The following is a 117,343-nucleotide window of genomic DNA, read 5'->3' as shown; positions in this document are numbered from 1 at the left end:
CTTCTTTTTCTTCTTTATCTTCTTCTTCTTCTTCTCATTCTTCTCCTTCTTCTTCTTCTTTTTCTTCTTTCTCTCCTTCTTCTTCTTCTTCTCCTTCTTCTTCTTTTTCTTCTTTCTCTTCTTCTTCTTCTTCTTCTTCTTCTTCTTCTTCTTTTTCGGAGTCGGAGGAGGAGGAGGAGGAGGAGGAGGAAGAGGAGGAGGAGGAGGAGGAGGAGGAGGAGGAGGAGGAGGAGGAAGAGGAAAGAAAAGATAGGGACTATTTTGTTGATAAAAAGAAACAATAAAGATGTTTTAATAGATCTGAGAAAAGATAGGGACTATTTCGTTGACAAAAAGAAACAATAAGGACGTTTTAATATATTTCTAAAAATATAGGGAGAGACGATTTCGTTGACAGAAAGAAACGATAAGGAGGGACTATTTCGTTGACTTAAATAAACGATAAGGATGTTTTAATAGATGTGAGAAAAGATAGGGACTATTTCATTGATGGAAAAAAATAATAAGGACGTTTTAATAGATATGAAAAAAGATAAAAATATTTTAATAGATTTTTGAAAATGTAAGGACTAACTTGTTAATAATTACAATATACAAGAACTAAATAAATGGTTTTATTTGAGGGTAAAATTGGATTTTAAAAATTTTCTCTCTCCTCCTTTATCTAATTTTAACGGAAAATAGGACGGAAGGACTATTTCGTTGACGGAAATAAAACATACGGACGTTTTAATAGGTTTTTGAAAATACAGGGACTGACTTGTTAATAATGGCAATACCCAGGGACTAAATCGTAAATTATCCTTTATTCTATGTAAATATTTATATTAAAAAATAAAATATATAACATTTATTAATTATATTATGTTAGATATGATTTTAAAAAATTATCAAATTAATAAACTAATATGCATCATTTTCAATTTTAAAGTAAGAAATTTAATTGTATAAAAAAATTAAAAATTTCAATATTTATTGTCATATATTACTAATATCCAATAACAAATTTTATTTAAGATATGGATATTCATGAAAGCAGCGGTGGTAATAATAAAGAAGGAGAATCATTTGAATAAAAAAATCATAATATTTAAATAATTCTCATTCAATTTTTATTTATTCAAAAGGTTGAATTGACCTTATATAACCATATATCTCACGTTAAATACATAAAGAACAAAGAAAGAGATAGAGTCGTGTAAAGGAGATTGAGAGTATTACAATATTATTTTACTTTTTTATTATAATTTAATTATTTATATTTTTTTATAAATTATTTGAATTAATAAAAGGGAAAATTACTTTTTAGTCCCTGAGGTTTAACGTAATTAACACTTCTGTCCCTCTATTTTGGCGACCCAATACTTAAGTCCCTCACTTTCTCTTCCGTCCAAATTCGTAGTCTTTCCGTCCATTTAAACCGTTTGGTCAAAGAGTCAAAAGTGAGATGTAATGATTTTTTCCAAAAATGCCAAGAAGAAGAAGAAGAAGAAGAAGAAGAAGAAGAAGAAGAAGAAAAAGAAGAAGAAGAAAAAGCTGCAGAAAGAGTAGGAAGAAGAAGAAGAAGAAGAAGAAGAAGAAGAAGAAGAAGAAGAAGAAAAAGCTGCAGAAAGAGTAGGAAGAAGAAGAAGAAGAAGAAGAAGAAGAAAAAGCTGCAGAAAGAGTAGGAAGAAGAAGAAGAAGAGAAGAAGAAGAAGAAGAAGAAGAAGAAGAAGAAGAAGGAAAAGCTGCAGAAAGAGTAGGAAGAAGAAGAAGAAGAAGAAGAAAGAAGAAGAAAAAGAAGAAAAAGTTGCAGAAATGGTAGGAAGAAGAAAAAGAAAAAGAAGAAGAAGGGTTAATTTTGTCAATTCACGTGTCCCAAACGGCTATTTTGGACGGAAGGACTACGAATTTGGACAGAAAGAAAAGTGAGGGACTTAAGTGTTGGGTCGCCAAAATAGAGGGACAGAAGTGTTAATTACGTTAAATCTCAGGGACTACAAAGTAATTTTCCCTTAATAAAATTTTAACTTAAATTACATTTTATGCAATTAATTTCATTAATTCTTTAATTATTTTATATTTTATCATAATTAATATTTTTATAATAATTTTAATTAATTATATATTTATTCTATAGAGAAATAAAAATATACAACATTTGTTAATTAAATTATATGGGATATAATTTCAAAAAATTATCAAATTAATAAACTAATACCGTTGCGAGATAGTGAAACCTCTTACATAATATTTTGTTATGGACTTTTATATATATATATTTATTTATTTATTTATTTACTGCAATTTATTTTTATTATCTAAATATTTTTTTATATAGTAATTATTCAATTTTTATAAATATATTTTTAATATTATATTTATTATTAAAATAAAAAATATTATATTTTTAATAATAAATTTTTTATTTCAATATCAATAATATATTATATTAAAAATTATTGCTATAAAAAAAATAAATTGTATTTGATATATATATTAATTATTATTTTATATAAAAAAAATTAAAAATATATAAAAAATTATAAATTTATGCCATATAATATAATTATATTATATATAATTAATTGTACACTTGGCAATCTCTCGATATTATTCACATATAAGAGATGGAATACATGTAATATTAATTAATTAATAATATTGGTTATAATTTTTTTTAATTTATTTATTACTAAAAATAAAAATAAAATATATATTAAATTTTTTATTTTATTGTGCTTACGTACTAATAATGATAAAAAATTAAAAAGTTATATATAAATTATAATAATAAATATATTAATTAATAATATTATTAAATATAAAAATATAATTTAAAAATAAAAATAAAAATAAAACATATTAAGTGTGTCGCTCAATATAATATAACTGCATAAATTTAAACATACTACTTGTTAATTTCTCCGTGATCTATTTTAGAATTTAATTTTATATATATATATATTGGGTGAGCCGAATTCGGTTCAAACTGAAAAAAATCGAATTAATTTTAAAATTTAATTTGATTTTTTATTCAATTTGATTTAGTTCAGTTTTTAATTTCAAAAATTTTAGTTATTTTAGTTCAGTTCGGTTTTGATAAGAAAAAAATTAAAAAAACGAACCAAACTGATTAATGATAATAATATATTATTTTAATAATATAGAGAAATTAAATTATATTAAAATTAAAATATTTTAATTAAATTTTAAAATATTAAAAATAAAGTGTAAAAAATAAAAAAATTTATTAAAAATTAAAATTGATTAAACCGAACTGAATCGAACCGGTTCGATTTAGTTTCTGACCAAAATCAGTTCGGTTCGATTTTTATAAATACTAAAATTTCGATTTTTAATTTATTCAATTCAATTTGGTTTTAAATCGAACCAACCGAATGCCCACCCCTATTAATATATACATATGCATTGATGAACCAAAGTGGGCATATAGGAACTGTTGCCCCCTTAAATTTAAAAAATTGTGTTTGATTTTAATATAATCCTACATGTCTCTACTTATTTAAATAAAAATATAGAAAAGTTATTTTTTTTTATTGTTCTAATTAAATACAATGGGTTCAAATTTAATAAATGAAAATTATATTTTAATTAAATTTAATTTTAGCTAAATCATAATTAATTTAACATAATTATGTAAATTTAAATTTGAATATATTCTTTGTTTCTACGCAGTATAAATGATGCATCCATCACTGCTTGTAAAATTAAATATTCTTGAATAAATCATGTCATCCACTTCCTTGCAAATCATCAATCATTATGGCTCCTTTTGTTTCACTGCCAAATGAAGAACTCAGTAATAACCATAGAATTTTGTTTTCAAATACAAATTATCTTTCACAAACAAACTATGCAATTTATAGAAATATAAAAAAAAAAAAAATTAGATTTTTTTTGGTTGCTTGTGTAGGAGGAGGGGATTCAAACATAAGAACCTTCTTGAAGTTTAGGAGTTGCACTTAACAACAACAACAGAAAAAGACAAATAAGTTGTCTCTGTCATGTCCATAAAAATTCAATTGATCCCAATTTAATATGTAATAGTTTCATATTGTCCTTCTAGAGTTTAGGCATCAAATAATGAACCAGCACCTGGCACACTGGAGTGCAGTTGCAACTACCTCTCCCTTTCAGCATCAATTTCAGGAAATATTTCCTCTAGGTTTCCCCAAGAGAAAGTAGGCTGGATTACTTGCCTACATTTTTAGTCATAAAAGGCTCATGCAGAGCATTATGTTGCATCAAATATGACAATTGGGTGGCTTAGTCTGTGGGAGCCATTACCATTAAGCCAAATCTCATTTTGGTCAGGAGGATACTTGAAAATCAATTGCAACTATCTTTTGATAATCATCAAGAACATGTTTATTATCCTATAGAAAGAAAACAGAAACTGTAAGCCATCTACAATCAGCAGAAGTAAAGTGTGGGAACAGAACATCTTATTCAATTGACTTCTCCAGTGGTTTATCTTGGAGTTCCTGCTGGCCCTTTCCAGCATCATAATCCTTCAAGTACCTTTTCCAAAACCAATGTTTCTTCCATGCTCTATCAATCATTTCATCAATTGGGATTCCTTTCGTCTCAGGGAGCATGAAAATGGCAAAAAGTCCCATAACAACAAGCCAGAAAGCGAAGAAGAAGAAAATCCCAGATCGCATATGACATAGCATTGTGAGAAATGATTGGGCAATTATGAATGTAAACAACATGTTCATGCTAACAGTAATGAACAAAGCAGAACTTCGAGTCTCCAGTGGGAAGGTTTCACTAGGAATTAACCAGCCAAGGGGACCCCATGACCATGCAAAACCAGCCAAGAATAAACAGATCAAGCAGATCACAGCTATAGAATAATGTTTTGGCACAATATTTGTAGCTTTCAAGTGCGCTGCAAGAATTCCTCCAATTGCACACTATAAGCAACAAAACCATGATAAGAGTTAGTAATGCTAAGCAATGTCTGGGAAAATCAATTGATTTTACAGTCAGAACTAATCATTTCAGGATAAAACTAAAGGGGAAATTAAAAATAATAGCTATGGTTCTTTTAACTAATGACGATTCTGAATAATTTTTCATTTTAACTTACCTGAGAAATGAACATTTGAATGGCAGCTTCAACAAGCAACACCCTTCTTCCAACTCTATCCACAACTAAAATAGCAACCACTGTGCCTATGGGTTTAACTGTATTTGCCATAACAGCTGACAATAGGGACGCATCATCTCCAAATCCCATAGTTAGAAAGAGCACCGGGGCATAAAACATGACTGCAGTGATGCCTGTGAACTGCTGGAAGAACTGAAGAAGTGAGCCACAGATAAGTTGAGGTCTATTATACCTACTCAAGAGGTTCCTGAAGGGGTTTTTATATTGCTTAGCCATTTCAACGGCACTCAAAATTTCTGCATATTCTTTATCAACATTATCAACGCCTCTGATCTTCTTCAAAGTAGATAAGCCTTTTTCTTTTCTTCCTCGCTCTATAAGGCTCGTTGGAGTCTCCACGATGATGATAGAGCCAATGAGAAGAATCAAAGCAGGCCCTACAGCACCACCCAGTGATATCCTCCACCCATATGGGTGCAGCTTTGAAGTACCATAATTAATAATATTAGCAATCAGAACGCCAAATGTGATCATCAATTGGAAAATAACGTTAAGGCCTCCTCTATTCCTTGGAGGTGCAATTTCTGATATGAACAAAGGAACTGCCTGCATTGGCATTTCCACTAACACTTAGAAGGTAACAGAAAAGAAATACTGTCAAGATAATTGAAATTACAAGAAGAAGCTCATAAGCTGTGAGTATTTGAGCCACCTGGTTGCCAAATCCTACTCCGGCGCCCAGAAGCATCCTTCCAGCAATCAACATGGCAAGATTCTGAGCAGCAGCATTCAATACGGCTCCACTAAGAAATAAGATAGAGGCAACTTGGATGGTGGGTTTCCGGCCAAATTTCTTGCTAATTACGGAAGCAAAAAAGCTAGCCACTATGGCTGCAAAGTAGAGGGAAGATGCGAAAAGCTGAAGATACTGGTTATTGTATTTGCAGTAGTTGTTTGCCTTGGCTTGGTGTTTCTTGACATAAACAGTTGGGAAGAATTTCTTCAAGAAACTGTCCATTGACGTTACTCCTCCTACATAAAAAGATCAATACCCATTTGGCAGAAACATGGTTGTGCCATTGAGATCAGGTGAATTTGGAGTAAGATAGCCCAAAATTCCAATACATCAAAAAAGCAAAGAATTAAGCAAACATAGTCTGCGAGTTTGTTTACCAGATATGCCAATATCATAGCCAAACATGAGACCACCAACGGCTGCAATTATGGTACAAACAACGACCTGCTTGGTGAGCTTGGCGGGGAAGTCCCCACCACCACTACCACCACCACCAGCAGCGGCGTCCTCGCCCTGACTTAAGTCAAGCATGGTGGAATCTTTACTTTCTCTACACAATGCCATAAACCACCTCCAATCAAAATAAAAGTCTGTCCTTATAGATTTTAAGCCGAGATTTTCAACTTTTTGCTGGGAAAAGCGGCTTCCCGTTGCAGCTGTTAGCCAACTTTTGTTTTTGAGTCCAACAAAATTTCTGTTTAATTTTTGTTATCTATTAATTAATTAATTAAATTTAGCATCTTATTGATTCCTTAAATCTCTCCCATTTGAGATTTCAAATGTGTTTATTGGATGAATATTTTACTATCTAAAATTCATATCATTTTGAATTTTGATGGAACTCAACAAATGAAAAAAAAAAAATAATGATCAGCATTCATTATTTGAATAACATTACGTTTCTCTTATTTATAAATAAAATAACTCTAGTTTTATTAATTTTTTCGATACCTGTAAATTGGACAAATTTTCATTTTTTAATAACCCAGTTACATAAATCCATCTGGCAAGTAATTTTGTTTAATTTTTATTATCTATCAATTAATTAAAGGAAAATTTACTATTTAGTCCTCAGCTCCTACATTTTTAAAACCTATTAAAATATCCTTTTCTTTTCTTTAAAAATAAAAATTGTTACCAACTCATAATTTCTTAATTAACTCGTGGTAATTAACCCACTTGGTTTTGTGGCTAAATTAAAGGATGAATTTTTTACAAATAAAATTAGAAAAAGATTAATGCTGTGTCAAAAAATTGATATGATACAGAAACATTCTCTTTGTTTTATACAAAAATTATGAGGGGAAAAAAAAGAATTTGGCATCTGTACACTAGTTTCATATTTGTATGTTAAAACTTTAATTTTCTTCTAATGTTTAACTTGATTCAGTAATGAAATTTGTTTTCACTTCTGTTTTCTGAACTTCTCAGTTGTACTTGTCAATTGTTGGCTGGAGGCTTGTCTATTGTACATATCATCTCATGGTGCCTCAGTTCTATCTTGATCAGATCTGTGGGTCCACCTTTGACACTTCAACAACCTTTGGATTATCATTACCTTCTCTTGATGCAACATCCTCAATGTTTCTTATTTCATTTGAAGTGCTGCCCTCCCCTGCTGGCTGCAAATGGAAAATGCCAACTGCATCCTCAGTCATATTTCCTGATTCGGCTTTTGTATCTTTGCTGTGTCCTGAAGAGGGATCCTCCATGGCTTTGGATATTTCTGTAGTATCAGCCTTTTTGTCTGCAGCAAGCTCAAGCTTCTCTTTACTCATCACGTCATCAACTACTGCATCATTAATGGGTGTACAGTTCTGTGGAAGAGCCTGTTTGTATCAATATCATAAGCTGTCAATTATATCAGAATTGTAAACTCTAAAAATCTGAAGGAAATTGCTAGAAAGGAGTTGCTTGTAGTTGTATGCAATAGCATCAGGATTGAATCGCAGGAAAACAAAACGTTATATTGACCTCTTCTCCTTTAACAGTGACAGGAATGTCTAAATGATCACTTTCAACATCAAGTGACATTAGCTTAATAGCAAGTAGAACAAATGCTGACCTCTTCTTTTACAGTGAATTCAGGAATATTTTCCACAGGTGTTTTTGAAAGCTCTTTAGCATCTTCGCTATTGATTGATGCCTCCGGTTCACCATGTGTGGTGTTTGTAGATTTTAGATCTTCCTTCGCGTCCCCATCACCAATCACAGCTTTGCTTATATTGAACATCTCTCTGGCTTCATCAGTTGATTTCTTCAGAGAAACAGATGTTTCCTGTCAACAAAAGGAGCAATCACAAGTTCTGTTATCTTATTTAAATGAGTTCTTCTCAGACACATCCAGAAAGCAGTTCCTAAGATCAACAGAGAAGGATAAGCATGACGCATGTGTCCACAGAGAGAGGTAGAGATCACATGACAGGAATTTAATATTGTTGGCTATACAAGGAAAGGGGAATATGCAAAAGACTTGTGTGACAAGCAGAAACGTACTTGAAACCCCGCTCAAGCTTCTTAAGGATCAAGCTTAATAATTTTGTTAGATTTTCAAGTGCTACAGAGTTACTGACCTCAGATATTTCGGACATGCTCTCGGTAAATGGATGATCTGTTACATGATGAACATTATGTGGTGCACTATGAGCTACATGTTCAGTGGCTTGTTCATCTAACAAACTTTTTCTTACTATCATCTCCTCCATATCAGATTCTGAAACATCTGTCCGTATGTGCCGATTGAGTTCTGACGGTGATTGATCTAAAGGACTCCTTTCTGGTAATACAGACTTCAGAGGTGAAGAGAAACTTGAAACTGTAGAAGCTTGTTCAACTGTCGTTTCTTGCTGCATCCATGATGTAGATGGATCATTCAACCTCTGGTTGACCCCAGAAACTTGGACTTCCCCGGCACTTGGCTCCTTCTTAACATCTCTAGATGGTATCTGGTCGATCTTACCTTCATTAGAATTATTGTCTTCTGCGGTCGGCATTAGGGACTCAATGATGGGTTGATTATCAGGAGGCTTATCTGAATCGTTTTCAGTATGCTTGCCAATTTCTGAAGTCCTTTCCTCTGCTTGTTTTGTCAAGTCCACTAAAACTTCTTGCTCGATGCATTTTTCAATTCTATCCCTATTTTCACTTGGTTTCATCTCTGGTTTAGTAACATCTATGTGGACCAAAGAATCATCTATATTATAAGGAATGTTAACTTCCTCTGCAGGCATCCCAGGAGATTTTGATGGCTTACTCTCAATATGCTTGCTTGCTACTATAATATTTTCCTTGTCTGGTTCTGACAGGTGCTCATCCATGCTACAAGCAACATTTACCTCCTTTCCAGACAGCTCAGGCGTATTCAATGAATTTCTCTTGCTCCGCTTACTAGATTCGGAATAAATTACTTCATCTACTTTTGAAATGTCACCGACTGCTGATGTTTCAGCTCCAGCATTCCCGTCTTCAACAGATTTTGGGCCCTCCATATCATCAAAGGCATGGAAAGGGACATCCATATCATAAATAATGTTCAGCTCCTCCGCAGACTTCTCAGGAGGACTTGATGATGCCTGTTTTATAAACCAAAAATGGATGCATTTATAAGTTGACAATTTTTAACAATTATTTTCTTTCCTAGAGCTTTTTTTTTTCCTCTAATTGTTCAGAAGATGGAATGAAAATAAAGATCTTTTTGGATCTCCAAATCTGCAATTAGATAGAAAGCAAGCACAAGAAGTAAACTAATTATCCAAGTATTAATAATAATTTTTTTGTGACCTAAATTATTTCTTTACTTCAAGGATGATTAGTGAAATATTCGAGTCAATAATATTAAAACTTATTAACCTGTGGATTCTGCGTATACCCTTCAAGAAGTGAGCAAGTTCCACCCATTGATTTTTCTTGTGAAACAGCATGTACTGCATTAGAGGGCCTCTGTTCCCCTACTGCTTCAACTGCTTGTTCTACGTCATTGAAGATCTTATGATTAGAATTAATTAAATGAGTATGACCCTCCTGCGGTATTTCAATTCTTGAAGATGATGCAAGTGGATCCTCAGGATCCTTGTGGAAACCTGAAAAGCCTCCTGTCATTTCACGTTCTTGTGGTGTGGATGCATAAGGTAACGATGCCCAGATTTCTTCACTGCCATCCTTCTCTATGTCCCCGTCGAAAGTCAAAGAATCTGCATCTCTAGAGGAAACAGATCCATCACCTGTTAGTGGAGGTGAACCAATTTCTGAGAACTCCACTTGCATGTCAGAAGCTATGGAATGGGTAGGGGTATGCAGAGGCAAGTTATCTGTGTAAAGTAAATGGTTTTCTAGTCTTGATCTATAAATTGTAGATGGGCTGACTGCATTAGAGAGTTCATTTACAGATCTCGCCTTAGGAATTGGACAGGGAACTGAACTTGGTGAAGGACTCATCACATCGGGAAATCTAAATATTGGTGGTTGAATTTCAAGCTTGTCTGGCTTGATAATGCTTTTAGTATTTCCTGATAAAGGTGATGAACTTGACTTATTTTTGTTGCGATTGATGGTATTTGTCCTCGTTTTCATGTTGTTTCCTATCCCTAAGCTTGAATCCATGTCATGAGTATTCTCTGTCATTTTCTCTTTTGTTTCCATCACATTGTGGTATGCTTCTCCATCCTCTTCAAGTTTGTTGCTAATCTGGTTGGAATATTTGCCTTCTTTTTCTTCTTCTGCTTCTGCTTCTTCTTCTTCTTCTTCTTCTTCTTCTTCTGCTTCTGCTTCTGCTTCTTCTACTTCTTCTGCTGCTGCTGCTTCTTCTACTTCTTCTCCTTCTTCTCCTTCTGTCACAAGATCAGTGACACTTATAGTACGATGCAATGTTTCTCCATTTTGGGATAATAAATTATCTATTGGCCGGTCTTCATCTCCTGTATCTGCAAAATGTTTATTGATTAGCCTAGTAGTAGAAACTGGTTTCATTTTTCTTTTTAAGATAAAGGGCCTGTTTGACAACTTGAGAGAAAACATTTTCTTTAAAAAATTGATTTAAGATATATAATTTAGATATGTGAAACTATTTTTCTCGACAGTATCTAAAATTATACTTTTTTGAAAAGTGTTTTTTGACTCTAACCTCGACGCCAAACAGGCTCGAAGAATACAAGACAATCGCTAAACAAAAAGGGAACAACAGAAAAAGCAAAATGTTGCCTCACCTTGCGGCCTTCTTAACCTTGTAACTCCTGCAATATTATAATCATTGTGCTTGCTCTCCAGAGGAAAAGAAGGTCCTAAAATAAAGCTCTCGTGCCTGCAAAAGAGCATATCTTTGGGGTGAGCTGGCATGAATTCTTGCTGGAAACTGTCTGCCAAGAGATCGGGTTTTTCTTCAAGTGGATCATAAGGAAGGTCAAATGGATTCCGAGTTGGTAACAAGACAGAAGGGGCTGAACCAGGAAATCGTTCAGCTGGGTTATGATGAACATCAAAAGGATTGCCTCTTGCAACTAAAGCTGGACCCACTTCAATTTTATTTCTGCTTAAATTAATTAGGAATTTATCCGTTCGCATTTTGTATAATTTTCTTTCCTTACGTCTCGCAATTAGGCTTTCCATTGCCTTGTTTCTTTCTAGCTCAGATATTCCAAGATCCATAAGGTTCTGTTGATCATCTTCAGTCCATTCCATAGGTTGTTTATTCCTGCTTCTTTGTGTCTCTTCTTCATCAGAACTTGAGTTTTCCACCTCTGCCTCGCCACCACCACCACCACCACATTTCGCAGCCCGCGCTTCCAAGCCATCCAAGGATGAGAGACTAGGGTTTGATGCTTCACCTAATGCTGCAATATTTTCACCAATAGACGCATCGCGAGAGACAACCTTTTCATGATCCTTTTCTGTGATTCCTCTTGATTTTCCTTCATTTACGACAGCTCTACCAATGGAATCATCATTAGAGGAAACCCTGTTCTTTTCCTCCATAACTGCTTGTGATTCCAATTCTTCGCGCTTCTCTTTAACATTTTTATGCGATAGTGTTTTAGATTGTGTAGAAGACTTATCATCTCCACTGAGAACAAGATCAGCAGTCCGAGGCTGGGATTTTGTAGATGATATTGCATGATCCCTCAGATCACTTTGGGTTTTCGAACATTGGGAATGCAAATAAAATCTGATAAAAACAGCAGTGCAGACAAGAAGTGGAGAAGAGTAAAGCAAGTAAAGGAAAAGTTTAGGAAAAAGAAAGTACACAACAAACGAAAATAACAGTGCACTTGAAACAAAAGGATGGTTCTGTACAAATCTACAGCAGATGTTCATAAAAAAATTAAGAATTCTCCACACAAGAATTTGAATGTCCTTTGAATCAATATCCATTTTTTTTTAACAATCTACAAAGAACTGAAGAGATTTAAAATCATCAACAAATTTAATTCACAGAGCTGATGCCGTCAAAATATAGGCATTTTCAGGAGAGTAGACTGACATGAAGAGATTATAACAACAACCCGCATTAAAAAAAAGGGGAAAGAGAATTTTGTTAAAAAACTGACTGGGAAATCTAATGGAAATGCAGTTTGTGAGATGATGTGACATCAGTGAAAATGGATTAGGATGAAGAGAAGGCAGTTTTACCCAAAAATGACGACCAACCAAAAAATCTCTGATTGCTCTCAATAGCATTGCAAAAATTGGGTTTCATTTTTAGAAATAATTGTTGTTTGGTTGAGAGCTACGTGAGATCCTCTTATTTAGGACTTGAAATTGCTTTTTCTTGAGAATGGAACAAAATAGAAACAGGTAACTGGGCGGTTGTTATTGAAGTAAGAAAATGGACTTGAGGATGAAAAAGAAAAAAGGTAGTTGAAAGATCATCGCATTGTAAACATGTATGGGATCCTTCCCGCACAAGTACCTTAAATTTATATACTCATGGTGAAACTTTTGTGTTTGTGTAAAATGGTACATTAAATATATTTTATTTTTATTTTTATATCTAATAATATTATCAATTAATAAATTTATAATGAATGTAATTTATTATTTTTATTATTATAATTTATATATAATTTTTAAATTTTTTATCATTATTATTAGTTTGTTACTTTTTAATTTTTTATAATATTTTTAATATGATATATTAATTTATAATAAAAAATTTATGTTATGGGCACATTTAAATTAGTATATTTGTGTTAAGGGACACATTTAATATATTTTATTTTTATTTTTAAATTATATTTTCATATTTAATAATATTATTAATTAATATATACATAATAAATAAAATTTATTATCTTTATTATTACGATTTATATATAACTTTTAAATTTTGAACTTTTTAATATATTATATTATTAATATTAAAATAAAATTTTTATTGTATTTTATTATTAAAAAATTTTATTATATTTTTTATTATAATAATAAATAAAATATTAAAATATATTTATAAAAATTGAGTAGACATCACAAAAAAATATTTGAACAATAAAAAAAATATTTTTACTATATAATAATAATTTTATAATAAAAAATCATATAAACCTTTTTTACTATTTCACATTATTATTATTTATTTATTTAATAATTTTATAAAATCACAACTATATAATTTAATTACAAATGCTCTATATCTGTGAATAATTATACAGATCGATTAAAATTATTATAAAAAAATATTAACCGTAATAAAAAATATAAAATAATTAAATAATTAATAAAATTAATGATATAAAATATTATCAAATTAAAATTTTATTTGATTCAAATAACTATAAAAATAATAAATATAAATAATTAAAGTATAATAAAAAAATAAAATTGTGATTCTAATATTCTAAATTACGTATTTAAACGACTAAATTATTAACCTAAATTAATATAATTTATTAATTAATCATTATAATAATTTTAGTCTTTTTATTTTATGGTAATTTTATATAAAACTCACAAACACAATTTATATTTTATATATTTCTTCACAAAGCTCTCTCTTATTTAAATGAATCCTATTTTGAAACTTTTCTTTCTCATCATTTATTTTAGTATTTAGTATAAAATAGAAGGTTGCATAACCCTCGACAACTAACTCAATTCTATTAGTTAGATTGAAACTGGATAAAATAAAATTTATTATTAAATGTTAATAATATATGTTAAACAGTGTTAAAATCTTTATGTTTTTTATTGGATTGAGTTTGATAATACATGTGTTTGTGCTTATTACTATTTTTTGAATTTAAAATTTAAAAAAAATATTTTATTTCTCTTAATAAACAAAACAAATTTATATGAAATAAAATATTATTTTATAAAATAATATCATATAATGTCAATATTATTTAAAACTATAATTCATTTTATTTAAACTTTTGATATATTATTTTTTTTATTTTTCTAAAAAAATCATGATATTATTAGAAATGTCATAAAAATACAGAAATATATCAAAAGGCTCAAACCTTTAATACAACACAATATTAGTAGAGGTCTTAAAAAGACAAAAAAGAAAAAGCCCAATAAACATCAAAACTGTGAAAATTTCACAGTGGGATTTATATAAGGTAATTTAAAACTACAAAATAATTTAAATTATTTATTTTAAATTAAATGAAAAAAATTCAAAAATTATTTAAATTAATTTAAACCTAATTCTCATAAAAATCTCAAGACTCCATAAATAAATTTGACCTAACTGTCTGACTTGATATAAAGTACAAGAGAATCTCTCAAAATCAACGAAAAAAATACCAATCAAGTTTCGAGCCGTGTTGAAGGTCAAACTACTTAGACAATACTGAAAGAGAAGGGAAACTTCTTTAATATATTTCGTAATTTTATCGCCTGAGCCTATATCCATCACCAAAATACAGCCTCGCTTAATGTGAACAATGGAGTGTTCTAGCAACACAAACCAAACAAAGATGAAAAGAAAATTAAAGAAAAGAAATGACAACCAACTAAATAAGGACTCTCACGTCAAGCATCACTACTAATAAGAAAAATAAAAACATGTATACATTTCCATCCCACAGTAGAAAGGCAATAGGAACGTGGAGGAAACTTTTAAAATTAAAATAAAAGAACCGACGAAATTAAAAACATAGAAATCATATAAACCATATGAAAAAAATATCTATCTTCGTATGAAGAGTAAATTTTTATTAATTGGATATTCATCTTATGCTTACAATAATTTCCTATAACATAAATTCAGGCAAAATGCTTAAATCATCAGAGCATTGGTTTAAGTTCCGCAGCTCATTTGGAATTGGAACTCACAACGCTCAACTTTGTGGTATATTAAATTGCTTTGCAACAGAAACAAATTTCATTCCATTTATTTCCCACAATGAACAACTTTGCTTCGGAACAGTAAGCCACTTACTGTAGGCTCCAGTATTCCGAGGATGTATTCTGGGAAGTAAACGACAAATCTTTTCATGGGAATAACTAATGTCGTTTGACGAAATGACAAAATGCCAGTCTTCTAAAATACAAGAAATACATAGAGCCACTCAGTTTTTTAATTCACAAAATCAAATTGAATAAATATGCAATCTAATTTCATGGCCTATAGATTACACAAAATGAGATTAATCAAATAAAACAAAAATTGAAAAGGAAAGAATTGGAATTATAAAACTAATATTATCAAAAAAAAATTCGATTATATATTTTAAATAAGAATAATATTGGATTATTACAGCCCACCAGATGGTAGCCTGTAGCCGAATGTGGACAAAAAAGGGGCTTATTTCAATTTCAAAAAGTTAATTTTTTGGTTCACTTATTTTTATAATTAAAATAAAAAAAAAGGATTTTTCACTTTATAATCTATTCTTTTTATTTATTTATGGTTTTCCAAGCAGTAATGGCTTAGTTTATTGAAAATTCACTAAAATAGATCTATTGCAAAAGATAGCAATATGAAATGCAATTTGACACCTGACGATGTAAGAAGAGTAACACCAATTGGTAAGGATAAAGATAATAGATCTCAAAACCACAAACACAGCCCAATAAAAATCCAAGACTATGAATGTCTGTGTGGTCCTCTCTCTCCAATCAAAACGTGTGTAGCTTCTCGCGCCAAGCTCCGATCGAATCAACCTCCGATTCTTACTCACACGTTTCATCTTCACAACCTCAGAACATTTCCGCAACTATGCGCATCGTCGCACCCAATTTTTTCCCAATCACCTGTTTCGTACTCAGCGTCGCTGCCCAAAGTCGAACAACTGATCACGATAACACATAAAGAGAGACTCGGAAATTATCAACTACGAAACCCAAAAAGGAAACCTGACGGTTGAGTGTATCATATCATCTCATTTTTCTTTCAATCCAACGGCAGATATTCAACGGCCATTGTGCCCTTCACGGTGCTTCTCTTCCTTCGCAGAGTCTAACGTATAAATAAACATACTTTGATTTTCTGGTTATGTAGGGTTTTCTGGAAGGGATCATGTCATCGATGATTGAAACTCTAAGGCCAATAACGCACGCGAAATTTCAGGCTAATTCCACCTGTAACATTCACTCTTCCCATGGTTTATGCTTTTTTCGTTACCGGTCTAGGGTTTTTCTCCACCACTTTTCGCACCGTTCTATTCCTCATCCGGCGTCGTTCCCTCCGGTAGTTTCTTGCAAAGCTCTTCTGCAAGGAGGTGGAGAAAGGTTGAGTGTTTGGGGAAGCGGTTTTTTAAGGAACCAGAAGATAAGAGAGTCTAGAATTTTGGCTAACGGTCAAGATAGTGATTCTACTGCAAGTTCTAGCGAGAAACGGAGCGAGAGCGAAGGCCAGAAAGTGAGTAATAATCCGCCGAATTCAGGGCCCAAGCAGAGGAGAGAGAAACAAGGAAAGAGTCAATGGTGGTGGTCGAAGAAACAGAGCTGGAAATGGCAACCGTTGATTCAGGCGCAGGAAATTAGTGTCTTGCTTTTGCAATTAGGAATAGTTATGTTCGTCATGCGGTTGCTCCGCCCTGGGATCCCTTTACCTGGGTCTGAACCGAGGCAACCGACGACTTTTATAAGTGTGCCCTACAGTGAGTTTTTGAGCAAGATTAATACTAATCAAGTGCAGAAAGTGGAGGTGGATGGGGTGCATATCATGTTCAAATTGAAAAACGAAGGGAGTACGAATTATGAGAGTGGCGAAGCGGTCAATACTAAGTTTCAGGAGTCGGAATCTTTGTTGAGGAGTATGGCACCCACTACTAAGAGGATCGTGTTTACAACTACTAGACCGAGTGATATCAAGACGCCGTATGAGAAAATGCTAGAGAATCAAGTGGAATTTGGATCCCCTGATAAGAGGTCCGGTGGATTCTTGAACTCTGCTCTGGTGAGTTTTGCTTGGTGGTGTATTCTTATGATCAGCTGACTTTCCAGTAATTAGTGTAAATTCAGCATCTTAACTATTGTTCTTTAAGTTGATTAAGATTATAACCACGGGAAGATGATATTTCTGAAACTATCGAGTTTACATTGGCTTGATAGTGATCAAGCATGGGTTTACATGGACTGCTACTTGATTAAGTCTAGGCCAGTAAATGAAAATTTGAATTAAATAGACTGCCATGGTGTTCAAGAACAACTGTTATAAGGAGATTGAATTTCAATTCTTTGCCTAGGAAAATCTACTCGGATCTAATTCCTATATGTTTGGACTCTGATAATTGATATCAACATTTGAAATTGTACTTTAATTGGATGATCCTATTGGCATTGGCAATCAGGCACAACCTAGGGATTGGACAGCAATTTGGCCATTCTTTCATGGTTGGTGTTGACTTTTTGGCATGATCCACCAATATTTCCTTTCCTGATCTCTATTTGCTCCAACATCTCTCTCATGTTCTAATTTACATATGTATCCATTCATTTTAACTTTGTTTAGGTTAAAAAAGCTCATATTTAAATGATAAAATGAACCAAAGTCATTTGTGAACCTCATGTTTTAAACAGTTGAAGGAATAAGTAGGTCATCCTTGGAAGTCATGTGCGTTGTCCAGAGTTTGTGCCTTATTACGAAGTTGCTTATCTATGACATCTTCTGTTATGCACAGATAGCTTTGTTCTATGTGGCTGTGCTTGCAGGGCTCCTTCACCGTTTCCCTGTTAGCTTTTCTCAGGTGCAACCTATTCTGCCTTTTGCTTTACCTGGAACCTAATGATCTTAAATGAAGTAAGTTTCTGAGTTTATGCATGCTGTTTTGCAGCATACAGCTGGTCAAATCAGGAACCGAAAGTCTGGAGGTTCTGGAGGTTCTAAAGTGTCTGAGCAAGGGGAAACAATCACTTTTGCTGATGTTGCTGGTGTCGATGAGGCTAAAGAAGAGCTAGAAGAGATTGTGGTGTGCTAGTCTTTGCTTCATTTGTCATTTTCAATGGATTGTTATGTTCTATTGGATGTCCCAAAACTTCCCCACTAATTGGTAAAAGTTATGCTTGATGATGTTCACTACTGTTCAGGAATTTCTCAGGAATCCAGAGAGATATATAAGACTTGGTGCTCGCCCTCCTCGAGGTGTTCTTCTGGTAAGAGGCAAAAATCTATCTACAATTTTATTGCCTTAAACCCTTGTTTATGGGAATTTCTTGAGGGTCTATTGTTAACATTTTGGCAATGTTGAGACTTGAGATATTTATAACCCCAAATCTCCATCCTTGAGATGTTAAACACATTTATATTTACTGTTCATCATGGTTTTATTTATTTGCCCTAGATTTGTGCAATGATTGTAGCATTTAGGATGCTGCTGCAAGGTATTCATTTGCATACATCAACTGCTTGTATTCTATCTTATGTTGATTCTATTGGAAGATTGTGTGATGGTATACTAGACTCTGATGGAAGAGGAAATATTGCATATGAGAGAATATCATTTTGCCTATCTTACAGGTGGGTCTTCCTGGGACTGGTAAGACTCTTCTTGCAAAGGCTGTTGCTGGAGAAGCTGAAGTGCCCTTTATTAGTTGTTCAGCAAGTGAATTCGTAGAGTTATATGTTGGCATGGGCGCCTCCCGTGTGAGAGATCTCTTTGCTAGAGCAAAGAAGGAAGCACCATCAATAATATTTATTGATGAGGTAAGATTGCAGGGATGGTTTTGAGTTGGATAACCATGTTTAGTGCTAGGATATAACAATAGCAATCATGTTTTATCTTTATACAGATAGATGCTGTGGCAAAAAGTCGTGATGGAAAATTTCGCATTGTTAGCAATGATGAACGGGAGCAAACTTTGAATCAATTGCTCACTGTAAACTTCCTAGTTCTATAGTCTTCTGAATTATTGAACATCTTTGCTCTGTCCATATGGAAGTTAAAATTGTTTGAAATATACATTTTAGGAAATGGATGGGTTTGATAGCAACTCTGCAGTGATTGTTCTTGGTGCAACAAATAGATCAGATGTCTTAGATCCTGCACTTCGCCGACCTGGAAGATTTGATCGTGTGGTTATGGTTTGTATCTGAGCTTATTCGCATTTTGGATTGTCAATATTTGACACATAGGGTAGTTCCACTTAGTAGTTGCCTCAGACATTTGTCTCATTTGGTCTATAATCTATAGGTGGAAACACCTGATAGGAATGGAAGAGAAGCCATTTTAAAAGTGCATGCTTCCAAGAAAGAGCTTCCTCTTAGTGAGGATGTTGACCTTAGCGAGATTGCATCTATGACCACTGGTTTTACTGGGTAATTTTCCTTCTGATTGAGAGCCTTCAGCTGTCTAATTAACGCTACTGTACCCGGATTGATCTTTCCATTTTATATTATGCAGGGCCGATCTTGCAAATCTAGTAAATGAAGCTGCTTTGTTGGCTGGAAGGAAAAACAAATTAGTAGTAGAGAAAATTGATTTCATTCAGGCTGTGGAGCGGTCAATAGCTGTATCTCTCTCTCTCTCTAACTCTGTGTGTGTGCGTTTATCTGTTTATGTTGCATTCATTATTATTTTGTCCTATGCTTTTGAGATCTACAATTTAAAATTTGAAGCATTGACTGATAATCCATTCAATAATGTGAAAAAAGGGTCTGAGACTTGGTTAACTGCACAATTAATGGTCCCAACTCCCAAGTGTCCCCGCAAGCTATACTGAATTTGAAAGCTTAATTTTGGGATGTTATTAAAAATTATCATTTTTGAAAGCCTCTTGTGTTCATCAGTTTGGTTTTGAGTTTAGCTCCTGCAGTAATCCAAGATAGTTCCATATTGTTGATTCCTGTTGTTTGCTTTTCTTCATTTTAGCTTACAGGCTCATAATTGTTTGCCCTTGTTTCTTTTTCTTGGGATTAATGGATATTTGTTTGTGTTTTAATGTAGTGCATTTGTGTTTCTTTCTTGGTTTTGATGATTGTAGGCAGTAACATACCAAGATCTTTCCTTCCTCTTAGAAAATGGGAGAGCTTTGAGGGAGAAAATTACATGTCTCTACATTCAAAGATTATTGGCTTTTGTCTGCTAGTTAACTCTTCATGGATATACATGACAAATTTGTCACCTAGTTTAGGATTTACTCTTGGCTTTTGACTGGTAATTTAGGTCTGTTAGTCAATGTTTCATGGATAGACAGGTTATGGTAGACTTGATAAATTTCTCACCTTTTATAGGATTCACTATCTGTTTTTGTCTGGTTATTTTGGTCTCCTAGTCAATTTTTTTATGGATAGACTGGTATTATAGACTTGATAAATTTGCCACCTTGTATAGGATTCGTCCCTTTGTGCGTTGGGTTTGTTGGTTGTGTTGTACAGGAGACATCTTTTATTCTTGTGAACCCTTGGTACATGGGCTGTCATTTATTAGGCATCCTTGAGTTGAATTTTAGTGATTTTCATGTTTGTTATATAAGATTAAGGAATGAGCTGAATTAAATTGCTTTTAATGTAGGGCATAGAAAAAAAGACTGCCAAGTTGCAAGGAAGTGAAAAGGGTGTCGTTGCACGTCATGAAGCTGGCCATGCAGTAGTAGGTACTGCTGTAGCTAATCTCCTTCCTGGACAACCACGTGTTGAGGTAAAATCATGAAACAGTTTTCCCTCAGTTTTCTTCCTGTTAATGCCTTGGAATTAAATTTAGAATAGAGAAGCTGCATTTATTGAAGATATGATAAGCCCAAGGGAATGACTCAACCACTCCCCAAAGGAATAAATATTTACTACATTACTCTCTTATCAGTTGTAGCATGCATAGCCTTTTATTAAGATGTTTTGTATATACAGAAGTTATATTGGGTTAAATGCTTTATGTAAATACTACACTCTAACAGCATCGAAATCTAACAGACATATTGGATTCCAATAGGTTGATTTTCTTTCTCTATAATTTTTTTTTCACAAATCTGGGTTTAATAATTAGAATACAAAGAACTGTTTCTGGAGTACTGTATAAAATTTTGAAGGGGCCTAGAGTTGTGGCATACCTGACAAAGTATTTCATTTGCGATGTATGCTTATCTGCATAACATGGGTGGATGATAATAATTACTACTGCCCATGTCACAGAAGTTAAGCATATTGCCAAGATCAGGAGGGGCATTGGGCTTTACTTATACACCTCCAACAAATGAGGATAGATATTTGCTATTTATTGATGAGTTACGTGGTCGCTTGGTTACTCTTCTTGGAGGTCGTGCAGCAGAAGAAGTTGTCTATTCAGGTCGTGTCTCCACAGGTGCACTGGATGATATACGACGTGCTACTGACATGGCATACAAGGCAGTAGCAGAATATGGTCTTAATCAGACTATAGGACCTGTGTCTCTAGCAACACTTTCTGGAGGTGGGATGGATGAGTCTGGAGTTGCTCCATGGGGAAGGGATCAGGTCAGGCGTAATTCAAAGTTTATTTTTCTTTTCTTGTTTTCTGGACTGTTAGTTTAATTACTGACCGAAAACTGAATATAACAGGGCCATCTTGTTGATCTTGTTCAAATAGAAGTGAAAACACTGTTGCAATCTGCCCTAGATGTAGCACTTGCTGTCGTTCGTGCTAATCCTACTGTATTAGAAGGGCTTGGCGCTCATCTTGAAGGTAATATATTGCTTGTTTGGCTGTCTTTTAATATTGTGATATTTCATTATCAAAATTGATGGATGTTCAGCTTTTTATTCATTCATTGCTGCTTCCTTTCCAGTATTTCATTTGGGTCAGTTTCATTAATTTGTAAATAGTTGTTGATGCTCCAGTTGTCTTGTGTATTATTTTTCCTCAGCATCTAGGCCAGTATGGTTTTGTGTTAAGGAATTGGCTTAAATTTAGTGTCCTTGAGAAGGATTGCTATCTGCAATTTCTCTCTTGTAATTATATCTATTGTTTGTCCTTTTGTTGGTCCAGCGAAAGAGAAAGTAGAAGGTGAGGAGCTGCAACAGTGGCTAAAATTGGTGGTTGCTCCAAAAGAGCTTTCGATCTTTGTTAGAGGCGAGCAAGAGTCTCTTCTTCTGCAGCAGGCTGGCTTGTAATAACTATGTTTGTGGATTCAGCTCCAGTATTGAACAAAACACAAAGTTAGCTTATAGCTTTTTATACCAACACAACCTTGAGGTAAATTTTTGTTCAGTTTGATTTTTAACAACCTAAAAATATACGTAAGTGGGGGAAATCTGTAGATTTGCTTCTTGCAGAGCCTTTTCAAGCCTCTTGCCATTTTAGTGGCACCCTTGATTCCGCAGGTTGGCCTCTGAAGTTGTCCAATATTGACTGTAGAGTCGGTGCAATTTTTGTAATTGTACTATATTCAGTGAAGTATATAATATTTAAGATATTCAAAGCTTTTTGTACAAACATTGTGCATATTGTCACAGGAACATCACAATTTATATCGACATGCTGTATATTCTTTCGTGAAAACAATTGGTGGTGGGGGTGGGGGCAACCGAGGCAAGCATGCGCAAGGAACGATTGGCAATGGAGATCCCTCGGTATCTCTACAGCAGATGATTGATTACTTGTTGATGACCAAATATGTAAGGTAATGAGGTGTGGGTATGAAAGAAAATATCATGAAGAATGAAGAGAGCTTGATGACTTGACTTTGATATTCTTGTTATGACACTAAAATATCAACGTTGCTTTCTGAAAATGATAATACCTTGAGTGTGTATGGCTATGGCAAAAGTATAAAAGCACTTGAATGTAAAATCCTTACAAGGACCACTTTCGAAGCGGCATTTGAAATAGCCTTTTCCTATCTATAAACGTATGGTGATGGTATGAAGGGTGAACACTGAACAGGCAGCCCGTTTCTTAGTTTGCCCTTTTTTCCTCCTCGCCAATCGAGCTATTGACGGTGGAGCATTGGAGCTATCATTATCTTCATTAATCCAATCTTTAATGATCTTGAGTTATAACAACTCCGTTTGATCGGGTCAACGCTTTGCATAAATTTTGTTGCCTGGTTACATTGTGTCTAATTTAGGAAATGTTTTTTAAATTCAGAACCTCATGATGAAAATTTATTACAATTACGTTTTTCTCGAAAGTTTCTATAGTAATTTTATGTGAATTAAGAAAAGGAAATTGATATAGTTAAATCAATAAATTATATTATTTTTCTTGATGCATTGTTTTTGTCTGAATTTTTCTTAATGAATTCCCTATTCGTAAATTTACAATTTAGTTTATACTGTTTAATGATAAATTATTTATTCTATGAATTCTCATTTTACTAGCAAAATATTCCTATTATTAAAATTTATTATTAAATAACATCCTAATCATTTGAATTTTAATTTTTTTATAATAATTTAATCATTATAGTTTTTAATATTTACAATAATTTAGCATTTACAGTTCTACGCTTTGAAACAATTTATTTCCATCGATTTAGATTAATTTTTTCAATTTATATTAATGGTGAATTTAATAGAAGGATTATTTAATCAATAAAATAAAAACTTAAAAATATTTTAAAAAAAATAAGAATTAAGTGGTAGATTTTATTAAATTTTAATGAATATTAGTGTAGTTTATTTTAAATTTTACTTGTGAGTTCGAATATAAAATGATTTTAGACCAAAAGAAAACATTAATATATTCTCCCAATTTTAATAACCCTATCCTATCCTCCTACTATCCAGTATCCACGTAAGCATTCACTTTTGATAACTTTTTCTACTTTCAAGTCCCTATAAATGAAAAGCCAATCAGAGCTCCTGACATCGCCTACCTTTGGCTGCGTTCAGCGGTTCAGTTTTATGTACTCACTCTCTCTTCTCGAGAGATAAGACTCTTCTCCTGCAATTCCCCTTTCCTATCTCTCTGGTGAACGAAATGGCGTCTGTGCAAGCTACTAGTTTTGCCTCATCTGTGTGCAAAAATGGCACCCAGAAGTTTCCGAGCAGCTCCTTCTTGCCGGGTTTTGATGTCGTGGCTGGCCGTGGATTTATTAAGAAGGAAACTTTACCTCGCTCTTTGATCTCATCTATTCCCAGAGCCACCTTAACCTTTGATCCTCCAACTACCAATTCAGATAAAATTAAACAGAGGAAGCATACTCTTGATCCTTCTTCTCCTGATTTTCTTCCTCTTCCCTCTTTCGAACAGTGTTTTCCAAGGAGTACAAAAGAATACAGGTTTGTTTCTCTTCCATCTGTTCTATCTATAATTCATATAGGATTTGATATGTGATTTTCTGGTATGAATAATCTACAGGGAAGTTGTTCATGAACAGACTGGCCATGTTCTCAAGGTTCCTTTCAGGCGGGTCCACTTGTCTGGGGATGAACCCTGTTTCGATAATTATGATACCAGTGGTCCTCAAAACATTAGTCCCCGAACAGGTATGTAGCCCACTCTTACTCTTACATCATTAAAATAAGTTGAATGCTACTTAGAATGTTTTTTGCTCGGATTATTTCATAGTGTTGACGATATAATGTTATTTTACTTTTCTCTGTAGATCTTATTGGTTTAATCTAAATGGTGTGTTTAGGTTGTTCCATCAATCCCATTTTCTTCCCGCTTGTGATTTTACAATTCACCAAGGCATACAAGGGATTAATCTTATAATTTGCTAATAGATGTAAGCTCAAAATTGCATGTATAGCTTCATATTACTATTGTCGCCAACATGGTATTGCAACCTTTCTTTTCTCCTCTTGTTTGCTTCAAAAGGGAAAAGACTCGTAGGAAGGATCTGCATCGTTATTTATTCTAGTCCATTGGAATTTGAGCAAGTTCAGAAGAATTCAAACTGGTTTTCATAAAATTGTTTACTATCATTCATTATGCTGTACTTCTTTTCTTTCGTGTCTTATCTTCATAGCTACCCTGCCTTCCTTTTGTTTCTTGGCTATATTTTCGGGCTTAGAATGGTTTTGTGATGAAGTTGTTTAGTGAATCTTTTTAATTTGATTGTTTAAACAGGACTTCCTAAACTGCGTAAAGACTGGGTTGATAGGCGGGAGAAGCTAGGCACACCAAGATACACTCAGATGTACTATGCGAAGCAAGGAATAATAACTGAGGAAATGCTGTATTGTGCTGTTCGAGAGAAACTTGACCCAGAGTTTGTGAGGTCAGAGGTTGCTCGTGGACGGGCAATAATCCCTTCCAACAAGAAGCACCTAGAATTACAGCCAATGATAGTTGGAAGAAATTTTTTGGTCAAAGTCAATGCTAATATTGGAAATTCTGCTGTTGCAAGCTCTATTGAGGAAGAAGTTTATAAGGTTCAATGGGCAACCATGTGGGGTGCTGACACTGTCATGGACCTTTCAACAGGTCGCCACATTCACGAGACCCGTGAATGGATATTACGAAACTCTGCTGTGCCAGTTGGAACTGTGCCCATCTATCAAGCACTTGAGAAAGTTAATGGAATCGCTGAAAATCTGAGCTGGGAAGTCTTCAGAGAGACATTGATTGAACAAGCCGAGCAAGGAGTAGATTATTTCACTATCCATGCTGGGGTTCTTCTGCGATACATTCCTTTAACTGCAAAACGAATGACAGGAATTGTTTCTCGTGGAGGGTCAATTCATGCCAAGTGGTGCTTGGCTTATCACAAGGAAAATTTTGCTTATGAACACTGGGATGACATACTTGACATCTGTAATCAATATGATGTGGCCCTTTCAATTGGTGATGGGCTGAGACCTGGGTCCATATATGATGCAAATGACACTGCACAATTTGCAGAGCTCTTGACTCAGGGGGAGCTAACCCGTCGAGCATGGGAGAAGGACGTGCAGGTATTGAATTTACCAACATAGCAATGTCGTGCATTAATTCAATAAATAAAGGGAAAACTGGAGAAGTAATATTTTCATCTGGATCTTGTGGTTTTACTTAGTTCAGTTTGGTTAAGTTTGCATTCAATTCAAGTTTGGTTAAGTATGGACTAAATAATGTTCTGAATCTAGGGTAGAGCTTATTTGTAAATTTCATGGTGTCTTCTTCAAATACAAGTCCTTGCAATCTAGCATAATTGCAAAAATAACCAACGTACTAAAAATGAACATTTGATAAAAACATATTTTTCTGTTACAAGCATACATCTCTGATTTATTTGGTCCTGAAATTTGTTTTATGATTGCCAGATGGGAGTTGAAGTGCTTACCTTACAATATTTCTCTGACAGAAAAATATGTGCTTTCAGGTAATGAATGAAGGACCTGGCCATATTCCTATGCACAAAATCCCAGAGAACATGCAAAAACAGCTAGAGTGGTGCAATGAAGCACCTTTCTACACTCTTGGACCCCTGACAACTGATATTGCTCCCGGATACGATCACATTACCTCTGCCATTGGTGCTGCCAACATCGGGGCTCTAGGCACTGCACTCCTCTGTTATGTCACACCAAAGGAGCATCTTGGGTTACCAAATAGGGATGATGTGAAGGCTGGAGTTATAGCATATAAGATATCTGCACATGCAGCTGATTTAGCAAAAGGTCACCCTCACGCTCAAGCCTGGGATGATGCATTAAGCAAGGCCCGATTTGAGTTCAGATGGATGGACCAATTTGCTTTATCCTTGGACCCGATGACAGCAATGTCCTTCCATGACGAAACCCTGCCATCAGAAGGTGCAAAAGTAGCACATTTTTGCTCTATGTGTGGTCCAAAGTTCTGCTCCATGAAGATAACAGAGGATGTGAGGAAGTACGCAGAGGAGCATGGTTATGGTAGCGCAGAGGAAGCTGTACAACATGGGATGGATGCTATGAGTGCTGAATTCCTGGCTGCTAAGAAAACTGTTAGCGGAGAACAACATGGTGAAGTTGGTGGAGAAATCTACCTGCCGGAAAGTTACATTAGATCTTCTGAAAGGTGAGGATCAAGTTCACTTAAACCTATAAAGGACTTGTACTAATGGTGGAAAGTTTTAGAATTGCAATCTGTGGATACGATCTGTAGTGGAAGTACATAATACATTATTTCTAATTGCAACTCCTAAATGCCTAATTTGCCACTTCAACATCTATCTAGCAAGATTTAGTGTAACACGGACCAACCGGAGGGAATATAATTTTCTCAGGCGGTTGCTGGCAAGGAATGTTGTCATATGGGAACGTTGTTATCATATGATCACAGTGCACTCCTATGTCTCTAAAAGATTGTCAACGCAGAAAACTGTAGAGTCTTAACTTATTTTGAAAATTTTGAATTATTGATGTTAGTCTTTGTTATGCTAATGCTTGACCACCAAGTACCCTTATTGGATTGTGGTTCGCTTACTGCCTGATATCATATTTATTTTTAACCAGATGGACTGTCATCGCTAAAAACTTGTAATGAAACGTCTTATTGAATTTTCTTGCAGGAGCATATGAGTGCCAGGGATTTGGTCAAAAAAGCGTTGGAACTATTATGCATGGTTAGGTTGTGACAATAAGGGATATGCCATTTTGCTTTCTGATAGAGGTAAGTTGATGGGTTTAGTGTGTTAGGACTGGGAGACATTTTATCTTTGTTCACATCTTGTGTGTCGCCGTAATAAAAAGGGCAATATTACAATTGCTACATTCTCTTTATGGGCAAGTTCTTTTTTATCTGGTTGGTTATGTTAACGAAAGAAACGCACCAGGGGTGCCTGTTTTCTGCTTTAATACTGGCCATTTGGTCATCTTGAGCAGGTCAGGCTGAGAAAGTCCCTTTGAACCTGAACAGGATAATACCTGCGTAGGGAGTGTGCATTTTCTTTTCCCTTTTTTGTTCTTGCACAGGGAGGCAGCTTCCTATGCTCGGGCAAGTTGATACACATTGTGCAGATTCACCAAGAATCCTGGGATTATTGCTTCAGTGGCTGCAACGTAATCATGGCTGGCAATTCATGCAATTCTTGGATCAATATTTAAAAAAGGGAAGAGAAAATTCGTCAAATATTACCATCTATTTTATTTTTGTTTAATACATGGTAAGATGATTCAGAATAATTAAAAATGTCAATTACACAAAATGCGTAGTATATCTGATAACAAATAGAAGTGACTATCAAAGACATTAATGATTATAACTTCAGACCCAGCACCCCTCCTCCTGTAAAGGGAACAAATTGACGTTAAAAATCCTCTTAATGGCCTAAAAGTTAATCCTTTTAATTGCTTGCAAAAATATCAAGTTGAAAGGTATGTTTTTAGCTCCTTTACATACTGATTTGTCAATGCAATTGGAAGTGATGTTGTGAATCTGAGTGGTTTCGCATTTTATTATAAATTTTTTTTCCCTATCTTCTGCTGTCACCTTGAAGAGAATTAATTCCATATATGAGAGAGATGCGGAATTGCGATGCTTCAAGCTGTGTAAAATTAAAATGCGGAATTAATTTCAACAAGACGAATGTGCAAATTGATGCAATAATAATAATGAAAAATATACTAACTATTGTGCAATCATCAAATAAAATAATGGGTATGTGGTTCACTATTTAAGTAATATTAAACTTAGATTTACATTTTACATTTTTACCAAAACAATATTAAGTCATCAAGCCATTATTTAGCATAAACAAAATGTGGTTATTAAAAGCTTTTCCCTTTTTTGTTTTTTTGAAATTTCAAAATTAAAAATTATTATTATTGCAAATAAAAACAGGCATTATGTTGGATTACTAATTTAGTTTTTATTTTTAAATTTCTTTTCCCTTAAACGTTTCAAAATAAGAAATAGATTCTTTTTCTTTTCTTCTAATTCCTTTTTTTTTTATTACTCTTATATTTTGTGAATTCATTTATAAAATTTGAATTAAATAAAATCTTGAAACTCATCCTTTCTCCAATTTTCCAACTTTTTCTTTAAATAATTTATTCCCCACCACAGAAACCCCATTTTTCTTTATTATCTCTTTTAATTCTCTCTCTCTCTCTCTCTTTTTTATTATTATCTCATTGTTGAATAATATTGGGTAAAGTGTCAGATTTTTAAATTTTAAAGCAATATACATAATTTAATTTCAGAGTTTGAAAATAAGTTTTGGCTACATGCTCATTTATAAATTTCTTTATCCACACCAACTTTAAAGGAAAAGCAACATGATGTGAATTGTTGTTAAGGAAAAAAAAAAACATTTTTAAGAATGTGAAAAATAAAAACAGAAAATAATTTTTAATTCTATTAAATGAACTATTAAAATTTAATTCAATAGTAAATTATACAATAACCAGGGGAAAAAGTGATGAACTAAAATTCGACACGAAAAAATTGGGGGGGGGGGGAACCAAATGAAACGACGTCGTACCACCGACCGAACTCATCATCTGTGACTGAAAGTACTAAGCGGAGTCTCGTACCCAGTTGAGATTTGCACACAACGACAACATTAAAAACCTCCCAGAAAATTCCCTTCCAGTTTCTAACTATTTGCAATTCAATCTTCCAAATATTGTCGACAATAGATGGAATTCGATAACCCTCAAATTTATCACGAGAGGCAAAGATTGCAGTTCTGCCTCTTGCACGCACTCAACAATCTCTTCCAGGTGCTATTCCCTACCCCTTTCTCTCTTTTCTTCTAATTTATTTGCTCTAATTCGATTAAAAAGAAAAAAAGAACCCCTTATAATCGAAACTCCTGTCACTCATTTCAGCGAAAGGATGAGTTTACTCGAGCGAGCTTGGATGCAATTGCTCAGAAACTCGTTTTGGATGATCCAAACAAGCAGAACTGGACACCCTTTTCTGTTGTCTTCAAGCCTCATCATAATTCCCTCACTGGAAACTATGACATTAATGTCTTAATAGCCGCCCTTGAAGAGAAAGGTAAGACTGTAGTTTGGCATGACCGTCGAAATGGGGCTTCCTCAATTCATCTTGAGAATCATAGTAATGGGTCTGAAGATAGTAAATTGTTTGGTATTGTGCTTAATGTTCAAGTTAGACGATATGCTGGCCTTTGGAAGAGTAGGCATTGGGTTGCTTTGAGAAATATTTGTGGGGTTTGGTATAATTTGGATAGTGATCTTAGAGAGCCTATGGCTTTTCAGGATGCTGATGAGGTTAGGGCATTCTTGGATTACATTATTGGTCAGGATGGGGAAGTGTTGCTTGTCATGAATGAGAAAGAGTGATTTTTCTCTTCATGTTTTGAGGGGTGATAAAACTTTGTATACATCAATCTTTTTGTGTATTAACACTTTAGAACAAATGGAAAACAATAGTCTTTCTTCAAGGTTTCTTTTTCTTCTTTAACTTTTTCTTTTTAATCATTTGTTTACTTATTTGGGGTGATTTAATAAGTATAGGGCGTGAATTCTTCCACTCCAATTTGAAGTGTATGGTTAAGAAAGTAATCTGTGTAGATACCCTCAAGCAAATTATTTGTAGAGAGCAAATGTTGCCATGGGGCTTATTAGTAACTTTAACTCAGACGTGAGCTTAGAGGCTTTTTAAGTATTATTTTATAGTTGTTTGGTGATTAACACTATTGATGATTCTGCATCTTTCAGCCATAGGGATTATAGGTTGATTTCGTCCTCTACCAGAAACAAGAGTCAAGAGCTGTTGTGAACTTGTGATAGTTTCCTCTTTTTTGGGAGACTCTCAGGCTTCTTGACTTGCAATAGCTTAGCTTCAACTCTGGTTATGAAACTATGCAGTTATAATGAGTCGGAGAAAGAAAGAGTGCAGCAGAGTATGTTCCCTAGGGAAATGAAAGCACTCCCAACTAGGCAAATAACTGGTAAAAAACAAGCCAGATAATTTTGCACACCGGGCTTTCGGTTTTTGTTTTTCCTGCCATGATTTTGACAAGAGTAAAAAATTATTACTGCGTGGGTGATGATTGAATACGAAATGAATAAGTGATTTCCTTCTATTCCAAGCTAGCTTCATGCTCAAAAGAGAGAGATAGAGAGAGAGAGAGAGAGAGAGAGAAGAGCTGGCTCCATAAAGCTTCTGTTTGACTGGATTGGGGGTTGGGGGGGTGGGGGTGGGGAGAGAGAAAAGAACGCAAAGCAAAGCCAGATTATATTCAGTCATGGAAGCATGATTTTAGTTTTTAAATTTTATGAGTTATATGTATATATATATATATATATATATATATAAAAGAAGAATTGTATTAATATAATATTCTTTGTTGTTAATACAAAATATCATGTATCAATGGCAATATGATCTACTTATGATGTTTAGACGCATCTGCACAATTATAATGCACTGTTTTATAATGTAGAAGAAAAAGTTTTCCTCGTTTATGTAATCTTACTCTGTTATTGTTTCAATCCATATGAAAGGTTCTCGTCTTGGAAGTTTAGGTTGGGAATTTTAGATCCATCATGTACCATATATTGATACCTGCTATGCAACTTTTCAATTTTCTTTGCACCCGCTTCAGACGCTTGTTTTGTATTTTGGTATCTTTGCAAGTTGAATAATGAAAGTTTATCCCAAGTATTTCCACGAGTCAAAAAGTTCTATTGTTACATGCAAATTGGATAAGCCGCCCTAGCAGATTTTACCGAAAGAATGCCCATCTTGAACCTCCTTTTGGAAAAGCTAAAATAACGGAAATACATAGTTTCTAGAAAATATATATACATCATATCAAGTAACTTTCCTCTCTCTCTCTCTCTCGGACCATCCATGAACTTAGGAGCTGGAAAAGCAAGAAAATCTCTGAGGAGTATTACAAAACTGCTTTTACTTTTCAGCTATTCCTTATGGGCATGTGCATGTTTTTTCAAGAGAGCTCTCTTCTTGTCAAGAACTTTCCTGCTAGATGCAACCATGTGATTTAGTTGCAACCATGTGATTTAGTCGATGCCTACTGCCTATGATCCTCGTGTGGGTGTGGGGTATAAGTGCTTTCTTTGTTCACACCTCAACTTAGTGATAACTTTGTCCCCGCTAAATTATACTAGCTCTGTATCTTTCATTTGTAGTCTTGCAGGAGCATCTTCCTATATCTGTCATGACATGTGTGTCTCTTAAGAAATCTAGTCTCTATTATGTGCAATTTCATGTAGACTGTGAAATGTTATAACTAGAAAGAAATGAACAAAGAGAAACTGAACAAACTTTTCTATGAAGGAAAACTGCTGACTTTACATTATAGGCAATGTTCTTCTGGTACTTTGCAACAAATACACCTTGAAAAGAAGACACAAGAAACTCAATTATTTGAATTTGCTTTTAAGATCCTTTCATGTTTTACTTTTTATATTGAAGTGACAATCAGATGACTGTAATGCATTTACCATCTCAACCAGCAATTTTCCTAGCATCTTTTTCTTGCCTCTAAACCAATGGCTTTTTCATTTTTGGTACTGTTCCAGCGTTCTCTTCCTTTATATATGCCAATCTCTCTCCAGTGCAATTCTGCCCCATTTCACACCTATTTTCTGCTCTCGGTCTCTCTCTCTCTCTCTCTCTCTCTCTCTCTATTTTGCACACACGTACCCAACTATCAATGAGACGAGCTATAGTCATGTCCACAAAGAAGAATCAAGACTGTCATAGGCCGAGTATTAGCAAGAAAGCCATTTCCCACAAACAGAACTCTTTTAGTAAAAGAGTTGCTGGGAACATAGGGCTTTCTGGATGTTGTGGATTCAGACTACTTAAAAAGTCAGAATTCTCGCCTTTGTACTTTCTCAAGCGTCTTGAGAGTAAGGTGGCAAAAGCTCTACACTGGAGGAGACCCTCATCTGTAGGAAGACCAAGGCCTTTTGTAGCTCCCATTGATACTCACAGAACCGAGGCCATATCAGAGTGCATTGAGTTCATCAACTCCTCTTCTTCTTCTTCTTTCCAGATGTCAAATTCTATTGCTGAAAATCCTAGTTAAATTTTTCTCCCTTTTCTTGGTAAAACCTTTAAAAGTTTGAGAGAGAATTTCGTTAGTTTCAGTTCTACTGGGAATGTTTCAGGCAGACCTGATTCCACAAGCTGAAACCCTTTATTTTGGTAAACTTCATATCAGAATAAAAATAGCACAAGAAAAAGCTGTTTTATTTGATAGTTTCTCAACGCATGCCATGTTCTTCATGCTGTCCTGCAACTTCAATAGCCCCATCTTTCTTCCATGTTTGTCCAAACCATCTCATTTGTCCCTATGGAAACTCCCATTTTAATGAATGCATGTACCCAATTCATAATCAGGTCTCTTTTCTATTTTCATTTAGCCATTTTCGCATCCTTTTCTTGCTTTTTGAGGTGCAAGGAATTAAAAAAATTACAAGAATGAATCCTTTAGATGATGTCGAAGAAAAAAAAAAAAGATTCTGAGACTTAAAAAACATGATAAATGTTAGGAAACTTGAAAGCCATTTTAGTTCATGTGTATATGTAAGTAATGGATGCTGATGAACATTAAAGCATCTTAGATTGTTAGGATGTTTCATGATACAATACTCTAATTTTGCTCTCAAATTCTGATAATTAATTGAACATATTTCCTCACATTTGCATTAGGCAAGTACCACTTGATCCTTTGGATTTGAGATTGAGATTGTCTTGCAAAAGTTGATGATGTTTAATTGATTTAAGATCAAATCCTGATGTTTTGTACATTTACATCAAGAACAGTTCTCTGCACATATTTACATATGGATTCTAATCTACAAGCATTGCTAGCCTTCCATTTTCAATAAACATACTCATGGTCAAAGTGTTGATCAATCAGTAATATGAAATCAAAGGCCCAGCAAGCGATTTCAAATGAATTCACATGCTTCACAGACAAGGAAGAAATTTTACCAGAAAAGTGATGTGCAGAGAGAGAACACATACAACTTAAAGAGTTTTAAGAATTATCAAAGACATCAAAATGGAGACAGACACACAAAGATAAAAGACTAATATCTCTATATTTCATTTCTTGGCGAACAGCCCACCAAAGCCACCGAAGCCTCCCCCATTCCCCTTCTTCTTCTGTGGGACTGAGACAGAGTTCTTGCGGCCGTTGGTGGTGCCACCACCATTCTTCCCCTCTACTTTCTGGAGAATAGGATCAGTCTCATAGAACTGGTCTTCCTTCTGCAGATTTCCAAGGATCCAATCAAGAAAACCCTTTTCCTCTTTACTGCCACCTGCTTCCTTTGCTGCTGTGGCTGCATACACTCTGAAGGTAGGAGCAGCGAAGGCAATGGGGAGAGAAGCCATTATCTTATCTACAAGCTACCTCTGCTTTCTTTTCTTCCTCTCAAATGTACAGTTGAGGACACTGAAACTGTAGAGAGGAGTATGGATATATGGTAATACAAATTTTTTTTTTCCTCGGCTGTTGGTGAAGTGGAATTATAGCCGTTGGATGGGAGTTGAGAGATGGAGGAAGTGTTTGTTCCACGAGCTCTCCACAAGTGGCTTATCTTGATTGCTGTGCTCCTCCCTTTTTCCAGTGGTTTTTAATTTTTTCAGTTTGAAAATAAGAAAATTATATTGGAAGGAAATATGGAGGAAGATTTGACACGTGGCGTGATGATAATCCCATCGGCCTTTGGTTGCATGAAGGCATAGGTTTCTTCCTCTTGTCAGTTTCATTCTGTACCCTAGAGTTCAATTTATATTTAATAGTAAAAATATATTAATAATTAAATTAAAATGATAATTTATAATCGTTATTTTAAATATATTTTTTTGTAATAGTGTCTCTTTGGCATTGTATAATCATTTTTTATTTAAAATCAGATGGTTAAAAAAAGAAAAAAAAAAAAGATACTTTGCAATTGGATAGCTTAAAGAAATTTATTCCAAAGGGTTGGTGTCAGTTTCCCTAAGAAAGGGCAATTGATTTCTTCCTTTCAACCTTTTCTTTTCTTGGAATTAAACCAATAAACTGTTGAACCCTAGAGACTCCAATCACTTCTCTTTATGTCTCTCAGCTTGTTTATTTTCTTTATTTTTTTTTGGAATTTTTTCTTTTAGCAAACCCATTTTCTCAATTGTGGTTAAACCCACTCTAACTACTCTCCATCTGGAACCCTACACAGCAACCTTGCAAGATCATTTACCCATAAAATTTCACCAAAGCTTCCATGAAACCTTATTCATTAGGACATATGATTTAATAACATGATAAAATTAGGTTTCGACAATATTTTTTTAGACATAAAATTTCACTAAATTAATCCTATTTGTATTGCAAGCTAATCTCTAGAACTCTTGCAAGAACGGTAGCTTATTCTTCACAAAAATAGTTTTCCTTTTTGTTTTCTCATTTTATAGTCAAAAGTCTTATGGTTCAATTTTCAATAATTGAATTGAATTAATAATTTTTCCTTTAAAAAAGGACATATCATATGATCGAAATTAAAGAAATTAATAAAGATGGCAAACTCTTTTAGAGTACGATTTCAAAATTATTGGAATGATAATTAATAAGACAAACACCATTATTTAATCACAAATTTGACTTTCTATCTAAAAGATAATTAATAAGGAAACATAATCGTAAAAGACACAAAGGTTTCCTTAGTTTGCTGAACCAAATAAAAATTATATTTTCTCTTATTTTTTAAGATTATTTCTAAAATTAAGTTTATTAATTAGTTTAGGTATAAAAATTTTAAATGATAAATATTACAGTACATAATACTCAAAACTTTTTAGTGGTAATACATCTGAGTTACTATTCTCTCAATCCCTAATCCCTAATTTTTTATTTAAAAAAAGGAAAGAGATAATATTTATTTTAATTTTATTATTATCTCTATTAAATATAATTACTTTTACAACTTTCTTTTTCTTATAAGACTTTTACAATTTCTTAAAACTCATTTAATCATTTATTTTTCTCCCACTTCATTATTCTATTTAATTTTTTTATTGATAGATTAATGGGGAGAGAATTATTGAAATTGAAAGTAATTAGATTGTGATTTTACTACAACTTTAGGTGATTTAATTATATATTTTTTTAATTTTATGTAAAAATCTAAAATAAGAGACGGCAATCAATTAGGAGAGTGTAGAGATTAAAACAGCCAATTAATAAACTAAACACACCTTGTGAGAGTCCCACATGGGGATTGAAAGGAGAATCGTAACCCTTTATATAATAGTTGATGAAAATTACTAAAGCATCCTTTGATTTTAAATGGTTTAATTTCAGAAAAGTTAATTTTTCTGAAAACTACACTTTCAGGTAAGTTATTTTTTAGTTAATATTTTAAGGAAAATGAAACAATGGATCCCAAAAAATCAATCCACAACACCGTCTGCTTCGTTTTCGTGTGTATTCACCCATACAGCTCCCATCAACCCAAATTTGCAGAATTTCCCACCAACTTCCTCCTAATATTTTCATTTAATATCATCTTATATAGATAACACCTCATCACTCTCAGTGTCCTGAATCTCAAATATCAATTGCATGGAGACCTTACCTTTCTTTTTTACCTTGGCAGCTGCTACATCTGCTTATCTCTTTTGGTTTTATCTCCTAGCTCGTAAACTTACTGGTCCTAAGGTATGGCCGCTAGTGGGAAGTCTCCCGGTTCTCTTCAAGAACAGGAGACTGATCCATGACTGGATCGCTAGTAATCTTCGGGCAATTGGTGATGCATCAACTTACCAAACGTGTACTGTAGCTCTTCCATTCCTGGCTCGCAGGCAAGGATTCTATACAGTCACTTGCCATCCCAAGAACATGGAGCATATTCTTCGAACTCGGTTTGATAATTATCCCAAGGGCCCTCACTGGCAAACTGCGTTCCATGATCTTTTGGGTCAAGGGATCTTTAACAGTGATGGAGATACATGGCTTATACAACGGAAAACTGCAGCTCTAGAGTTCACTACAAGGACTTTGAGGCAAGCCATGGCTCGGTGGGTGAACAGGACGATAAAGAATCGTTTATGGAGCATTTTAGACAAAGCAGCTTCTGAGAAGCTCTCGGTGGACTTGCAAGACTTGCTGCTCCGGTTAACCTTCGATAACATATGTGGACTCACCTTTGGGAAAGATCCCCAAACGCTCTCTCCAGAATTGCCAGAAAACCCATTCGCTATTGCATTTGATACAGCGACTGAAGCTACCCTTCAACGGCTTCTTTACCCTGGTTTCTTATGGAGAGTTGAGAAGATTTTAGGAATTGGAGCAGAGAAGAGACTAAAGAAGAGCCTCAAAGTTGTCGAGAACTACATGGACGATGCCATAGCAGCAAGAAAAGGAAATCCATCGGATGACTTATTATCTCGATTCATGAAGAAAAAAGACGCTGATGGTAATCTCTTTCCAATCGCAGTTCTCCAACGAATCGCTCTAAACTTCGTCCTAGCCGGCCGCGACACCTCCTCAGTTGCTCTTAGCTGGTTCTTCTGGCTAGTCATGAACCACCCTGAAGTTGAAGCAAAGATTGTGAAGGAAATATCAACCACACTTGAAAAAACGCGTGGCAATGATCACCAGAAATGGCTTGATGAGCCTCTGGACTTTGATGAAGCCGATAAATTGGTCTATCTTAAAGCAGCATTAGCAGAAACACTGCGTCTATACCCCTCAGTCCCTCAGGATTTCAAATATGTTGTAGCAGATGATGTTTTGCCGGACGGCACATTTGTACCTGCAGGTTCAACTGTTACATATTCTATATATTCTGTAGGAAGAATGGAGAGCATATGGGGTGAGGATTGCATGGAATTCAAGCCGGAGCGGTGGCTGTCACTGGAAGGGAACCGATTTGAACCTCCTAAAGATAGCTACAAGTTCGTATCTTTTAATGCTGGACCAAGAACTTGTCTAGGGAAGGACTTGGCTTACCTGCAAATGAAGTCTGTGGCTTCAGCTGTGCTTTTGCGTTACCGGTTATCTCTGGTTCCGGGCCACAGTGTGCAGCAGAAGATGTCTCTTACTTTGTTCATGAAGAATGGGCTTCGTGTATTCTTACATCCTCGTACGCTGACATAGGATTGGTGTTTTCTGGGTGTGTCTCTCTCAACAGTGAGTTGGTGGCTTCACAGTAGACGGCGGGGTTATATAGTGATTCAATCATAAATCTTCTTCCCTCTGTTGGTGATGAAGGTTGAAGGGTACGTAGGTTGCATAATTGTTTTGATTTCAAATGTTCACTTTTGTTGTTTATATATTTGCTACTCTACATATTGATTGGTGGTATATCAACTCATATGAGTTTTCGTATAAGTCGATCAATAAAGATACACTTTATACTCTTATGAACAAAATAATCATAATTCTGTAACATTATACTAATTAATAATTTTTATTAATCCATATACACATTACAATTCGCATTAGTGGGATTTTTTTTTTTTTTTTTTGTAATTGTACACAATAAACAGCAGCATTAATAAAATAGATTAGCTAAAATAGTATAGGGGAAAATGTAAAGTAAATTTGATTTTTTTTTTTTGAAATATTGATTACATCATTTACAAGCCCTGGCGGGGAGCCTGAGATACTTTACAAATGTATTCTTCCTTCATGAGTATGAATGCAACTATTCATTATGGACTTTGGCATTGGCATTAATGGAATTCAACAATCGAGCTCTTCGATGGCATTTACAAAATTTGCCTAGTGCTCCAGACCCAGAATTTTATAATGGGATATCCCTCAGATTTATCTTGCTCATTCATTTTCTTCCCAAATCAATCTTCAATCGTTCAACTCTTCTCTATAGACTCGTGAATGGGAAGGCTGAGCTGTGTACTAAAGATCAACCTACAAGAAAGTTAATCCAATATTTTCTCACCAGTCGAAAAGAGGTTCCAGACAACGGTTCCAACCAAGTACAGCCCAACTGAAACCTTGAAAACATCATCCCAAGAACCTGAGAAGGCATATGAGAAAAAATTTAAGTATCAACTAATTTTCACTCCCCAAATTTCAATAAAGAAGGTGAATTATGAAAGCCACCCCACCATGAAACTTTCAAGAAAGCTTGAAAATGAAGACAATAAAAGCAGGCTGTGAGGACCTTTTTCTTACCTGTTCTGTTGAAATAAGGCATGTGTATCCAACATTGATTTTTATTTCAAGATCGAATATATAATAATCCTTGGTTTCTAAAAGTTGGTTATATATATAACTACTAAGAAAAAGGTTGATCCTCGAAGGCCAAATCATAGTTTTACCAGCAAACTGCAAGAATGGTTGAATTAAAACATTTGACTAGAAACTTGGCCGAAACTGATCCAAATAATTTTTGGATCCACTTTCATTTAACTTAAAATGGTTAATTCAAATTATTTAGTAGTTTCGTGCTACTTATTATATGCAATTTTAATTTTTTGTAATCCGCCGATGTGGAACGTCTTCCCACATTAAGCAAGCATGCAGCCGACTATTACATCCTTCCTTCTACTTGACTCAAAATAGTTAACAAGTTATTTAGTAGTTTCGTGTAACCTATTATACACAATTCCAATGTGGAATGTCTTCTCACGTTAAACAAGCAGCTAACTAATACACTCTCTCCTGCTAAATCTGCGACGTTATTATCGTAACTAAATCGGATACAATTGCTAAGTCAAGATCGAACTCTCAGATATTGTGGTTCGCTAATACCTCGGGTGGCTCCATCTCGTCTCACACGAATAGTCATTTCTGCAACTGAATCGGATACAATTAAGCAACTAGATGACTATTACACTCTCTCCTCCTAAATTTGCGACGTTCTCGTCGCAACTGAATCGGATACAATTGCGTCGCAACTAAATCGGATACAATTGCTAAGTCAGTGAACTCTAGATATGATGATTCGTTAGTACCTTGGACAGTTCCACCTCGTCTCACGGAGGTAGTTATTTTCTCGCAAGTCTACTAACTCTGCATAATTTTTCTGATTCAGGTGAGTCTAATATCAATTGAAACAGTTCGACCGAAACTGATCCAAATAATTTTTGGACCTATTTTCCACTTGGATCAAAATGGTTAGCCCAAATTATTTAATACTTTCCTGCTAGTTATTATATATAATTTTAATTATTCGTAATCTGCGATATAGAACGTATTCCAACATTCAGCACGCCCCTGACTATTATACTCTTACGCCCTCTAATCAAAGGAATAAACTACTCATGCAGTCAATTTGAACCTGAGTCGAAATGGTCCAAACTCAGAGTGAAATAACCAAGCTAGGTGCAGCTTGGCCAGCTTTACGTTCAAGGCAGAAAAATATTTGCTTGCTTTAATGAATGTTAGAATATATTTTTACCATGTTGCAAGATGTAACCAGTAGCTGCTGTTCCAAAGACTCCTGCTAGTACTCCAGCCGTATTGGATAGACCAAGCAACACTCCCTAAAAGACATATCAGACACAAAACAAAACCGTTAGTTATTTCCCTTGAAAGGAAGGAGCAACACTATGATGCAATGCAAAACCAGCAATTAGGCAGCATCAAAAATTCTAACAATATAATTCCCAGTCCAAAAAAATGGACATTAAAATTTTCCAGAACATCAGTGAAACAAAAAAAGTGAACATCCATGAAGTACAAAAAGAACAAATACTTACAGAATATCTAGGTGCAATATCTTGATGATTTGAATATAGACCAGACTGGGAAAATGCGTCAGTACCCTACTTAAGAAAAAGATGGGACAAATTAAATCTGCACCTAGTGAAGTCACTTATATAAAACTTACAAATCAACACTTGAGATCAAATAACATGAAATACTCAAAAGTACATAAATATAATTTAGTTGGCCAAAGTACGACTTTGCACGCCCCTAAACTTTAACAAAAAAAAAACTTGTCACCCAAAACTTTTAATTTCCCATACATTTAAACTATTTAAAAGTAGAATTAACATAACTTTACAATCTCGGTTAGAAATTTAAATCAGAGGATATTCTTTGGGTCTAGAAAATATGAAGTAAATTTTAATCCAACGGTCCGATCTAAATTAATCCAAATAATTTTTAAATTAATTTTTTACTTGATCTAAAATAATTAATTTAAATTATTTAGTAATTTTTAAACTTAATTAATATATATATTTGCTTAATTATTTTCCACGGTCCATATGGATCAAATCCCCCTAAGGAATTGTGTTTTGCTGTTGGGTCCCACAAATTCTCCCTACAAAATTTTGCAACATCCTTGTCGCAATCCCAATACAATTACTAAATTAGTACCAACAGCACAACACAATTTCTTAGAGGAATTGGCCCCACATCAACCTTAGAAAATAGTTAAGCAAATATATATATTAGCTAAACTTAAAAACTATTAAATAACTTGAATTAATCGATTTAAGAGATAAAAAATGAGTTCCAAAGTTATCTGGGTGAATTTAGATTGAGCTGTTATAATTAGTATTAGAGTCACTCTCGATCAAAAAAATTATACCGAACTAGTGGGTCTGTGAAAAAATAGCTACCCGTAGGAAACAAGTTGGAGCCACCCGATTCATTAACAAACCACAATACTCAAAAAGGTCTTGTCCTTTGTGGTAGATTTAATTTGTTGAATTGAATTTATAAAATATACATGATCATTATTGTCAGGTTAGTAACTAATTCCACTTTATAGTTGATGCTATTTTGTAATAAGATTGCCCTTAATTCCACTTTTTAAATTGTTCATGCGGATCATGTAATATTTTTAAAGTTCAGGGTGCCACATTAAAGTTTAAGGGTGTAAAATTGTATTTGACCTAATTCAATTTCAAGGTCATTTTAGAACAAAAATGAGGCAATTCAAGTAAGAACTACTGTGGACCTTTTTATTGCATTTAAATGTCATACACCAAGAAGCAAACCTGACTACAAGCCATGCACAGTACAGCCATTGCAGGAGAATTAACATGGCTCAACTGAGTTAGGAAAAAGGCAGGGCCAAGAAACCCGATTGTTTGCATGATCTGCACAGGAGAATACAGGGTCTGTTATCCATACAGAATTGAATGAGGGGACCTGACCTATGCATTTGTTCCATGAATCTTGTAGGAAGCAGTGTAAACAGACAAGGGAGTAAAAGATAGAGAGCAAGAGAATTAGTGCATTTAGCCCTTCGACCCTACCGTTGGTGTCATAATTACAATATAAGAAACTGACAAATACCTTGCGAACTGTTGTTACAGATAAACCTTTGCTCACAAGTGTATCAGCAATCCATCCTCCAAGATTTGCAGAAAATGCCATTGTAAGCCACGGCAAAACACATAAAAGCCCAGATTCCGTAAGATTGAACTTTAAGACCTATATAACCAAACAGAAAAAGAAATAAGAAAAAAGAAAATCAGGATCCGTTATTCTAGAGAAAAGTTTTGCACCTATAAATACCGCAAACTACACCTTCTCTTCTACAAAATATCAATAATAACATTTACTGAAAGCTGCACTAGCTATGCTTAAAGAACTATAACAAAAATTGAAAGAAGAAACCAGTATCTTTAGGAGTAATTATGCAATGAGTAGCTACAAGATAGTTTATCTGAAAATATAAGAACTATATATTATCATGCATGCATTTGTTTCATTTTATCCTGTATGTTACACGTTACACTTTGGAAAAATAAATCATCCACAAGATAATTTACAACCCCACCCAAATCAATGGTTTTCTAAGTGTTCCCTCTTAGTAAGCATTGCTCTATATTCCACATTCAGCATCTGAAATTAGATAATCACCCAGTAAGGTTCCCTTGTCATGCAAATGACAGTTGGATTTCCTTTTACCATGGAAGTACATCGTATGGGGCTAAAGAGTTTCTTCTTTGATACTTCCACCTGTGCAGATAAATCTAACTAATTGCAGCAAAATCAGCAAGGCAAACTGCTAATTTGAGCTCTATTTGTAATGCTCTTGTTTCTGATATCTCTCCAAGCTTTAAATGCTTAACATTTTGAGTCCTAGATTGGGAGCATTTGGGAGGCCTGCTGGCCAAGGATCTAGCATGGACCTAATATCTCAAGTTTTTCTTGGATTAAAAATTAATAAAATTTTAAATTTCAAAAAAAAAATCCTAATCTAGTGGTAATATAAATAGTTTAGACTGAAAATTCTAAGAGATAAATAATTGATTGAGGAACTACTTGTTTGGTTTTTAACAGGCTTACAAAGTCGAAGAATATGTTATGATTGAAAGGAAGACTTACTTGGTTATAGTATGTTGGCATCCATGTTAGCAGAATAAATGTACCCCAATTGTGACAGAAGTGAGACACTATTAGGGCCCATACAGGTGCTTTGGACAAGATTAATCCCCATGGTATTGTTTTGACAGGTTCCTTGGAAACACTGTGTGCAAAAATCAGCTGTTTTTCTTCTGGCCGGAGCTGAGGATCATCAAGAGGTGAACTGTAGGCCTATTGAAAGAAAAAACAAGAATAAAACAACCGGGAAATATTTTGAACTAAAAGAAACATATTATTAGAATACCTATTTTCATGGACAGACAACTTAAAAATTTAGAAGAAAATTAAGTTCATGTTTATAAAGCTCCTTAAACACAAAAAAAAAACTTGACTTAAAATGTTATTTCTCTGCACTTTTAATCAGTAAAAATTACCTTATTTAGCCATACAGCAAACCAAACTGTCCCTAGAGAACCAAAGGAGTAAAATACCGATGGCCAACCAAATTGATGTATTAAGAAGGGAGAGAAAGCCAGGCCAGTGACTGATCCAAGATACATGCCACTATACACCAGTGCTAATGATCTACTCCTCTCAGATACAGGAACCCATTTGGACAGAATATTATTCATGGCAGGCATAGCAACACCCTGAAACAGAGCCACACTAAATGAAGAAGCATCCTATGAGAAAGTTCACCAGAAATAGCATTCTCCAGTTACATATCATAGGACAAGAAGAAATTCTAAAGGGAAAAAAAACGTATTCATTACCCCAATTAGAAATCAACCATAAGAAGTTTGTTAAAGGTCTTACCTCACCAATGCCCATGAAAGCACGAACGAAAAGGAGGAAAGGCAACCCAACTTTGGCAGCCACAGGGGTCAGAGCTGTAGCAATGGACCACCAAACTACGCCAAATCCCAAAACCAGCTTCCCACCCACTGTGTCAGCCCATATGCCACCAGCAATCTGTCGCTGACATCTAATTAGTTAAGTAAATAAAGGCAAAGTTCACAGGTTGTAAAACAACTTTGACTATTTTCCCCTTTATAAGAAACAAAATGTAACAAACATTGAATGTAACTTCTAAGAGGACGAGATTCTATATACTGATTTGTTAACCAAGAAAAACAAAGTTGACTAAGAGAAAGCTATATCACCTGGGTGAGGAGGTATCCCCAGAAAAAGGAAGATTGGATCAAACCGACTGTGGCGGGATTCCAGTTGAACTCCGCGGACATGGGAAGTATAGCAATGCTCATGTTCACCTGTCGAAAAAATATGCTTAAGCTTATTACTAACTCAAAACTGACATACTCCGGGGACAAGAATAATAGACTCCGAGGACATGAGAAGTATTCCAGCCATTATTTGCAAAGCTCTAGCAAATCTGACAAGACTAATTTCATTACACATGAAAGACTACATAGAAAACAGTCAATTATTCATTTTTTATATACTACTACAAATATATGTAGCTAACAAGAGATAGAATATGTCAATATTTAAGAGATGGAATTGAAAACGTACTCTATCCATGTTGCACAGAAGAAAGGCGGAGAAACACAAGATCACTATAACCCATCGTTTAGGGAATTCTTCCCACCAAGGCGCAGAACTCTCTAACTCACCCTCGCTTAAAACGACATCGTTCAACCCGTCTTGGAACTTAACGGATTCCGGCACCGTATCCGATATTTCGTAGGGCTCTGACTTAACATCTGCATATACTTTTCCACCCCGACCAGAATTCCGTACCGAAACACGGAAAACACCGCAGCCTTCATCAGATTGAAGGCGAACTCGAAAATGAAGAAATTCTCTGCGCTTCAACTCAGGAAGACTGAAACCAAAACTCTTCTTGGAGACGGAGAAATCAGGGGGGGAGATGCGGGGCCGAAAATGGGGAGAGAAAGAGTGAAGAAGAGCTCTAGCGCTCATGGTAGCTCAAGGAAGCGAGTATGACTGTTCACCACATCCCAGGCAGAGCAAGGGAGAAATAGATATTTGAACGTTTTCGGAGGGTAGCGGAATGATATTTAATTTATGAGGACTGGTACAGCTTCCGACACGTGGCTTTATGTGATTGAGGAAAACTGGATTGTGCTGATGAGAGAGAGAAACTGGCGGGTGATTAACCGAAAACGGAATGGGTTCCGTGTTATGCCCATCAAAATTTTTTAATTTTAATCGTTTTAGATTTTCCATATTGGGCTAATTGATTGAGGTCAGGCCCAATTTCCAATGCATTGAAGAGAAAACCACTATCTAAAATCCCCACTACAAGCACAGCCCAAACACAAAAAACAAAGCCCATTATAGTAAATGAGAGCCCATTGCCAAAGCAAACCCAAGGTGGCGGTGGTTGGTTAGAAAGAAGTAGACTTTTAATCAAAAAGAAAGAAAAGGGTATTACAGGATTGATTTAGTTATTTTTAATCAGCTAATAATGGGAGGCAGTGGACCTTGTTAAAGAAGGTGAATCAATCACAATTCACACTCATGATGAATACACTTTTAAGATTCTAGTTTATGTTGCTTGTGTAGAATTAAAATTCCTCCAAAAAGAAGAGAATGCAATTATATTTGTGGGTCACATAAATTTTCAGGTACACTAGTTTTTTTTCAGTAAATAATGGAACCACAACCTTCCATGATGGAATTTTAGTAGCTTGGGCAGACCACGGTTGGCCCAACTGTCCCATTGGGAAAGTACATGGGATTAAAGTTTTTCTAGTTATCATCATCATTTTTGCAAAAGACTTGATATTTAAGAGTGTTACTCCTGCAATAAAGAAATTAAACTGCTTTATCATGACCATGTTCATGCTTTAATCACTCAATGCATGCTCAAATTAGGGATACTTGATTAAGACATATAATAGTCAACCACCTCTCATAATATGGAAGATTAGTAGTTGAAATCAAGAATTCCTTATATGCAGACATTCAGATTCATTAATTAATAAAACATATAGTTTCTAATCAAATTAAAATTAAATTATTTATAAAGAAAATTACTTTTACTTTCTAACATCAATTATTTTTTATATTATAATTAAATAATGAAAATAAATTATTTTTTAAAAGATGGAGTCTTATTTATTTTAATAAATTTGGTAGGGAGAAAGTAAGGCCAGGGAGTGAGGAGCTTTAAGTAGTGGGTACTGTAAAATAATGTCGGCAGCTTTCTTTTATTGTGAAGAGGTAGGGAAAAGGGAAAAGAATGGTGAAAAGCCTTACACAAGTAGAGAGGAAGTAGAAAACTTTCACCGTGCTTCTATTTGATTTAAATAGAAAAAAATTAATTAAATTAAATTTAATGGTATATTATTCAATTCGACCATCAATTGCAAAACTAAATTTATCAGCCATTGCCCGTTAATGAAAAATTACATTTACAGAAAATGAAAGATGATGCAAAGTTAATTGGATTTTTTTTAAAATTAATTAAGGACAAGAAGAAGTGGTAGTATTATATAGTATATAGGTTTATTTATTGAAATGAAGACGAGGACCCATTAACAGAATTAGAATATATTTACCAACCATACAGAAAAATTTTAGAGGCCCACTCAAAAAGCAACAACACAAACCCAATCAATATCACGTTGGCCCACATTCAAAGATATGAAAGAATTTTGCTTTGGAGCCTATATCATCTTCATATTATTTCCTGTATTTTGCTTAAGTTGCTTTTTTAAAAAAAAAATAATTCATTCAGTAAATCAAAATTTTTAGAAATTTAAAAATTATTCCAATATTGTTGTTTTTAAATTTAATGATAATTTTTATGAATGCTGAAAATTGGACACCTTGTTTATATTCATTATTAAGTTTTAAAATAATTGATAAATTAAGTCAACAACAGTATATTTAACGATAATGATTTGACGTGAACATATCTAGGATTATTATGAATTTTTATTATTTTTAAAAATACGTATTATAAATTTTTAAAATCTTAGTTTTGATTTAATATTTTTTTCCATGTGAGAGTGATAGTGGAATACTTATTAAAGGTTAAATAAATTAAGCGAAATTGATTATACGCATGCATTTAATTTATTTTTATGTCGAAGTATTGAAGTAACGTAGTTGTCAATGTCCATCATCATAAGTATCAATTAAAATAAGCTACATGTACTTTAATTTTTTTTTTAAAAAAATATTATATAAATTTATCCTCATAATAAGTTTGATTTTCTAGGCTGGTTATGCTGATATTTGAATGTTTAATTCAATAATTTGGTCTTTAATTGAAGCTAACTTCTTTATATATGAAGCAATTTTCAAGGCGATGAATCAGCGGAATTGCCTCACGACATATAGAAAAAACATATGATCAGTCTGCAAATGTCCTAAAGCGGCTACAGCAGTAACCGTAGAAACCATATTAACTAGTGAGGGCTGGAAATCTTTCATTTGTTTATGAGTCCCATGCATGTAGAAGAACTACAACCAGAGTTGTACAATGTTTATACGTGGATATGTATGGGATGGACATTATCTTGGAAATTATAAGTTGAGAATAAGCAACTAGACAAAAAAGAATACTGAGTAGTCACATGTTGTTCAAAGAAGCCAAAAACAAAGGAAAAGAAAGGCTGAACATTGGCAGAAACTACTGTTGGCATTGGATTCTCCTTGAGATAAGGCATTGCATGTCCAATATATATGTTTATGGGGCCATATATAAAAAAATTGTGATGAGAAAATGGATCACACTCCCAACTAAATTGACGATCATGAACCCCCTGCAGCACATGTGGATATCGCTGTGGCTATGTTGCCACGTTCATGTTTTATCTACGAATAAATAATAAATAATGGATTTGATTTACATTCTTCTTCTACTATGCTCGAATCGATTTTTAGCCAAGAAAACGAAGAACAAAAGCTTTTTCAGATAATAATTATGTTTTTGTGTCTTCTAGTTCAATATATATCAAATGATTAATTATCAATCAGCTCATCTAGAGCTCTTCCGCTCTTTCCCCTGTAACAAAAAAAAAAAAAAAGAGATGCCAAAATTGCGAATCAACTGGAATTAGATTCCTTGTATAGACATGAATATGATTCTGTGTTTTCCTTATATTGCCTGCAATATCTTCCTGGTAAAAGAAATAACAAAGTGACAATGGAGAGTTGGCCGTTGATGGAATATAAAATTTTAGGCTATTACTTTCGGGAAAAGTGATGTAATCGAATTCACAGATAATTAACTTATTGCTTGTTCCAGGTAGCAGGGAAGGGGGATAGAAATTCAAAAATTGACAATATCTGAAATTAATATAAATCCGACCAATCTCTTTTACAAAAATTTCCAATTACCAATATATAAAATTATCGATTATATATCATGTATAAATATACTGGATACATTTTGAGAGCTAAATATATTCCATGAAGTTGCGTTCCACCTACTTTAATTAGCTTTATTCTTCCACGCCCCCACTCTACGTCAGCTGCCCTGCCTTTGCTCCCCTATTCCTTTCCTTTCTTATTCCATCATTCTCTTCTCTCTGTGTCTCGCTCTCTCGAGCGCGATGCCTCATTGATGACCTGAAACAGAGGTCAAGCTCCCAAAACCAACATGGCTGCCGTAGTATCAGTGTTCACTAAGTTCCTCTCTATCTTCATACTCCTCCTGCACCTCGGTTGCTTTATTTTCACTGCTAAAGATCATAAGCCACCGACCAAGAAACGCAAAGTCTCGCTTCTTTCTCCCATATCTTCTTCTTCAACTCGTTTAAAGCCTCGCAGAGCTCTCTCTTCCTCCTGGTTCTATCTTAAACGCATCTTCTCCTCTAAGACCTACAAAACCACCAGCTCCCAGGCTCAATCTCCAGTGCCAACTCTCGCCTCAGCAAGATCATCCCAGCACTCCATAGTCTCCATGATCCCTCCGGAAGATCATGCATCCGTTATTCCTCCCCATAAAAAGCCATCCGGTTCTTGCCAGGAATCAGATATCTCAACTAATGATCAGTTCTTTCCTTTGAGAAATGATATCTTTCCGTGCACAGCTTGCGGCGAAATCTTCCAAAAACCTCAGCTTCTGGAGCAGCATCAAGCTATCAAACATGCGGTATCGGAGCTTCAAGATGGAGATTCAGGGAAGAATATAGTCCATATCATATTCAAAACAGGTTGGTCTTGTAAAGAGAAGAACCCAGAAATACATAGGATCTTAAAGATCCATAACGGTCCAAAGATACTATCAAGATTTGAAGAGTACAGAGAACTTGTGAAAGCCAAAGCAGCAAGAAACGGTGGCGTGAAGAGAAGAGACGAGAGATGCATAGCAGATGGTAATGAGCTGTTGAGATTCTTCTGCTCCACATTCATGTGTGATTTGGGAGCAAATGAAAATTCCAGCATTTGCAACCAGCAATATTGCAGCGTTTGTGGGATAATAAAGTCCGGCTTCTCACCCAAGATGGACGGAATTTCTACACTATCGAGCAGCTGGAGGGCGCATATGACGATTCCTGAGGACGTGGAAGAAGAGTTCAAGTTCATGAACGTGAAACGGGCGATGCTGGTATGCAGAGTTCTAGCGGGTCGGGTCGGGTGTGAACTGGAGGAAGAGGATAAGGAGGATGGAGGGTTTGATTCTGTCGTAGCGAGAGGTGGAAGTGGGATCCATAGCAGAGTGGACGAGGAAGATCTAGTGGTGTTTAATCCAAGGGCTGTGCTTCCTTGCTTTGTGATTGTGTATACCGTGTGATGATGATGACTGTTTAATGTGGGGGGTTTTTGTCTAGTTTTATGTTTGATTAATTTAACTTATGATGTTGGGGTTGTGATAATGTAGTGAAGCTTATTATTTATGTTCCACATGGTCATGACCAAGGGAAATCACAACCCCAATTACCCACAATGATTATAGTTTTTCTTTAAAAAAAAATAATGGTGAAGGATCGTAATTAGCGACAATAGTGGAAATGGGTTTTTAGAGTCCGGTTAATATTGAATGAATCTAGGGTTCAATCTTGGATTTGTGGCTATCTTTTTCTATGGGTTTTAGTAGGTTGTATGGACTTTTTCTGTAATGAAACATACATTTGAGAAGGAAAAAAAAAAAAAAAAAAAAAAAAGCCCTATTTTGTATCACAACCATTTCAGACCAGAATCAAAGGCGTCTGTCTTTTTAAAAGTGGCCACGAGCCCAATAGAAAACCAACTCGCCTACGTGGGCTCTTTGTATTGGGCCTAGTTCCTTGAGTTTGTATTTGTAAAATGGCCCATTAAATGGACAACCCGATCCACCAGATCCATTAGCCGTCGCAATATGCTAGCCAGATTTTCCGCGCAAAAGGCTGAGGATTCAAAAACAAAAGAAAAACAATTCCTTCCTTCGCTGTTTCACATTCTCCTCTCCAGATCCCATTAATAAAAAAATCTAAAAATCTCCATCTCTAAGCTTCAGAAATGGATCACTTCCGCCATTTGACTTTCGAAACCTCGAAAATTGTACCCTTGTCTATATTATTCAAACTCGCTGGACGGTACTGTCATCTCCCTCCTGGAATTTCGCTCTGCTCTCTCTTTCTTCTCTCTTCAGCTCCAAGTTGGCTTCTTTATCTCTTTCTTTTTGTAAACCACGGTTTTGATTTCTTTTCTTTCTGTTTTGATTTGATTCAGTTCCCTTTGCGTGTTCTTTAAAAAGATCCCATCAAGTTCACGTCTTTTGCATGAGTTTCAACTTCTTTTCACTTTTCAATTCCCTTTTTTGCACATTTTAAAAAGTTTTTTGGGTAATTTAGATTTCTTCAAAGATATAAATATATACAGTCCCGAAGATCATATTCTATATTGGTATGGACTTCATTCTGTAAATCAAAATTTTCTAGCTTTGGTTGGTTTTGTACTAATTCTGTTGCTTTATTGTTCTTGGGTTTTACTTACTATCTACTATAGTTTCTGCATTAATAATTTTTTAAAACCCTTTTGCAGGGTGTTGACATGTCTGATTTTAAGTTAGAAGTTGTTATTTCCAATGATTGTGATGAATCAGTGGACCATGTGAGTGAAAAGTCGACTTTAGATGAAAAATTTAATGCTGCAGAAAAGATTCTGAATGGTTTTGGAAAGCAAGATAACCGGTCAACTGGCAATTTTGCAACAAATGCAGAACGTAGAGCTGTAGGTGACAGGTAGAATCAATTCTTATTTATTAAAGTTAATTGAAAGACTTCAAGTTGAATGTCCATTTAATGTGTTTTCCATATGATTTTTCCCAAATTGATGCACTTACTGATTGCTCAATGGCTTGTGCATAATTACTTCTTTCCTTCTTGCAGGTTCTTTAGAGAGAATCATGCAACACATGGTGCCAAAATCAGTGCTCTGTTTAATGGAGATGAAAAACGCGAACATGGATCAGGAAGAAAATCTGGACCTCTTTTGTCCGGAACAGCTTACTGCATTTCCTCTTGCAGCATGATTTTGTTGAACAAAGTTGTTCTGTCAAGTTACAATTTCGATGCAGGAATATCTCTTATGTTATATCAAGTATGTTGGTGTCAAACAGCCTCTTTCTTTCTTATTGGCTCTGAAAAGTGAAAAGTACCCTAGAATGATTTCTTGAATCAGTATTTCTTTTTTGCAAGATTGTACTTAAGTAGTAAAACTGCCTTATATTACTCGGTGTTAAAAGTGGATCACTTGTTTGATTATTTTCTTTCATTCCTGTGCATGACTATATGGTTTTGTTGTTTTGCTGCAGAATTTGATATGCTGTGTGGTTGTTGCCATTTTGGGTTTTTGTGGAGTTGTTTCAGTGCAGAAGCTTAACTGGAAACTAATAAAGGTCTGGATCCCTGTCAATGCAATCTTTGTTGGCATGCTTGTATCAGGCATGTATAGGTATGTCAGAATTCTCATAACTGTCGTATTGGATGCCCTGCATCAAAAAACTGTATTGTATTTTAAGAATCCCGTGCATTTGTCTTGCCAGTTTGAAATACATAAATATTGCAATGGTGACAATTCTGAAGAATATGACAAACATTATGACAGCAATTGGGGAGTTATATATTTTCCGGAAACATCAGAATCAGAAAGTGTGGGCTGCCATGATTTTGATGGTACTCAATACAACTCCTTTACTTGTGTCATGTGAACAACTTAGCTAGTGATGCTTATTGTTTTTGCCGAACAGTATATAATTGTAATTTAAGAACAAAAGACAGATATCGAATCACTTAAATTCTTCACATAATTGTAGCTTAAGTGCATAATTTTGTCATATGGAATATGGACATAATCCACGCGTTGGCAATATCAGAAGTTAGCACCTGGATACTACATTGGAGTATTTCCAAGTTTCAATTGTCAAGTCAATGAGTTTTATATCTTTCCCTTTTACAGATTATCTCTGCTATCACTGGTGGTATTACAGATCTTTCATTTGATGCAACGGGTTATGCATGGCAACTCATGAATTGCATTCTAACAGCAAGTTACTCAGTATGCAAATCTACTCCCTCTTTCATTGAACCTCCCAATAACTTTGTGAAATGGCTTTGGGACTCTGTAATTTTCAGCTACCCAGTGTGGGGCCAAATGTTATCGGTGTTCTACTCAGTCTGTTGTTACAATTTGCAACTAACAAGTGACACTTCTACTTGACACAGATTACCCTGCGGCGGGTAATGGATAAAGCAAAGCAGTCAACCAGAAGCGGATCTCTTAATGAAATTTCAATGGTGTTGCTGAATAATTTGTTGTCTCTACCATTTGCCATCTTCTTGATTCTGGTGTTTGATGAATGGGAATATGTGATTAATGCGTAAGCAAATATAGCAAATTTAGAGAGAATAGTATGCTTTCTATTCATAACTGCAAAACTTAGGAATCCTATGACAAGTGGTTTCAATTTGCAGAGATGTGATCAAATTGCCATTGTTCTGGGTTGTTGCAACAGCTAGTGGATTGCTTGGACTTGCCATTAGCTTCACCTCTATGTGGTTCTTACGCCAAACTGGCCCCACAACTTATAGGTAATTGTGTGCTTTATACCCTTCAAAGTATATGATATGCTGTTAACTGGCAATTCAAGGTGCATATTTAGAAACTCTGCAACTACAAATCAAGAATTTTAATCATAGAAATCGCATGATGATATGTCCTTTTCCTGTTGTGCAGTTTGGTGGGTTCACTGAACAAGATTCCCATCTCTATTGCTGGTCTAGTGTTGTTCAAGGTTCCCCTTAGTCTATCAAATTTGTTCAGTATACTATTTGGTAATAAAATCAACGCTCTGTGGATCATGACACATAGTTTCAAGCATATAAACTATTTCATTATATCTAATTTAGAACATGCTCTCCCAGGTCTATTTGCTGGAATATTCTTTGCCAGGGCCAAAATGTCCTGATCCTAGAATCAGATCATTGCATATATTTGATAACAGGGAAGAACCAGTGACATAGCTTCCGGTTGCTGATTGACAAATTAAACCTTGAATCAATACTTCCTTCCCACAGCTTGGAAGAAGCAGAAGCTTAGAGGCAGGTAGAGGTAATATACTTGGTAAAGTAATAATTGATTGATAGGCATCAAAGATTTGGGGAGGATCATGTCCTTGGAAATTTACAAGCTTCACCGTTACCGTTGTGCATAGATAGAGGCATTCTTAATTTCTTATTGATTTTTTTATAAGCAATTTCTTGTTGACTATCGAGAAGGATAAGATATATCATCTTGAAATTCATTACACAGAATGTATTCTTTCTGAAAGAAGCTTATGTGAGAGAATATGAAATAGTATTGTTTTGTTTGAATATGTAATTGCATGAACTTGTCAAGGTCAGGGCTGTTCACAGGTCAGTTTAGCTGAAAATTGCTTCCAACCAACACAATCTACCTTGCATAAATTAACTGAAGGTTTGCCATGCAGACCGATCGAACCTGATGTAAGGATATAATGGTATTAGAGCTGTAGCTTGGATCAAAATCCCACGAAGTAAGATGGATGGTTAACAATGAAGAAGGTTACATAAATAAATAGGATATGCCATTTGGAACTAGAAAGCAATAGCTGTGAATCTGGAGTTGCAATTGAATTACTTTTTCATGCAAGGACGATTTGGTTGCTGCTCATAAAGAACTGTCCTGAGGCTTGGTTCAAGATCATTCTTTTTTATTGTTCACCTGACTGAACCAACCAACAAATTCCAACAGTGATCGGTTTGCATGGCCAACTGCATAATTAGTTGAACTATCCAAGAGTGTGCCCTAGGGTTTAAATCTCGTTGATTCTAATCCCTTCTTAATAAGAAAAAGGAACTCAGCAACTATAAGAATTTAAATTAAGAAAAGAAATCAGCCATTACAATGCAAAGTTAAATATTCAAAGAACTGAAAGTACTAAACCATATATTTTTTCAAAAAAAAAAAGAAAAAAGTTAGGGCTTATCTTTTGATGTGGCCATAGAATACTTATTCAAGCCTAATGATCACAGACACGCAGCCAATGACTACATCCAATCCCTTATATTCAATTTGTTATACATCAGACAAACATATTATATGGGCTGGGTGATTTTTGGCAATGTTTTTAAATGTAAGAGATATTATAGTAACAAATTTTAAAATGATGGAATTTTAGGTCATATTTATAAATATTAGAGATTTTGTAGTAACTAATTTGAAAACGACCTCTAATTTTGAGGAATCGGAATCGGAATCGGAATCAATTGTTATATAGCTGCGATTCCCTATAATTTCATCCAACATGCAAAGATAAGAAGGTAAGAATCTAAACATCAGCAAAGATCCCATATATATTACTACAGCGTCCGACTTATCGAGAAAAACACATGTTTAATTCCTCAGGCAGCTGGTCTCATGTATCTCAATCTTAAATTCAAGTAGTTTTCATTTAATTAAGGTCGAATAGATTCAAATCACCACAGCATATATATAGTCCCAACATGAAATCAGAAGAAATAAAATAATAGTAAAAACGAATGGAATTTAGGGTTTTTTTTTCGTGATATGGAGGCACCTCCCTGCATTAATGAAAGCTCTTTCCATAAATGTCCATTACTAACAAAAGCTAGAGTCAAAGAATTTCAGAAACAGTTTAGAAAAAGTGAAAGAAAAAGACGAAACAGAAACAGAAAGAGAAGTGATGAAAATGATTGCGTCCATCGACGATAGAACAGAAACAGCTACCACTTGTCCACACACCATTATAATACTCAACCATAACAAACTTCACCCATTCTTTAACAGTTTCTATTGTATCTCACATGCCCACCCTCACTCACTCATTAATTAATGCCCACAACTTGAACTACAACCAACAAAAATACCTTAAAATTTTAACCTAATATATTAGAAGAAACAGGATGTTTGTTAAGGATGACAATTAGTTAAACTCGCAGAAGCTCCTTGAATCACAAACTATGTACTGTTGCTACCTTGAAAGAAATGAGAAGAAGAAATCATCTCTATCAAATCCATCTCTTTCTTTCCATTTGAACGAGTTTGATCTATCCCCAACTCCATGTTCATGCTATTGTTATCTCCATAATCAATAGAAGGCGAAATTGCGGTTGCTCCATTTAGAAGGTAAGAGAGATAGAGATCTGAATACAGGTAGCTAGTAGGTCTTTCTTCCGCTTGGAGACCACTTGGGCACATAATTGGAGACATCAAAGTAGAAGAAAACAAGTCATATTGATCACTTGTATCAGCTAGCTGTTGATCACCATTGTTTTGATATAAACCAAGAGAGTCCAAGACCAATGATGGATTCTTGAGCTGATTATCAACATTGCTGCTGGTTTCCATTTCCATTGGATTCTTGGTTGCAGGTTTTTCTGGGGATGACTCCATAAAATTGTCATTGAAGAAATTTTGTAAGAGAAGTTCATCATCATATGTTTGAGTGATCAGTGGTGGAGAGTCATCCACATTGGGTTCAGATAATTCAGGGAGAAAGTAGTTGAATTGGCTTGAAGGATCATCTGATGTGGAGGAGCTTGAAGGTGTGTTTATGTTTGTGTTTGTGCTATGGGAAGGGGTACCTATAGAAGTAGGGCAAGGATTTTTGAGGTTCTTGCTTTTAATGTAGTCTTGAAGTATTGAAGATTGAGGTTTTGCAATTTTATTTTCTGTATGCTTGTTCTTTCTCCTTGAATTTTGCCTTCTTTTCGTAGCATTCCAATGATTCTTTATAGCATTCTCAGTTCTTCCAGGAATGAGTTTTGCGATTTCTGCCCATCGGTTCCCAACCTTGGAATGTGCTTCAACCAAAATCCTCTCCTCTTCTTCGCTCCAGCTTTCTTTCTATAAAAGAAAACCCATCAAGAAGAAAAAAAAAAGCACATGTATGATTAATAACAAGGCAAAAGATTACAAACAATTAACATAAATGGTTTTTATTGAAAAGCCAATGGGAACTTATTCATGGAGAGAGAAAAGTCATCAACTTTTATGTCAAGATGATGCTTTGCAAGGAAAAATTACAAAATCACATGAAAAAGACAGTCGATGAAGAAGAATATATAACAGCTGGGTCCTGCTGAACAAATCGTGCATTTTGCATTGCAATGGTCGAGTTAAAATACATTTCAGAAAGAAAAAAAAAAAAAAAGAGAAGATTTGGAACGAATGGAAATTAACCTATTTGCATGTGATGTGAAACTAAAAGCCCTAGCTAGGTCCTTTTTTTCTGCCATATGTAAATGGAAATGGAAAGAAAAAAGAATTTAAAAGGAAATATAAGGGGGAGAAGAAAAAGGAACTTATTAGTTCAAAACAATCTAAAGTATTACCTTGACCCTAAATTATACAAGAAAAATATGAATATATATAAGGTTAATTTTAGATTTTTCTTAATCTTATCAAACTACTTGATATTAAAATCAAAGAATCCGAAAGTATAAGCCAAGATCCTTCGTTCTTGGATATCCATCAAACAGATTTCATATAAAAAAATCCCTGAAAAAATAAAGCAGACATATATCTAACTTAATTTATGGAAATTGCAACATGAACAAAAGATGTGAGATCAGTAAAATAGCAAACCCTAAAGAAAATGAAAGGGAAAGAAGGAACCTTGATATCAGGGCGCAAATGATTGTGCCATCTCTCGCGACACTGCTTTCCAGCCCTACCAGCCAACTTTTCAGCTATTTGTGCCCATTTTCTTACCCCAAATTGCTTCACCAGCTTAATCAGTTTCCTTCATGACATCAAAAAGACGACCCTAACATGCTTCAGTGCTAACTTTAACCAAAGAACCAGTATGAAAAAGAAACAAGAAACAAAACCTCAACTCAAAAATAGGTTAAAAGGAGAAGTCTAATTAAATATCGTTTGCATATCACCTGTCTTCTTCTTCTGTCCACTGCCCTTTGATCAAACTTGGACAAGGGATTTTCTTGGCTTTCTTTGCCTGACCTTTACAAATCCTTCCTGAAACATTCACTTCTCCTTCCAAACAAGCTCTAGGGTTTATCTCGCATGTCCAATTGATGAGACTATCTCCTTCAACGAAGTCTCTCTCTTGGAAACATGGCCATGGAAAACCAGCAATTGCACCATTCGATGCAGAGAGATCATACAACCCATTTGTAGAAACAAGTGTTTCGTTGTTCTTAATATTACTTTGATTCTGTTGCTGTGAGAATTGGCCTCGACCCCATAAGAACCTGTCCACCGCTGTTAATGGTGGAAATGGTAGATATATGGAGGGATTGTTTGGTAAATTTCGAAGGCCAAAACCACCAGCACCTCCTCCTCCTCCTCCTTCCATGAAAGGAGCTTGAGAGTAATGAGAGAGGAATTCTGGGCTATGAAATGAGCTTGATTTATGGGATAGTTGTAAGGGTTTTTCACTTGATCTTGTAAGAAAACAGCTCAATATAAGCTGAACATAAGAGCTTATAGATGCAGTAAGCCTTGTAATAATCCATCTGGCGTAATAGCCGTAGATCATGTGGTTAATCTGACGGTGGAGAATGAGAGGCGAGTGTAACTCCTGAGCTTCCTCTCACAGACTAAAGTAGAAAAAGAGAGGTAGAGAGATTAGTGGATTCGTTATAAAACATACGAAATTAATTAATAATCATTATTCTCAATAATAAATTCTAAATTAATAGAAAAAAAAATGGAAAATTATCTCTAAGACCCATGAATAATGTTTTGGACAGTTCCTAGAATGGATAAAATTGTCATATTCTATACATGTTGAAAAGGACAGTTTAGTCAATTACTACCTATGGCATGGCATCATTTGTAAGAAAAATATGAGTTTTGGGAATTAAATGCTAATTTATTTGGGTGATAAAATTTTGGAGAGAAATTAAAGCTAGATGCTGATATATAAATTCTTACAATCAAATGCTTAAGACAATTTTGGGTCCAACCCTAATCGCTGACACGTTTAATTTTTAGTTTTATCTTTTTTTACCCTTATTTAAAATAAAAAAAGTTTTATAAAAATTTAATTCAATTATTTTATATTAATTTTATTTTTACCAAACAGAAAAATGGAAAAATGACTCAGTTTGATCTAATAATTCCTTTTTTTTTTTCTAATAAAGAATTGCTGCATTTAGCTAATCAGTTAAATTACCTTATATTACTCAATTAAGTTTATTTCGTCGCAATTCCACTTTTCAATTAATTAGGATTTCATTTTGTTAAAAACTGTGACAAAATTGAGAAAATGGATATTTTCTCAACTCGTCAACTCAGTGAAATAACTTATGATAGCAACCGAAATGGATCGGATTCCAAATAATAACCACTTTAATTTTTAACCTATTATCCGACTCCTACTTACCAATCCTATTCAATTTAGCATTAATTGTATATAATAATTAATTAAAAATTATTTCTTGCGGATTATATAAGTCAAAAGAATTCTATTAACTAGCCGTTTAAAATTATTAACGAGTCTATTTAATAAATTAATTTAGACCGAGCAAAATCAAAATAAATTTAAATAACCTATGTATTTATCAAGCGATTAAAAAACAAATGCACTCTACTCACTCGATTGGATTAGTAATTAGATATTTATATTTTTTAGTTTGAGTGAGTAAATTAATTTCTGTTTAAATTTTGTATCCATAGTGTTAGTGAAATCCTGAAATTTGGAATTAAATAAATATAAACTATCCTATTATATAGTTTAGTCCATTAAACTTTTCAGTTGAATAACTGAAAATATATATTAATGCATTTAATTTAATAGCATTAAAAATCTTATTTACGACTTTTGGATTTCAAATTTCAAAGTAATTAAGAAAATTAATGAAATGAACTAAAATGAGTAGACTGCAATAATAAATAGGTATAAACAGTGGGCCATCTCATATGAAGCTCTGTGACCCGACTCAAGAAAAGCCCTTTAAGTGAAACAGGAAGGACCAGATTGTAAATATAATGGCAAAGTCCTTTTCCCTCCATTTAAAATACGATAATTTCAATTCAATTGATTTTTTTAATAATTATTTTATTTTAATGACTAAATTAATTCAATTTTTTTAATAATTATTTATTTGAATTCATTTTATGCCCAAAATAAAGGTTTAGAACTGTTTGATGTCAGGGAAATCTTTTTGTTACCTGCACAAACATATATATATGTGGTAAGATCATGTGGGCTCTCCTTGTAAGTGACCTTCTTGAAACACCAATGGAGTTGGGAGGAGAGGACATGGGAGTGGCTTAATATGCATACCACCACAGGTTCACACAGAAAACACTGTCAATTTGAGGTTTGGCCTGATTCAATTTCAATGCCAAGGACCCAAGGGATGTACTGCACCCCATGTGTTTGATTTAATGTCTTGCTTCAATGACTGTTATTTAACAATTGACGTGTGCATGAAAATGGGGTCCTTTGCTTCTTCCTAAATCCCCAAGTCCAAGTACTCTACCTTTTCATATTTTCTCAACATTTGCATGTGCTCATTTCATGCATCTGTACTTATATATAACGCTTTTCGCATAAAGCTTGCAGATGGTGATGTACTTTAAATATAAATAAATTTATATATCTTTTTTAAATTCTTTTAATTACAAACAGCTAATGGTAGTCTTTTTCGCATTATATTTTTTTATAAACAATATAAATAATATTGTATATGTGGTATACTCGGTTAGCGTTTGTTTTTAATTAATTTTATAAATTTATTAAAATTGAATTATTAACTAAATTTAAAATATTATAATATATATAATTGAAATAAAATAGAGACCACACAGTGCAGAACATAATCTGGTGCTGTCAGTTTTGAGCAAGAACAAAAGCTTGAGCTCCCCATCGTGGAAAAGCGTATGATTTCGACTTTTATCCCGTATTTGAGCCCAGCCACAGCGATGGGAATTTTATTGTTCCGCCGTTCATTATTTATCCTCTAAATATACAATATAAGAATAAAATTATGCATTTCAAGAAATTACGATTATAAAATGTTTTTAGTTAAATATTTGATAATGTTGGGATCCAACAATATGCCACGTGTATCAATTTGACCCGAAAGAATATCAGTACATCCAATTGGATATGAACTACAAGGTAAAAGGAATTTAGAGGACTAGTTGATTTTTTCCATTGGCATATTTATTTGATGATAAGTTAAAAAGAATTTTCTGTGAATAAATACTCAGGGAAGAAGATAATAAAGAGCATAAAATAAATGCTAAATGATCAAGGTGATAAATTTAAGAGAATGCTAAAATGTTCTACTTACCTAGTATTTGAGATTTATGATATTCTCACTAGTCAAGTTAGAAAGGTCCTACCATACATCTTTTCTAGGTGGATAATTTTTTTTTTAATAATCAATAAAAATTTTATGTTTTATAAGTTTGAGAAAATGTTTATCTAAATTCGGTTTAAATGATTTTGTGTAAGTGATAGTGAATTTTATATAAAATTTTAATTTATGTAAGACTCACTTTAAATAAAAATTATCCATAAATTTGTTAAGAGTACTTCAAATGTTAACATATATAAGTTCTTTCGTGGGATGGTAAACTATAATCTTGTAAAGTAATATAAACTGAATGTTGGTGTTTCTGTCCATATATTAATTTGATCTGATAATTACAACTATAAATTAAGGTAATCAATACTTAACATATATTCTTCATTTTGATATTGAATGAAGTAAAGAGGAAAACTAAAAAGAAATAAAAAGTAATTTTCTCAAATATTAAGAAAGAAAATAAATGAGAAAATTATATCTTTTAAATAATAAAATATATACTGTGTGATTCCCAGCCCACACCGATTAGGAAAAGAAAAAGAAATAGTTTGAGCAGTTTAATTATTTTGGACCGATTAAAAAATAATTTAAAAAATTACTTTATATTAATTTTAATCAGACCGGTAAACCTATTTTGTCATTTGTTTTTACAAAATAAATCATTATAAGAATTAAAACATGTGATGAATGAAAATTTCTTGCAATCATACCCTTGGAAATCATTACATTGTATGACAATGTTTATGTTGATTCTCATATGACATTATTACAGCGTAATTAAAAAGGGAAAATGTATTAACAATTTGGCTATAAAATTACACTTTGCCATGTGATTGTGTCGAAAAACAAAAGAGGAAAAAAAAATATATTATTGAAACTCTGTAAAATCCGGCAATTGGGATCTGCGAGAGCAGAAGACGAGCCAAGCCTCGCCGCTTCTTCATTTGCTTCTACCTAAATTTTATCCTATTCTCGGTCACGTGCACCCACCTTCCAAACACCGACTCCTCGTGAGATGAGATGCACATTCCACACTTCCGGATATCCCTTCACCCCTTCCAGCAATAATTAAAATTTTCTTTCCTTTTTAAAAAAATAAAGAACAACAGATTCATACTTTCGTTCATTTCCATTTGTTTTTTTCTCATTTCACCAACTAGTTTTCTCGGTCAAGAGGCGGGCACCAAAGAGATGGATAAGGCGGTGATAGGATTCATCTTTATCTCTTCCTTCAAGTTTTCTTTTCTCTAGTTTTTTATTTTTCCCCAGAGAATTAGAGTTCTTGGGCGTTATCTTGGGAGCCAAGTGGGAAACAAGTGTCCTCGGCGCCAGTGTTCCATAGAAAATGGGCATAATTAGCAGCATGGTATGAGTTGGTAGGGTCAGCGTTAATGGCTTCCAAGAAGGTTTCCTCAGCTGCCCATAAGTCATTTCTCACTCTCCATAAAAAACATGCATACTTGCTGTACGCCTCCGCGTCAGCTGGCTCAACTCCTACTGCCCTCTTGAAGTAATCTTCAGCTCTGTTTACACAAATAAAGACTTGTCAACAACATCAAGTGGGAGAAGATCTTAAGATGTGAAAAGCGCGTGGTCACGCCCAAACCACACCACACATTCCCTATCGTGGATTCAAGTAAACCACCCCAAAACATATTTGCAAAATGACGATTTTCATAACGACTTGTACTCTTTGAGCACTGCGAATAAACTGGGATATACTCTACTTCAAACAAAAAAGTCCTCAACTTGCTAAAATATCAACCTAATTTTTACATGTGCTACAAAAGAATTGGGGAAGAAGGGAGTGTTCGCTTACAGTGCAAAGAAATTAGAGAGAGACGTGTAAAACTTAATATAAAAAAATTGATGGAGATTTATACCTGTCGTAATCATGGGCGACGAGGTAGAGGAATTGAGCATAATTGGCAAGCAGGAGAGGACTATTAGGGTCTTGGGCCAATCCCGTTTGATACAGAAGATCTGTTCTAAAATAATCTGAATAATCATCCGGCTCAACATTTGTTTTGATAGGTGAAACGAATCTCTGCATGGTCTCATGATCAAGGACTTGCATTTTTGAAGCTTCGTCTACAGTCGACTTCCATACATCTTCCTCTTCTATTGTTCCTTGCCGTGATACCGACTCTGCTTCCCCTGTAGTCCCGAGAGAGGTCAATTGCGAAGCACCATCAGGGACAAATGTTTTTAATTCGTCCGACTCATCGGACAGTCCGTCCCCGTCAGTTCCACTGGCAACCGGACGGACCTTACCACCACCGCCACTGTTACCTCCAATCGAAGTTGATTTGCCACTTGTCGAAGATATTGAAAACGTCTTTAACGAGGAAGAATCAAATTTCTGATTCTTTTGGTCTTGAATTTCCACAACTGAAACACTTCCTGTGGTGGCTGCATAAGACGCAGGTGGTGGCGAGGCTGCAATGGCGGCGTTGCTGCCCATAGAATATACGGTGAAGTTAGCTAGCAGAATCATCACATAAACCATCAGGGTTGGTGTGTGGGAAAACACTTGCTGAAATAACCAAACGAAGGAAGCATGCATTTCTTTCTGAACTCGAACGATAATCCCTTGCAAATCTTCAGTGAACAGAAGCTCTCTCATTTGCAAGGAATAGCTATGTAGCTCTCGAATTATAAATACCATAGAAGAAAACGCCTTTTTCACTGAGCAATAAGCAGATTCCCCTGCTTCCCTGAATCCCTCTTGCCATTGCATCTTTCTCTTTATCATTCTAAGTGAAAGAGGGAGGTCAACGCTGTTCGCCTTCCGTTCGATATTGGCTGGAAGAGTATCATCACTTCCAGACCAATCCGGTTCCACTTGTCCAATTTCTGGCCAAGGAGGTTCCACAGAATCCAGAGGAAACTGTCTCTGATTCTGCAAACTTGAAGATTCTTGGGTGATACTGTTGTAACTCTCCGCGCTACTCATGCCGTGAATATCTCTAGAATCAGAGACTCTCTCTGATCCCAAATCTACTTCACTACTGTTATAATCGCCATCACCATCGTCATCTGAGAGCTGGAATCTGAGTGCCAGCTCTTGGATTTTCTTGGAAAACTCTTCGTCGGAGAAGGCATCTAAGCCTGCACTGCAAGCTCTTGTTATAGTGCGAGCCCTCGATTCCGGATGCTCACAAGACCGTGATCTGTGGAGTTTTGTTGATGAAGTGCCAAGCAGAGCGAACCTGTCTAGTCTGTGTACGTAACGGCACATGAGCGTTGCAGCTCCAGTTACATCAGAACGGCACCGTCTTTTTGAAGAAGGAGATGAGATTGCAGAGGCTAGGGTTTGAGAAGAAGAAGGAGAATGAGGAATAATTGGCTGCGACCACTGGAAACAGGTCGTAGCTACTTTCACTCCCATTTTCTCGGGAAAAAGAAAGGTAAACTTGATCACTTTAGAGAAAAGCTTAAAAAGCTAAACGATGGAATCCAAATCCCCGAAAATCAACAGATCTAAGTCTTTGCTTTACTTTTTCGTCTGTATTTTTTCTCTCCTCAGAAACTTCTTCTACAACCTGAAAAACAAGGAAGGCAATCAAACATGTCAAACAACGAACAACAATTTCAAATCAAATGTCATCCAAATCTCTTACTATTTTCCCAGGGAGCAAATCAGAATCTGAGGCTTTGCATTGCAAAAGAGTAGCTAATAGATTTCTAATTTTCATGACCAATCATTACTTCCCATGAAAATCGGATCGGAAAAACGAAATCCAAAACCAAAATAAACGGCACGTAAAACGACGAGAATGGAAGTGAGAGAGATCCAAGAAAGGAGAAGTTCAATATACATGACCGACCTCGATTTTTTTAAGCTCCTCGGATTTTTTATTCTCGAATCAAATTCCGGCGAAGGATTCCTGGGAGAAGCTGTAAAGCGAAGTACGAATCGCAACTTCACTTTATTAGAAGAAAGCAAACTCCACTCTCATGTATTATATACACACACGCTCAATAGCACTCTCGCAGCTGCTTTTTCTAAAAAAAGAAAATAATAATAAAAAACAGCCGGTAGAAAAGAGCGTTAGAAATAATAGAAATAAATAAAATAACGACCGTATTAGTGCAGAACTGTTACTGGGAATTTAGGTAACCGGTGACCAAGATATTTATTTTATTTTTATTTATTTATCATAGGAAGGTGCGGGTCAATTGCAATTACCCACATGTAAAGTGGGAGGAAATCGTAACTTAGACCTTGGACTTTGGAGTCCTACTCGGCTGGTTTCACGGACATCTCGATCTGATCTGGCTTTTTAAACCGCCACGTGTCCACGTCGACCGCCACCTCTCCTTCTATTGGCTGTCTGAACGGTTATCACTCTTCGCATCCCTTTCGCGTCACGTGTCATTTTTCGCCCCTTTGGGTTTTATGGAAGTGTCTATCATAATTTTGTAAAATCTCCTTATAAATAATTATACTCACATAAATGAATAAAAAATAATAATGAAAAATATAATATAAAAAAATTAAAATAGAATGTCAAATATTAAAATTAAACCTAAAATAAAATTGAAATCCCTAGATTACTTTTAACTCGCTGTCTATGGCCAGCCGTAAACTCTTATCCCATCATCATCTATGCAACTTCACAACGCATAGGTCCATCGTACCTCAAGAGTCGTGAATGCTTATTCTTTTTATATTACGTAATTTATTATATTTTCATTTGGGGATGAAAGATAATAGAAATGGTAGATTATCCGAAGGGGAGATTTTTTTTTTAATGAATGTAATATTATATAATGTTTTAAAATTAATTGGATATCTTATTCTATTAAATTCCAAAGATATTTTTTAAAAAAAGTATTTTAAGTTTCGAGGAAAAAAAAAGAAATGCCATAATATATAATTTCTTTTTAAGAAAAAGTTGGAAAATTTTATAAAGTGATGGTAGAAATTTTGCCATTGTGAAATAGTCTTCACTTGGCGAGTAAATTAGATACAATGAATTTGGACGATATTTTTTTATTATACTTTTAAATGGGTATAGTCAGAGATCGAAGTTATGGATCTATTTAGAATAAGAAAAATATTTATTTGTAGTTGGTTTATTATAAATTAATAAATTTTAAAAATATAAATAAATAATTTTCACTTTTTATTATAAAAAATAAATAAAATCCACTTATTATATTTTAAATTATCATTTAAATAAGAGAAATGATTAAAAAATAACAAATTTATAGTAGGGTAAACTACTATAGGCAAATACTATTGGCTTTGATAGAAGGTATAAATAAATTTTCGATCCAAAATTTAAATATTTTTTAAAATTTTTAATGGATATTAACTCTGTTATTTTATAGTTTACAAAAGAATAATAACTTTTTGAAATTTGTTGAGAAACAAAGCATAGTTGATAAATAAGATTATATAATCACGTGCAAATGAGTATGAAAAGGAAAGAGGCAAATTAATTAGCGGTTGTCATAAGAGTTCATCATTGTTTAATCGAATACTTTATGCATCAGTTCATTAATTAAACAGAAGTACGACCCTACCCTTGACCTCTTATTTTATACATAAATTTAATTATTTAATTAATAATACTAATCAGCAATTGTCTTTATCATTTTCTTTTTGCAGTTAAATAAAGAAATGTTGAAAAATGACAAATAAATAAATATCTAGCTAAAGGGTTAACAGGTGAGGCATTGACGGTCCAAAATAAAAGGCCAGAAGGGCGAAAAAGAAAGCTGCAGTGCAAGTTGCTGCTCCCGCAAAGTTCACGTCGGGAGAAAATAAGCTTCTGTTGACAGTGACATCAAAATACAAATACATCCACGAGACTACTATATTTTTATATTTTTATATTTCTCATCGGAATACTTTTAACGGTCACCATTCATTTTCTTTTTTCTTTTTATCATAATGTATTAGCTGTTTGCTGTCAACTTCCTTGTCATTTCCATCAACAATATCTTATTATTAATAATTTTAATTACTTTTTATTTTTTAATATAGATACTATTATTGTAAGGTAAATGGAATAAATAAATTGATAATAAAAGTAAACATCAATTAGGAGAGAGGGGTTAGTGTAATGGCATCCAATCATAGATAATAAATCAGAGAAGATAGTAGGTGTAGCGCGTAGTGGCAGACAAGATGGTGAAGCAAAGTTTCCCCAACTTGCTAATGGCCGTGGTCCGTTGACACTGTACCCCACAATTAGACAATCATTATCGGCCATCAAGATGCAGCTAGCTGGCTCCCACCACGGCTTCTGCTTCAAACACAGCCTTGGTATGACCCGAATTGAAGTTAGATTTTTTAAAGGACAACTTTAATTTTGGTTTCACTTTAATAGACAAATCAAGTAGAGCAAAACTATAATTTAATCTATATCAATTTTATTTTAGTTTCCATATAATCTTTAAATTCTGTGCATATATATACATGTCTAAAATTCCACTGCAGGTTGTAAGATCGAGTATCTAATTTCATTGGGACGATGAAATTATTGGTGATTGAAGCAGACAATTTTATTGAAAATTGAGAGATATGGCAATGTGTGGTTGTATTGAATTAGCTCAGTTATAAAGTTTACAAATTACAGCATGTGGGGGAGGGTGGATTGGCATACCATCACCTGTTTTGGCTCATCTAAGAGGAGTCATCTATTTTGACTACTTCTTCTTACTTAATTTATCTGAATTTTGGCTTCATATTCTGAATTATTACCGCATATATTCTGAATTTGTAAAGAATATACATATAAAAAATTGTAATATGTGTTAAAAAACTTATGTTACAACTGCAATTGTCTGTAATTAGCACCGCTTCTAATAAGATTTTCCAGATTTTTTCTTCTTCTGTGGTGATTATTGACAAGGAGAAAAGCATAGGTTATGAGACCAATCACGTGATAAAATCATCTCATGATGTGAGATTATACATGGAATAGTATAGCGCACTTAAAAGTGCCAAGATAAATAGATGAAGACAAACAAGACTTTGCAAAGAGAAAAGGCCCAACTGATTAAGCGTTGATTGGACACCATTTTTACAAACACCCAATAATATGTTTGAAATTACATTGAAGATAACGAAACAAAACTTCATGGACACTTAAAGCATTTTGGGTTGAAAAAGACACTGCCCATCAGATTTGGAGTTTAAAAAATTTTAATTTTTAATCGAGAATTTAATTAATTTTTTTTATTATAAATTTTTATTTGAAATGTAAAAATTTATTTTTTTTAAATTTATAAATTTTTTATTTTTAAAAAGAATAAAATTATGAATGATTTTATTAAAATTTATTTAATTTTTTTTTCAATGAAATTAATCAGGTAAAAGAAAATATCTTTAGACATTATCAATATAAGTGAATGATAAGAAATGAATCCATCAATTACAACTGTGTATCTTCTTCAACTTTATTGTCCTAGCTAATTTCATTGACTTTGAATCTTCTGAACTTGGAATTTTAATTAAGCTAGAGTAAAATTATTAACTACACAAGTTTAAGATTTCAACCAAGTTAAATAGATGAATCTTATTTGGGTATAATAAAAAAAATAATGATTATTTAAAAAAAACTTTTCATTATTATAAGCGTGGAGTTATTATCTTTATATTTTTTGGAGTTGGAGTAGTGAACTTGTTTGGCAGTGAGGGAAAGTAGCCAAGGGAAGGAAAACGTCGAGAGGATGGAGTATTTGTTCCGCAGACACATGCATATGTGGGGCCCGCCTCATCAAATACCAGACAGAGGGAAAATTATAGACGCAAATGCCATGCCATGCCATGCCAATCTCCTTATCTTCCAATCTCTTCTCTCCCCTCTTCCCTTTCCCACCCACCCAATCAAAAACCCCTTCTGTAGTTCCATTTCTTCCTCTCAACAATTCTCATTTTCATTCCCACAATCCAATTTTCTTTAAAAACCTTTCTCATGATATTATTATTATTATTATTAATTAAATGTCTTTAATTGTGTTGTACATTTTAACATAGTTAATGGGGATTTAAACTTAAGAGGGATTGGGAGGTTTTGACATGTTGAGAAAGGAGGATTGGAAAGTTGAAGGAGTGAGTGGTTGTGAGCAGATGGGCAGCTACAAATATTTAGGATATTTTGATAAGGTAATCAAAATATCTAAGTGGATGGCTGGACGGATAGATTGTCCTTTTCCGCATGGAAACGGGTCGCTCTTGCCGACTGTTGGAATGCTGTGCGCTCCCCTCCGGATATTCATTTTCCAATTTGCAAACCACCTTCCATTTTAAGTCCATATAACGCATATTTACTATTCGTTAATTGTAATTAATTATAATTATTATTTACTAATTAAATTATTTTTTTATCAATTAATTAATTTAATCAATTAAATTAAAAATCGATAAATAACACGATTCAATTTAATAAAACATTTTGATCAAATTAAAATTTAATTTAATCCAAATTAAATTATTGAACTGGACTTGTATATCGAATTTTATAACACCTAATTGTAAGTGTACAACAACATTAAAAAAAAAGGAAAAGAGAAAAAATACCTTATATTTTTCTCTATTTACGAAAATATGATGGTTAGATGAGATTGAATCTTCATCCTGCCTTAAAGTTGCTAGCTGCCTCTTCGAAGTTCGATGAGACGATAATGCTCTAGAATTAGACAATATACGGCAGCATGAGAAGTCATACAAATGGTATTTTGTTTTTCTTATATATGGACAAAGGTGACTGCTGATCAATGTTGATTTTGTTAGCTTAAGGACTAAACTTAATCGATGCCTCATCATTGCCAAAATTTGCAAAGCTAGCAGCAACCTAAGTTTGGTGATTTTGCATGCTACGTGTAATTCTTAGCAATGCCTATGGCACATGCATATTTCCTTGTTATGTTACACCTCACTCGCTAGGAGGAAAAAAAATTATATATTATAGAAAGAGCAATCATCAACTTGTAATTTTGGCATCCAGCCCCTTTCGGAATGTGATGATGACATCAAAATTGGAAGCGTTCATGGCTCAACTGTAAGCAAAACTATGTGTAGATAACTACCCATTTGTTTTCCTTTATTTGTTTCATTTATAATCATAAAAGTGATTAAAATATCACTGAATAAAGACTTATTGGTTATATATTCATAAAAACTCCTAATAATTAAATATATATTTGTTTTTATTTTTTTCATAATTTAATAGTTTTATATTAGCTATCAAAATTATCTTCAATTATATTAGATTTCCTTTATAATTTTGTAGTTTTATCTTTTTTATCAGAAATTTTAGGGAAAAATAAAATAAATTTGTTTGTGTGCTCCTAAAACAAACAACCCTAAGACTTGTATTAAATGGTCAGCTCAGTTTATTGATCAATGGGCTGATGCTTCCTTCTATAAACCTCAAAGAAAGGGAAAGGGGTTTCTGTTAGTAAGAGAATTCGCCCAAACGCCTAAAATGGTGGCCCAATTATTTATGGAGGCTTACGCTTTGAAAATGGGCTTGGCTTGGCCTTATGTCAACCTTCATAGACATGGCGATTGGAAGGATACGGAAACATTTTCCCGCTCTGATCACTTTGTTACTTGTATTTGTTTCTTACTGCGCACCAAAACCCTCTCCTATCTCAAATTTTCTCTGCATCCAAACATAGTTCAGATTTCCAACTATGTAATGCCTTCAATCGCAGGCCGCAACGCCTCACTACAGGCTACAAGGACATGGTGCGCGCTCGTCAAATCAGAGAATTCCGGCGACATCGCTCCATCCATCTGCTTCAAGATTAATAAAAAGGTTCGATTGTTCACATTTTAAATATCTTAATTTTGGCTTATACTTCATAACCTTCTTTGATTCTCTAAACGAATTCAGTTACTCTTCACTCTCCCGTTATTTAAATTGCTTATCAATGCGTGTGCTTGAGTTATTTTGGATTATACTTCCATATGCTAGTGACGAAAAATTTATAATTTAATAGAGACATGAAAAATTTATTAGATCAATTTTATAATTTATTTGATTATTTCTAAATTATCTAAGGATATGAAGTAATTCAGAGCAAAGGCACAATTCATGTGTTACAATTGTGTATTATAATTTTATTATTTTTTGCCCTTTCAAAGTTTTATTAACATAACTATATAAAAATTTATTAATATCATTTATTTTTTAAAATTAAAATTAAATAATTAAAAAATTATTTTAATAAATAATATTTTTAATGAAAAACATTTTTTATATATAAATTATTCTCTCCAATGAATGACGCCTAAATCGTTATTTGTTTCAAAGTTGGAGTTGTGCCATAATCTACAGGACAACTCATTTCAGTTTATGTCAAGTGGCTGTGGTTTCCTTTTTGCTCTTAATACGGCACCGTTCAGCATTAAAAACGAAAACAAATAACAGCAAAAATGAGGATCAAAACAAGAGAAACCCCCATCGAGTTAGTGTTACCGAAAACCCTCCCCAAGTGACCACACCCCGTCTCTTTCTCCGATTCTTTCCTCGCGCACAAAAATGGAGTCGCTCTTACGAGCCTGGACTGGTCAGGACCCAAATCCTGATGATTACAGCAACATTCAATTCTGGTCCAACCCTGAGCGCTCCGGTTGGCTCATGAAGCAAGGCGATTACATCAAGAATTGGCGGCGTCGCTGGTTCGTCCTCAAGCAAGGCAAGCTCCTTTGGTTTAAGGACAACCGCGTACTCAGCTCCTCAATTCCTCGTGGTGTCATCCCCGTCCGCAACTGCTTGACCGTGAAAGGCGCTGAAGACGCCCTCAATAAGCCTTGCGCCTTTGAGCTTTCCACCAGCCAAGACACCATGTTTTTTATCGCCGATTCTGAAGAGGAGAAGGAGGACTGGATCAATTCGATTGGGAGGTCCATTGTGCAGCACTCCAAGTCTCTTACTGATTCTGAGGTCGTTGATTACGATAGCAAGCGGTGATTTTGAAGATATTTGCTTCTGTTTCTTGTATAAAATAAGTATGCTTCTTCGTCTTGTGTTTGCTATCATATATATTTTACGTATGTAATTATTTCCTTTACTTAATTGAAGAGGCTGTTTGGTTATCCGTCTCTTTTTGGGCTTTTTTGTGCGATTTTGTTGCTTGTTGAGAATTGCTCTGATCCCAATTGCGTTATTCTTCTTCTGGATTTGGTCCTCTTGGACTCAAATCATGTTTGTTACTTTTGGCTTTCAATTTGAATACGCATTTTTTTTATTGAACATATGGTTTATTAAAGGTTCATGGGGTGAATGATTTACCTTAATTGGTTTATTAGGAAGATTCCCCTTTCTTGTTAGCGTATGAACTATCGAGCCTATAAAGAAAAGGGTCTTTGCCCAGGGATGGATAAAGCCTGTAGGGTTTTGGTAGAATTTAGATTTTACGTTTTTCAGATAACATGTTTGCTTTCCTGAATTTTCTCGTAGGAGTTTGGACAAATTAGGCAGAATGGTGAAGTTTAGAAATGAACCTTCGTATAATTGGTTCACTGAAGTCCTGGAGCACGTGGGAGTTTAGCTTTCCAAATATTTTCCAACTGAATCATTTATTCCTGCAAATTCTGGTTCAGTTCATTCATCTTACTTTCATCAAATGAAGAAAAGAGTCTTCGTGACATTTCTATTTATGCTTCATTCAGAGAGCCAACTTAAAGGTCTAAAATAGGGAAATAACACGTTTCTAGAAGAGAAACTAGAAACTATCCTTGCACTTGCACAAATACCAGTCCTTCGTGTGGCAGTACGAGCTAGCTGAGTAATTGATTTCTGTTGCCTGTTGAACCATATTCTTCATTAGCCCTGCGTACAAGTAATGGATCTGCGATTCCAATTCCAATTCCGTGTTCTGGCAATGCCATTTTTGTGAAATTATGTAGGTTTAGATCATTTTTAAACATGTCATCAATAGGTCTCTTGCTTGTAGACATATCCACTAGGGGTTGCCTCACTTCCTATGACATAACCTGCACTTCCTTAATCACGCATCGATTTTTATTACTAAATGTGTAATTATTATTGGTGAGCATAATTCATGAGTCCAACACTTCAAAACTGCGATAACATGAATTTTTCTTTTTGGAAAAAAGAAGAAGAAGAAGAAAAGCCTGGGTTAGTTAACCGATGCGCAAGAAGAAATCATAGGTGCACCGTAGCCAATTGAGCTTTTCTGGTTCAGAGAAACATTATGGGCTTGTTGAAGGGAGTAGTTCTCTAAGTAAGTTTAAAAACTGAGTTCTCTAAGTAAGTTTAAAAACTGTAAGTTTAAAAACTGAAAAGCTGATATTTTATGTCTACTTGTGCCATAATAAAAATTCATATTATTATAAATAAAGGAATCACATATAAAATAATTTATAAAATAAAAGTTTTTAAATTATATATTTTATTATAATTGACTTTTTAATGATATGAATGTTTTGTAATTCTTAAATCAGAAAATAACAAAAAAAAAAAAAAAACTATTGTTTACAAGTAAACAATCTTATTATCTGCTTTTGGCAAAAATTCTGGCTAACGAAGAAGAAAGTTGCTTGGTTATCACAATGAATTAGTGGCACTGGGAAATTTTGAAGTGCCAAAGCCACATCAATCGCATTGTTAAGAAGTCTTTGAAGAAGGCTTAATACCCTTGCTTCTCTACATGCTTCATTTTCTCTAGCAAATATGTTTAGCCATATCTCCAAACTACCATTAGCAATAAATTCATAAATAAGAGCTCTGAAGGAATTCGAAACTCTATTCTCCAAGCACATTGGCCGCAGGAGAGATGGTAGTTGCTTTGAGGAGCTGCTGATAGGAAAGTTTCAAAGATGTCCCTTTTATTTTTCATTCTTTTAAACCAACGGAGCAGCGGAGAGAATAATAAAAAATAGATCCGAGTATCCCAGAAGCTATGACGAGCAGTTGGAAGGTGAGGCTTATATTTCAATTTCTTAGTGCAAATGCAGTTCAGCTACATCCCAGGAATGCTTCTCATTCCCAACCAATGAAACTGCTGTTGCATTGCTGAAAACTCCTTTTCTTGGTACTTCCCCCCAAAGTAATTGTTAAGACAGGTTCAAGGATTCCAGAAGTGAGAAATTCTGACTATATTATGGAATTTGGCCAGCTACCTAGCTTGTTGCGAAAAAAATTTTAGTCTTTAATTCTTCTCAAAGAAGTGAGAGATTCTGTATAGCTTCCATTGAAAGAATTGCCTCCTAAATTCAAGGATTCCAAGCATACACAATCACCCTGGCTGAAAAGAGTGTCGCCGTGAAAGTGGTTTCCTGAGATATTCAATGCAACAGGATTCTTCAAGTTGCCTCTTCATGGGGGATGGTGCCCCTGAGATGGTTATAAGACAAGTCTAAGACAATTGATAGGGTTATCCTATAATTTGTACACAAAGGCATTATCCTTTAATCAGATGGAGTACTGGGAGCATCGCCCAATTCCCAAGGAACTATAGAGTTGGTGAAGATTTCCGAAATTCTCTTACATCATTGGTATCAGGATTTACAGCAAAGTTGAGTCCAACAATACTCCAACCTAAAAAAAAATAATAATAATAATTGTCATTCGTCACGTCTACAAAGCTTGGACGACGGCTTGTTAATATTTTAATTTGTAATTGTGGAATCTCTGTTCACGTTATATATTGTGCGGTTGTGTATATGCACTATGGACTTATGGTTCGTAACAACAATACCAATGGAACACAAGCTGCAGAATAATTTGTCCTTAGAATTAAAATTATGAAATAAATAAATAAATAACGAAAAAGGAAAATTAATTATATATTTTATTTTTTTCTTTTTTCAGTAAATATGTGAAAACATGAATGGAGGCATCGGTAAAAGCATTGGAGATATTTGATTCAAAAAAAAAAAAAAAAGCATTGGAGATATGCAATCAACTATGGACCAGGCACCAATCCAACCGAGTAAGATGCCTAAAACTCTCCGATTCAGTTGGAGGACATTATCAAATTAACAAATAAATTCCTATTTTGCTACGTGTCAATAACCCAGTGCCTCAGGCTTTTCCTTTCCCAGCTAGTATATATGTAACAACAGACCTTGTAAGTTCTTCATTCTTGTAGCTACGAACAGTCTCCAGCAAATCCAATATCTTTCTCTTTCTTAATCTCTAATGGAGGCTTTAACTAGCTTTTCCACTAAGATCTTCGCAAGCAATGGTAACAGAAGTCCTCCCCTCTCAGCATTAACTCAACAGGGTCGATCTGTCTTGGCCTTTTCACCATCTCCAGCTTTCAAGAAACTACATTTTGATCGCTTGGTTTCATTTCGATCCATCGCCAAATCTCACGTGGCATCTGATGCTGCTCAGGTAACCTTTCTCATTATCGCACAAACCGGTTTCTTCTTCGTTAACGACAATACGTATGGATCCTGTTCTTCCTTAAACTACGTCGTTTCAGGTAATGAAAATCAACGTGAAACAACTTTGGCACTGGGAAGCAAGATCAAACTCATTTATTCATGGATGAATCAATAGTTGCTAGTTATTTTCTTCTTTTGGTAGTGAATCTTATATATGTCAAGATCATGGATGAATCAAGGCTCTGCAAATTTACCCTTTCTTTTTTTTTTTTTTAATATAAAAAAAAATTGTTGATTTGAGCAATTACTCTAAACGAGTGCTTTTGTTTTCTTAATAAGCTAATATTGTTTGTTCAAATTATAAACACGTTAATCCAATTTGTTGATCTGTAAAATAGGTGTCAACAGGCCTGGAAAATGCAGTAGCCGGCAACACGCAAATGGGTAATTAGCTTTATTCTTCACTCCACATTCTTGAATTTCCCAATAATCAATCATTTGGGTCTTCTCTGCTTCACAGAAAGATCAAAGACTGCACATGTAAAATTCCAGTTGCAGAAGGAGTGCATGTTTGGTGATGAATTTCTCCTGGTGGGCGATGACCCAATTCTTGGTCTGTGGAATCCCACTGATGCTGTGCCAATGAATTGGTCAGAAGGGCACATTTGGAGTGTTGAGTTGGTAATAGATAATTTTTCAAAGAAATTTCTACATTAATTATCTGCAGGCATCTCTAATGTGAAGTTTAATAAAGATATTGAATTCTGATCAGGATGTACCCATTGAATCAACTATCCAATTCAAATTTATCCTCAAGCAAGGCACTGGAGATATGATTTGGCAGCCTGGCTCTGACAGAATTTTCAAGAGCTGGGAAAGCAAAGGCACTGTTGTTATTGCAGAAGACTGGGAAAATCCTGAAGCTCAAAAAATCACAGAGGAGCAAATCACCGATCAAATTGAGGAGGTTCATCAAAGGGAGATGCTTATTGTGCCAATGAGCAATCGTCTGAGTTTTTCAGGTCACTTCAGTGAAGCCTCCTAAGGAACTGGGATCCATAATTGTTGATGCCTCATTTGGAGCTGAAGCAGCAAAACATTTATCTATTTTTAATTCCTAGCATTTATTTCTTTGGTTGCAAGAATCCATGCCCTCTCATTGCATATTTCTGCTGATCTAAAGCTTTGGAGAATTGCGTAATTATGGATCTTGTTTGGCTTTTTCATTATTTTGGTTTCTGGACTCTTGGTTAATGAATTTTGCTGCTCCTTTTTTCTCTTGATAATGCATTTACCTTCTAATTAAGTTTGTGAGTACAAATTTTATAATTTTTTTTTTTTTTATAACAAATAGGCTTGAGTCGGATGACTAAAAAAGTGAATAGGTAAATGTAAAATTAAATAAATTATATGAAAATTGTGTGCAGAATATATATATATATATAGATATAATCTGCAACTCTTTTAACACACTTCATCATGTAACACCTGTGCAAAAAATTCATATTATAATTCCATTTTCCCTTTTTCTTTTTTGGAATAAATATTTAAAAGTTGAATGAATAAACAGAATAAAAATAGATATTATACTTTTTTTCTCTTATTTTTTTCCTCGAGAAAATTATTTAAAAAATTTTAAGAAAAAATTATGTTGTTGTCGCCCCTCTAGCTTTTAAACCGTTTGTTTCGGCTCCATATCCTTCTCCTTTGTTTTTCTACTCCATGAGTTTCAAGTAAGCAAAGAGAACTCAAAACCTAAACCTTTTATTTTGGTTCAATGAACGAGTGTAGTTAGCAATATCTACTGATGGTGGTAGTGAGTTTGCTAAAAAACATACCAACTTAATAATTTGTTGCTTTTCTACACTTGCTTGCACTCATTTCCATAGGCCTGATCTTAAATCCTCAATAGTCTCCCCAACTTTTGGTTCTATTTTAAGTTTTCATAAGTTAGATGAAGATCTCTATTTGGAGTTGTCTATCTACGTGACCACCAGCGAGTAGGAGCCTTTGATTATTCTTTTTGGTGACAGCGTCTGTGTTGCTCAATATTAAGAACCTAAATTATGGTATTTGGATGGTTTTCTCGGTATATACTTTATAATATTTAGTTTTCCAATTATTGGACTTTTTTCGTATGGTCTTGGTTTTGAGTACTTTTAGCTAAGGCTTTCTTTTTTTTTTTTTAATTGTATTATATTAGTTCTTTTAGTTGTACTCTTCATTTTTTAAAATTTTTTAATTATTTTAATTATCGTTAACAAAAAAAAGAATTTTAATATAAATTATCAAGCTAATTATGTTTCATAGCAATGATAGTTTAAAAGAATTTGTAGATTGATAATTAACTCTTAATTTTAAACTATTACAAACTTTCATTTATTTTTTTTATTGTGCAACAAAGAATCGATTTCTGAAAATCTAAATCATCAAAATTTATTGAATAAAGAAAATTATAATAAAAACGATTACATTAATGAATAATCATAAATTAACTTTACCATAAAAGATATAAAAAAGGAAAGAGATTGGAGTGAGGAGTTAATAATCTGAAAATCTATTATAACAAATTAAAGTGAGCCTTTATGAAATAAAATTAAAATAAAAATGAATGAGTATAAAATTATATTGCTCTATTTTGAGGAAACAGATTGTGTAATGCTGATGATTTCCCCGGAATCGGTTATGATTTTGATTTTTGGGCCCGGAAACTTCCTGTCGTATGAGCTTAACTCAGGAGACTTTAAGTGGACTCTTTATTGTACTGGGTTTGGTTCGGTTCTTTGAGTTACAATATCAGTCCTTGCGGCGAATTTACTCGTCTTTTAAAAAAATGATAAAATCAACTAAAATGAGAGAGCATACATCTAGTCCACAAATACCCATGTATAAAAACATCATCTCACGTCAAAATTGAAATATTATCCACCGCGACTCCACACCCACCCGCCTTGCAACAATTAAACAGCCTTTTACCTCGCATTGATCTACCGACCAAAAGGTTATAGCACTAAATACTCTCAAATTCGAGTTACCATAGCTCAATCCCTAACTCAAAAAATAAAAATTCAAAAAAAAAAAAAATACAATTAGAAACAACAAATCGTATCAATGGTCCTGCTCTATCTCGTCATTTTTTATGTAAAATGTCACGGTTACAGTCGAAGAAAGGTACAAAATAAACCTTAACCAGCCAAAAGAAAATCGGTGGAACACCCCACCCCTGTTGCACATTGGGAAGCATGAACACGATCCTACCAAGGATCTATCTCTCTGATTTGCGCCTATTATCATCTCTTTCTCTATGACGACTGGAGGAAGAGTCCCTAGCATGGGCAGACCATTTGGCTCCTCTCTTATCTTGGTCTTCTCTAAGATAGGATTCTGATTCACGCCTCTTTACTATGTTTTCTTCCCTCTTATAATCATTGTCTCTTGACCTTGGCTCCAATCCATCACCATCATGCCTTCTCAATCTCCTTTCATCCTTCTTATATTCATCTTCTCTTTGATCATCTTCATGCCTTCTCAATCTCTTATCACTTCTATGATAATCATCCCAGGACTTCGGCTCAAATTCATCATCCCCACGCCTTCTCGATCCCTTTTCATCTCTCCCATCATATTCTCTTGATTTTGGCACAAACTCATCATCTTCATGTCTTCTCCATCTCTTCTCATCTCTTCTATGATAATCTTCTTTTAATTTCCGCTCCATTTCATTATCATCATGCCTTCTTGGCTTCTTCTCCTCCCTCTTGTCACTCTGATTGAGGAGGCTTCCTGAAGGTCTCTCATTGCCGGATATTTTCTGAGTCTTTTTTGGTCCATCAAACTTGTCATGTCCCCACCTTGTACTTTTATCCTCAGGACCCCATCCTGTGTTTGCAGCTCTCTGCATGAATAAAGAATGCAAGCATAATAAATTGGCGGTTCAACATTATAACATTAATTGAACAAAAGAAGTCTTTAGAACCTGAATCTTTGCAGCAAATTCAAAAATCCCTAACTTCCCTTCAAGTTCCATTACCCAAAAAGTATTCAACAATTTTTTTAACATGAAAATTTGTAAAAACCTTTAAGTGATGAGACATGAAAAATGAAGAATCGCGAAATGAAAGTAAGCAAATCTAAACCCAATAAAACAAGTCCTAAAGCAAATAAGAAAGGTAAACAAATAGAAAGTAATCATGTAAGAACGAAATTTTTTATCTCGATCATTATTCACCATTATCAATTACGACATAGTGAATGCCAAACATCAGAAACATGAAGTTCCAAACATAATAATAATATGCGGATCTAGACACAGCACAGCCAATTGGTCCTGGAACTGGCCCTGTCAAACCTTAAACGGAGCTGGTCAATGGTTCACAGGCTCAACCTAGACCAAGACCACCTGATGGGTTGCTCTAATCCTCTCCCACTTAACCAGATCGAATCAGAATCAGCTGTCCCAGTCCAGTTTGAACTGTTAATTTTAAAAGGAAAAAGTTTCAAAAAAAATTATATCAACTGTTTGGGTGCCTCAATCTGAATCAAATCAGAACCATAACCTTGGGGAACTGGCCCCGTCAATCAGGTTCAAGACTTCAAGTTCCCTTGTCATGAACCAGAAATGACATGGGTCCACCTCTATTCGAACCCCCAGAATCAATTAAAACACGGTAACACTGGTCATCAAATTGGAGATCTACTGCCCCTACACTACTGTGTATTATTAGCAAAGCATAGTAAAAAGGAACAGACCCATCAAAATAGCATCTAGTTAACATTTTTAATTATATCGTGCCAAATGATTTAATGGTCTTACTTGCTCGTCATGGGAAAATTTGCAGCTAGCTCCACGGGTGCATTCACCTCTTTGGAAAGCACGGCACACTCCTCGAGCTTCTCTCTTCTGCTGTTGTGTCTCTTCATCCTCCTCCTCTTTCTTCTTATATTTAGTAACATGATCAACCCTTATAATTCGACCAGCAACCTCTGCTCCATTGAGATTATCTGAAGAGAAGCCAAATAATGTGTTAGTACAAATAATCAATTTGGTAACTGTTATCACTAAAGACACATAGTAGAGAAGAGAACCAACCTACAGCAAGATTCGTACTTCTTTGATCCTCATACGCAACAAATGCAAAACCTTTTGATTTTCCAGTGCCCTTGTCTCTCACTAGATTAACATCAACAACCTCCCCGTATCTGAAAAGGGTTATTCACAGCAGATCCATTAGTGATAAAACAATTAGTGGAATGGAAGAGTATTAGACGAACATTCAATTCGAACAACAAATCCTAATTCAACTTGTTTACAAGTTGCTGGTGAGTAAGGAGCTGGGAAAACAATAGACCACATAATTTCCCCTCTTACTGAGCAATGGAAGAGTCCAAAAGCAAGGTTTCAAAATTATCAAACACAATATATGCTAAAAGCCTAAAATTTGAGAAGGGTTTGCTCTTATTCATTTGTTTTCCATTTTCGGATGCTCCAACTTAGGTTTGAGTGGGTGTTCCTTAAACACCAGCACTCAGTGAGATAATAAGACCTACAATTTGGAACCAAACAATAAAGAAAAATAAATGAATTGCTGACAGCAAAGAAGAAAAAAAAATTACTGAGCAAAAACGGCGAGGAGATCGCCTTCTGTGAGATCGAAAGGAATGCCGCCAACAAAAACATAAGCGGAATCTTTGTATTTGGCGTGCCAGGAAGCGTCCTCTGAAATCCCTAACTCAGCTTCTTTCGAGTTTATGCTCTGAATTCGTTTCACCAGCGTCAATGGATTCATTTTCTCCCTACTCCCTCACCGCCACTTGCCTTCCTATTATTAACTTTTCATCCTCCCCTCCCCCTGCTTCAAATTTATCCTTTTTATATTATAAGATGATAATAATTATATAATAAATATTAGAAATACTCAATATTATATATTTTGTAGCCAGCTTAACATTGCATTTACAATAAATTATATAATATTTATATTTAAAACAATGCAACAGCACATAAAAATATATGTTTTATTTAATTAATAATGAATGATATTATGAGATTCGAAAAAAAAAAATTTATAATAATAGGTAAAACTTTTTTTTTTTGAGGATCTCCTCTTTTATCATTTTTTTTTTTGCTTGCTAATGACGTCTAATGACTTTTCTGCTATAGTTACACTCATCCTTCTTGGATAGATTCGTACATATAGTGGTGTCACTTTGAACAAATTCGAACATATAGTGGTGTCAGTTTTCTTATCTGTATTAGGTGACCATTTAATTCTCTTCAGTGCGCGTACAAAAAGGGCGACAAAAGGATTGGGCCGGAGCTTTTCTCATCATCGGACTGACTTTCTTCTTTCCGAATTTGAGCTCGTATATAATTCGGCCTGCCATGTATTCCAGAGCCCGAGTTCGAATCCTTGAACAGGCTTGTCTGTACACGTTTCGAGCTCTGGGCCTGATACACTCTTGTGAGCCCTAACTTGGCTCAAGGAAGAGTTAGAGACCCAACAATTATCAATAAATAACTATATTTAATAAAATTAATGAATATAATATTAAACTCTTGAAAAAACTTTATATGACAATTAAAGCATGTATAATTCTTATTTTCCTAAAACAATAGATTCAAATTTCAACTCTTTTTAAAAATAAAAACAAATAATCAATTAATGGACTCCACACTTATTGATAAGATCATTGTCATTTTTATTATATAATTTTTAAATGAGGATATTTTTATATTGTTTAAATAATAAATTTAAATTCATTAATGTTGACATCATATAGGAATTCGTAGTAATTTATCCTTCAATTGCTTATTTTTTTTAATTATTGAATTATTATTATTATCGATTTTCAAACAAAAATATTTTTTAGTTTGTTTTTGAAGGATAATGTTTTACACATTCAGTTTTTCAAAATAGAGTTTCACATTTTTCACATTTGTTCGTCTTTGCAAGATTTCTCATCGTCCTTCTATTACTATCATTGGTTATATTTACAAAAATAAAACGTATTTTAAATATTTTTTAATTTTTTTATTACATTTTAGATATTTGTGACAAAATTGCTATATGTATTTTTTTTATTTTTTAAATTTTATCACGAATTTAATTTTAAATGAAAAATAAATATGCATTCACAAATTTAATTTGAAAATAAATACATAAAATTAAATATTAAAAATCTTAAATTTTATTTCTCTAATCTCAAACTCCATTTATAAAAGAAAAGAAAAGAAATGGAAGTTCCAAGTTTGGTATGCCCCATTCCATCTTCCAATTATTCCAATTATTTACCATATTATTTAGAAGAGAAAAAAAAAATTTTAGTAGGCCGGCCGCCGGGCCAAGCCGCTGTCTCAACTCTTATATCGTCTTTTCTTCAACGTGCGAACGACGTCGGAGGGTTGTCAGTTGAAATCAAAGGAGCGGGAGGAGACCCCGCCTTTTTATCTTTTTTTGTACTCAATGACAGAGCAAAAACTCAGTGGGTCCCATCTTAGCTGGCCGACAAAACAAAGTTAAGCCAATCCATGCTCCGTCTTTCTTCTAATTTCTTCCACTTTCGGTTACCACTTGCGTTTGCCAACAATCAAATCAAGTGTTAAGCCACATTGCTTCATCTTTCTACGGTCTAATTCCTCTTCTACACCTTTAATCATCTAATTTATCTTCAATTCTTTCTCAATCTCCCACCCAAAGCTACTGTTAACCTGAGTTTGCTTTCTTTAATTCTTCCACTCTTCAGCTCATCGTGAATCTAATACTTGCTTACCAATGACAGACAATGGCTCTTGTCTCTAAAGATATTGACTCTGCCTTCGACGGCGCAGGAGCAAAACCGTATCCTCTAGTTTTTTTTTTTATTATGGTGCAAAGCGTATTGAAGGTTTTTTGTTCAGGTTATATTGTGACTTATCTTTTGATGTTGCTTCTTCCTTATCCTGTTTGTGCTTAGCGGCTTGGAGATCTGGTGCGTAGAAAACCTCCGATTGGTTCCGCTTCCCACGTCTTTGCACGGCAGGTTTTATTCGGGAAGTGCATATATAGTTTTGAATGTAAGTTCCAATCCTGATATTTTACTTGCTTTTTAGTGTAGGTCGTTTATTATTATTACTATGATTATTATTATTATTATCTATTTTAAGTACGAGCTTGACTGTGGTACTTGTTAACAGACTGTTCTGCTAAAAAATGGCTCTCCTCTGCACGAGATACATTATTGGCTAGGAAAAGATGCTAATGAGGTTCTTATTGCTGTCTTCTCAACTTGTAGTGCTTGCAAATGCTTTTAGTATTAATGCATTTTAAATCATCAGCTTTTTAAGCGTTAATATTATGCACGGTTCCCTTTGGAATTGGAAGTGGATTCAGCTTTGGGATAATAATTCAAGGGGAAAGTACAAAAAATTGTACCATGTAGTTTCATTGGTTCTTCATTTGAGAGAGTGGCTCGTGATATTACGGAGCTAGCAAATAGTGGGAATTTATAAATACTATGCTAACATGAAACTCACATCACGATTTACTATTTTGACACACGATTGGACCATAAACTCTACTCTAAAATGAACTACAGACCTGAAGTGAAAAACCATCAAGTAACATGACTTTTTTGTATTTTTCCCATAATTTAATGATAATTTGAGAATTGGTTTTTCTAATGAGGGCAATGTTGCACTTCTGAAGCCTTATTTATACTTTATCTATTATTAATTTTGCGAAGGAGATTATCAATATTTTGTAGTGCAATATCTCATAGAAAAAAAATATAATCTCTTATATTATCAGTGCGATATTAATAATAAATTAATATTTAATGAGGCTTAACAAGTGTAACATTGCACTTATTAAAAAACTGTTTGAAAATCACTTAAATGAAGATGCTATTTTAGATTTCTGTTATTGATAAATAGAATATTGCAAAAATATGAATCCCTGTATACCAAACAAGCAAAAGAAACCCCAATACTGGCCATTTCCATTTCTAGAATAAACCAAATGTTTCTAGAGATTAATGGATATACATGGAAGAGAATGAATTGTGACTAGCCAACCAGTCACCCAGACCATGGGATTTTTAGTGAAGAAATCTATTTGATCTCCAGCTTTGCAAGTGAATAGGTTAATTGTCGATTTATAAGGAAGTTGGCCTCAATTTATTGTTGTTCTTTGTAAAATAAGCTTTTGAAAACAAAGAAGGTTGGTGAGTAGAAATTGTTAAGTACAAGTTTTTTTATATCTACACTAACTCACTGTATGTAGAACCTCAAATTTGATAGGTAGTTTGTGTTACTATAGGATGGTCTAAGGTTGCTTACTGAATGTTTGCAGGTGGAATCAGCTTTGGCATCAGATAAAGCACTTGAATTAGATGCAGCTCTAGGGTCCTGCACTGTTCAGTATAGGGAAGTTCAGGGCCAGGAAACAGAGAAGTTCTTGTCATACTTCAAGCCTTGTATTATACCTAGCGAAGGAGTATATTTGTCACAGCTGGGGCAGTTAGATAGCAACACATACAAAGTTAGCTTGTTAAAATGCAAGGGTGATCATGTTGTTTCGGTGAAAGAAGTAAGCTTTCTTTGAAGGTTCAATAATGCCAACTGTTGTGCTTCTGGAAATTTATTACTAGCTACCATTTGTCACTTATTGAGACAGACGCCTGCTTGCTGATGTGCAGTGTCAGCATATTTTGTATACAATCACGATATAACTAACTCCTCTGTCCTGTAACAGTCATATTATGCATGTTGACAATGCATGCCACTGAGTAAAATTACATGAGCCAAATTTGACGTGCACATCGATATCAAGTCCTTTGTTTCTGGTCTTGATGATGAGATTTTTTAATTTTCTTTATTAATTTGATATACATGTGCTCTTATTCTCTAAGTCTGAAAGGAATTTATTCTGATCAGGTTCCTTTTTCTCGGTCATCCTTGAACCATAATGATGTATTCATACTTGACACTGCATCAAAAATTTTCCTCTTTAGCGGGTGCAACTCTAGCATACAAGAAAGAGCTAAAGCTTTGGAGGTTGTTCAGTATGTCAAGGAGAACAAGCATGGGGGAAAATGTGAGGTGGCAACTATAGGTTGGAACCTCTCTCTCTCTCTCTCTCTCATGTGTGCCTATACACGGAGAAAAGAAGTTGCAATTGACTGCTTTTTCCTGCAGAGGATGGAAAATTTGTTGGTGATTCTGATGTTGGTGAATTTTGGAGTTTCTTTGGTGGCTATGCTCCAATTCCAAGGGACATAGCTTTTGATGTTCAGAAAGAATGTGATACTTCACCTGTACAACTATCGTGGTCAGTTTTTCCTTTCCTTTAGACAAACCTCTGCTATTTTGAACTTATGTTTACTTGCGGCATGGATACTGCCAAGTGTGTGTAATGTCACTTAAGAGTCCAACAAGCTCAGTTAGTATTCAGATAATTTAACAACAAAGTCGCCTTGATAAAATTGGAAATAGACAAGCCAAAAGAGACAGTTTACCTATTATGTACTAATATTTAGAATGAAAATTTTCTCTTTCCTTAATTTGCCCAAGTTTATTAATCATTCAATCTATTCTTAGAGTTTTTGGGGGGATGCCAAATTTTGGTACACAGTCACACATCTTTTTGTCTTGCTGGCACTCTGGCAGGTAACATATAAGATCTGCATACCTGAGTGTATTGTGTTTGTGTGCACCACCACTCAAACAAAAAAAACAGTTTTTCCTTAAATTATGGAGAATGGAATCCATTATTTATGAGTAAGGGAGTATATGCATCAGGTGCATTGAATAATTTTCCATATCTGTGTGTTCTTTCTGTTGCCTTATTATTCTTCTTGTTCCATTAAATATCACCATATGCTTTTTTTTCGTCAAGAAATACTAAAGGTTTTACTTATCAACATTCTACAGGATAACTACTCAGGGTAAACTATGTCCGAAAGCAAGTAATTCATTGAACAAAGAAATGCTCGATTCAAACAAGTGCTATATGCTGGATGGTGGTGCTGAGATTTTTGTATGGATGGGTAGAAATACATCTCTTACAGAAAGGAAGATGTCAATTTCAGTTATTGAAGTAAGAAAATTTTCATCACTATCTCCTTCTTGTATGCTCTGTTTCCTGACTGCTCTTCTTGCACACTTGCATAATAGTATAAGGATGTATGTTTGAGTTATTGGCAATTATTACTTTTGTGCTAGGATACTGGTTGGAAGGACTATTAATTATGTTGTATCATGATGTATCTACGTTTGTGGCTTTTGGCAAGGATGAATTTCCAGAATGACTATAAGCATGCGATAAATTCTTCATGACACCAAACAAAGAGGTGCTTTTCTAGTTTGGATTTATATAGCATCTGCTAATATTTAATGAGAAAAGTAATGGAGCATACTGGAGGCGGGAATGCGTCTTGTGTAAACAACATGGTAACAGAGTGCAGCATATATAACCTTTAGAGGGAAAGCATCAGTGGCGGAGTCAGGCCCTTCCCTTTGGTAGGCACCACTGACTTAGCGCGACATTAATAATTTACCAAAATTTTAGCAAAACATCCCTAAAATATGGACATTTTATATATTTTAATTTTTATTATATTTATTGAGTTTAAATTTTAAATTTATTAAAATTTTTATTTATTTATGAAAATTAAATTTAAAATTTTCTTTTTTTTTAATTTTAATGAAATTAAACCCAATGAATTAAAGTATTAGATTCAATAGAAACATGTTAATTATGTTAAAGAAAAAAATATTTTTTATTTTTATTATATTTATTGAGTTTAAATCTTAAGTTATTATATTTTTTATTTATTGGTGAAAATTAAATTTGAAAATTTTAATTTATTACTTTGATTTGTAAAATAAAATTTTGTTGATTAATTTTTTCGGAGAAAAATCTATAAATTTATTAAAATTAAAATTCAAGAATTAAAATATTGATTTTAAAAAGATAACTTAACCATTGTTTCTATAGCTAATGATATTTTTCATGAAGGCACTGTAATTTAGACAGAAATCAAACTATTCAAATGTTAAAACTTTAAAAATAACAAATCTGTCAAATATGCTACGCTTACCATCCATTCACCGGTGTTAACTTCAATCCGTGCTGAAGAATGAATAAAGAACTCTTCTTACTATCTATGCATGAAATTTCCAAAAATGCTTTTAGAGAAAACAAAGCCTGGAAAGCTGAATTGCCTCTCAAACACCATTGTCTTGCCTAATTTTCTAGTTCCATTCACACAATCCAAACCATCTTTCAATGCATTCCCTTCAACTTTAGCAGTTTCACCCTAACTTTCTCAACCATGTCTCCGAATTTTCTCTTTGGACTCCGTAGCCTATACAAAACTGATTCAATTTTCTGCAAAATCTGAGTCTTTGATCCAGGGCAAGCTAGCTCATGCCCGCATGATAAAAACTGCTTTCAAGCCTTGCCTCTTCTTGTTCAACAATATGCTTAACATGTATGGTAAATGTGGCGAGATGAGTACTGCTCAAAAGCTGTTTGATAGAATGCCTAAGAGTAGTGTGATTTCTTATAATATTTTGATTTCTGGGTATGCCGAGATGGGTTCTTATGCTGCGGCACCACCGGCTGCGCCGCTGCGGCACCTTCATCCCTTTCAAAGCATTTTCCGGTCGCCGGTACGGCACGTGCCTCCCTTGCCGTACCGTCCCTCCGCCCCTGGAAAGCATAACGTACCTATTTATAGTTTCATCATTAAGAAGATCATAGTCATCAATATAATCTCATTACTTCTATTGAAATGACTAGTGAGTTGAAATGATGTTTGTTCATACTTTTCCTTAACCGACTTGCTGCATGTATTATGCGCTTCAATTGGTTGGACCTCCCTACACCATGGGAATATTATAATTAAGTAACAACACTATGAAGTCTAAATTCATACTGAAAACTAAGAAATGCTTTAAATACAAGGATAAGATGTTACCGAAAGGGGGAAGAATGTATCTATTAATGAAACCTTGCTTGCTATGCAATTGTCAAGGACTTTGTCCACAATCTGAATATTAGCTGCTATTGTGCAGGATTTTTTGAGAAATCAGGGCAGGTCTACTGCAACACATTTAACCTTTCTAACTGAAGGACTCGAAACTTCCTTATTTAGGTCATTCTTTGAGAGTTGGCCGCAAGTGGAGCCCAATTTGTATGAAGAAGGTCGAGGAAAAGTAGCAGGTTTGTTACTTGCAGCAAAGTTAGAGAAGAGATGCAACAGACTAACATAGTTGTTGGAAGTGTTAGTATTTCATTTTTAGATCCTGTAATGCTACTGTTTTTTCATTCACCTTCTTTTCAAATTTTCAGCAATATTTAAGAAACAGGGTTATGAAGTGAAGGAGCTTCCTGATGCAGAAGACTGCCAGCCCTATATAAACTGCCAAGGAAAACTAAAAGTAGCTTCTTACTAAAATGTATCTATTTTTTGAGCTTTGGCTATAGACAAAATACCTAATATAATCCTAAAATTCCTGTTTGATGCATTCACAATAATTAAGGTTTGGCGGGTAGATGGTGATGAGTTGATCCTTGTTCCGGCTCAAGAGCAAATAAAGCTTTTCAGTGGAGATTGTTATGTTGTTCAATATACATATGCTGGGGATGGAAGGGATGAAAATCTATTTTATGCATGGCTTGGTCGCGCCAGTGCGTTGGTATGCATGGCAATGCAATAAAAGTTGAAATATTGGTTTTGTATATCCATTACGTATATAATGCATCAGTGTGCACATGCTACCAAAGATATGATTTTGCATGTCATTGCAAAATTTTATGTAATGAACATGGCTTGGTCCTATGAGTATATTGGTACGCGTGCAATGCAAAAAAAAATTTTGTAACATTGTTTTTGCATATCCATTATTTATGAAATGTGTTAGTGCATACATATTAAGATGATTTTGCATGAGATGGACATTAGTCACAGAAAAAAGTCATTTACTGAATTAATGTCTCAAGTCAACCGTAGGTGTAATCTTGTTGTGCATATGTTGCCAATGGTGATTTTGCATGCGATATTGATCTTGAGGGATGAGACAGGTAATAATTATTTTTCCATAAAAGGTTTACTGTCGTCCTACTGTTAGTTTCTACAAATATGATTTTAATACTTTCTTTAACTTTCTCCTTTGTCTCTTTCAAATTCCAATAGAAGTCCCAATATTAGAAAAGAGACCATATGTATGTATACATATTATATATAAGGGTGATTTTTACATAATGTTAAAGCGCCAAAATAATTGGGTCCTAAGCTCTTTTGTGGCTTCCTTTTTTCCCCTCAGATTTTATTTTGATTGATTGGATTCGGTAAATCAATTTAAAAATGTGTTCGGGCTCATTGTTAAATTTATTATTACATTCTTATCCTATTTGCTCATGATTTTTCCCTGCTTATAGGAAGATAGAGCTGATGCCATCACTCATATGACTGCTATAGCTGACTCAACCAAGGGGGATCCTGTTTTGGTTAGTTCTAGTTTGTGTTTTTTACATGCACAAACTTTGGAAACTCTTCTAAAATTATGATGTTATACTAAGTTATTTCTGCTGTTTCTACTGATTGTATGAAAAGTAATTATTGTTTTAAACACTCTCTTACTGTTTTCTTTTTTTCATCCGAGTTAGTTTTATCTGATTGGTGACAAATATTTCCACACCATATATTCCTGGACAATGAATTTGCATTTCTGCACCATTCAAGCTTATCATTTCCTTTGCTTTTTCTTATTTTGCCTATTTTTTATTCAGGCTCGAGTTATGCAAGACAAGGAGCCGCTTCAACTTTTATTGATTTTCCAGACAGTAATTATTTTGAAGGTCTTGACTGACAACTGGATGCACTTTTTTTTTCTTATGCCTTCTCTTTTTTTTTTGGGTATACCTGCACCCATACTATTTCTACATATTGTTGATGTGTGGGATATTTTTGTTTTGCTTTTTTCCTTTAGGGAGGGTTGAGCAAACGATACAGGACGTTCATAGCAGAAAATGGTATTTTGGATGAAACTTATGAAGAAGGAAAGCCTGCACTTTTTCGAGTTCAAGGGACAAGCCCAAGTAGCATGCAAGCCATCCAAGTTGATCAAGTAAGTTTGAGGCTGGAATCTAAATATTAAAAGAGGGTTTGCTTAGTGCATTGCATGAAGCTCCCAGCTTTGTCGGAACTGGATAAAGGTTTCCATAGTGATTCCTTAGTGCATTGCATGAGGGTCCCTGCTTTGTTACGGCTGGACAAGGGTCATTTATGAGTTTAATTTAAATAGTACTTCCACTCTAATCTCTCTCTCTTCTCAAGGATGTGTTAATATTTTGTAAGATATTCTTTGGATGGTAGCACTTTTTGATGATAGTAATATTATGAAGCCGCCATTAAATGTCCAACGTGAGCTTTTGACATTAGCACCAGCCCTAATGTCATTTTCCTAGTAAATAGTCACAATTTTACTTGCACTGATAAAATATACTCTATCTATTGATGTGGGAAGTATTTTGTGTTGTCTACAAAATACAGTCAAATGGTTTTGGCCTCATAATTTATTTATATGGGCTGCCTGTAGGATGGAATTTATAAACGGTATACTAGAGCAGATCTAATGTAATCGACTTCTTCCTTTTTATACTAAACTTTGATTGACATGGTGAAATCATAATCAACTTCTGATTTCTTTGTTTGAGGTATTCCTGCTAATAAGATGCTTACTTTTCCTTGATTCTGAGTGAAGAAATTGAGCGGTTTTATTTAAGTGAGGCTCTGCAGTTATGCTTTAAATTAATGGTTCCAATCCCATATTAGAAAACTTTAACTTGCATAAAGAAACTGAGCTTTCTATCTCTGCTGATTGAAAACGTTCTTCAGTTCAGCTGATTGGTAATCATGGAATTAAGATTCATTAGCTTAGCCAGTGTACTGTAGCTTTTACAGCAAAGGTGCATATTGTTCAATATGTATTCTATTTTGGAACTGTGTATGCCTTTGTATTTGAACACTGATAGTGGGCTGAAAGTACACTGGTGCAGGTTTCAAGCTCTCTGAATTCATCCTATTGTTACATCCTGCAAACTGGAAGGTCTACATTGACTTGGATGGGAAATTTGTCATCGACTATAGACCATGATCTTCTTGACAGAATGCTAGAGCTTATTAATGTATGCAATCTTATCCTCTGAACTTGGATGTAGATTTTCCTTCAAGATGGTATTGAGCCACTGTTAGGTCAAATAAAAAAGAAAGAAATGGGGAGATGGAATATGAGTGGATTTTATTTAATCTTTTTTTTTTTTCGTAGGAAAAGTTATGGATTTTACAGCAAAGATCTTGATATTTTACAATGCTATTTTTTGAATGTACAGTGAAACTTATCAAGTACTTCAGAGTAGAGAACTTGTATCTTATGATAAAAGTTTCAGTAATTTATGGCAAAAATTGACTGCTTACACTGCAAGGATTGCAAAAAAGTTTGGCATTTTTCCAGAGATTATGTCATAGGCTAATTGATTTCTTTTTTACCCCCTTTTGGTTAGATATTATACTCAATTATTTGCATTTAACTTATTTCTTTACTTAAATGCTCCAGACCCTCCATACCCACCCCCCCCCCCCCCCAAAAAAAAAAAAAAAAAAAGAAAAAATCAATTTTCTCTTGATGTTGTTTGCAGCCAACATGGCAACCTATATCAGTGCGAGAAGGGAGTGAACCTGATATTTTCTGGGAGGCACTTGGTGGAAAAACAGAGTACCCAAGGGAACAGGAGATAAAACAGCACATTGAAGATCCACATTTGTTTGCGTTTATGTTTGCTGATGGTAGGCAAAATATCCTGTCTTTTAAATTTTATGCTCTCAAAAGATGATGTGCTCTACCTTGGTTCTGAATTAACCCAGGTGTAAATTATTGTCAAATCACATGTAATGGGGGATAATGATTCTCTTGCTGCTTGGTTGAACTCCATTTCAGGTGATTTTAAGGTACGCTGAAGTATGCTTCCACAGGCAATAGTTGGTCTACCTGCATATGTATAATCTCTATACACGTTGGTTTTCAGTCCTTTGTCGGTGACAGCTGCTTTGTTAGTAGAATTCAATAAGTTTTTACATTCACTTAACGCTACAATTATTTGCAATTCACAAGTAATAGTTGTGTTATAAAATATATTTTGCTATTGTAATCAAAATGTCAACTATTATTGGCAATTACTCCAGTGTGGTGCACTTCGGAGATAATCCTTGTTTCTCAAGGGTTATTTATTTTTCTTATATTATTTATTTCCAGGTGAAAGAGATATACAACTTTACTCAGGATGATTTAACTACTGAAGATGTCTTACTACTCGATTGCCACGAAGAAATCTATGTCTGGATTGGATGTCATGCAAATGTTAAATCAAAGCAACAAGCCCTTATGTTTGGCCTGGTAAATTATTTGCTAAGTATCTCAAAGAATTCTTAAACATCTGTTTTGGAAATTGTTGGCCTCATGTCTGATAACATATATTAAGGATTGCATTTTCAAGCACTAGCATGTATAGTATGGAAAATGATTTACTTTTAGATATATATTATTTCATGAGATGCAAAACTTGACAATCTTGTTCAACTCCTCAACTTTGCAAGATAATTTTGATGGTCTTAATGTGTCAACTAGTGTCTGGTCTTCATGGTTTAGTTCTTTGTTCTCCGTGTATGCTTACACACTTTGTTTGGTCAGCCCATCCATTTAGAAAACATACTTGTCCAGTGAATAAAAGGAAAAATTAAACACATTGATTAATCAGCTTCTTGCTGATTTGATGCTCTTCAGTTTTCATTCTTATATGCTTTTCTATTGTTCTGATGGTTTTACTTGGAACTGCAGAATTTCCTCGAGAATGCCCAACTGGTTGGAGGACTTTCTATCGAGACTCCTATCTATGTTGTCACCGAAGGGAAGGAACCTCTATTTTTCACTCGTTTCTTTGAATGGGATTCTTCTAAGGCAAATGTATGTTGGCAACCAATGAAATCCTTTGTTTTGCAATTCAAGACATCATTGACAAATTATAGATTTTAACTCCGTTGTGGGTCCTTGTAGATGCTTGGCAACTCATTTGAACGAAAGCTTGCCATTTTGAAAGGGAAGAAGCCAATCCTAGACGTAAGCGATTCAAGTGACAGTGTCCATTTTTACAATGTTATCTTCTGCTTTATTTTGTTGCTTCTCTCTTTTGCTAATTAAGAGTTATCCTCTTCTCTTTTTGTGGTTGTGGGCCTAATAATTGCAATCTAGCACCGAAGCCCCTCGTACAAACGTAAAATTTTTGCCGAAGGAAGAGTTTGGTCCACCATAGCGAATGAGCACTGCTATAGATTTTCAGTACAGGAACATATATTCCACGTTTCTCATTTTTTATTGGCAATTTGGCTTGCCACGCGTTTGGTGATTATCAGGCATACTTTTAGGGCCTTCAGTAATTCCATTCATATCTTATGGCATGCATCAATAACTTTTTGGTTCTGGGTTATTCTTTATTGTTTTGAATGCCAAAATGTTTCTCCAGGTTTGTGCTTAAATCACTTATTGATACTGAAAAGTCATGGTTTTAATGATTGCATTGCCACTTTCTGGGCCAGAAATAAAAATGCACAAACTGGTTGATTTTATTAACTAGAGCTGATAAGACCAGGTTATAAGGCTTGCTCATTCGGAACAAGATAAATATTATGGAAATAAATTTTTTTAGCGTCTCTTTTTGTTGTTAATGTTACACATAAATATCAGATTTGTTTTGTGACATTAAGTTAATAATCTGATGCATTCATGCTTCACTTGACATGTGCAGATTCCTATAATAAGCTCAAGGAAAGCATCCTGTAGGGAGACTACTCCAGATAATTCTAGAAGCAATTCTGTCAGTTCAAATGGGAGGGGAAGTAGTTTATCCAATACATCCAGTGTTTCAGGCTCAAAGTCCAAGTCTGCAAACAACCACCTTTTTTCAGGCCCAACCCCAATTGCGAGGATGCTTTTTCCAGGATCTCCCGATGGTAGTGCTGGTAATGAACCTTTAATTTGTTAAATAATTCAAAATCAACAAAATTTTGTCACTAGTTTATATCAGCATGTTACAGTCATAACCTATGGTAGGATCCTGGAAATAAATTATAAATTTGAAAAAGAATAAGGTAGATAAATATTGGAGGGACCATATTAGCCATTAAGGACAGGCTGCTCTGATGCTTATTTAACTTAGATGGATCAAACCACCAACTGGAAAACCCTTCTTATGCCTGATAATCTGAAAAGAGCATTTTGTGGACTTTAGTGTGGCTTTCCCAATTGCACCGTCTGTTTGAAGATTCCCGAGTTTAAGATGGACAGTTGAAAAATAAGGTCACTTGGATTCTCGATTTCTTCTCTGAATGCAGTGCAAATGAATTAATTTGATGCAACTGTTCTGCAATTATGTTATTATGCAAATGAATCATTGGTTATTGCAGGTTCTCCACAAGCAGAGGCAAAGTCTCCTCCGGATGCAAATTTAATGCAGGTCGATAGTAGTATCACTACTGCAAACACTTTAACGTATCCATACTCGCGATTGATCGTGGGTTCAAGTGATCCTGCCACAGACATAGATGTAACAAGAAGAGAGGTAGCCCCTTTACATTTTTCCAAAGAAACATTCGGCATTTAATTTTTCAGCAAACCTTCCAATGAAAAACCTGTGCTGTTATAATATTATTTTGCCATCCATTAAGATATGTGATAAGATTGAGGGATTATACTGTAAAATAGGCTAGGAATTTGCCGAATTAATAAGGTCAGAATCATGCAGTAGTCTTGGAGAGTAAACGTAGATATTGATTTTATTTTATAGATTTTTATTGGCTTGATAGAACAATGAAGTTTCCATTTTTCCAAATTCCCAAGTCTTTTCTTATTTTCTCTCTTTTCATTTTCTTCACCATCTATATTAATATAAGCTGGATTGATCAACTAATAAGAATAATGATTACTTTTAGGCATACTTGAGTGATGAAGAATTTCTAGAGAAGTTCGGAATGATGCGGAAGGCCTTCTACCAGTTTGCGAAATGGCGACAGAACAAGCTCAAGCTGTCTCTGCAGCTTTTTTAAGAAACACTAGCATCAATTCAAATGACCGATGATAAGTTGAAGTTCTTCGCGTCCTCAGACAGTAGTAGTGCATTTCACAGGCCCAAAAACGATTTGGTCAATATCTCACGTTGTCCGCAGAACGTCGGCATCCGCTAAGCAATTATGGATTAGGTTGAGCTTGAAGCAACAACAGGCGGCTAAATTGTAGGAATTGATGTTTCTTTTTGGATAGCCAAACTTACTATTTTGTTTAATTATGTACTTTCACATGTAAAGTCCTCACTGGAAACTTTCTCGAAGATAAGATGATAATCCCATGCCACCACTCGTTTTTGGTTGACGAGTCTTCCTAAGAAAATTTCGTCGATATTAAATGGTTGGTGTAATACAGATCCGCCAGGAAAATTAATTATATAGGTTCAGATCCTTTCTTTAAGAGCTTAGTAAAGCTGAATGCAGACGCTGACTATTATCTCCTTTAGTAATTTGAATAACAATTCTCTCCAGTCAGATGTTTGCCTTCTTTTAGGGCTACTGTTAGGGATTCAAATGGGTAGGGTATTCATAAAATTAAGAGTATTCAAATTTGAACTCGATTATATATAAAATTTTCGAACCCGTCTCAAATCCGTTTAGTATTTTAATTTTACTACTCGTACCCGTTCCAAATCCGTTTAATAATACCCGTACAATATCCAAACCCGACTGAACTCCATTTTTTTAAATTCAATTTAATGAAAAAAAATCTAAAATCCAAATATCAACTTCAATTATCTATTAACGTATTGGAGAAATGCTCAACAGAAACATTGGAGAACAATAATCAAATAGCAAATAATTAAATTTTTTAACAGTATCCAAATAATCAAATTAATGGTTCATAAATTGTAAAATTCTTTAATAGCAACTAAAAATAAATTCTTTAACAACATGCACATAAAAGATCTTGATTATTAAAAAATTTGATTGCAAACCTGAAGAGAGTTCCAGTCAAACGCCAATTGTGGAGAGGCAAGGGTTGTCTCCGGCAGTCGTCAGTGAAGTGGGGGAGAGAAGCATCAATCGGAAAGAGTAGATGTCCCTGACTGAGGAGAGAGAAGGAGATGTCGCCGATACCGACCGGGAGAGGGAAGAGTTGTCTCCGACTGAGAAGTGGGAGATGTGGCCACTGGAGAGAGAGAATGAGATATCGGGAGAGAAGATTTATCGTCGACTGGGGAGAGGGAGAGAGAGAAGGAGATATCGGGAGAGAAAAGATTTATCGTCGACTGGGGAGAGGGAGAGAGAGAAGGAGATATTGGGAGAGAGAAGATTTATCGTCGACTGGGGAGAGAAAGGAGACATTGCCTGTGTCGACTGGTTGTCGGCACTCGTCAGTGAAGTGAAGTGGGGGAGAGAGGCGTTGACTGGGAAGTGGGACTGTGGAAAATGTTACTGACTGGAGAGAGAAGGAGACATCGATGACTGGAGAGAAAGAAGATTTATCGTCGCTAGGGAGAGAAAGGAGACGTCGCCGGTGCCGACTGGCCTGCGCCGGCAGTCGTCAGTGAAGTAGAAGGGAAGCAGGGAGAGAGGCGCTGACAAGAGAGGGAAGTAAAAATGAAAAAAAGGAATTAAGGATTAGGGTTATGGTTAGTTTTGTTATATACTAATCGGGTTCGGGTAACGGGTATTCGATCATTTAATTTCGAACCCTACCCGAATCAAAGACGGGTAAAATTTTTCAAACCCAAATCCGTCCTAATAGGGTTTGGGCGGATCGGATATCCATGAAAATCCGCCCGCCAGACATCCCTAACTACTTTGTTTTCATTTCTACTTTTACTTTAATAGCTCACTAATTAAAATTTTTTTTCCCCTCAATTTTTCCAATGGGCGCATGAGTTTTCAATAACTGATTAGAGTTTTATCTTTTTATAAGGCAATATTTCAACGTTGATTCTATAACTTACCTTTAGTATGGATTCATAAACCTTAATTTATAATCAAATGGTTTAAATTCAGAATAGTATTAAACATTATTCTCACCTGTACTTTATCTATAATACTAAATTCTCTTTTGGAAGCGATTTTGTACTTTACTGGTTCCTTCAAAATTTAAGTATTTTTTGGGTTCCTTTTACATAATGCAGTACCAATTATGAGTAATTTAGCAATTTAAGATATGCTAGTGTCTTCTATTTGTATTTTGTGTTAGTAAAACTCAGAAAATATTGGAGCATGCACTTTTTTGGTGCCCCATACTCACATGTCTGGTTTTTAAGTTTTTGTACCTACGAAGTTAAGATTGTGGGCTTCCCTAGATTTCGATTGTGGTGGAAGAAGATATGGGATTATTTTAGTACTCTAGGAAAAAGATTGTGGGCTTTCCTAGATCTTCGAACTGCAATACTGTGATGTATTTTTACTGGTATTTTCAAGCCTTATCCTCAACATGTATCTAGTTCAGTAGACTGGAGTCCTCTTTAGTTAGCATTATTAAACTTAATAGCAATATGGTTTAGACAAGCCGAAACTTGGCAGTGATCACTATAGTTGCAAGAAATCATGCTAGAATATTCTCACTTGGTTTGACGAAACAGGTTTGGTGCTATTGATGCAGATGGGGAGGTTCTTGTGCTCAGGAAAGCAATTAGTTTAGCCTTAGATAGGGTTATCACAAAGTCATTTGTGAGACAAATTCATCTATACTACATTGTACACACATTGATCATGTAAAAGTATCCATTTCATATATATCCATTAACTTAAGCATGCCAAATTTTTACTTTAATTTAATGTAAAAGAGTTATTAAATTGTCCTAATTAATCATGTTCCTATACTCATTTCATGCTATTGACCAATTTACATCAAAGAGGGGAATCTAATCATGCATAATTTCTAAGTTCATATTTAACAAATAGTAAAAAGTTCTTACTAGATTTCTAGCATGCATTCTTAAACTCCAATTTATATTCATCTTACCCTAAACACTTACTATTTACTCATTTTCATGCTAAAGTGTAAATCACCTCCTAACCATATATAACCATATATAACCATGTCTTTTAAATTATCAAGTAAGATACCCCATATTGGTAAATTATATTCTTTTTGACAAAGTTAGACATCTGCTTTGCCCTCACTGTCTTATAAGACTGAGCTTCTACTCACTTGAAGAAATAGTCTAGCAACTACAATGAATTTGTGCCGATTAGATGCAGTCAAAGTGGACTTTCCCAATGATATCAATGCTCCACGGAGCAAAAGGCTAAGGTGAAAACATATTATACAACTCATCAGGCAATACATGATTTTGATTCCTATGAATTTAGCATGTGTATATTTTTTGACAAACTTAGCACAATCAGTTTTCATAGTGTACCAGAAATACCCTAACCTCAGAATTTTCTCTACAAATATTCTTCCACTCATATAAGGACCACACTCCCAACATATACCTCTTCCATAATCTACTTAGCTTATTTTCCTGTAATGCACAATAATAACATCCCCTCATGATATCTTTTTTACAATTGCCCTTCAGCAAGAGTAAACTGTCTAGCCCAACGTCTTATAGCAGCTCTATCTCTTCCGTTAGCTCCTCAAGATATTCCCTTGATTTCAAGTATCTCCTAATTCCTTCTAGCCACTTTTTATCTTCTAGCTCCAAGTACTCTATCATTGGCCCTTCATTGGAGGGAATCATACTCTTCATAAGCACCACTGGCTGCATTATTTTCTTATCGCTAATTTCCCACAGAGATGAGATGGTTGCTAAAGCATCAACCAATTGATTTTGCATCCTCGGCACATGTCTCAATTTGACTTCCTTGAAGGCTAGCAGCTATTGCTTGGCATATTGAAGATATGACCTTAACTTGTCTTCCTTAATTTTCTATTCTTTTCGTATTTGGGAGATCACTAGCAGGGAATCTCTGGTTGCCTCGAATTTCTTATCCTCCACTGCTATGAGTGCCTCAAGTCCATAGATACAGACTTCATATTTAGCGACATCGTTAGTCATAAGGAAATATAACCTCTTGGATATCCACAATTGTTCTCCATTTGGTGTCACTAACATTATACCAATCCCAACTCCACTCTTTTTCACGGCCCCATCAAAACCCATTAGCTACTTTTAGACGTCGATCAATTCTGGTTTCTCATTAAGGAATCCTACCTCCACTTCCTCTGCTTGCTCTATTGGGTTTCCAAACATAAACTCTGTTACTACTCGGCCTTGGATTGTCTTCTAAGTAGCATAGACTATGTGAAACTCTGATAGTATGATCAACCACTTAGCTAACTTCCCCACTAAAGCTGGAACCTCAAATAGGTAGGGGATCCATTCTGGAGATCACAACTACTTGGTATGACTGAAAGTAGTGCTTTATCTTCTATGTAGCCCAAACAACTGCCAAACAAGACTTTTTGACTAAGGAGTAATTTTGTTCATAAGGCAACAACTTCTTACTAATGTAGTACACAACTTTCTCAATTTGCTCCATCTCTTGGACAAGTATTGCCCCCAGGCTATCTCTTCTACAGATAAGTACAAAATCAGAAGGACACCGAGCACAGGTAGAGCTAGCATTGATGGATTTGTCAAGTATTGCTTGATCTTCTTAAAGGCCTCTTGACACTCTATCATTCCATTTGACCAGTTGATTCTTCCTTAGCAGCTTGAAAATTGGTTCACAAACAATTGTGAGCTTGGTTATGAACCTAGTGATGTATTGAAGCTTTCCTAAGAACCCTCAGACCTCCTTCTCGGTTTGTGGAGAAGGCATCTCTATTATGGCTTTTATCTTATTGGGATCCACTTCTATCCCTCTCTGATTGATCTGGTGGCCTAACAGTTTTCCTAAAGTAACCCCAAAGCTGCACTTATTGGGATTCAATCTGAGCTTGGAATTCACAATCCTCTGCAGGAACTTCTCTAGGGCTCCAAAGTGACCTTCTTTTGTGGCTGATTGACTACCACGTCATCACATGTACCTCCATCTCTTTATGGATCATGTCATGAAATACCATGGTCCTTGTTATTTGATATATCGCTCCAACATATTTTAGACCAAAGGGTATTACTTTGTAGCTATAGGTTCCCCATTTAGTGATGAATGAAGTCTTTACTTTGTCTTCAAGGTCCATTATAACCTGATTGTATCTAGAGAAACCATCTAGGAAAGAGTACATCGCTTGTCATGCAATACTGTTTATGAGTACGTCGATGTGAGTCAGAGGGAAGTCATCCTTGGGAGTTCCTTGCTTACATCCCTATAGTCTACACATATTCTAACTCTTCCATCCTTCTTTGGAATCGAGACTATGTTGGCCAACCATTTTGGATACTCTACCGCTTCTATGAAAAGTCAGCCTCTATCAATTTCTTAATCTCTTGTGCTACTTTTCTTCCTATTCAGCTCTAAGTTGACGCTTCTTTTGCTTGACAGGCTTTATCTTAGGATAAGTTGGAATTTGATGCTTTACTATGTCACTGTTGATCCCATGCATGTCTTTAAAGGACTATGGCGAAGGCTTCTTGATATTTTATTAGTAATGCTATGAACATTTTCCTTTCTTGCATAATGAGATTACTTGCCAAATTTTATAATTTTTGGATCATCAGGTGTATTCAAATTAATATTTATTGCATCCAATGTGTTAATAGAAGATACTTTAAAATGATTATGAATGCTATGTACATGTCCATTAGAATCAACATCAAATAAGTAAGCGAAAGAAGAACTTATCTTATTAATCAAGTACATCAAAAATAGAAAAAAACAAATGCAAAAATGAAGCTCCAAGAAATTGGCTTCTAGCTTGCAGTCTTATTCTGGTTGATGGTGTGGATCCTCTCTTGAACATATTAGTCCATGTCAGATGGTGATGGGACATTATCGTTTGGCATCGTGCTGATTCAAGTGTTTGGCCTCCTACTAGGGTTAGCTATCTTTTTCTCATCGATGAGGTCATGGATCTCATGTCTCAATCGAAAGCAATTTTCGATATCATATCCAACAATTTGATGAAATTGGCAATAGCGATTGGGGTTAGAGTTGATAGGCAGAGCATTGGGTAGTGGTCTAGGGGATAGAGGTTGCAACAGTCTGTTAGTCTAGTTGAGATTGTAGTTGGAAACTAGTTAGAAATATTTTGTATTTTTGTTAAGTTTTATCCTTTGGTTATTGCACTCTGGTTCTGTTAAATCTGCTTTATCAGAAACTCTGTTTCTGAAATCAGAATCCCAGATTTGATGGGATTATGTTTTTTAATGTTAGAAAGGTTAGATGCTAAGATGGACACTTTTGACTTGTAAAAGCTTTCTATAAAAGCTTCCTTTTGTAACTTCTCAAGTAAGAGAATACCAGATCAATAGAGAAGTCTTCTTCCTCAATTTTTCATTTTCTTCCCTTGCTCTCCATTGCTGCAATTGTTAACAGTGGTATCAGAGCTTTTTATGGTCTTTGTGTGACCTGTAAAAGAGAGAAAACTAGCAAGGAAACCTTCCTACTTATTTACATTAGAAACCTGAATCCAGGTTGCGGTCAAAATCAAATTCTTGTGAGTGAAAATATGGCTTCAAGTAGCTATTCAGCTCCTCCACCACCTGTTTTCTCAGGAGAAAACTATCCCATCTGGTCAGTGAAGATGAAGGCTTATTTGAAGGCCTATGATCTATGGGAAGTTGTGGAAACGGGTAGAGACCCACCTCCTTTGAGAGACAATGCTACGGTTGCTCAAATGAAGCAACATAGTGAAGAGTGTGCAAAGAAGTTCAAGGCACTCTCTTGTCTTCATTCTGCTGTTTCTGATGTTATTTTCACAAGAATCATGGCTTGTGAATCAGCAAAAGAAGCTTGGGATAAGCTGAAGGAAGAGTTCCAAGGAAGTGACAAAACTAGAAGCATGCAGATTCTAAATTTGAGAAGAGAGTTTGAAGTCCTTAAAATGAAAGATTCTGAATCTGTCAAGGAGTATTCTGATAGATTACTCTCTGTTGTCAACAAAATTAGACTTTTAGGAGAGGAGCTTAGTGATAAAAGAGTTGTGGAGAAAGTTCTTGTAAGCCTACCCGAGAGATTTGAGCCAAAGATCTCTTCTTTGGAAGATTCTAAAAACTTGAGCACCATTTCTCTTTCAGAGTTGGTTAATGCTCTACAAGCTCTTGAGCAAAGGAGGACATTCAGAATGGAGGAGTCCTCAGAGGAAGCTTTTCTTGTGAAGCAAAAGGGCAAGCTAGTTGAAGAAGTAAAGAAAGCTGCAAGTAATTCTTTTAACAAGGGCAAGCAACATGCAAATAGAAGGAAGGGAGGTAGAAGAGCAAATTTCCCACCTTGTCCTACTTGCAACAAAACCAACCATCTTGAGAAAGATTGCTGGCAAAAGAGTGGAGTTAAGCCACCACAATGTGGTTATTGCAAGAAGCTGGGTCATGTTGATAAAAATTGCAGACTCAAGCAATATAGGCAAAACTAGAATCATAACCAGCAACCTGCACAACAACTTAATTACCATGATGATCAAGCTCAATGTGATGATCATATTTTTGCTGTTACACACTCCTCAAATACCGGTTGCAGACACACTTGGCTTGTGGATAGTGGTTGCACTTGTCACATGGCAAGAGATGAAAGCTTGTTCTCTTCTATTGATAAATCAGTGAGGGTCAAAGTAAAGCTTGGAAATGGAGAAATTGTGGAGTCTCAAGGCAAGGGTTCAGTATATATTCAGACTAAGCAAGGTATCAAACTAGTTCCTGATGTTTTTTTCATTCCTAGTTTAGATCAAAACTTGCTTAGTGTTGCTCAAATGATGAAGAAGGGTTATTCCTTGTCATTCAAAGACAATGTGTGCTCCATTTTTGACTCTCATGGTGCTGAAATTGTTAAAGTAAATATGGTGGGTAATAGCTTTCCTTTAAATTGGAATTCAGTTCAACAACACACCTCATATATTGCTAGAAATGCTGAATCTGATTTGTGGCATAAAAGATTTGGCCACTACAACTTGAATTCTCTCAAATACATGCAAAATAAAGAAATGGTTAGAGATATGCCTGAAATTTTTCTTGATGGTAGTGTATGTGGAAATTGCCAACTTGGCAAGTCTCATAGACAATCTTTTCCCTATAATGCAACATGGAGAGCCAAGGAAAAGCTGGAATTGGTTCATACTGATGTTTGTGGGCCAATGAGGACAGCTTCCATGAGTAACAACTTGTATTTCATCCTCTTTATTGATGATTTGACAAGGATGACTTGGGTTTATTTTCTCACCAACAAATCTCAAGTTTTTTCAGTATTTAAAAAATTTAAAGCTCTTGTTGAAAGGCAAAGTAGCTGCAAATTAAAAACTTTGAGATCAGATAACGGTACTGAGTATACTTCTGGTGAGTTTAACAAATTCTGTGAAGATTTGGGAATCAAGCATCAATTTTCAGTTAGTTATTCTCCTGAACAAAATGGTGTCTCAGAGAGGAAGAATAGAACAGTAATGGAGATGGCTAGATGCATGATGATTGAGAAGAAATTACCAAAGAATTTCTGGGCAGAAGCTGTACATACAGCTGTATATCTTCTCAACAGGCTTCCTACAAGGTCAGTGCAAGGAATGACACCTGTGGAGGCTTGGTTTGGTTCAAAACCATCAGCAAAACACGTGAAAGTGTTTGGTTCCGCTTGTTACATCCATGTTCCTGCAGTAAAGAGAGGCAAGCTTGATGATAAGGCAGAAATTGGTATCTTTTTGGGTTATGCAGCTCAATCGAAGGGTTATAGAGTGTACAAAGTTGAAGCCAAGAAGGTGGTTGTGTGTAGGGATGTGAAGATTGATGAAGATGCTTATTGGAATTGGAAAACAAATCAAGTTGAGTATTGTTGTTCAGATCAGCAGCAAACTAGAACCGTTCCTGCAGTTCCAGAATCAGATTCTAATTTCGATACAGATTCTGATTTTGATTCACCTCCACTAAGAACCAAATCTCTTGCTGAGATTTATGAGAGTTGTAACCTGGCTATTTCAGAACCTTCAAACTATGTTGAAGCCTCAACCAATGATGCATGGATAGCTGCAATGCAGGAGGAGATTGGGATGATTAACAAGAATGAAACTTGGATTCTTACCCCTAGACCTCAGAATAGGAGGGTCATTGGAGTTAAATGGGTATACAGAGTTAAATTAAATCCTGATGGAAGTGTGTTCAAGTACAAAGCAAGGCTAGTTGTTAAGGGATATGCTCAAGTCCCTGGTATTGACTATGGAGACACATTTGCTCCTGTTGCAAGGCATGATACTGTGAGATTGCTGATTGCACTTGCTGCTCAAAACAAATGGAAGATTTTTCACTTGGATATCAAGTCTGCATTCCTCAATGGCAACTTGGAGGAAGAAATCTTTGTTGAATAGCCTGAAGGATTTGAAATTGCTGGTTGTAAAGATCATGTCTACAAGCTTAATAAAGCCTTGTATGGGTTAAAACAAGCTCCAAGAGCTTGGTACAGCAGAATGGATTCTCATTTACTTGATCAAGGCTTTCAAAGAAGTCCTAATGAGCCAACTTTATATGTGAAGCACACCAAAGGCAAGAGTTTGCTTATTGTCTCTTTGTATGTTGATGATTTATTGGTAACAGGTGACAACTTAGAGGAAATTCAAAGATTCAAAGAAAGGGTTATGCATGAATTTGAAATGTCAGATCTTGGTTTGATGAAGTATTTTCTTGGCATTGAAGTCGACCAATCTGAAAGTGGAATATTCATCTCTCAGCACAAATATGCCCTTGATATGTTGAAGAAATTCAGTATGGAGAATTGCAAATCAGTTGCAACTCCATTGGTGCTGAATGAGAAGCTTCATAAAGATGATGGGGAACCAAAAGTAGAAGGTTCTACTTTCAGAAGTCTAATTGGCAGCTTGTTGTATTTGACTGCTACAAGGCCTGATTTGATGTTTTCAGCTAGTCTTTTATCTAGATTCATGCAATCTCCAAGTCAGAAGCATTTTGGTGTTGCTAAAAGGGTCCTCAGGTATTTGAAAGGTACTGCAAACTATGGTATTTATTATACCAATGTTGAGGATGCTACTTTGATTGGCTATTCAGATAGTGATTGGGCTGGTTGCTTGGATGATTATAAAAGCACCTCTGGTTATGTTTTTTCCTTTGGGTCTGGAGCCTTCACTTGGAATTCAAGGAAACAAGACATTGTTGCTCAATCCACAGCAGAAGCAGAGTATGTTGCAGCTGCATCTACTGCCAATCAAGCCATTTGGTTAAGAAAAATTTTATTTGATTTGCAACAACCTGAAGAGGAACCTACAACTATTTTTGTGGACAACAAATCAGCTATTTCCATAGCTGAAAATCCAGTTCAGCATGGTAGGACCAAGCACATTAATGTGAAGTTTCATGCTTTGAGAGAAGCTGAGAAGAATGGAGAAATCAAGCTGGTCCATTGCACTTCAAATTTGCAGCAGGCTGATATTTTTACAAAAGCATTACCAAGAGCAAAACTTGAGTTCATGAAATCCTTGCTTGGTGTTTCCAAAAACAATCTCAAGGAGGAGTGTTAGTCTAGTTGAGATTGTAGTTGGAAACTAGTTAGAAATATTTTGTATTTTTGTTAAGTTTTATCCTTTGGTTATTGCACTCTGGTTCTGTTAAATCTGCTTTATCAGAAACTCTGTTTCTGAAATCAGAATCCCAGATTTGATGGGATTATGTTTTTTAATGTTAGAAAGGTTAGATGCTAAGATGGACACTTTTGACTTGTAAAAGCTTTCTATAAAAGCTTCCTTTTGTAACTTCTCAAGTAAGAGAATACCAGATCAATAGAGAAGTCTTCTTCCTCAATTTTTCATTTTCTTCCCTTGCTCTCCATTGCTGCAATTGTTAACACAGTCCCTTAGCTTTCAACTTCTCAAACACCTTAGAAAGGAACTTGTCAAATTGAGAAAAGGTCCTTCGATGTCTCCCCATAGCTTAAACCTCAACTACTTTCTCACTCCCTTGATAGGTAGGTTGATACTCAGATCTCTTGGGTTGATAAGAGTTTTGCTTGGCAGTCTTCCCATCTTCCAGTTGAATCCCCACATCATAGAGCTACTCAAATATGGCAATAGGTAGTTAGTACAACTTTACATAGTATACGGGCAACAAGTTCTTCACCACTAGTCTGACTTGATCCTTTTTAGCAGGGCAGTTTGTCATATTCATTGCCTTCTTCCTCCACCTTAGAAGGAAGTCGAAAAAGGTTTTGTTGGACTTCTGCTTAATCGTCTCTAGATCCCTCAAAGTGATATCCAAAATTGTATTGTATGAGTATTGTTGGATAAACTTCTTGACCAGCTCATCCCATCTTTCCTATGAACAGCCTCTAGACTATGATACCATGAGGAGGTAGATCCCTCGACTGACAAAGTAAAAAATTGTGCCACATGTTCTTTATTCAACTGGGTGGTCTTTATACAATCATATAAGATCTCACGTTGGTCTTTGGATCTTCAGTCCCATCAAACTTGAGCAAGTCGGACATCTTGAATTTCTCTGATAGTCCCCCCTCAACCTCAATATCAAAATCCTCAGTATCATAAAACTCTAACTCTCCAGCTTGCTTCTTAAAGGAGGCTTGGAGCTTTTCAAACTTCTGACTCATTAGTTCAAAACTCTTGGCATGTTCCTTCGTAAGCCTAGCAGCCTTATCTTTAAAGTATTCGTCAGCATTAAAAAGGTCAATTTTCATAGAATTAACAATCTTAATTGTTGGATTAACCTCCTATTCAACCTTATTGTTAGGTACCAGTTTCATTATTCTCTTCCACAGGTTGTTTCTCAACGGTTGTAAGAATCCTAACCATAATTTCCTGTAGATTGCTATTTAAGGTCTCATCCAGAACTCCTTTGATTGAAGCACAAGTGTAATCATCAGCTATTGGACTCGTTACTGATATATGATATAGCACTATATAATTTCATTTATATATTATTAAATTTAATTATAAAGTTTTATTTTATAATAAAATAATCTTTATAGGAATAATATTACAAATTAGTTCCTAAATATTATAATAATTTATAAATAAATATTTATATTTTTTATAAATTAATTTTATATGTTTATTAAATTTAATATCTTATATTTATAGATAAAGTAATAAAATAAAAATTAAATTAAAAATCTTGTCACATTATATATTTAATTTAGAAAAATTAGATCAACCTCACATATAAATAATAAGACATGTTAATATCACAATATGTATACACATGATTTATAAAAGTTCCATGAGCTTCACTGTCTGATCTGATCAGGCAGTAGAACACCCCTGACTTTGTGAAAACCAGAACAAACCAGCAAATTTTTTCAAGACTCATATTAATCATAAGTGATTAGGGAAAATCCACCTCAATATAAATCGGGTGAGTTGGACACGACCTAATAAAATCAGGGAAAGGCACCAACCTCCAATGTTGGTTGTCTCCTCGATATATCGCCGAGGTCATAAATGCACGTGCAGTAAAATGAATTGGCGTGACGTACATGATGGACATGGTATGAACTAGCCGACTCTGCATTTATTAGCCAATCGTCTATCATTAATAAGCCGTCTGACACACCTGTAAGAGGACACTTCAATCCAGTCCGATGGGACATGACACAAAAGGTGTCAGAATGATTAGAGATATATATACCACGGATCCAACCCAAAAAGGACATCAGACTCTGTCTCTCCCACGCTCACACAGATACTCTCGCACACACATCCCCTCTCTTTTTTCTCTTGAACTTCATCTTTCTCTTCTCTTCTCTATTTTATTTTTCTTTCCATTAATGCATCTGTAACGACCCCAAAATGGACCGTCACCGGCGCTAGGATTCAGGTCGGCTTAAGGCCGCCAGAACCCGTAGCAAGCCTGCTATACTCTCTGTGTACCGATAAATCTCATACATGATAATACATTTTCTGTGAAAATAAAAACTTTTCTCTGGACCAAGGCTTAACCTGTGCATGCACTATCTCTGTACTCTGTACCCCTGACTAGAGCTTGCTCTAGATGGGTTAACTCATACCTGTTAAGCCTGGTTGTCATATACTCTGTAAAACATAAATACATATCCAGATCATGTACAGAACAAAATATTTACAACACAAACATCACTAAGTCAAGCACATGTCTAACTGTATGCACAACTATTACATCTCTTCAATATGACATGTCCACTCTAAGCTATTACAACTCTTTGCACTCTTTTGTACGCTGTGGATCTCCTCTGTACACTGTACACTGAACCTGCAAAACTGGGGTTAAGGGAGTGGGATGAGCTCTATAGCCTAGTGAGTAGAACAGTAAAATAGTCATTAACACATGCTCTGATGGAATGCATCAAACCACAGACAAGCCACATCAAGGGTAAACCTGTCACCACATAGTCCCGGTAACTCTGCCGTGCCAGGGCGTAGAATCGAGCACCTGGTCTTCCTGTCACATATATATATGTGTGTATATAACACCTCTGTACTTACCATTGCCAGGGCGTAGTCAAAGGCTCCTGGACTTTACTATAAACCTGCCAGGGCGTAGTCAAAGGCTCCTGGACTTCTCTATACCTGCCAGGGCGTAGTCAAAGGCTCCTGGACTTCTCTCAGAGACTATTGGATCATTCAACATTCACCCACATCAACAAATAACTATGCAATGCAACATATTCGTGAATGCTAATGCAAACACCCTACGGTATACTCATGATGCATGAAGTATGCTAAAAGCAGGTTATTTCTCAATTCAAAGCTTTAAGTTTAGTTCCACTCACCTCTAGCTAACTGGACTGACTCTGCAGGCTCTGAAAACTCTGGAGCAGTACTCACTGCTGCTCTCTCTGGTTCCTCTGGTCTGTACCTATACAGAGAGACTCAAATGAGGGACCAAACTAACTCAAGAACAACTCTATTAAACTCCCCAAGAATCCCCTTAAACTCACTCTAACATCCATGCAAAGCATGCAAAGGAAAGTTGGACAGGACACTTTCGGCGGCAGGTTCGGCGGCCGAAAGTCCGCTCCAGAGACGAAACTCATGCACCTTCGGTGGCCGAACCTCTACTTTCGGCAGCCGAACCCTTTCGGGGGCAAGTTTCGGAGGCTGAAAGGCACTCCAGAGACGAAAGTCTCTAACCTTCGGCGGCACCTTCGGCGGCCGAACTCCCCTCCAGAGGCGAAAGTCCAAAAGGTTGGGGGCAAGCTTGGGCAGCCGAAGCCACCTCCTCATGGGTTCGGCGGCCGAATGTACCTTCGGCGGCCGAACCTGAGTTTATCCGCAAGGTAGAAACTTGCTCTGCCTCTCGCCAAAAGCACCAAAACTCTCTCCAACTCAAACACCTCAATCCTTCAACTTGCATACACTCATGTATATGCCCAAAGGGGTCACAAACTGCCTTAAAACCCCAAACACACAACACATACAACACAGAAACAAGCTTTACTCACCAAATCATCAAAACCTCACAACTAACCCTATTCATGCAACTCTCCCCCAAAACCTCATAAAACCTTCAGAAAACATAAAAACAAGCTCAGGATCTTCACTTACCTCTTGAAACCAAGAAGATGAACAATCCCAACGTGAAGTTTTGGAGCAACTCTCCTTCAAACTTTCCAAACTTCACAACTTTGAGTTTTTAGCTTAAAACCTTCAAAATAACATAAAACCGAATCAAACCTTTGCAAGATTGGATAAAAACATGTAAAATACTCAAGAAAGACAGAGTCTCACCTCAGACATCGAAAGGAAGCGGCGTGCCTTATCCTTTCAACCGACTGAGGGCCTTTTATAGGTGGTCCTTATGCTTTAAAACTATGAAACATACCAAAACATTTTAGAAAAAACATAGATCTAACCCTTCTAGAGACTTTCGGCATCCTGGACTCCACCAGAAAGTCGAATTCCGATGCCGGACTCCAGCCGGGTATTACAACATCATTATAAAAGTTCTATATATATCACTGATCTAATCCAAAAAGGACAATAAACTCTCTCTCTCCTATACTCACACAAATATTCTGGGACACACATCCTCTCTCTTTTCTCTCTAGAGCTTTCTCTTTCTCTTCTCTTCTCTATTTTATTTCTCTTTCCATTAATGCATCAATCTAAAAGTTATAGATATGACTTAAACGTCGGAGAGTTTCTACCAGGACATCCCAGTAGACTTCTGACCATTTTTTTTTCATATTTTATAGGTTCATTTCTCAAGATCCAGCAGACTCATATGAAATCTCAAAAACATTCACTCCTCATTAAATCAATCATAGTTTGTTGATCTGCCAATTAAATCAAATCACAGTCCAAATGTCTGTATCTGGTGACTCCATTGAATCTCAATTCATCACTTCTCAATGATTTTTTTATTTAAGTAGGACTAGGACAAAAACGAGATCAGATTTCATTTTTAATTTTTATTTTATTGTTTTTCATGTATAAAATATTAAAATCTAATAAATAAAAAAATTATTTATAAATATAAAAATATATTAGTAATTACAATATTTAGCGATAAATTTATAAATATATAAACTTTAATTTTAAATAAAAATATAAAATAAAAATAAAAAATATTTTTTTTATCAAATAAAACTCAATAGACTAATATTAAAAATATAGGGATTAAAATGTAGTTTTCTTTAAATATTAGGGAGTGAATTATAATTTAATATTTAAAAGTATTAAAAGAAAAATCTCACGTTGCTAATGATATACAATTACATAACATTTTTTTACAAATTAAAATATAAAATTCTAATTAAAAATACATTAAACTACAAAGTATTTTTTTAATTAATTTATTATTATATTCTGATCATTATTATTCTTAAAACAAAAGGAGAGAGCTGCATTCCCCCTCTTTTTATTTATTTATTTTATTCTTTATTTTTAATTTTTTTATTATTTTTATTATTTTTTCTATTTTTATTGTTTTTAATTTTTAATTCAATTTTCTATATTTTTTAAATTCAATTATTCAACTATTTAATTATTTTTATTTCTTATTTTTATTTTATATTTTATATTTTAATTTTGTACGATATAAAGCATTTTTTAATTTTAAAAATCAATTTTAAATATATTCAAACTATAATGTGAATTTTATCATCAGATTTTCTCTACTCCATGTGCATGCAGGTGAATATAAAAATTAGTAGATTTATAGTGATTTGGCCTAATTTGAATTAAAATCTCTTATTTTTTAAATATATCTTTTGAAAGTATACTTTTAAAGAATTTATTTATTGAAAAAATATAGCATAATTATCTTTAATATATAAATTAATTTATTAAAAAATAAATTGTTTTTAAGTAATAAAATATAATAATATCTATAATATAAATTCAAATGTAATAAATTAAAAAATTTAATATATTAAATAATTACAATTTGCTAAATTTCAGTTAAATAAGTTACTTTGAAGTAATTTTCAAGAACTTCACTTAATAATAAATCGAATAAGAGAATTTTTTTTTTTTTTTTGTATTTGCTGAAAAATACCACTCCTTTGATCTATTTACCACAGCCAATCAAGACCTTGGAAAATTTTCAACAACCTCGACCATTGAAACCCTGTACCAGTGGAGACCTAACCCCATTTTGACATTTTCATTGCTTGATACTTGTAGCCGTTTACTGGTAAATTCTGCCTAGGGAAAATCCATCAGAAAGTATGACCCCAACTCTGTCACGTCACCTTAACTCAACTCCTAACATATATTTCTGACACGCATTATTCTGCCTCAAAGGCATATACTCTCTTCTTTTCTTTCATAATATAAGTTGCTTGCCACTCTTACCATACAGATATACTTTCTTACGGTTAGAGGGAGAGGGAGGTCGGGATTTCTGTTTCCGGTCGGCGGTAATGGCTAGCCGGCGAATACCCATCACCTTTATTTTATTGGTGTACTTGGTAGTTTCTTCCCAGTCCCTAGACTTCGAGAATTTACGGAGAAGGCACAAAACCAACATCAAAGGACCCATCAAAACCCTGGTGATCCTAGTCATGGAGAATCGATCTTTTGACCATGTTCTCGGCTGGCTCAAGTCAACCCGACCCGATATTGATGGCCTAACCGGAACCGAATCCAACCGCATCTCTGTTTCCGACCCGAACTCACCCGAAATCTTCGTCTCCGACGATGCTTTTTTCGTTGACTGGGACCCAGGCCACTCTTTCCAAGCCATCCGAGAACAGATATTTGGCTCGAACGATACCTCCGCCAAACCGGCACCGATGAACGGGTTCGCACAGCAAGCGGAGAGCATGGCCGAGAACAAGTCGAGAACCGCCATGAGCGGGTTCAAACCGAGTCGGTTACCGGTTTACACTGCGTTGGCAAACGAGTTCGCTGTTTTTGACCGGTGGTTCGCGTCGATGCCAGCGTCAACTCAACCGAACCGGTTCTATGTCCATTCGGCAACCTCTCATGGAGCGACAAGCAATGTGCGCAAAGACCTTATCCATGGGTTTCCTCAAAAGACGATCTTTGACTCTCTGGACGAAAATAGCCTTACCTTTGGAATTTATTACCAGAATATCCCCGCTACTCTCTTCTTTAAGTCCCTGAGAAAATTGAAGCATGTATTCAAATTCCACAAGTATGAGTGGTCGTTCAAACGGCATGCGAGGTTGGGGATGTTGCCGAATTATGTGGTGGTGGAGCAAAGATACTTTGACGTGGAGCTTTTTCCGGCGAATGATGACCACCCGTCGCATGACGTGGCGATCGGACAGAAGTTCGTTAAGGAGGTGTACGAGACGCTGAGGGCGAGCCCGCAGTGGAAAGAAATGGCGCTTTTGATTACTTATGACGAGCATGGTGGATTTTACGATCACGTACCGACCCCTGTTTCTGGAGTGCCGAATCCGGATGGGATCATCGGGCCAGACCCGTTTTATTTCCGGTTTGATCGGTTGGGTGTCAGGGTTCCCACCATTTTGGTGTCACCATGGATTGAAAAGGGCACTGGTAAGCTTTTGGATTTTTGCTCTTTGGAGTTTATTCCGTGAATTTCTGTTTGTTATGAACATGGTTGTTGGGCTTTTTTTAACAAACTCTTTCGTGGATAATTTTTTTCATTTCAAAGTTCATGATTAGGGATGGTATAATGAAAACATGATCTCAGAAATAATGGGTTGATTTTGAAATTTGAACAATAAATCAATTAATTTTATTGACGGTCAGAAGCAGAACATAAGCAAAGGCATCTGGGCCATTTCTAGACGGACACTTAGATTGATGCCTTGCGAAAGTAAATTCCCAATTGCTATAATTTTGAACTTAATAACTTCAAGAGTTACCAGGAAACACGTATGTCGTTTAAAATTGAAGTTGGATTACAAAGAAATTGAGTCTTCAATTCCAAAGTTATCACCAAGTTACAATTCTTTTAGATTAATATTTTATTCATGAAAGTGAGGGTGAGTTTTAGACTTTGAGAGAGCAACCGTAATTTTTTTCAGCTGTATTAGTTCCCTATCTGAATCTTCTGCTCTGCGAGTTGATTAAATTGTTGAATATTTGGTACAGTCGTCCATGAGCCTGTTGGGCCATCACCGCATTCACAGTTTGAGCATTCTTCTATCCCTGCAACTGTAAAGAAGCTTTTCAATCTAAAATCGAACTTCCTAACAAAGAGAGATGCATGGGCTGGTACTTTCGAGGATTACTTTCATATTCGGGACACTCCACGTGATGATTGTCCAGGTTTGCACCAATCCCTTCAAGCAAACTGCGGTTTCTTGTGGTCTACTTTTTATTTAAACATCATGTTACTATGTTAAATACCGAGATGTGGCTTTCTTGCTCCATTAACCTGTGATGTCCTACTGTTTTTGGAGTCTCTATGTTTAATTTAACCATAAAATTTATATCTTTAGTGGGAATCAAGGAATATCTCTTCATTAGTTGCTTAGCATTAAGCGACCTGCAATTGTGATAGAAGTTGAACTCAGTTCTCCATACTTGGTCTTTTTAGCTTTTTTTTTTTTTACCGATTATTTTTTTGAGCGTCATGTGGTTGCTTGCTTACTACTACTACTTTTTGGTTGAAGAAAAACGTGATTCTTCCTGTTCAAAGCTAAAACCATAATGGAAAGGATAAAAATGAGGCTACACACTATTCATATTTAGATGCCTCATCTTACCTTGGGCACATGTTTGTTTGTCCACTTCTAGAAACCCAATGTTGTATGCAAATCTTTTTAGGCATATATTTTCTGAAATTTTTAGGAATTCATTATCTGAAATTATTCTGGGAAATCGGGATGCAGAAACTTTGCCAGAGGTGGAGATGTCATTGAGGCCAAGAGGACCACAAGAAGATGTGAGGCTATCTGAGTTTCAAGTTGAACTGATCCAGCTTGCATCACAGCTTAATGGTGATTACGTCCTAAATACTTACCCAGATATCGGAAAAAGCATGACAGTGGGTGAAGCCAACAGATACGCAGAGGATGCAGTTAGGAGGTTTCTAGAAGCTGGGAAGACTGCTCTTAGAGCTGGAGCCAATGAATCTGCAATTGTGACAATGAGACCATCTCTTACTAGCAGAATTGCTGCGGGAGACCATGATAGCTACGTAAAAGCCTATTAGTTGGTCTTGAAACTATCAGTTGTAAATACGAATATGAATGTTATTACTGTTGTGTGTAAAGATTTAAGAACCTTGTGATTATAAGAAGCCCTTTGTGGCTGACTATCAAGAACATTATTATTTGTAAAAGCAATATCAATATGAACTCGTTCCACATTGCAAATCTTCAGATAGTCTGCTTCTATTTTGATCTACTTATTTATACCACCATCATATTGAAATTAAACAAGTTAATTAATGGTATATTTATTATCAAAGTAATATGTACTTCTGTTAAAATATATATATACTTCGTAAAAGATCAAATTACTACAGAAACTTCTAAGAAGCAAAAGGTGAGCAATTTATTTAAGCAAGGCGACGGGCAGAAACAGGCAGGTAAAGAAGTGTAATTTTGTTGGCAATGCACTGACAGAGACCAGTTTGTCAGTTAGTTATTCATGTTGCCCGATCAGTTGACGCTCTTGTAAGGAGAGAAGAAAGCCAAAAAATGACCAGTTCTGAAGCTATCCATGAGTAGGATGCATTACTGGTCATCAATTCCTGTAATGGACCTACTGAAAGTACATTGTTTTCAAGTAGCAAAAATATCCATCTCCCATCTCTTACTTGCACCATCTTTTCCCTTCCATTCCTCTCTCTCTCTCTCTCATATGAAGGTTTAGTGGAAATAAACCCTCTATTACTATAATTGAATTTTGTAAAAAAAAAAAATTCAAACAAATTTTTATAAATTATTTATAAATTCATTTTTTTAAAAAATTAAAATATAGTAAGTTAAAAAAGAAATCAAATTTTCTATTCCAAACAATAAGTATAATAGAAAATAATTGAATTGAATTAAATTTTTGTAAAATTTTTAATTTCAAAATATGGGAAAAGTGTCAAACTCTATCAACATCATCTACCTACTATTCTCAGCTTAATTACTTGGTGTTTGTAATGCAACTTGGCTTTGACATGCTACGTGCTGGTTCAGGCCAAAAATGGCCTGAACTTTTTTGTTCAAAATGTTGATGCAATTGTTGGTAGCACCTCTTAGTACCTCTAAGGCTTTTGTTTTCACCTTTGCTTGGGGTTGGATTGGTACCAATATCTTTCCTCTTTACACTGTTTAAAAGGTGCCTTCTACAGATAAGATGTGGGTTTTTAAAATTTGGGATGTTTTCTTTTCAGCTTTTGCCATACCAATTGCTGAAACAATACTCAGCTAGCCAGCTAGTCAGAGGTGAAATTAAAACAAACATATGGTGGACAATTGACCATCTTAAATTTAAAATTAATATAAAATCATTTATATAATTAAATTTTGCCTCCTTAATGATTAAGAATTGTCACCTTAAATTGCATTTCTTGTAAATATATTGTAATTTAAAAGGATTTTTTTTTCTCAAATGTAAGCATAAAAAACAAATGGTATAATCCAAATAAAAAAATATGGAAAAATTTTACATTGTTCTTTAAAAGTAATAATAACACTTTTTCAAAATAGAGATAGATAAATAAAAGAAATAAAATATAACTAATGATAATTTTAATGGAATTTATTTTTTTTTTATGCTCACCTTCAATAAAAATTCAAACTTCACACTGCAGCCATTTCATAGCTGTGCGAACCCAATTCAAAACCTTGCTCTCTCTCTCTATGTATTAGGTTGGTTTACCCAATCGCGGATCATTGGGTTTAGCCATCAAATGGTTGGCTAAGTGCTAGTTCAGCTGTTTAAGTGAAAGAAATATTAAGGACCATCAGGTTGAAAAATATTTATTATAATATTTTACTTAATTATTAATTATTATACTTTTTCATTAATAGAATGAAGAGACCATCCTTCTCGATTAAGTGACGTTGGGTTCTAGTGCCATCGATCTGCGGCGGTGCAGTATGTTTCATTTGGTGGGATAGCCGAGTTTGGGGCTCTTGCATACCCTGCCTTTCTTGATAAGATCCTTGTAGCTACCCTAAGACCATCGATTAGGATAATTGAACCGCCGTTGACCGGACTATTTTGACGGCTATGTTGGCAAGTCCAATTTGCTGGAATTGCAACCCTATTTGGCCAGTGGGCCATTGGAATGCATTAAACATTTGCAATGAAGTATTTAATGCGTTTGTTATAATCACTTAAGCTTGTGTTGTAGTGGAGCCATGGGCTGTAATTGGGCTGA

General features: G+C 34.9%; 18 protein-coding genes across 34 annotated transcripts; 12 read left to right on the top strand and 6 right to left on the bottom strand.

The window, feature by feature from the left end:
• Positions 1-4,327: 4,327 nt before the first annotated feature.
• LOC110609893 (sugar transport protein 8) lies at positions 4,328-6,549 on the bottom strand. The gene is made up of 4 exons (XM_021749725.2): positions 6,293-6,549; positions 5,832-6,151; positions 5,099-5,725; positions 4,328-4,922 (listed from the first exon to the last, which is right to left on the bottom strand). Exons 1-4 carry the CDS (start codon positions 6,477-6,479, stop codon positions 4,449-4,451), a joined length of 1,608 nt encoding a protein of 535 aa, XP_021605417.2. The 5' UTR covers positions 6,480-6,549; the 3' UTR covers positions 4,328-4,448.
• Positions 6,550-7,162: 613 nt separating this feature from the next.
• On the bottom strand, positions 7,163-12,686 carry LOC110608762. The gene is made up of 5 exons (XM_021748051.2): positions 11,117-12,686; positions 9,765-10,834; positions 8,489-9,487; positions 7,981-8,193; positions 7,163-7,744 (listed from the first exon to the last, which is right to left on the bottom strand). Exons 1-5 carry the CDS (start codon positions 12,276-12,278, stop codon positions 7,421-7,423), a joined length of 3,768 nt encoding a protein of 1,255 aa, XP_021603743.1. The 5' UTR covers positions 12,279-12,686; the 3' UTR covers positions 7,163-7,420.
• A 3,254-nt stretch (positions 12,687-15,940) lies between these two features.
• LOC110608629 (ATP-dependent zinc metalloprotease FTSH 9, chloroplastic) lies at positions 15,941-23,085 on the top strand. 5 transcript variants are annotated; one of them, XR_002486912.2, is made up of 15 exons: positions 15,941-17,253; positions 17,978-18,043; positions 18,131-18,265; positions 18,384-18,449; positions 18,814-18,999; positions 19,086-19,172; positions 19,264-19,377; positions 19,487-19,611; positions 19,697-19,805; positions 20,807-20,932; positions 21,421-21,741; positions 21,826-21,949; positions 22,253-22,459; positions 22,540-22,587; positions 22,720-23,085. XR_002486912.2 is itself a non-coding variant. In XM_021747897.2 (13 exons), the coding sequence occupies exons 1-13, from the start codon at positions 16,372-16,374 to the stop codon at positions 22,375-22,377; spliced, it is 2,466 nt and encodes an 821-aa protein (XP_021603589.1). In that variant the 5' UTR covers positions 15,941-16,371; the 3' UTR covers positions 22,378-22,699. The 5 variants fall into 5 exon arrangements, 1 of the variants encoding a protein (XP_021603589.1); XR_002486910.2 differs by lacking the exon at positions 22,540-22,587; XR_002486909.2 differs by having other exon boundaries at positions 22,253-22,587.
• A 974-nt stretch (positions 23,086-24,059) lies between these two features.
• On the top strand, positions 24,060-28,477 carry LOC110609103 (phosphomethylpyrimidine synthase, chloroplastic). Of its 3 annotated transcripts, XR_002486962.1 has the most exons (6): positions 24,060-24,489; positions 24,569-24,696; positions 25,283-26,109; positions 26,517-27,193; positions 27,687-27,787; positions 27,951-28,477. XR_002486962.1 is itself a non-coding variant. In XM_021748445.1 (5 exons), exons 1-5 carry the CDS (start codon positions 24,188-24,190, stop codon positions 27,694-27,696), a joined length of 1,944 nt encoding a protein of 647 aa, XP_021604137.1. In that variant the 5' UTR covers positions 24,060-24,187; the 3' UTR covers positions 27,697-27,897. The 3 variants fall into 3 exon arrangements, 2 of the variants coding, with proteins under 2 accessions (XP_021604137.1, XP_021604138.1); XM_021748445.1 differs by lacking the exon at positions 27,951-28,477 and having other exon boundaries at positions 27,687-27,897; XM_021748446.1 differs by lacking the exons at positions 27,687-27,787; positions 27,951-28,477 and having other exon boundaries at positions 26,517-27,197.
• Positions 28,478-29,501: 1,024 nt separating this feature from the next.
• Positions 29,502-30,530, top strand: LOC110603122 (josephin-like protein). The gene is made up of 2 exons (XM_021740811.2): positions 29,502-29,841; positions 29,950-30,530. The coding sequence occupies exons 1-2, from the start codon at positions 29,758-29,760 to the stop codon at positions 30,427-30,429; spliced, it is 564 nt and encodes a 187-aa protein (XP_021596503.1). The 5' UTR covers positions 29,502-29,757; the 3' UTR covers positions 30,430-30,530.
• A 2,259-nt stretch (positions 30,531-32,789) lies between these two features.
• Positions 32,790-33,149, top strand: LOC110608793 (josephin-like protein). The gene has a single exon (XM_021748085.1). The coding sequence runs from the start codon at positions 32,790-32,792 to the stop codon at positions 33,147-33,149; it is 360 nt and encodes a 119-aa protein (XP_021603777.1).
• Positions 33,150-36,299: 3,150 nt separating this feature from the next.
• On the top strand, positions 36,300-38,485 carry LOC110603116 (cytochrome P450 86A1). Its single transcript, XM_021740801.2, has one exon. The coding sequence runs from the start codon at positions 36,675-36,677 to the stop codon at positions 38,208-38,210; it is 1,536 nt and encodes a 511-aa protein (XP_021596493.1). The 5' UTR covers positions 36,300-36,674; the 3' UTR covers positions 38,211-38,485.
• Positions 38,486-38,491: 6 nt separating this feature from the next.
• Positions 38,492-45,367, bottom strand: LOC110603108 (sodium-dependent phosphate transport protein 1, chloroplastic). 3 transcript variants are annotated; one of them, XM_043954142.1, is made up of 10 exons: positions 44,883-45,366; positions 44,513-44,620; positions 44,166-44,321; positions 43,784-44,032; positions 43,371-43,580; positions 42,333-42,470; positions 42,032-42,133; positions 40,781-40,846; positions 40,480-40,564; positions 38,492-39,093 (listed from the first exon to the last, which is right to left on the bottom strand). In XM_043954142.1, the coding sequence occupies exons 1-10, from the start codon at positions 45,291-45,293 to the stop codon at positions 38,996-38,998; spliced, it is 1,623 nt and encodes a 540-aa protein (XP_043810077.1). In that variant the 5' UTR covers positions 45,294-45,366; the 3' UTR covers positions 38,492-38,995. The 3 variants fall into 3 exon arrangements, with proteins under 3 accessions (XP_043810077.1, XP_021596481.1, XP_043810078.1); XM_021740789.2 differs by having other exon boundaries at positions 43,784-43,999; positions 44,883-45,365; XM_043954143.1 differs by lacking the exon at positions 42,032-42,133 and having other exon boundaries at positions 44,883-45,367.
• A 3,434-nt stretch (positions 45,368-48,801) lies between these two features.
• LOC110609998 lies at positions 48,802-50,195 on the top strand. The gene has a single exon (XM_021749853.2). It carries the CDS (start codon positions 48,949-48,951, stop codon positions 50,083-50,085), a length of 1,137 nt encoding a protein of 378 aa, XP_021605545.1. The 5' UTR covers positions 48,802-48,948; the 3' UTR covers positions 50,086-50,195.
• A 237-nt stretch (positions 50,196-50,432) lies between these two features.
• LOC110609997 (GDP-mannose transporter GONST2) lies at positions 50,433-54,145 on the top strand. Of its 3 annotated transcripts, none has more exons than XM_043954342.1 (10): positions 50,433-50,866; positions 51,315-51,514; positions 51,662-51,872; positions 52,087-52,226; positions 52,318-52,447; positions 52,731-52,829; positions 52,997-53,151; positions 53,246-53,362; positions 53,508-53,605; positions 53,696-54,145. In XM_043954342.1, exons 2-10 carry the CDS (start codon positions 51,324-51,326, stop codon positions 53,737-53,739), a joined length of 1,185 nt encoding a protein of 394 aa, XP_043810277.1. In that variant the 5' UTR covers positions 50,433-50,866; positions 51,315-51,323; the 3' UTR covers positions 53,740-54,145. The 3 variants fall into 3 exon arrangements, with proteins under 3 accessions (XP_043810277.1, XP_021605543.1, XP_021605544.1); XM_021749851.2 differs by having other exon boundaries at positions 50,433-51,176; XM_021749852.2 differs by lacking the exon at positions 50,433-50,866 and adding an exon at positions 51,190-51,216.
• Positions 54,146-55,772: 1,627 nt separating this feature from the next.
• Positions 55,773-58,131, bottom strand: LOC110608791 (transcription factor MYB64). The gene is made up of 4 exons (XM_043953789.1): positions 57,704-58,131; positions 57,432-57,558; positions 56,145-56,660; positions 55,773-56,069 (listed from the first exon to the last, which is right to left on the bottom strand). Exons 1-4 carry the CDS (start codon positions 58,129-58,131, stop codon positions 55,773-55,775), a joined length of 1,368 nt encoding a protein of 455 aa, XP_043809724.1.
• Positions 58,132-61,783: 3,652 nt separating this feature from the next.
• LOC110608968 lies at positions 61,784-65,090 on the bottom strand. 2 transcript variants are annotated; one of them, XM_021748256.2, is made up of 3 exons: positions 64,930-65,090; positions 62,983-64,644; positions 61,784-62,622 (listed from the first exon to the last, which is right to left on the bottom strand). In XM_021748256.2, exons 2-3 carry the CDS (start codon positions 64,488-64,490, stop codon positions 62,373-62,375), a joined length of 1,758 nt encoding a protein of 585 aa, XP_021603948.1. In that variant the 5' UTR covers positions 64,491-64,644; positions 64,930-65,090; the 3' UTR covers positions 61,784-62,372. The 2 variants fall into 2 exon arrangements, with proteins under 2 accessions (XP_021603948.1, XP_021603949.1); XM_021748257.2 differs by having other exon boundaries at positions 64,723-65,075.
• Positions 65,091-70,409: 5,319 nt separating this feature from the next.
• Positions 70,410-76,727, top strand: LOC110609729 (cyclomaltodextrin glucanotransferase). 2 transcript variants are annotated; one of them, XM_043952464.1, is made up of 4 exons: positions 70,410-70,881; positions 75,824-75,869; positions 75,946-76,106; positions 76,198-76,727. In XM_043952464.1, exons 1-4 carry the CDS (start codon positions 70,546-70,548, stop codon positions 76,468-76,470), a joined length of 816 nt encoding a protein of 271 aa, XP_043808399.1. In that variant the 5' UTR covers positions 70,410-70,545; the 3' UTR covers positions 76,471-76,727. The 2 variants fall into 2 exon arrangements, with proteins under 2 accessions (XP_043808399.1, XP_021605201.1); XM_021749509.2 differs by lacking the exon at positions 70,410-70,881 and adding an exon at positions 74,979-75,432.
• Positions 71,472-72,164, top strand: LOC110608490 (pleckstrin homology domain-containing protein 1). Its single transcript, XM_021747732.2, has one exon. It carries the CDS (start codon positions 71,608-71,610, stop codon positions 72,037-72,039), a length of 432 nt encoding a protein of 143 aa, XP_021603424.1. The 5' UTR covers positions 71,472-71,607; the 3' UTR covers positions 72,040-72,164.
• Positions 76,728-78,528: 1,801 nt separating the features above from the next.
• On the bottom strand, positions 78,529-81,279 carry LOC110604702 (zinc finger CCCH domain-containing protein 25). Its single transcript, XM_021742979.2, has 4 exons — positions 81,039-81,279; positions 80,515-80,624; positions 80,239-80,426; positions 78,529-79,320 (listed from the first exon to the last, which is right to left on the bottom strand). Exons 1-4 carry the CDS (start codon positions 81,209-81,211, stop codon positions 78,691-78,693), a joined length of 1,101 nt encoding a protein of 366 aa, XP_021598671.1. The 5' UTR covers positions 81,212-81,279; the 3' UTR covers positions 78,529-78,690.
• A 1,677-nt stretch (positions 81,280-82,956) lies between these two features.
• On the top strand, positions 82,957-95,886 carry LOC110608991 (villin-1). 5 transcript variants are annotated; one of them, XM_043954137.1, is made up of 23 exons: positions 82,960-83,263; positions 83,379-83,478; positions 83,599-83,667; positions 84,755-84,991; positions 85,339-85,516; positions 85,600-85,732; positions 86,335-86,500; positions 88,483-88,630; positions 88,760-88,848; positions 88,951-89,106; positions 89,849-89,917; positions 90,200-90,268; positions 90,400-90,537; positions 91,469-91,597; positions 92,108-92,255; positions 92,407-92,417; positions 92,722-92,862; positions 93,304-93,429; positions 93,520-93,582; positions 93,715-93,864; positions 94,268-94,481; positions 94,926-95,080; positions 95,451-95,886. In XM_043954137.1, the coding sequence occupies exons 1-23, from the start codon at positions 83,208-83,210 to the stop codon at positions 95,562-95,564; spliced, it is 2,859 nt and encodes a 952-aa protein (XP_043810072.1). In that variant the 5' UTR covers positions 82,960-83,207; the 3' UTR covers positions 95,565-95,886. The 5 variants fall into 5 exon arrangements, with proteins under 5 accessions (XP_043810076.1, XP_043810072.1, XP_043810073.1 ...); XM_043954138.1 differs by lacking the exon at positions 83,599-83,667; XM_043954140.1 differs by lacking the exon at positions 93,715-93,864.
• Positions 95,887-105,039: 9,153 nt separating this feature from the next.
• LOC122723053 (uncharacterized mitochondrial protein AtMg00810-like) lies at positions 105,040-106,104 on the top strand. Its single transcript, XM_043953788.1, has one exon. It carries the CDS (start codon positions 105,040-105,042, stop codon positions 106,102-106,104), a length of 1,065 nt encoding a protein of 354 aa, XP_043809723.1.
• Positions 106,105-112,024: 5,920 nt separating this feature from the next.
• Positions 112,025-115,343, top strand: LOC110609181 (non-specific phospholipase C1). Its single transcript, XM_021748584.1, has 3 exons — positions 112,025-113,547; positions 114,109-114,285; positions 114,852-115,343. Exons 1-3 carry the CDS (start codon positions 112,440-112,442, stop codon positions 115,172-115,174), a joined length of 1,608 nt encoding a protein of 535 aa, XP_021604276.1. The 5' UTR covers positions 112,025-112,439; the 3' UTR covers positions 115,175-115,343.
• Positions 115,344-117,343: the final 2,000 nt, after the last annotated feature.

The sequence above is a fragment of the Manihot esculenta genome, chromosome 2, assembly GCF_001659605.2.
Source record: "Manihot esculenta cultivar AM560-2 chromosome 2, M.esculenta_v8, whole genome shotgun sequence".
In the NCBI taxonomy this organism is placed as follows: Eukaryota; Viridiplantae; Streptophyta; class Magnoliopsida; order Malpighiales; family Euphorbiaceae; genus Manihot; species Manihot esculenta.
The sequence above is the reverse complement of the archived record's forward strand: the minus strand, read 5'-3'. Positions and strand labels throughout refer to the sequence as shown.

What these genes read in the sequence shown, in the direction of transcription:
- LOC110609893 (XM_021749725.2), bottom strand. Translation starts at nt 6,479, where the DNA reads ATGGCATTGTGTAGAGAAAGTAAAGATTCCACCATGCTTGACTTAAGT. An exon ending in CTATGATATTGGCATATCTG is followed by an intron (nt 6,152 to 6,292) that starts GTAAACAAACTC and finishes CTTTTTATGTAG; the next exon opens with GAGGAGTAACGTCAATGGAC. An exon ending in TTCAAATGTTCATTTCTCAG is followed by an intron (nt 4,923 to 5,098) that starts GTAAGTTAAAAT and finishes TGTTGCTTATAG; the next exon opens with TGTGCAATTGGAGGAATTCT.
- LOC110608762 (XM_021748051.2), bottom strand. Translation starts at nt 12,278, where the DNA reads ATGGATATTGATTCAAAGGACATTCAAATTCTTGTGTGGAGAATTCTT. An exon ending in GGTATACGCAGAATCCACAG is followed by an intron (nt 9,488 to 9,764) that starts GTTAATAAGTTT and finishes TTTATAAAACAG; the next exon opens with GCATCATCAAGTCCTCCTGA. An exon ending in GCATGTCCGAAATATCTGAG is followed by an intron (nt 8,194 to 8,488) that starts GTCAGTAACTCT and finishes TTTTGTTGACAG; the next exon opens with GAAACATCTGTTTCTCTGAA.
- LOC110608629 (XM_021747897.2), top strand. Translation starts at nt 16,372, where the DNA reads ATGTCATCGATGATTGAAACTCTAAGGCCAATAACGCACGCGAAATTT. An exon ending in GATTCTTGAACTCTGCTCTG is followed by an intron (nt 17,254 to 17,977) that starts GTGAGTTTTGCT and finishes TGTTATGCACAG; the next exon opens with ATAGCTTTGTTCTATGTGGC. An exon ending in CTGGACAACCACGTGTTGAG is followed by an intron (nt 20,933 to 21,420) that starts GTAAAATCATGA and finishes CCCATGTCACAG; the next exon opens with AAGTTAAGCATATTGCCAAG.
- LOC110609103 (XM_021748445.1), top strand. Translation starts at nt 24,188, where the DNA reads ATGGCGTCTGTGCAAGCTACTAGTTTTGCCTCATCTGTGTGCAAAAAT. An exon ending in AGGAGTACAAAAGAATACAG is followed by an intron (nt 24,490 to 24,568) that starts GTTTGTTTCTCT and finishes AATAATCTACAG; the next exon opens with GGAAGTTGTTCATGAACAGA. An exon ending in AAACATTAGTCCCCGAACAG is followed by an intron (nt 24,697 to 25,282) that starts GTATGTAGCCCA and finishes TTGTTTAAACAG; the next exon opens with GACTTCCTAAACTGCGTAAA.
- LOC110603122 (XM_021740811.2), top strand. Translation starts at nt 29,758, where the DNA reads ATGGAATTCGATAACCCTCAAATTTATCACGAGAGGCAAAGATTGCAG. An exon ending in CACTCAACAATCTCTTCCAG is followed by an intron (nt 29,842 to 29,949) that starts GTGCTATTCCCT and finishes CACTCATTTCAG; the next exon opens with CGAAAGGATGAGTTTACTCG.
- LOC110608793 (XM_021748085.1), top strand. Translation starts at nt 32,790, where the DNA reads ATGTCCACAAAGAAGAATCAAGACTGTCATAGGCCGAGTATTAGCAAG.
- LOC110603116 (XM_021740801.2), top strand. Translation starts at nt 36,675, where the DNA reads ATGGAGACCTTACCTTTCTTTTTTACCTTGGCAGCTGCTACATCTGCT.
- LOC110603108 (XM_043954142.1), bottom strand. Translation starts at nt 45,293, where the DNA reads ATGAGCGCTAGAGCTCTTCTTCACTCTTTCTCTCCCCATTTTCGGCCC. An exon ending in TGCCAACATACTATAACCAA is followed by an intron (nt 42,471 to 43,370) that starts GTAAGTCTTCCT and finishes TTGGTTATATAG; the next exon opens with GTCTTAAAGTTCAATCTTAC. An exon ending in TGGTTACATCTTGCAACATG is followed by an intron (nt 39,094 to 40,479) that starts GTAAAAATATAT and finishes ATGCCTTCTCAG; the next exon opens with GTTCTTGGGATGATGTTTTC.
- LOC110609998 (XM_021749853.2), top strand. Translation starts at nt 48,949, where the DNA reads ATGGCTGCCGTAGTATCAGTGTTCACTAAGTTCCTCTCTATCTTCATA.
- LOC110609997 (XM_043954342.1), top strand. Translation starts at nt 51,324, where the DNA reads ATGTCTGATTTTAAGTTAGAAGTTGTTATTTCCAATGATTGTGATGAA. An exon ending in CTTGTATCAGGCATGTATAG is followed by an intron (nt 52,227 to 52,317) that starts GTATGTCAGAAT and finishes TTGTCTTGCCAG; the next exon opens with TTTGAAATACATAAATATTG. An exon ending in TTTGTTCAGTATACTATTTG is followed by an intron (nt 53,606 to 53,695) that starts GTAATAAAATCA and finishes ATGCTCTCCCAG; the next exon opens with GTCTATTTGCTGGAATATTC.
- LOC110608791 (XM_043953789.1), bottom strand. Translation starts at nt 58,131, where the DNA reads ATGGAAGGAGGAGGAGGAGGAGGTGCTGGTGGTTTTGGCCTTCGAAAT. An exon ending in ATTTGCGCCCTGATATCAAG is followed by an intron (nt 56,661 to 57,431) that starts GTTCCTTCTTTC and finishes TTTCTTTTATAG; the next exon opens with AAAGAAAGCTGGAGCGAAGA. An exon ending in AAATGGAAACCAGCAGCAAT is followed by an intron (nt 56,070 to 56,144) that starts GTTGATAATCAG and finishes GGTGATCAACAG; the next exon opens with CTAGCTGATACAAGTGATCA.
- LOC110608968 (XM_021748256.2), bottom strand. Translation starts at nt 64,490, where the DNA reads ATGGGAGTGAAAGTAGCTACGACCTGTTTCCAGTGGTCGCAGCCAATT. An exon ending in GTCGCCCATGATTACGACAG is followed by an intron (nt 62,623 to 62,982) that starts GTATAAATCTCC and finishes TTGTGTAAACAG; the next exon opens with AGCTGAAGATTACTTCAAGA.
- LOC110609729 (XM_043952464.1), top strand. Translation starts at nt 70,546, where the DNA reads ATGGTGGCCCAATTATTTATGGAGGCTTACGCTTTGAAAATGGGCTTG. An exon ending in AGCCGGCAACACGCAAATGG is followed by an intron (nt 75,870 to 75,945) that starts GTAATTAGCTTT and finishes TCTGCTTCACAG; the next exon opens with AAAGATCAAAGACTGCACAT. An exon ending in ACATTTGGAGTGTTGAGTTG is followed by an intron (nt 76,107 to 76,197) that starts GTAATAGATAAT and finishes AATTCTGATCAG; the next exon opens with GATGTACCCATTGAATCAAC.
- LOC110608490 (XM_021747732.2), top strand. Translation starts at nt 71,608, where the DNA reads ATGGAGTCGCTCTTACGAGCCTGGACTGGTCAGGACCCAAATCCTGAT.
- LOC110604702 (XM_021742979.2), bottom strand. Translation starts at nt 81,211, where the DNA reads ATGAATCCATTGACGCTGGTGAAACGAATTCAGAGCATAAACTCGAAA. An exon ending in CTCCTCGCCGTTTTTGCTCA is followed by an intron (nt 80,625 to 81,038) that starts GTAATTTTTTTT and finishes AACCCTTTTCAG; the next exon opens with ATACGGGGAGGTTGTTGATG. An exon ending in AAGTACGAATCTTGCTGTAG is followed by an intron (nt 80,427 to 80,514) that starts GTTGGTTCTCTT and finishes GCTTCTCTTCAG; the next exon opens with ATAATCTCAATGGAGCAGAG.
- LOC110608991 (XM_043954137.1), top strand. Translation starts at nt 83,208, where the DNA reads ATGGCTCTTGTCTCTAAAGATATTGACTCTGCCTTCGACGGCGCAGGA. An exon ending in GTGCATATATAGTTTTGAAT is followed by an intron (nt 83,479 to 83,598) that starts GTAAGTTCCAAT and finishes ACTTGTTAACAG; the next exon opens with ACTGTTCTGCTAAAAAATGG. An exon ending in TCACCTGTACAACTATCGTG is followed by an intron (nt 85,733 to 86,334) that starts GTCAGTTTTTCC and finishes AACATTCTACAG; the next exon opens with GATAACTACTCAGGGTAAAC.
- LOC122723053 (XM_043953788.1), top strand. Translation starts at nt 105,040, where the DNA reads ATGGATTCTCATTTACTTGATCAAGGCTTTCAAAGAAGTCCTAATGAG.
- LOC110609181 (XM_021748584.1), top strand. Translation starts at nt 112,440, where the DNA reads ATGGCTAGCCGGCGAATACCCATCACCTTTATTTTATTGGTGTACTTG. An exon ending in ATGGATTGAAAAGGGCACTG is followed by an intron (nt 113,548 to 114,108) that starts GTAAGCTTTTGG and finishes TATTTGGTACAG; the next exon opens with TCGTCCATGAGCCTGTTGGG. An exon ending in TCCACGTGATGATTGTCCAG is followed by an intron (nt 114,286 to 114,851) that starts GTTTGCACCAAT and finishes ATCGGGATGCAG; the next exon opens with AAACTTTGCCAGAGGTGGAG.